The sequence below is a fragment of the Pseudopodoces humilis genome, chromosome 15 (genome assembly GCF_049639895.1).
Source record: "Pseudopodoces humilis isolate 2021_Gansu_Grassland_sample_001 chromosome 15, ASM4963989v1, whole genome shotgun sequence".
NCBI classification, from domain to species: Eukaryota; Metazoa; Chordata; class Aves; order Passeriformes; family Paridae; genus Pseudopodoces; species Pseudopodoces humilis.
This window is the reverse complement of record NC_142214.1, coordinates 700526-838902: the sequence shown is the minus strand read 5'-3', so window position 1 is coordinate 838902 and position 138377 is coordinate 700526. Positions and strand designations below refer to the sequence as shown.

The 138377-nt window shown below is 49.8% G+C and overlaps 3 protein-coding genes across 9 annotated transcripts; 2 read left to right on the top strand and 1 right to left on the bottom strand.

Moving 5' to 3' along the window:
- The first annotated feature begins 5047 nt into the window (after positions 1-5047).
- Positions 5048-58225, top strand: ATP11C (ATPase phospholipid transporting 11C (ATP11C blood group)). 4 transcript variants are annotated; one of them, XM_088062461.1, is made up of 30 exons: positions 5048-5171; positions 21929-22048; positions 23469-23558; positions 27041-27121; positions 28078-28185; positions 28772-28900; positions 31225-31328; positions 31905-31955; positions 32774-32838; positions 33385-33466; positions 33843-33993; positions 34762-34959; positions 35827-35988; positions 36089-36246; positions 37132-37203; positions 38083-38156; positions 38785-38888; positions 39435-39616; positions 40160-40423; positions 40763-40937; positions 41595-41697; positions 42218-42363; positions 42733-42792; positions 43837-43964; positions 46329-46464; positions 48188-48253; positions 49265-49368; positions 50753-50906; positions 53780-53875; positions 55006-58225. In XM_088062461.1, the coding sequence occupies exons 1-29, from the start codon at positions 5145-5147 to the stop codon at positions 53870-53872; spliced, it is 3387 nt and encodes a 1128-aa protein (XP_087918587.1). In that variant the 5' UTR covers positions 5048-5144; the 3' UTR covers positions 53873-53875; positions 55006-58225. The 4 variants fall into 4 exon arrangements, with proteins under 4 accessions (XP_087918587.1, XP_087918588.1, XP_014110813.2 ...); XM_088062462.1 differs by lacking the exon at positions 53780-53875 and adding an exon at positions 52854-52944; XM_014255338.2 differs by lacking the exon at positions 53780-53875.
- Positions 58226-71356: 13131 nt separating this feature from the next.
- Positions 71357-116767, top strand: MCF2 (MCF.2 cell line derived transforming sequence). 4 transcript variants are annotated; one of them, XM_005526102.3, is made up of 29 exons: positions 71357-71414; positions 71959-72073; positions 78058-78148; positions 84259-84378; positions 85741-85857; positions 86497-86646; positions 90914-91038; positions 91499-91613; positions 91974-92093; positions 93183-93374; positions 94637-94828; positions 94970-95141; positions 98234-98322; positions 98880-98968; positions 99193-99259; positions 100951-101066; positions 101179-101248; positions 101583-101675; positions 102006-102098; positions 103042-103167; positions 103913-104134; positions 107504-107596; positions 107886-107964; positions 108488-108548; positions 108903-109009; positions 109084-109196; positions 109464-109576; positions 110970-111070; positions 114882-116767. In XM_005526102.3, exons 1-29 carry the CDS (start codon positions 71390-71392, stop codon positions 114920-114922), a joined length of 3207 nt encoding a protein of 1068 aa, XP_005526159.1. In that variant the 5' UTR covers positions 71357-71389; the 3' UTR covers positions 114923-116767. The 4 variants fall into 4 exon arrangements, with proteins under 4 accessions (XP_005526159.1, XP_087919010.1, XP_087919009.1 ...); XM_088062884.1 differs by having other exon boundaries at positions 108485-108548; XM_088062883.1 differs by lacking the exon at positions 114882-116767 and adding an exon at positions 111322-111898.
- Positions 116768-117463: 696 nt separating this feature from the next.
- F9 (coagulation factor IX) lies at positions 117464-127454 on the bottom strand. Its single transcript, XM_005526221.3, has 8 exons — positions 127313-127454; positions 125381-125544; positions 125048-125072; positions 122957-123070; positions 121328-121456; positions 119165-119403; positions 118529-118652; positions 117464-118198 (listed from the first exon to the last, which is right to left on the bottom strand). The coding sequence occupies exons 1-8, from the start codon at positions 127377-127379 to the stop codon at positions 117651-117653; spliced, it is 1410 nt and encodes a 469-aa protein (XP_005526278.2). The 5' UTR covers positions 127380-127454; the 3' UTR covers positions 117464-117650.
- Between the last annotated feature and the right edge of the window lie 10923 nt (positions 127455-138377).

The following is a 138377-nucleotide window of genomic DNA, read 5'->3' as shown; positions in this document are numbered from 1 at the left end:
AGGACTGGAAAATGAGAAACGATGAAAACTTCCCCTTTCTAGGTTAAATGAGCCTTGTTGGAGCTATCATTGCTGGCAGAAGGAAGAAGGATATAGTCAAATTTATTTAATAGCTGTGTTTGTCTTGGGGCACCAGGAAATATGCTGGAGGTTGAGGTATATGGATCACATACCAAAAATACTTGCTGGGTTTTCCCCCTTTGAAAAAGAAAAAGCCTTCTTTTAAAAAGAGACATTTTGTTAACTAAAATTTGTATTCTCTTTCATAAATTATCACTCTGTGAGTTGCTGCATATTTGAATAGGTTATTTCACACTATAAGGAGAAAGTGCCTCTTGAGAAAGGCTATCAGTGTATTAATTAGAAGGGCTTTTGCTACAGGATATCCCTGGATGTGGGGTCAAGAGCAAATTTATTAACCAAAGTTTTTCATTTGAAAGTCAGCTGCAGCAATCCAAGCTCAAGCCTTGTCTGTGAGAGAACTTGCACCTTCTTAAACTGTACTTATATTCCAGTGCAGCTGAGTTTAGCAGGACTGTAGCCCAAATACCTGACTGGTGGCATAAATCTGGCTTGCTCCCCAAGCTCTCATCTGATTAGACCTAACACCCCACCTTCCATGCACAGCGCAGCCGTAGGAGAGGTTTGGGGTGATTTTGTAGGGTTTTCTATGTTTATTTTTTTTATAAAAAACCCCTATAATAAATCAGCTGTCACCCTACACGCTTGGAGCAACGAGACCTACTTCAAGCTGTAGCAACTCTAAATACGAGCCCGTAGAACCCGTCAGGGGTGGGAAGGACCTTGACGAGAATTAACGCGTCTCCACTGGCTTCATACGACACCTGATATTATAAAAATCCGTACAATATTTGGAAGCTGTGGAGAGCCGATTGCTTGTTTTGCAGACAGCTCTTCATCCTCCTGGCCACACGATGGCAGAAGAAGCAAAGAACACGGCAAAAATAAATGTTTAAAAACAAGGTGAGGGTCAGCGTGAGCCCCAAGGGCGGAGGGGAGCCCGGGTACCTGCCAGGACCCAACTTCGAAAAGCTCCATCGCCCTGAGCAGGCAACACAGGGACAGAAAAACTGTTTGTGAGAGGATTTAGTGGATTTACCCCAGCCGTGGGGGTTCAAGGCAATCCCTCGGGTTTGTTCTCTGCTCGCAGTCTGAGCGCTCGGCTGATGCTCTGCGCAGCTCATTTTTGTGCTGATTGAAGCGGCGATGGACCCAACCAAGCTGTGTGGTGTGAAATGCTCCCTCGGAGAGGGACCTGTCCCTTGTGGTCCCCTTCCATGGGCTGGCTGTGGGACAGTCCCTTCAGGAGCCCCTCGGGTACTCCTGAGCCCCCGCACAGCTCCGCCTGTTCGTGGCTCCAAAAAGCGCACCGAAAACAGATTTATTTCCCTTGTGGAGAGCCGTGAAATGATACAATTGCTACCAAATCGGCAGTGGAACCGTGCCGGCTGTTCCAGGGCATGGAAAAGCCCAGTGAGGCTGGTTGGCTTCCCTGTGCTGGGCTGGTTTCTGCTGGGACCGGGCTTTGCTGCCCCGAGGCCACTGTGTCAGCAGCTACAGGGGGTGACAGCTGCCTCGATTTCCCCGGTGAAACCCTGCCTTCGGCTCCTCGGGGTGAAGCAAGGACATTGCTTAAATCCATCTATGTGCTCCACAGCAGGATACAGCAGCTTCTGCTCTGGCTGGGCTTGGGAGACCAGACACTCACCTGGAGCTCTTCCCAGTTGTGCTTGGACTTATTTCATCCAGGAGCTGCCTGAAAAGGGTGGCTGTCCCTGTGGGCAGTGCATTAAAGCTAAATATCTAATGTTTAATGCTGTACCACAGTCCAAGTCCTGCATTTTGCTTCTAATCCCAGAAAACTTTTAAAAAAAATTAAAACATTTCAAATTAAACTGAGTAGGGGCTGCAACCTGTATGGCACAGGAGTTGTAAGGACATGTGCAGCTGCATGGATTCTCTCTCCTGCTGCTGAGACAAACTCCCCGTATCAATTAATTCAGGTGAAAGGTGAGGAGCAACTGTACCTGTAGCAATATACTGAGGAGAAGAATAGAGCTATTTTTCTGTGGGCCAGGTAGATTGCCAGATTGCCTTTGGAAACATGCAGGTGCTTAACTCCAAAGGCTGGGGGTTCTCTGGGCTTGTCTGGTCGGTTCTGCACCTACCACAGAGCCCTGCAACAGGAAAAGTGTCTGAGAACAGCAGCTCCCTCTTCCAGCCAACACAAACAGGCCAGAAAAACATCAGGAAAGTGCCCAAAAAGCAAGGCAAAAGCTGCAGGGTGGTGTTGGTCTAACTTTAGTTCTGTTGTTTTGTGGGGGAGGGAACTCTACAGCCAAACTGGTTAGGCATTATATGAAGATGTTTAACAATTACCATTCATTATTTTAAAATGCCTGGCATTGTTTTCTGGTTTCCTCTGTTGTGGCTAGGCCTTTGTGTGGAAAGGTGAGTAACAGCCCAGCTGCACAGGGAAGAGTGGCAAGGTTGCACTTGGGATGCAGATGGGCGCTGGCTTGGGAATGCTGCCTTGCCCCGCAGGGATGTGGGAGTCTCCACTGATCCATCTGCTTGCTGCCTTGGGAGAAATGGGGTTCAAATAACCCCAAAGACTCCTGCCTGTCCGACACCTGACTTCTATTTTGGTGCTAGGGCAGGCTTAGATATATCAGACTGTGTAAAACTGCCAGACAGTGGGGGCTTATGTAGAGCAAATGTGACAGGGTTTAGCTTTGGTAAAATCAATATGATGCTGTTTTCACTTTCAAAATCCAAAGTGAAAAATGTGTGTGTGTTTTCCAGGTCTCTGGAAGCTGCCAGTTGCTCTCTAGGCCCAGCTGTGGTGCCACAAGGTGAGTTTTGCTCAGTCTCCAGGAAGAAGCTGACTTTGATACGGGAGCAGTGCAAGCTCCTGGGTGCTGGGGTCGAGGAGCCTGCCTGCTCCTGGAGGTGCTCGGAGCTGTCAGCAAGGGACAGCACCAGGAAAAGTCCCTGCCCTGTTGCAGAGAATATTGCTCCAGAAAAAAAATTGTTTTATTACTAGGGAATAATGATGTTGAAAACATAACAAACACATGTAGATTTCATTAGGTTACTGGTTGTCTTTTTCAACTGGATGTGGAAAACATAACACAAACATGTAGATTTTGTTAGGTTACATCTAGTCTTTTTCAGTTTTGGTGGTTTACATTAATATTCTCATGCACTGTGCCTGCTCAGCTAGGAAGAAGCTCCCTGGAGGAAGCATTTCAGGTGAGTTTTGCTTTCCCTCGTGCGCTGTCCCAGCCCCGGGGAAGGGCTGTGTGCTCAGCCCAAGTGCTGTGGCAGGGCTGGAGGCACCGGGAGCTCTGAGCCAAGACGCTGCCCTGGGAATAGGCTGGCCTGGCTGGCAGCTGGCTGAGCCACACATGGCAGGAAGAGTTTCTGGTGGGGAGAAGTACCCAGAGACTCGAAACGGCTTCTGTAGTCAGTCATGATTTGGGGAAAACGCTCCAAGGTGTGTTTATGCTGGCTGTTTGAGCATGGTGGCCGTGACTGGGCTCTGCAGCAGAGGGGGCAGGACTGTGTGCTTGCAGTCCAGAAAGCCAACCCTGCCCTGGGCTGCATCCCCAGCAGGTGAGGGAGCGCGTTCTGCCCCTTACTCCTTACATCTTGAGAGTCTGCCCTTTCTATCTTGAGATCCCCGGCTGCAGTGCCGTGTGGACCTGCCGGAGCAGGTTCAGAGGAGGCCATGAGGATGCTCTAAAGGCTGGAGCATCTCTGCTATGGTGGCAGGCTGAGAGAGCTGGGGGTGTTCAGATTGGCGAAGAGAAGGTGCTGAGGAGATTTTTAGAGTCCCTTCCAGCGCCTGAGGTGGATGTAGGATGGCTGGACAGCGACTTTTAATGGGGCATGTAGTTATAGGACCAGGGCAAATGATGCTTTGGGCAGGTCACACAAGGCCTCGCCCCTTTTAAACTGAGAGGGAAGTTTCGGATTAAATATTAGGAAGAAATTCTTCCCCCTGAGAGTGTTCTGGCACAGGTTGTCCAGAAAAAAGGTGTGGATGCTCAAGGCCAGGATGGACAGGGCTAGCAGAAGGTGTCCCTGCCAGGACAGGGGTGGGAACGCGGTGGTCTTCAGGGTCCGTTCTGTGCCAGTGGCACCGCAGAGGGGGCCGTGCAGCGGGGACAAGCCGCGTTCGTGGGGGCGGCGGTGCGGGGTGCGGCTGTCCCCGGCTCCGTGTGCCCGTGGCTCTGGCAGGGCTCGTGTCCCGGTGCCCCCGCTGTTCCCGGTGTTCCCACTCCCGGTGTCCCCGCTCTTCCCGGTGTTCCCGCGGTTCCCGCTCTTCCCGGTGTCCCCGCTGTTCCCGGTATCCCCGGTGTTCCCGGTATCCCCGGTGTCCCCGCTGTTCCCGGTATCCCCGGTGTCCCCGGTATCCCCGCTGTTCCCGGTATCCCCGCTGTTCCCGGTATCCCCGCTGGTCCCGGTATCCCCGCTGTTCCCGGTGTCCCCGGTATCCCCGCTGTTCCCGGTATCCCCGGTATCCCCGCTGTTCCCGGTGTCCCCGCTGTTCCCGGTATCCCCGGTATCCCCGCTGTTCCCGGTATCCCCGCTGTTCCCGGTGTCCCCGCTGTTCCCGGTATCCCCGGTATCCCCGCTGTTCCCGGTGTCCCCGCTGTTCCCGGTATCCCCGCTGTTCCCGGTATCCCCGCTGTCCCCGGTATCCCCGGTATCCCCGGTATCCCCGCTGTTCCCGGTATCCCCGCTGTTCCCGGTATCCCCGCTGTCCCCGGTATCCCCGGTATCCCCGGTATCCCCGCTGTTCCCGGTATCCCCGCTGTTCCCGGTGTCCCCGCTGTTCCCGGTGTTCCCTCTCCCGTCCCCAGCCCCGCGTGTGGCGGCCCGGGCCCGGTGGCTCCCCCTGGCGGCGGCGCGGGGCAGGCCCTGCGCTCGCTCCCAGGCTGCTCCGGGGCGGCGCCGCCTCCAGCGCGGCGGGACAAAGCGGGGCCGGGCCGGGCAGTGCCGGGCCATGGAGCGCGGCTCGGGACGGAGCCGGTGGCGCGGCCCGCAGCCCGAGTAGGAGCCGGGCCGAGCCGGGCGATGCGGCGGTGAGCGCGGCGGGGCCGGGCGCCGCCGCGATGCTCCGCCGCAGCCTCAGCCGCCTGGTGAGTGCGGGGCCGGGGCGGCGGGCGGGGAAAAGTTGGCTGTGGCGGTCTCCTTGCCTTGTGCCGGGGCTGGTCTCCGCGGGGCTCGGCGCGGGGCGCAGCCCCCTGCCCGCGGGGTGCGGCTCCGGGCCCGCAGCGGCGGCTCCCTCCGAGCCCTCCTGAAGTTGCCTTTGCTGCCGGAGCCCAGAGCTCGTTTTTGCCTCCCGGAGCCGCCGGAGGTGACTCCCCCGGGCCGGCAGCGCTCCCCGGACCGCGTGGCTCTTCCTGCCCTGGGCGGGATGCGGGGCGCCGCCAGACCCATCCCGGTCCCGGTCCCTTCCCGCTGCCACATAACCGCTGGGACATCTCGCCGTGACCTCACTGCTTGGCCTGAGCCCCGTAATTCCTCATTTTTTCCTGTTCCACAGCGAATGTGGGGAAAGCGGCGTTTTGCCGTGGTTTGGGGCGCTGCTGTTGATTCAGCAGTGTCACTGATTGCGCAGTGCGTAGTTAGCAAAGTTGCCGGAGTTCGGGCGGTGCTGTGTGCGGTGGGCACAGCCCCGGCTCCCGGGCAGGCTCCGGAGCCCTGCCCGAGGCTCCAGCCGCTTACCTGCCGGGATAATGGGCTCTGCCCGCAAGGCCCGAGCCGCGCTCTCGCCTTCACTTTTGCTTTGGAGCGAGATATTTGTGCCAGATTTCGCAGCCTTGCAGCGCAAGGGACTCTAAATGTGCTAAGTCTGGAGGTAGCTCTGCGGGGGGAGGAAATGGGTTGATTTTGGGTTGATTTTCCGTTTGTGGGCTGTGTTTCTGTTGCAGGCTCCGGGTTAGCCCTGTGGAGAACACACCTACCGCAACCATTGTTTTGCAGCCTCGGGGACACACAGATCAGATGGAAACTCAGTGCCCTGATTTTCTGGCTTTGATGCGCTTGGAGTTTAGCTCTGCCCTAAGTGCTTCCTACCCCACCCACCCTAGCAGGAGTTTTCACCCAGTCGTGTCGGGAGGCGTTTGTGGTTTGAGGCATCTCCAGCGAGTTGAGTTAAAAGCTCCTTTAGGTGGCTGTGAGCAGGTACCTGCAGGAGCCTGGCTGGGCTCTGCATCCTCGCTCCGAGGAGGGGTCCCTGCCCTGCCCGGGGGTCCCGCACAGTCTGTGTCGCCTCTCGCAGCCCCTCGGCGTGGGGAGGGGACCTTCGGTGCTGCTGGCGTGTCATGTCCTTTGAGGTGGAGAAAAAACATCCTGAGCACAACCCGGGCATTTCTGAACGCTCTGTGCAGGGCTGAGCTGGTGCAGCCCCTGTGTGGAAGGGTAGAGGTGCTTTTCTGGCTAGAGGAGCAGCTCTGTTCAAGGAGCAGGACGGAGTGCCAGGTCATCCGCAGTGTTGGTGCGGGGTTTACACATGGTTTGCACCTCCTGGCTTTGTAAGCAGCGTTTCAGCAGCAAGGAGCTGTTTGTTATCAATCTGGTGCCAGTGGCACGGCTACCCCCGTATCAGCCTTTGGCTGATGGAGCAGCTCCTGCCGTGCTGCCGCAGCTCTGCCCTGTCCCGGCCCTGCAGGTGCCACAAGAGGCTCGGGTCAGTCCTGTCCCTCCTGCTCTGTGGGAGGAGAAGGCAACCTGTGTCAATCTCTGTGGAACTGTTCCCAAGGTGCTGTCTTGCCCTCAGTCCTGCGTGGGTACTGCTGGCCTTCGAGGGATGCTCATCTTGTGGCAGTGCAGAAATTCACTGCAGTTACTAAAGGCTGCAGATTTTCTGACACTTAAGATCCCATAGGGCTACTCAGTCAAACATTGTAACCTCTCCACTGTGTGGTCTCTGCCTGAGGCTCGTAAATACCAACAGATGTTAAAAATCCTCTTTTCAATTGTAACTCACATCTTAGGCACAATGGATGTGACCTGCCCTATCAGCATGACTGTTTATGGCTCTGTTTTTCCCCTCCTATGAACTCTGTCCTGGATAGGGTGTGAAATGGGATGGTAGAAAAAGCAAGAAGGGTAGAGTGGGGTCTGCTTAGCTACCCAGGGGTACAGACTGATGCTCTGCAGAAACAAATTGGATTCTGAACTTCGATTTGCACCACCGAAATAATCCCTGTCAAAAGAAGAGTGGGGCTGGGATCACTGCGGGGAGGTGGGATTGAATTGCCATGGTTAATCCACTTTTAGGAGATACTGCCAACTTGAAATATAACTTTAATTCTTTTTTGGAAACAGATTCTAGCGCTGGAGTCTTATTTTTAGTCTCCTGCTGCTCGTACGGCTGCTGTGGGGAGGATGCGGGAGCGGAGTGGGGAAGTGTGTGGGTGTCTGGGGGAGGGTTGGGGTCACTCTGCTGTGCTGGGCTCCTCGCAGGGCTGGGGTGAGCACTGTCCACTTCCCGACCCTCTGGGCAGTGCTGTCCCTGTGCTGTGCATTGAAGACACTGTGCCTTTTCTCACATGTTACTCCCCCGTAACAGACAGCTGCACCCCGGGCCACAGCTCTGCACCACAGTGCTGCGGGGCCCCTGCCCATCGGGATGGTGTAAGGAAGAAGTGAGACATGCAAAAAGAGAAGTTGCTGATGCCCTCATTGTTTTCAGTTTTCCTCCCAGTTGGCTTGTATTTAAGGCCAGTCTGGAAGTGAGGCCTGGGAGCTGTGGTCCTGCTCAAGGTGCAGGAAGGCTGGGGATGGTGGGTGAAGCACCCCGGGGTGCTCTCCCTCCTCTTGGGGTGCCTGGTGCTGGCTGAGCCCCTGGGCTGGTGCTCCCTGTCATGTGCTCTGTCCTGGGTCTCCTGCCTCTGCAGTCAGTGCAGTTCCTCACTCTGCTTCTCTGTTCACCTAGGACAAGTAAGAAAACAGCAAACATTCTGTAAGTGGGAGCAAAATTCTTCTGAGTGTTTGTGCAGTGTGTAACAATAGGACCTTAGTTGTGTTATTCCAATTTAATTAAATACCTTGGGGCCTGATCCTCTTTGCAGCCTGTGCCCTGGTAGATCCCTGGAGTTTGGTGAGCGCAGGGCTTGGTGTGAGCTGCTGGTTCTCAGCACTGTTTGCTCGGTGCTGGGGGAAGAAGGTGTCTCTTAGCTGGGTGTGCAGTGGTTGTCCCTGGGCTGGACCTGAGTGGCTCTGTGCCTTGTCCTAGGCTGCAGTGATGTTCTCTCGCTGCTCCTCTCCTGGGGTCTGCATCCCTCTCTCCTGTGCCAGCAGTGGGGGCACCCCCAGCTTGGTTATGGGGCCCTGTGGGGCAGGTCCCACCTGGAGCTCTGCAGGAAGATTCCCCTCTGAGACCTGGTCAGATGGCTGAGAATGGGAAAGGGCCCAAAGTCACTTCTCAGGTGGGAAGTAAATCCCCCCTGGCACTGCGGAATAGGTGAGAAGGGGCAGAGGGGGAGAGCCCCTGGATGTCCTGGGCAGTGTGGGGCTGCTCCCTGCCCAGCTCGGGGGGATGCTGGAGTATGGCTTGTGGAAGGTGTCCAAGGCTGCAGTGGAGGATGCTGATTTACACTCCCATCTTCAGGCTGTGCAGCAAGTGTGTAATAAAATCTATTTTTGGAATCAGAGCACATCTGTGATTTTCTTTCACACTTGTTTTGTTGTTTTTTTTCCACAGAGTGTGAACAAACATTAGTGTGTGATTGCTGTTCCTGTTCTAATAATAAAGATGATTACACTTAGGAATTGGAAGCTGTAAGAATTGTCTTTTCCCCCCCAGTCCAGCCATGTTAACACCTGGAGAGTGAGGCTGTACATCAGGTACCTTTTACCTGGCTGCCAGCTTCTGCAGGAAGTGTTTTTCATTGATGTGACAAAAACCTGCAAGGAAAGGTTGGGGCTGGGGTGTCTGTGACACCAGCTGGCAGTTCTGCTTGGAGAAACCCCACACTTCCAAAGAGTATGTATTTTAATGAAGCCACTTGAATTTTTCATGGAAGTTGCTGGAATTTTATTTTGCAAGATGTGTTTAGCATGCTAGCAGCATTCCACGTGTGTAGGCCAGTTCCCCTGTAGCAGCCACAGGGCAGCTTGACCACAGAGACAGGAGGCTCAAACAGGGAAGCTGGAACTGCAAAAAAGCTTAGGGTTGCAATCCCTTATTGCCCCTTCCCTGGAAAATGGGGGGGGGGTACAGGAGTTTCTCAGATTCCTGTAACCATTTCCTCTTCAATGTCTCCTAGCTGTAGCCTTATTCCTAGAAATAGCTCAGCCATTTGGCTAAAAATAAATAAGAATCAAGCAAAAAACTTGGCCTGGGATAAAGAGCTATGTGGGAGCGTTCATGGGTGCAGTTAAAGTTTGGGGAAGCTGGAAATCCCTGTAGGGAGGGCTGGAAAGCACCGGTCAAACATTAATGATAAGTGATGCTTCTAATTAAACCTGTGGTATGCTGAAACTTTTCTGTGGAGAATAATGAGTCTTGGCTGTATTTTGTGCTCCCCTCCATACAACTTTTGTCCCTAGCTGGTATTTTGGTAAGAGTAATGATGATTGTCTGGGCTGTGTGGGAAAGGTTCATAGCTGAGCTGGCTGGAGCTGCAGCTGAAGGCATGGCAATTTGCTTTTAATAATAAAATTTGTAAATGCAAACAGGACATCTATTAATAACAAGCTTTTCAGCTTTGCCTTTAATTTCATCCTGTTGCCTTTGGTTTATGGGTTTCCTTTCTGATTAAAATTGCTGTTTTCTGGCTGTAGCTGTCTCTAGCAGAGAGATTTATTTGCTTTTAACTAACTCCTAAGCTGGTGGAGAGCGTTCATGGTGTCTGTAAGTCAGGTGAAACCCTCACACCCAAATGAGTTGTTGTCCAGTGATGATGTTTTCAGCAATGCAGGTTTGGTCCCTATGAGCATCCTCCTCCCATGGCACCATGCTTGCCTCTCTTATCCCAGGTGTGTAATTCCTTGCATTGTGGGCCCGTGTTCCCTTGGGAGATCTCAACTCCCCATCTTTGCTGAGGAAATGCTGGACTGGCCCGGTGGGGGAAGATCTCTGTGGCCAGGATGTGCCTGCCAGAGGAGCTGGCATTGCAGGGGAAGGGAGTCACCGAGCAGGGAAGGGGGAATTTTCCAAGCAGCTTGGACACAGGGTGAGGGAGTGTGCTGTTAACTCATTTGCCTTTCCCTGAAAACGTTTGCTGGGGTGGTTGTTCGGGGGAGTTTGCTGTATTTACTGTGTGGGAGGCGGGTGCTGAGGCTGGAGGGCAGCAGGGAGGGTTTCCTGCATGGCTCTGGTGCTCACTGCGGTGCCTTTGTGCCCAAATGTGTCCCCTGCCCAGGGGAGAGGGCAGCTCGTGCCCTGTGCCAGGACAGGCTATCCCGAGGTTGTCTTGGAAAATGCCTCACCTCTGCATCTAGACTGAAATCTGCTTCTCTCTGCTGATGTTGGAAATATTCCTGTGTTTTCTGAGGCCTGGGAAGGACGGGCTGGTTTTTCCCGAGCAGGTTTTGCCAGTGCTACACGCAGGGTGCTGTGGACTTGACCTGCCTGTGCTCTCCCCAGGCAGCACACCTGTATCCAGAGCCAGCTTGGAGCCCCAGGGGTGATGCTGTGGCAGCCAGGAGAGCCTGGCACACATCTGCAGCTCTGCCCCTGCCAGCTCCCTCACCTCTTGCAAGTGGACAAGATTTTTTTTTCCCTACTTCAATTAGCAAGCAATACTGAGGTTCAGTGGTGGGGTTTTTTTGGTGATTTCCCTTGTTTGCCTGGATACTTGCAGCTGTCTCCAGCTTGTGGGGACCATGCAGGCAGGGCTGGTGCCCAGCAGCTGGGGCTGTGTTTGGTGAGCCCTGCTGGGATGGATGTGCCTGAAGGACACACTGAAATGGGCTCTGCCCAGACCCTGTCCTGCCCCAGGGACACGCTGCCAGTCCGAGGGGTGTGCTGATCCTTGTAGATAGGTGACAGGGACACTGCTGCTCATTGTTGATTGTTGTAAGCCATTTCTGGTATTATTATTGAAATAATTGTACAATGATCTTGTGTGCTTTGGCTCCCCTGAGGCTCCCTGCACCCTTTCCATAGGCTGGCCCCAGGAGCAGCCCCTGCTGCAGTTGGCTGAACTGCCTTGAATTATCCAGCACGCCTCCAGTGGCTCGTTCCCTGGGTTTGCCTGAACTGGCAATGTTTGATTTGGGCAGTCAGGATTTTGCTTTTTTGCAGTAAACTTGACTCCAAGACTTGAGCATGGAGCTGTTCCCTGGAGTGCCTTAACCCTCCTGTGGGAGGAGGGCGATGCTCTGCTGCCCGTGCGCTGCAGGGGATGGCAGTGAGTGGCAGACTGCTTTAAAGCTTGATTTACTAACTTGTAGCCTGGGGAAATAGTGAAACTTCCCTGTTTTAAAAGGTCTCCTCTGACTCCTGCCCTCATCTGGCTCCTGCTTGGCAGCAGCACGGCTGCTGGGTCAGGAAAAGCCTGTTTTGCCCAGAGGCTGCAGTGACTTCAATAGATATATATGCATTAAATATACATGCATGCAATATATGTACATTAAATATGCATATAAGCAATATATAGAGATGCATTAAAAATACATATATTTATTTTTGGTTATGGGCTCTTTCTCAGGCTTGGCCAAAGCCCAGGGAGCTGCTGGGCAGTGACTGGCACAGGGCACCGCTCTGATGGTTGCAAAGTGCATTTGGTAGGGAGCTGCACGTGGGACAGTGGGGTGGGAGAGGAGCTGAGGCTCCCTGGTGGGAGCAGAGCAGTCCTAGGTTTTGCTTCTCGTCCTCTCCATCATTTTCCGTGCTCTCATGGGGGTGCTCGCTGCAACAGATGCTGATCAGAACCAATGCTCTAAAATGTTTAGCTCCTTATGCAACCTCTTCTGCACATGATTTGCACTTTGTCCACTCCTGTGGGCACCTGTTGCATCCTGCTGACTCCAGTGCCTTTTTTTCCCCAAACCTGGGTTGTGTTGCTGGGGATGGAATTCCAGCTGAAGGCCATTTAGTCTAAAAGCCTGTCTCCTCTGGCCATCCAGCCTAATTGATAGCGCTTCAGAGACATTTGTCCTGCCCTCCTTAATGAAAGCTTAGTGCATGATCCAGTTGTTTGTAAAGAGCTTTTTGTTTTCCTCCTGCAGCAGAAGGAGGGGTGAGCCCCTTCCAGGCTGTTCTAGCTGGATATTTTGCTCTTAAATCAGGCTGCTTTTTTTTTGTTTGCCATCTTGAACAGGATTCCTGTTAAACTCCATTGTGCCCTTTGCTGAGTAATGCTTTGCTGCAGGCTTTTTGCACTTGTTTTCAGCTGAATTTTCAGGATCTATAGGTGATGGACTCCAGCCTTGCTTATGGAGAGCTTGGTAATTCCTTGCTGTGTGTTTCCAAAGAATCTTTTCATCTGGCATGTCTTAAAGTGTGCTGTACACCCTAACAAGATTCTGTGAGATGACTGAAGTGGGACACAGACATCGCTCACTCGGTCAGTGTAATTTGTTTGCAGTGTTGTGGCAAAGGCACTGATTTGCAAACCAGAGGGATCCTCTATTTCTTGTACTGTAAAGGACCTAGAAAAGCTGAGTAAGATGTGCAACAGGCAAGAGCAGACAATTTGAAGCGCTTCTTTGGTACTGCCATCCAAGATCTCTTCAGCAGTAATACAAATTAAATACTGCTTGACTGCAGCTACGCTGTGCTCTGTTGCTGGAGTCTCAATTGGCTTAAGAGGGGAAAAAAATAAAAAAAAATAAATCTCACTGCCGGGAAATTAAATGCAGGGGAAAAAAAAAAATCCACTTTTGTGAGCAGCCCTTCCATCTTTTATTATGATTTCTGTGTAATTCCTCCCCAGCATTCATACAAAGCCAAGCAGCTGCTATCTGTAGGGACTCAGACTGCACTCGGGGAGGCTGCAAAGCCAGCCTTGAAATGCAGTATTAATACATTTTTTTTGTTTGCTTTGGGTGGTGTTTTGCATGCCACTTCTGTTCAGTCTGAGCTGTGGAAGGTTTTTATTCTTTTTGTTTTTTCCTCCTTCCTTACAGCTCACCATTTCTTACATTGTTTGCTCAGGGAGGGAGCGCAGTAAAATGAGCTGTGATGCCCAGAGGGCTGTTGTCCTGTATCAGCCAAATTGATATTGTGGAGCAGGTAATTTCCACGGGCTGGTTTCTGCTAGGGCAGTTCACTGGAGGGAAGTGGCACTTCCCACTGGCCAGGTACCATTGCAGTAGGTGCAGGGTGGGGAGCAGGCAGAGAGAGGAGACCTAGGGTGAAGGAGCTTGTGTTGGTAATGGTGAGAGCAGGAATGCCCTTGTCTTGGTGCCTGGCTAGGGAAAGAGACTGATGGGATGCTGTCCTGTTCTCCATCTCTGCAGCTGGGGTGCACCACAGAGAAACCCCCAGGCTCCAGGCCTGATGTGCCAGGGCCAGTGAAACCTCAGCTCCTGTGTCCTTGCAGCTTTCCTGGCTGCTGTGCTGGGCAGCGCTCGGTGTGGGGCTCGCTCGGCCTCTGCTGCCTTCCCCAGCACGGCTGGAACAGGAGCCAAAGGATTTCCTGGAGATAAACAGTTCTAGGCCACATGGTGAGGATTTCTCTCCTGACTGGGTGGATTTCACTGATATCCTGGTATGATTGTGCCTGCAAGCCCCAAGGATGAATCTGTTGGTCATTATTGTACCCAGAGACAAAGATGTTCCCAGTGTGGTCTGGGTCCTGTGGAGCAAGGGGTGAAGTAGGTGACTCCTAGCTTTTGTCTCCTGGTGCTTCTATGGAAACACTTGTCTGTAAGAAAACCACAGCTTTTTATGGTTCTGGAGTTGGAAAAGTTGATCTGACCCGGGTGAGGAGCATGGGGAGGTGCTGGGACCTCGGGTACCCATTGTGGGGTTGAGGGCACCCCGGGATGCTGGTGCAGGGCTCGGGGAGTCCCAGCAGGCTGGACCTGCCCTCCCCTCCCTCCTGCTGGCTCTTTGGGATTTAGGACAGCTTCCCTGGCGGGTGGGCAGCCCTGGGTGCCAGCCCTGGCTCCTGGGGTGCAGTGGTGAGGTCTGGCTGGGCAGTCTGCAGCCTCTGCCCCTGCAGTGTGGACAGCCAGGCAGGCTTGCTTCCCAGGGGAAAGGGAAGAAACTGCTCTGGGAAATGGGCTTCTCGCCAGTCAGCTGGCAGCCTGGCTCTGAAATGCTGGGAAAACTTAAAAAGAGGCAAAATGTTTGTAGGTGGCAGAGGTTAGAGTAATGTCTGGCCGAGCTGGGATGCATACCATAGCATTTAGGGGTTTTTTGCTTCCATAACTGAAGAGCTCAGGCTTTCAGAGGACCAGAAAACAACGGGAAAACCAACAAATTATAGCTCTGCTGGGTGATGCAAGCACTGACAATTGCAAACTGGGAGGTTTTTTTCCATTTTGCTCTTATTTTAATTTTTGCCAGGCCAAATCACTGCTCTGGAGAGCTTGCTGCCCTGCTAAAATAGCTGCCGATGAACAGACATATGTGCACAGCTTGAGCCGGGGAGAGGAGGGAGGAAGAGTTTTGAAGACAGGAAGACCTCGTTGTATTTGCTTTGTGACCTCTGCAAAACATTTGGCTCTTATTCAAAGTCCTTTTTCTGTTCTCCAGCCTGAAGTGTTCCTATGAGCCTGAGTTTTATATGCTGGTGGCATGCTGGTCGAACTTTTCTTTTGGACTGCCAAAAATAAAGATCTGCTGCCTGCATTTCAAGATGAGCAATGGTTTCATAACCCTGGCTGCCAACAGGGCAGGGGGAAAAAAGAACTGAGATGCTGAAAACTTGTGAAGGTCTGTGGTTGTGCTTGAGCAGGAGCAGCAGAGTTTCACAGAACAGCAGCACTGAAGTAGTGCTGTCCCAGTGGATCCCGTCTGGCCTTGGCTTTCTGCATCACTCATGTGCCCAGCTTTGGACCAAGTGCTGCTGAGCAGAAGCTGGGGTTGCAGCCATGGTGGCACATTTGCTGGGAAGATGCAGTACTGCCTGGTTTGAGGGTAGATTGCCTTCAGAAGGAAAAACAAAATCTGTGCCAAAAAAAGGTCTTTTCAGCTGTCACCCCTGTCCATGGCACTCCTTAAGTCCAGGATAGGGCTGGGCTCTCCTTTAAATTTATTATCTAGGGGAAAAACTCTTGTATTTCCTCTCTCCACCCTTGTGAAATCTTTCAAGTAGCCTTTTCCCCTGTTCTCTCCACCCAGGCATGTCTCTCTCTGCTTTTATCAGTGGCTTTGTTGGCCAAGTCAGTTTTTCCAGGAAATGCAGCCTGGTTGGGCTCTGCTGTTCCCTACCCGCTGTCCTTGCTGAAGGTGATCTCCCTGTCAGGCCATATGGTGAGGCAGCAGGTCTTGGGGACATGGGGCTGGGCTCTGGCTGGCACCCCTTGCTTGGCTGCCCTTGCACTTGCATTAAGGGTGGTGTGGTCTGGTTCAGTGATGCTAGAGCTCATCACGTGCTGCTTTACCATCCCCAGGGCTGAGGTCTGGGTGTTGAGCCCCATCACGTGCAGGTTGTGGTGTAAAACCCCTCCTTGCTCTTGCCTTTTCTTTGGGTCTGGGGGCTCTCGGGGTTGCCCCTTGGCTGGAGCCGGCTTAACCCAGCGGTCACTCCCTGCTGCTCATGTTTTGTCCCTGGCTGAAATATCAGTGGCAGCTTCAGCCTCAGCACAGGAGAAGGGATACTGGTTTAAATTTCAACCTTGTGTTTTCCCAAGGTGCCAGCCTTCCCATCCTGCTGAGGAGGGAGCAGCAAAGTCCCGTCCAGTGGGAGATGAGATGGGGCAGTGTGCGCCTTCAGCCCTTCCTCTTGGACCTATGAGCTCTCAGCATTGCAGATCCAATGCTGGCTGTTTGTTTTTTCCAAGGTCTGTGCATGTTACTGACCCTTTCATCAGGCACAGGGACAGTGGTGGGGTCGATCCTGATCGATGGAGTTCTCTCTCTAAATCAGGAGATCTGCCTGAATATGTGGTCGGTGTGGGTAAGCACAATCGGAGCTGCTGAATTATGAAGGGTGTTCTCAAAGCATGGCTTGTGCCCTCAAAGGAGTGACTAAGGACAAAGAGCCATAGGGAAATTGGCAAGAAGAAATCTCAATTAAAAGTATATCGGTTGGGCAGTGAGGCTGATGGGCTGAGCAACTTCCCGAGGCTGATGGATGTTTTGGGGAGGTTACGGTAAATTTATGGAGGCTTTTTGAAATTGTGGATGTGTTTTCCTTTGTTCTTCTGAGGCTAAGTGAAACAGGAGCTAGAACAGGCTGTTTTGGGAGGTGCTGTTATTTTTGCAAGCTTTTTTTGTAAATTAGGTCGCCTTCTCTACTACTTTTATGATAAATGGAACAATACAGGAGCAATTAGACTTTAAAGTACTCATGAGATTGAAGCCAAGTAATGTGATTTAATCTTTCTTTTGCATATATTTAATATAAGCTGTGATTTCATTCAAATGTTTGAGCTTTGTACTTGCACTGTATAACCTCTGGGTTTAGCAGATGACTTTTTTTTTCAAATGCCTGTGGTTTTTATTAGATCTGTTTTCTATGAGGTATTTGTGTTTACTTTGTGGCTTAAAGTTATCTTCAGCAAACATGAAAGGAAATGTTTTTTTACTAGTTAGTTCTGGTTTTGGTGCTTTCTGGAACTGTAGTAAATCAAATGGTGGTGGTTTTTTAGTTTTTCTTCTGCCACTGGTTTTTTTTTTTTCTGGAAACAGGGCCAGAAGGTAGCACAGACATTTGCTTTCCATATGGGAGATATAATTAAACTCTGTTTGCAGCTGCCCTAGAAATATTCCTCTTGAAGTGGCTCCTTGTCAGCGGTGACTGCAGAGCACAGGTTCACCTCTCCTGTTGAACTCAGTCTAACTCCATTAATTTTTACCCAGGCTTGCTAATTGTTACCCAGGTTTGCAGTTTATCCAGTGCCATGTGGGTGCTGTGGTGGGTTCCCAGGCAGTGGGGAGGGTGGGAGCAGTTGTGCTCCACAGGGACATTTCTGTGGGAGAAGGGTGAAGAGGCACGGGGGGGCAGTTGCCTGAACTCAGGCAGAGAATTTGGGGACTGCTGTGGGCTGCAGATGTAATTCTGCCATCTCTATGTAATGCTCCCACAGCTTCAAGTCATCAATATGTTGGGTTATTAATTGCATCCATGGGCATTTTTACTCCTGGCCTGATGCCTTCAAATCATACTCATTCTTACCTCCTCAAAGAAAAATTAATAGTGAAACTCTGAGCCTCAGGTGACCATGGGTGTGTAGTTGGGCTTTTTCAGAATGCAAAAAAATATCCATTATCCCCGTCAATGCCTTGATTTCAGAACTGCTGCTTCTGGCAGTACGTGGGCTTTATAAGAGGTGCAAGCATGGGAAGGCTGGGTTGCATCAAAGCGTTTGACAGAACACATTCATGTGTGAGCTTCTCCCTGGCACGAGAAGGTGCTGCAGCAGCAGCAGCCCTTTGCCCTGCCAGGCGTGGGCAAAGGCAGGACGGGCAGCCAGCTGCCAGCCCGAGGGATGCTCCTGGCAGAACAGCCTCGCTTTCCTCCTCTTTATCTCCTGTGATTTCTGTCTGACTCTCTGGCTGCTGTCTTCCAGCTGAGCTGCTTCAGGAGAGATCTGCCTCGGATGCCCTGCTGATGGGCTTGGTTAGGCACTGGGGGAGTGAACAGGAGCTCTGGACTGAAGCTTGAAACACTGCATCCCTGGGCTGGTCCTCAGCAGATGCAGGCAGGATAGTGGCTGTGCTCCATCCCTTCTCAGTTCCTGGTGTCTGCAGTGTCTCCCTGGTGCTGCTGTGTGTCTGCCAGCTGCTGGGAGCTCTTCTGGCTCGCAGGGACACGGGAGAGCAGCTGGGTCTGTGTCACCTGCCAGCATCCCCAGATCCTCCAGGCTTGGTGGGGCCATGCAGTGTGGCTTCCCTGGCACCGTCCCCACGCTGTGCCCAGTCTGACTCTGCTGGTCCCTGCAGACAGCTCTGCCTCTCCCAGTGCTCACACAAACACCTCCGGCCCAGGGAGGTGAGAAAGTGCCTGTGAGGGGAATGCAATTGTTTATTTTCTTGAATAATCCTTGTAGCAGGCTTGGCTTTAAACAGCAGGAGAAACTCTGGCTTTTGCCTGTACCAGCTCACTCCAGCACTGTGGACTGCAGGCTTTACAGAACCCAACGAGGCAGCTGCTTGAATTGCATCCAAGTAATATTTTCTTTTATTTTTTTGCCATCAGAATTAAATTTTTTCATGAAAGGCAGTTGGAAAAAGTCATCTAAATCCTCTCCCTGCTAATCTGCATATTTTATAATTTTCCCAAAAGCCTGGCAGTTATTCCCTAAATCTGCCTCTAAGTCTCTGTTGAGAGCTGTTATTAAGACGTAGCAATCTATTAACGACCCGGCCAGGGCCCGGGCTGGGCTCGTCAAAGTGAGAGCTTTTAATTGCTGAGTTCAGCCAACACCTCCTGCTGCAGGCGTGTGGTGTGTGCTGGCTTCTGGGGGGCGGAGAAGAGAGATGTGGAGTGAAGCCTTGCAGCTTCTGGTGTGGCTGTGGGAAGGTGTGATGCCGTGGGAATTGAGGCAATGGCAAGGGAAGTGCTGTGAGTGGTGGGAGCCTGTGAGACTGTGGAGGGGTGCACGGTGGGTTACAGTGTCACTGCTGCCCTGGCATCACTCACCTGTGTGGGTGATGCTGCAGGTAATCAAAGGGGCTGGGAGATGTGAACCCTCCTAGGAGCCGGTGCACCTGGGTTTGGCTTCTCCTCTGCTCTGAGGCTTCACACACACCGTGCTGTCTGTGGACACTCAGGAAATCCTTGTGTATACTTTTCCAGAAGTGCTTTAAGCAGAACTCGGTGGTTTCCATGCCAGTGTGTGTGAGTGGCAAGCCCTCACCCTGCTCCTTCCCAGCGCATGGCAGGGGAAGCTGTCGCTTCCTCCCTGGGCTGGAGCTGCTCCCCAGGCACTGCTGGCTCCAGAGCCTGGGCAGGGCATGGCAGGGACCAGCCGTGGGGACATGTCCCAGCTGCTGGCACTGCCTCCTGCTCCCGGGGCACAGCTTGGTGACACCGTGGCTGGCACCTCCACGATGCAGCAGGTACGTCAGGGACCCTCCTCTGGCTGCGGTTTGTACTTTGCAAGAGGCGCTGTTTGCCACTGCAGCGGTGGTGCTGTGGCTGGGAGGATGGTGGCATTCCCTGGCTGGGGGTGTGTGCCAGCCCTGCCCAGCTTTGGGGTGCTGTGGCTGGGGGTGTGTGCCAGCCCTGCCCAGCTTTGGGGTGCTCAGTGCTGGGGGTGCTGGTGGCTGCTGCCTGTCGGGAGGTGCAGGATGTAGTGTAGGACATGAATCCTCCTGCTCCGAGCCTCAGCACTGGAGCTGTGAGGATGGTCAGCACCTCCCCAAGTGTAGGCATAGTGTTGTTGCCATTTGGTTCAATAAACTGTATTATTAAGATAGTAACAAACGTTAATGGTTAGCATTAGTTGACATTAGTAGTAGTTATGCTAAGGCTTGGTAGGCCACATGTAACCTGCAGATGAACTATATAGCAGATATTGCAATGTAAGCAGTGTAACTAGGAGATAATCTAGGAATGTACCTTTTGGCAAAACTTAAATGTCAGAGAGATAATCGTACCAGGTAGTGAAAGAGAAGTAAGAAATTGTGATGATGAAGAAATCGTGTAGAAAACATATAAAAACCCTGTGATTTTAATGTGAAACGGGGCTCTGTCTTTGGATGCTAGTCCACAGGCTCCCGGGCCATCAATAAAGCACCGCATAAACGACTTCGGTTGTTTGTGTTTTCTTCGGATCGGGCAACAGTGTAAAAACACTTCTTTAATTAAAGGTGCTGCAGATGTAGGTGGGAAACAGAGGAAGGGAAGAGCTGCCACTTCCTTTGGGCAGATCCTTGGGCAACAGGATCCATTCAGTTGCTGCTGCTCTGGGTCCACCAGTTTTAACTGTTTAACTTTTTGGTTTTGACACTTTCCCCTTGAGCAGTTAGTTCCAGGCTTTGTGACAGCATGTTTTTCTTCAGAGCACCTTTTCTCTAGCTGGGTTTTGTTTGTACCTTGACAAGCTGCCTGCCATGAGCCCTTTGGACAAGGGGATGCTGATGCAGGGCACTCCCAGAGCATTCACCTGCAGCAGGCTGAGCCTGTGCAGCTGACATGGGACAGGGATTTGGTGTTTGTGGCACCTGCTGTGGTGAGCTTTCAAAGCAAGCAAGCTGTAGGGTTGAGGATTAGCCTGGTTCAGTGGGGTATGAAGAGTATCTGCTGGTGTTTTAGCAGCCCTGCTGCCTGCTAATGCCCTCGAACCATAGGCTGTGACAAATGTCTTCCCTATTCATGTCTTAAAATTCAAAACCTGAACTCTAAGGAAATCTTTCCCTGGTCTAACACCACTCTTTTCCCCCTCACCCATCTTCCCCGATTTGCTCTTAGTGGACACTTTAAATTCACTGTGCAATTTTAAGTTTAGCATCACAAAATACTTCCTGCTGCCAGCCAGGTCTTCTCCCTTGGCCATGAGCATCTGTGGCAAGGACACTTCGTTGTATGAAAGGAGGAACCTGGACGGAATGAAAAGCTGATTTTTGAACTATTGCACAGTTCTGTTGTTTTTGAAAATAAAGTTTTCTGAGAAACTTGTGTGCTGGGCTGGCCAGAGCTGGAGGCTGAGGGAGATGGAGCTCACAGTGCTGCCTCAACCACTGAGAGCTTCCAGTGGGCTGCAGGGACCTGCCTGGCCTCAGCTTCCTCACCGCTTGGGAAAGGCTTTAAAAGAAGCTTCAGGGAGTTGGAAATGTGATGTTTAAGAGTTACACTGAGCTAGACAAGGCCTGGTGCTTTTGGTGCGTTTAGGTACTGCGTTTACATTTAACATCTCTCCTCTGGATGGGGAGGCTCTGTCTGTTTGGGGGGTGCTGTCTCCTCCCGTGTGTGGCCTGGAGGGGCTGTGGGGAGGCTGGGGCTGTGCTAGAGCCCCATGTTGCTGATCACAAGTGTCTCACAGGTGGCTTTGTGCAAGGGCTGCTGTTGGGCAGAGCAGCCCTGCTTCCCTGCTGAGGTTACTCCGCTGCAATTCCCTCATCCTGCTGCCGAGCACTGGGGCTGTCATCAAGCCCCCATGACATGAGGCTGACATTCACTTGTGACATCTCTTTCTGCTTTAAATTAAACCCCCAGCAAGCCCAGCTGGCTTCCCAGCAACCCTGTGTGTCATCTTGAGGAGTTTGTGATGTGAAGCTGTCTGCTTCACGATTCGTGATTTTAGCTGAGATTTTTAAATAGCAGAAGCAGACCTGGTTGGTTTTTTGAGCTGAGTACTAAATCTGTGTGTGCCAGTGTGCTGGTGAGCCATTTTGCGTGGGCTGGAGGCTTGGACAGAATGAGTGTGAGGGAGCTGCCATCGTCCTCCATGCAATGAATAAACCCAGAGCTGAAGCATTCTCCAGGTCAGGACTAGGAAGAGATGCAAAGATGCTAAGTTATATTCCTAATGACTTCAAGCGCTTGATAAAGACATCTTCTCCCTCAAGAGGGAAGAATAAGCTGGCACAGTCTGCAGCTGTCCTGCACAGGCAGGGGTGCAGTGACCTGTCCTGGTGGGGTTACCATGGCTGAGCAGAGGTGTGCCTCAGGCTCAGCACGTCCTTGATTCTGCCCAGTGACCTTACGTGTTCCTCTTCACTCTCTGTGCTTTGGCTGGGGCAGACAGGTGAATTTTTGAGCTCCAGCTGCCTTATTTCCAACAAACAGCACGGTGCACTGAGAAGCTGGAAGCCATGAATACAAATATCTGAATTCTTGAGCTAAATGCTGTTTTTTCCTTCTCCTGCCTGCCCTGACAGTGTGCTGGGGAGGAGAAGCGGGTGGGGACACGCACCGTGGTGGTCGGGCACCGGCCCGTGTCGGACACCGAGGCGTGCGTGGCACAGAAGTTCTGCGACAACAGGATCGTCTCCTCCAAGGTGAGCTCCCCCTGGTTCTGCTCCTGTTCTCACCTGCTGCTGTTTGGCACTGGGCTTGGAAGCCCAGAGCCCGAGTTCCTGGAGGATGAATGCAAAGATTCCCCTGCAAGCAGAGCAGCCTGGTACAGCCCTTACACACGGCTCCAGTCTCTCAGCATTTGGTTATTCATCCTACCAGTGCCAGTGGGGGTGTGGAGAAGTTCCTTTCCTGTAGGCTGGATGAGAGCAAAGCACATGGACATGTTGATTTTGTAGGTTTGGGGGGGGTTTGGTCTGTTTTTTTAAATTTTCTTGCATCCCCTTTGGGAAGAAAAGACAGGGTAGGTGTCTATAGTGCAGCATGAGGTAACAGCATCTCAAATTTGTAAAAGAGACTGGCCATTATTTTATAAAGGGACATAAAAACATGATTTTTTTTTTTTGGTTCTGTGGGATTTTTCTTTCTTGAGATAGGACAAAAATAACCATGCTCTGTTTATCCCTTTGGATGAAAGGGGGGGAAACATTCATATGGTATTAATGCAGCTTTTGTTTATGGTGCAAAACTGTGATGACACCCATCTGCCTTCTGCTTAGCTTTTTTCCATGACATTCATGAAGCTATTTCAAAAGATTTGGAGCCAATTCGAGTAAAATATCAAACAAGTGGCATTCCATATTGTCAACACAGCTGGATACGTATCCCTGCGCTTGGGATTCGTGATGCTCAGCATACACTTATTTTAACACTTCAGTTTTGCTGTATTGAGCTGCAAGGGGGTTTTTCCCTCTCCTTTCTTTCTTTCTTTATACATTTTGGATCTTATCTGTTTTTGCATGCCTGGGGGTTTTTTTGGGAGAAGTTTTCCGTCTGTTGGTGTTTAACTTGTGTAGCATTCCCATTGACGTTTCCCTGGCACGCAGGGGGAGCCTTCAGTGAGGACACCTTCCCCTCTCTGTTCCCTCCCTGACAAATGGTTTGCTTTAGCACTAATTTTAGTTCTTCCTTGATTTATTTTTGAATGTTATGTCCTTGCTCTTTTTTCCCTTTTATATTTGCTAGGCCTGGGACCTGACCAGTCTCTTTTATAATGAAATGGACATTGGTCTTGAGACTTGACTGCTTATTTTTTTTTTCATTCCAGACAGACTGAAAGACAGATATTAGACCCATTATTTTCCATGTTGTTCTTAAATTCCACATACTTTCCAGAGTAAATTATTCAGCAGCCTTCTTAAAATTATAATGAAGCACAACCTAATACTGAATTTGTATGAGCAGCATGGCTCTTCTTTTGCCTTTTTTTTTTTTTAACAAAAGCAGCTCTAAGATGGTTTTGGGAATTTGGAAAAAAATGTCTCCACTGTGGGTTATGCTGTGATGATGTCCCTATCAGCCACGTGCCTTGGTCTGTTTGTGAATCCCCCTCTCTCCCCACAGTACACCCTCTGGAATTTCCTCCCCAAGAACCTTTTTGAGCAGTTTAGAAGAATTGCCAACTTCTACTTCCTCATCATCTTCCTCGTACAGGTAAGAGCTTTGATGCTAAGAGCAAGTTTTATTTAGGCACTGATGTTAAACACAGCTCAAACAAGAACTGAGCTTTAAAACTGTCTGTGCTTATAAGAAGTTTGGAAATTTTTGATTTGGAAGCTGCATTAGAATTCTGCCACACCATCCAAGGCATAAAAATAATTTAAATATCTGGGCCTGTCTGAGATGGGGTCTGAATGACTGCTGAAACACTGAGAAACCATCTTATTTCTAACTGTTAAGATCGTTCAATCACTGAAAATACACTTGATGCTACACAGTTAAGATCTATTCTTTTGTCACCATTACTTCTTTTGTTTCATAGCTCTGTATTTCTCCAAGTGATATGATATTTTTGTCTCAGATATGAGTTTCAAGGCAAGCAGGAGAGATAGGATGTACTCAGTAAAATTCAGAAAATGCATAGGATGAGTTTGGGAAACCTGAAGCTTCAGGAAGTTGCTCTTCATGGGTAAAACAGCAAATTTATTACAGGCAGAAACTTTTCCTGCTCTGCTTTGTGGCTTGAGTGCAGGAGCAAATCCTGAGGCATACTCATTGTCTGTTCTGTCATCCAAGAGAAGCAAGCTGTCAGAACGTGCTGGGACAAAGGGAGTTTGGCAGAATGGCTGCAGTGCCTTTGCTCACCTTTTAAATCCCCAGGCCTGGGGCTGAGCACACAGCCAGTTCTGGGCTGGAAACAGGCCCCAGAGCAAAGGCAAAGGCGTGCTGAGGCTGCTGGGGTTCTGCTGCTCAGAGCTGGGCTATCACTCTCTCCTGGGCTCCTGTTTAAGCCATGAGTGCCTGCAGTGTTTAGCTGTGCAGGGAAGGGTTCTGATTTCCAGTCCTGTGGCTGCTGCAGGAGCAGGGATCCCAGGCCATGGCTCCTCCTGGCAGTGTGACATGAAAGGCCAATTTACTCTGGCTGGCTTGCCTCCATCTCTTCATTTCACTGGCGTTGCTCCATTCTGTCAACCCCAATTTGTAATTTGCCTTGAGCTGAAGCGATACCCTGGAGTCAGGATGTCCTTTTTGTGTAGCTGGCCACTTAGTGACGTGCTATTACATTTTATCTATTGACCCTCTGGCCGTGGAGAGCATGGAATATTCCTGATTATAATTACAAACCCGGTTCCAGTCTAGCTGTGTGCCCATTTTAGGCACAGGTCTCTGCAGGTGAGAGAAGAGCCTGGCTGTTCCTCCTTGTCTGTGTTCTGTGAGCATCTCAAAGCTGGGAAGCAGCCCTCATGATCAGTTGGAGAGCAAACAAACCCAAGTGAGCAAGGCCAGCCTGGCAGCAGGGATCCACTGGCTGCTGGATGGAGCAGCCCTGCCCCTGGGTGCTTGTCCTTCTGGAGATGGCACTTGCCCTAAAAAGGCACTCCAGGCCACTCCATTCATTTTAAGTAATACCAAGGCTTACACCTTGAAAAATGCCACCTGTATCTTATATGTTTGTGCTTATATTTAAATTTCTGTAAATGAATGGGGCTGTCCCACCTGATTGCTGCATGAGGAGTGAAGTGTCAGTGCTGGAGGAATTGCCTGCTGTATCTGCCCTGGCTGTTGGGGAACACTTTAGCAAAACATCTATTTCTCTGAGACTCCAGATCCAGCTCTTTAAGACAAAGTATGTGCATTAAACATAAAACACGCTGCACAAACAGGGCTGCAGTTCTTTGGTTCATCTGTTGCAGCTCTCACAGGAGCCTGCAGGGAATCTCCTGCTGGAAGGGGCTGGCCTGGAGTGAGCACAGTCTGAGTGTGTATGTGGACAGACTGAGCTGGTGGCAATCAGCTGTTTCAGGAGGCAGCAGGAATGAAAAGAGTCTCTTTGAGGAGGAAAGTGGAGATAACTTCTGGAGTGTGGTCCTTAGTGTCCTAAGGAATCTCGTAAGAAGGAGCTATTAAGTAACAGGAGGACTTTGTCACTTCGAAGTGGATTCAAATTCAGCTGTCGAGGTCCTAAACCAGTCCAGAAATAGTTTCAGAGGGGTCTGCCTGTGTCCTGGCTTGTTGCTCATGTGTCCCTCAGCATTTCACCAGCCACAAAGGGGAAGAGTAGAGTTCAGCCACAGGGTTTTTGCAGCCAAACTCCAAATACACTTATTAACTATTCCAGGCACTTCATCTGATAGTGTGTTCCTATATCTGTAATCCTGGATCTGTGTGGGCAGACATTGTATTGTTTTTTTACATAGATACATACAACTCCATCTTGTCCAGTGCAGGAAACTCCTGCTGGGCAGCAGGAGATGCTTTACTTTGCCCTTCTCAGCAGAAAGCCCAGGTTCTTCTTGGATTGCCAAGACCTGTCCAATTTTTGTAAGATAACTTTTGGCTTCCTGGCCTATGACAGTGCCCTGTGAGTGGCCATCCCATGTGCTGTGTGCAGTGTCTGTGTGACACTTGGCACTACCCTCACTTGAGGCTGTTCCTCCAAAGTGTGCTTTCTTCCAGACTTTCTTCTTGGAAGCAGTTTACACCCTTTTGAGTAATCCAGGCTTTCATGTACCTGGAAATATTTTTGGTGTTTATCTTGGCTTACCCTCCTGCTACTTAACTCATCTGCTATTTATCTGGCTTCTTCTTGTGGTGTATCTCTTCCACTTCAGAATCTTTTGGCTTTTCTCTCTGGGTTCAGTAGTGCAGGGTAATATTGCAGTGTACAGCATTTCACGGGCAAAAATGTCTGTGGAGCTGGTAGGAGGAGCCCTGTCCTTAACACAGCTTTTTACAGGCAGCCTGAAACAATAAATATCCAAATGCTGCTGTTTGTCAGCGTGCTGGGGAAGCACAAACAAGAGACAAAGTCCCTTTGTGGGGACACAAAGCCTTTCTGCTGAGTTTCCCCTTTCATCAGAGCCCTCATCATCTGCCTCTCGTGCTCCCAGTCTCTCCAGGAACAGCAGGGAAAATGAGCAGTTTGTGGAGCATTGGCTCGGAAGGTGGAAAGGGCTCCCTCCCACTTATGGACCTGTCCTGCCATTCTTACCCTTTCAGGGCCTGGTACAGTCAGAAGGAGCAGTGGTTTCCCACAGCCTGAAGGTTTAATTAGTGATCCAGGGCCTTGGTTGTTTCCCTGGTGCTGCCTGGAGCACTGGGCTGAGCTCAGGGAGGATCCAGCTCTCTGCCCAGGGCCCCTGTGCAGCCACAGTGCTACATCACACTCCAAGCTCCAAATCTGAGAGCTTAAAGACAAAGCCTGCATTTCTGTTTTACTTAAATATTCATGTTCTGTTCTGCAGTATATTTTGTAGGCAATTTGGGCTGATGGGTGTTATTTTTAGCCTCCCAGTGTCAGTGGTTCAAGATGACTGGTACTGCCCTCCCTTTCATAACCAGCCCTCGCTTCCTTTTCTCCTCTGCTAGGCTCTGACCTGCCCTCAGTGGGATGAGCACCCTTTTCTCTCCATAAGCAAAGTTTTGGTTTCTTCTGGTGCCTAGCCCAGGGCTCAGCAGTGTTTTTCTCTCTGCAGGTGATAGTGGACACCCCAACCAGCCCCGTGACCAGTGGCCTCCCGCTCTTCTTTGTCATCACTGTCACAGCTATCAAACAGGTACAGGTGTCTGTGGGGAGGAGAAGATGCTCATTGAGACAGGTAGAGAAATGGATTTAAATAGACTCAGAAGCCACCAACATGTGCTGGGAGGTTTGGTGCACCCTTCTTAGAGGGTGAGATGGGCACTGGTGCTTTTCAGAAGATTTGCATTTTGAGTGTGGGTGTCTCCTGCTCCAGCAGTGTAAAGCATCCCTGTGCTGCTGAAAGCAGGCCCTGAGGGTCAGCAAAGCTTTCTGCTGTAGGTCTGGTGGTACTTGAATGTTTTTCCTCTTAGAAACACTCTGAGTCCTTGCAGAGACGTGTTCCAAATGCAGCCCACGCTCTGCTCCCATGTTGGTAGGTGGAAAGGACAGGTTCTGTTCAGCCACTCAGCTAGTCCTGAAAACGTGTAGTCCTCATCTTCTTGCAGTGTTAAAAGACCTTTTGCCTCCCATCACAGGCACACATGCCATTTAAAATTTCCTGATTGAATAATAAAAAAACAAGTTTCTTCTACGGGGGCTGGAAAGGGAGAGCTAGAATAAAATCTCTCTGCTTCAGATCTCACTGTTTTATTCTTCCAGTAAAGACTGAAGAGGAAGAGTCTCATCCTGCGTTACCATAGGAAAGAGATGCAGGCTGCTAAGTGTATTATTCATATTATCAGTCTGTTCTTACCAAAGCTAAGAATAATAGAAATATGTTACAGTAGTTTAGCTGCTCGTTGCATGCCCCGCTTGTAGATTATTTTTGTGTTATTTTAATCTGTTCTGAATCTGTCAAATATGCATACGAAGTTTTTAAAATAAATCGATTCAGTCTGAGCTACTCTGGTTGATGTTTTGTCAGGCATGAAGGAGGTCTAAGGGCGGTTGCCTTATTCATTGTTTTAATTTGTCCCTCTCATCCTCTCTCCTTTTTCATTAGTTTACTCACTTTGTTACAAGTTTGTGTTGCCTGTGTCTGTGCCTTAGGGCTACGAGGACTGGTTGAGGCACAGAGCTGACAACGAAGTGAACAAAAGCAACGTCTTTGTTGTGGAAAATGCAAAGCAAGTGCGGAAAGAGAGTGAAAAAATCAAGGTAAGTGTTAACTGAGACCTTGCATGTGTGCCTCACTGAGGCTGATGGGAACAGAGTGCTGAGGGGACAGGGCAGGGAAGGAGGGGTGTACTGAGTTAGAGCTGCCCCAGCCTGCTCACTTTCAGATGAGATGCTCCCAGAGCTGTTCCCAGCTAAGGAGTGAAGCTGCCTTTGATTGCTTTTGAAAAGCTGTCTCACAAAAGCTGTACCCGGGCTGACAAGTGACAGATCTGTCAGCATTTTGCACTTCTCCAGGACAGGCAGTCCTCTTCTGTTTCCAGCTCTCCCAAGGACACCAGGAAGGTACATTTAGCTTTGATGTTGATTTATCACACCGCACTTGAGGCAAGTGCAGTCTCCTGCTCCATCAAGATTTAGCAGAGAAATAAATGCTGGCTGTGCCACGTGGGTGCTGTGAGTCAGTGTGGGGCTGGTGGCCCCAGCAGGCTGTGAGGGATGCTCAGTGCACCTCTCACACCCTGGTTTCCCTTTTAGCCAAGGTGATTTAGGCTTTGAGAGAGGCTAAATCATAATCATGTAATAACGGCTGAGAGGACTTGTCATGTGAATGTTTCCTTTCCCCTAGGTTGGAGACATAGTAGAAGTGAAAGCAGATGAGACCTTCCCCTGTGACTTGATATTTTTGGCCTCCAGCAGCACTGATGGGACCTGTTATGTGACTACAGCGAGCCTTGATGGCGAGTCCAATTTCAAGGTGAGGGGCAGCGTGTGGAGCTGCTGCCTGGGGATGGCCCTGCCTGCAGGGTGGGCGCTGTGCTTGGCTGGAGGCTGCTGCCATGGAGCCCATCCCCACAGCTGTGTGCCTCTTGAACAGCTCCTGCCTCCTGTCTGCTTCCAGTGTGTCAGCAGTGAAGCCCTGGGGGATTGTCTGTGCTCTTGTCTCCAAAGGCCATTCCTGCTGGCGCTGCCCCAAATTGGATTGTCATTTATCGATATGGCTTGGCTGTGTTAGTGCTTCCCTGCTCCAGCCCCACTGTGAGCTCTGGTGCTGCAGGGCAGCAGTGCCTGCAGCTCTCCAGCTCCTTTCCAGACCTGCCAGCACTCCTGTTACTTAACCAAGCATTTCCAGTGAGATTAGGGACTTCTTTGAGGCAGCGTGTCTACATTCATTTGGGGAGTTTTTCACCAGCGTGAGAAAAACATCACTTCTGGGATCTTCTCTCCCTTTCCCTGAAGTGAGCAGTGAAACTTAACACTGGTCTTGCTCAGGATGAATCTCTTCAGTCTATTTTCTTTCTTTCTCTACCTCCCCTCCTCTAAACTGGGGAAAGAAGCAACAAGAACTGATATACGTCAGAAGACACGAACATTTGGTTGCACTTGAGTTTGATAAATATTTATATAGATACTAGCAGCTGCAGTAGTAGGACTGGGAGATACTTTAAAATGACATGATTCATTCCAGCATACTCTGAAGTCAGTGGGAATACCACTGTGTGTGGATCTGGTGTGTTTATCTGGGATTTGTGGCTCTTCCCTCTGGGTGGCTGTTAATTGGTGCTGGATAACCTGTGTGGGAGCTGGTGGCACAGCACTGGCTCCACTGGTGAGGAGGAGCTGGAGCTTTGAAGTGGCTTGAGGCTAAAAATAACTAGCCATGTTAAAAGGCTATTGCTTATTTGTGTCAGGTGTATTATATGCATGAGTTCACATCACTTTGGCAGAGTCTTGGCTCTCACTAACTTGTGAGTGTGGAGATGCAATGCTGAGTTTCTATATCAAGCACTGTGGTGTTTTTTTCTTGGTTTGTGGATTCCTGTAGGTGACTGGGAGCTGCCTCCTGTTTCATGATGAGGTGAAGATGAGCTTGAAGGGGAAGAGAGAATAGAAAAGCCAGCTCTGTTTGGGGAAATAGATTGGACATTAGGAACCAGGGTTTGCTGCAAAAGGGGGGTTGAGGGGAGCACACTTGGGTAATCACCAAACCTCATCTGCAGGGGTATCTGCTGCCTTCCTGGTGGGGATTTTGCTGCTATTTGGGGCATGTCAGATGCAGGTACGGGAGAGGTGCCTGATTAAGTGTAACTGGAATAGTATTGTGAAAGAGACTTTGTCAGGGCTCTTTGAAGCACAAATCTTTGGCCATACGTTAGCTAAAAGAACTTGTGTTTTCTAAACGCACTGAAGGATGTGAAGATCGTGGAATTGATTGGGAGGTGGCTTTGAAGTATCACTCAGCAATTGCAGGATGTCTCTGCCGATGGGAGCATTACAAAACCCCACACAAGGGCTGGCTTTGGAGCTGGGCGCTGCAGGAGCAGCTTTGACCTGTGCTTCACAAAAGCTGTGATCTATTCCAGGGCTCCACGTGTGCTCAGGCATTTTCAGTTGGAAAAGGCAGGCAGGTTAGCAAAGCAGCACAAAGGTGGGGATTTCTAATGCCGTGACTACAGCGTGTGTAACGTGGCCGTGCCTCCCGGGACGCGCAGGGAAGGGGACGCGCGCCTCAGGAGCGGAGGAAGCGTTTTAATGAATTTGTTTATGAAGATGGATTGAGGCAGCCTGCCGTGCAGCCCGCCGTGACTTGGAGCTCTGAGTAGCTCCTATAAATAGAGCCTGAAAGGCAGCGAGCAGATCCTTTGTGGGCTTTTCAGTTAATTATGAGAGATGAACCTTTGCAGCAGCAGCTGCTAAAAATAGCTGGGAGTCTGTCAGTGCTCCACCCGATCCCTGGTGCTGGGGTCTGGGTACCATCAGGAGCCAGGGCAGCTGGTCCCCAGGAGCCCCTTCCTCACCTGCAGCCTCCCCTCCACCCGACCAGGGCAAAGCCAAGGATGCTCTGCTCTTGGTGGATGCCTGAGAGCAGCTGCTTGCTGCTGTGGTTTCTCTCAAGCGTCGGTGACTTCATTCTCTGCTGAGGGACGCTTCAGCCGCCTTGTGGGAGCGTGGTGAGGGCTTGGGAGAGCTGCTGGTGCTGGCAGCCTTGTGCACGGGGGCATTTTAAGGGATGGGGTGTGGAACTGGGGGGTGGGATTGCTGCTGGGGCTCGTGGTGACGTTGCTGTGCTCCTGTGCCCAGACTCACTACGCGGTGCGCGACACCACCGTGCTCTGCACTGACGAAGCCATCGACACCCTCACCGCCACAATCGAGTGTGAGCAGCCACAGCCTGACCTCTACAAGTGAGTGTGTCCCTCCTGCACCCTGCCCTGCCTGGTGTCACCCCCTGCACACCCCTCAGCACCATCACCTGGGGCCATCTTCCTTCCATCAGAGACCCAAAGGTGTGTCGGGGCAGTGCGAGGCCACTGGGCCTCCTCTGCACGAGGATGGCAAAGTCTTCAAAGCTCAGTGTCTTTGCAGAAAAGCCTCCCTTGTGCAAGATTTTGTGTGGTATAATGAGCTGGTTTTTGTCAGCTCAGCAATAGTAATGGTCCATGTAGCTATTCTTAGGCCACTCTACCTTCCCAGCAAAATGCATTGGGCTGAATGACTTCCAGGAGTGAGTGATGTGTGTGGGAAATCCTTGAGGGAGGTTTTCTGGGGTGTGTTTCAGTCTGTAATGGGGCTGTGCTGGGGTGTGTGAGCACTCCTGAGCCTGGGCAGTGTGTGACTTCTCCCTGTCCTGAGCACAGCCACCCCTCTGAAACATTCAACTCTCACATTCACTTCTTTCTGTATTTGCTTCCATTTCCTGTTAATTACTTTGATTATCTATAATGTGTTTGTAATACAAGTTTCTCATATTTTTATGACAGATTTGTTGGAAGAATTATCATCTACAGAAGTAACCAAGAGCCTGTAGCCAGGTTGGTCTTGCAGCTGTCTGTTGGCCCTCCTCAGAGGGCTTGGGCATCTACAGAGAGTTTCAAGGATTTGAGTTTTTCCTGCCATCGTTTGGGAATATTTTTTTTTCTTTAACCATTCCTAAGATTTCATTCTAAAAGGAGGCCTCCCTTCTGCCATCCTGTGGTTTGTTTGAGCCCCTTTTGGGGAAGCAGTGCAGGACCACCTGGGAGTGTCCTGCCCTGCTGGTGCAACACAAATTTACCAGGCAATGACAAAATACTGTCATTGGAAGATAAGAAAAAACTCAAACATCAGAGTGTTTCACAGAAAAAAAGAGCAAATAATGTTCATAAGCCATCCAAAACAGCTGTCTGTCACCAGAGCACGTTGGATGGGTTTTGTGCTCTGGTGGGTCTGTTCATGCTCTGGAAACAACAGAGGGTCACTCAGGCTTTCAAAGAGAAATAAAAACACAAGTGGGACTGTCAGCTTTGATGGTGCCATTGATTGACTGGGCTGGAATGGACAGGATGATTTTAACACTGCATTTTTATAAAAGTACTGGAACATACTGGATCTGAACATTTTGCAGTTATTTCTCAAAAGCCTTAATGAAAATCCCCCAATAAGAGTGGAGCTTTGCATTGGAAATTGTATTTGTAAGGTGAAATGGAAATGTAATTATATAAAGAGAAACAAATTCAAGCAAGGCCCCAATTTAACATACAAATCCTGTAACCAGACGTAAGGAACCTTAGTTTATATCCTATTTCTGATTTTATAAAGTAGTTTGAATGTTCTTCAAGTGATGTAATGTTATCATTTCTTTTATGTTTAGGTCTTTGGGTCCTGAAAACCTGTTGTTGAAAGGTGCTACCCTCAAAAACACCAAGAAGATTTATGGTGAAGTTATTTTTGTTTGTTTATTCAAATAGTTCTGATAAGTAATGACAAATGTAGATGTTCACTACTAAATCTGGAGAGGGAACAAATTTCTCTGCAGCCTGCCTAGCTGGGCTGTACAGCTGTGGCTTTCACACCAGCTGGTTGCAAAGTGGCCAGGGTGAAATTGGGAGGCACTGCCCCTATCTGCAGGGCTGCCCAGCTCTGTTAAAACACCAGAGCAAGCTGTTCTTGCCTGAGCCACGATGGGCAAGGAGCTGTGCCCAGGTGCTGTGCTGGGGGCACAGACTCAGACACCGCTGGTGATGGCTGTGATGGGAGAATGATGCTTCTCCTGACTGTCCCTGATCCGTGGGCTCTGGGACACAGCAGGGACATTTCTTAGCAGCCTCAGAGTTTGTGTGGTTGAACAGTCCCTGGGTAATGGCTCTTCCTTCAGCTGGGATTGGGGTTTGATGTAAACACCGATGCCCCTGATGGCTGAGTGCCAGCTGGGTCCCTCTGGGGCTGCCAGTCCCTTATGAGCCCTGCTTTAATACCCAGCAGGAGTTGCAGTCTATACTGGAATGGAAACAAAAATGGCTCTCAACTACCAAGGGAAATCTCAGAAACGGTCTGCAGTAGAAAAGTGAGTATTTATGTTCAGAAAAATATCAGTAAAACCTGTTTGGTTTGGGTTTGTTTTTGATGGAAGTCTTGTACAGAAGTAATCCCCTAATCCACTGCCTTTTGTTTCAGATGCTCTCTGATTGCATGGAAAAATCTGGGTATTTGAGAAAGCATATCTTGCAAGGATAATTTTTAATTTTAATTTTTTTTTTAATTTAAAAACAAAATCAAGAAATGTTAACATATATGAACCTGACCCTGACTATCAGCAGTGTCAAAAACACTTGTTCTGTAATTCCCTTCTTAAAAGTAAGGAGGTCTTGTTCCTGCCTATTTACATGTTTTTCTGTATCAAAATAGCTGCAAGAATTTAAAAAAAGAAACCTGTTTTTCAGATCTATCAACGCTTTCTTGATAGTGTATTTGTGCATCTTGTTGGGCAAGGCCACTGTGTGCACGACTCTGAAATACGTCTGGCAGAGTAATCCATTTAATGATGAGCCTTGGTACAATGAAAAGACCAAAAAAGAGAGAGAGACCTTCAAGGTAAGTGGATTTGTATTTCAGCACCTCCTCCAGCTTTACTTATTCTGGCTGTTTTGTTTAATCTGATAGTGCCTGCTGCCAGCCCTGGGAGTCCTGTTTGCTCACAGAAAGTGCTGTTGTTTCCTTCGGTCTCTCCTGCTGTTTGTGTTTCTTTTGTGCCTCTCTCATGCTTGTGCACAGTGATATTTGTGTGGAGCAGGGCAAAGCATAAATAAATACTATATAATACAGAAATGCAGCTGATTTAACCTGGGTCCTTATCTGAACTCGAGGTGTCTTTCAGCTCTGAATAGGTAAACTTGAACTGAGTCCATGTCAACCAGTTTGTTAAACTTGCCGAGACGTGGGCAGTCAAGCCTGAGAGAGTGAGTGTGTAGAGATCTTCATTTGATGGGTTATTGAGGAGGACTTGCAGGGATGTCACTGCACCACTTGTACCCTTGCCTCTGGTCTCAAGCCACCTACTCCTTTTTCCTGCTTGCCCGGGGTCAGGATGAGCCTGTAGCAGTATATTCTGACCACAAATACACTTATGAAACATTGCTTTGGTCACTGTGAAGCAGTGAGGTGTACTCGTGTAGTGGTAGATCTGCAGAAGGCAGTGGGATTTTCTGTGCCAAAGGAAAATGGGATTTAGCCCTGTATCTGGGCTATATTTGTTTTTGTGTTGTTTTTTCCTGTTTAACCCTTTCTGAGAAGCTGTCTGGAATCCCTGAGGTGCTGCTGGAAACTGCCCCCAGGTCCTGACATCTCCTCTGTCCTTTGCAGGTCTTGCGGATGTTCACGGACTTCCTGTCGTTTATGGTCCTCTTCAATTTCATTATCCCTGTCTCCATGTACGTTACAGTGGAGATGCAGAAGTTCTTGGGCTCCTTCTTCATCTCCTGGGACAAGGAGATGTACGATGAGGAAATACAAGAGGGAGCGTTGGTGAACACCTCGGACCTGAACGAGGAGCTCGGGCAGGTCAGCACGGGCTGTGTTTGCATCTGTCTGGATGAAGATGTGCATGGAAGTGCCCTCCCTGCAAGGAGCCCTTGTAGTGGCATCCCTCACGGTCCCCTGGGGCCAGAGCTTCACCTGCTTTGGTGGCACTTTCTGTGTAATGTGATTGCACTGGCTCTGTGAGGCAGATAAGGTTATAAATAGTGCATGAAAGAGCAGGAATTGGGTCACGCCAATTGTTTCCATATTGGGCAATACCAGGCGCAGCTCTGCGTGGCAGGGTGCTTTGCTTTCACTGCTTCAATTAAAAATTAAAAATTAAAAATCCTCTGACTCTTTGAGGATTAATGAAAAGGTCTGCCCAGTCATCTCCCTGGGCGTGCAGAGCATGTGCAGCTGTGCTGCTGCTGCCTTGCTGGGGCACCTGGGCAGCTCAGGCTTCCCTTTCTGATGAGTGCAGGGCATGGCTAGTGCCTCCTGCTTTTGATTCTGCTTTAAAAACAATAATTAAAATACACTTGGAGTAGTAATAAGCTTATTGAAATACAGCTCCAAGATGAAAATCCCCCAAAGGAGGCAACAGACCTGCAGCAGCAGCTCTGTGGGCAGCAGGGCTGTAGCAAAGGACCCAAGAAAGTGAATGAGGGGAAGGTGAAGAGCCTGGAGACAGATTTCAGTATTCAGAAGCTGCCTCCCATCACCTGTGCTGAGAAACAAAGGGGCAAAGCAGCAGAACTACACAGTGATGTAGCGGGGCATCTGTGTCTGTTCTGCAGTGGGGCTGGGAGAGCCAAGTACTCCCCAGCACTGGCCCAGATGCACTGAGATGCCCCAGGCTGTGTGTCTGGGGTCCTTCCCCAGCCCCTGGCAGCTGTGTGGTGCTTGCAGGTGGAGTACGTGTTCACAGACAAAACAGGGACACTGACAGAGAACAGCATGGAGTTCATCGAGTGCTGCATCGACGGGCACAAGTACAAAGACTGCCTTTCAGAGGTGGATGGCTTCTCCCAGACCGATGGACCCCTCAAATACTACGGCAAGGCTGAGAAGGTAAGAAGTGTGTGTGCTGCTGGCTGGAAGGGATTTGTGGCCAGCTCCTGGCTGGGTGAGGCATTCAGCTGGTAACGAGCCCTCCCTCCCTCCTGCCCAGAGCCGAGAGGAGCTGTTCCTGAGAGCCCTCTGCCTGTGCCACACGGTTCAGATCAAGGAGGCAGACCAGGTGGATGGGCTGATGGCACACCCAGAGCGCAAATACACCTATATCTCCTCTTCCCCAGATGAAATCGCTTTGGTGAAAGGCGCAGAAAAGTAAGAATGTGAAGATGTTGGCTTTTTAATTCACCCTCTCTGCTGGGAAGGAGGGAGGTGAGGGTGGTCTGAAGGTGACAGATCCCTTTGCATGGTCTCTCTGGGAAGTGTGTTGTGGTACCAGTGCTGAACCTGACCTGTAGTCCTGTGAGCCTGTGGGTTTGAATGAGCTCTCTGTTAAAGGGATGCTCTGTAAAGGATCTTCCCTGAGCAGCTCCCTGGGATGCCATGGTTTGCATTCACTGAGAGCAGCCCCAAGTGCTGCAGTGCCCAGGTGTGGCAGAGGCTTCTTTGCTGCAGCCCACATGTGCTTTAATCCCCTAGAAACAGAGACCAGCTACCATGTGCATATTGCAGTGAAATTCTTTCCTTGCCATGCAGTGGCAAAATAACAGGATGGTTACTTTTGTCAACCCCACATCTGAATCCTGCCAGAGATGCTCCAGGGCAGGCTGGGTGGGGCTTAGAGTGACCTGGGCTAGTGAAAGGTCCCTGCCCATGGCAGGGCTTTGGGTGATGTGTAAGATACTCTCAGCCCAAGCCATTCAGTGATTCTGTGCTCCTTCCAGCCCCTAGGTTTTAGATGGAGGCTGGTGCAGCTGTGTATACTTGCTCATGGCTTGTAAAGCTGCCAGAGAGCCAGTGGACCATGTCCAGAGGCTCTGTGTGTCTGTGTGCTCCAGTGCCCAGGCTCTCCAGGGGATGGGAGCAGTGCCAGGACATCACAGCAGGCTCTGCATGGAGCAAACAAACATCCAGCCGTGCTCCTTAGCTCAGGCTCACCCAGCTCTCCTCTGCAGTGCAGAAGGTGAAACGAGAACATTGATGTATGATATGTGCCAATGGGTGTTTTCAATGTTGTTCTGTCCTTTTGTTTATTGACAGGTATGGTTTCACTTTTCTAGGACTTGAAAACAATTTCATGAAAATACGAAACCAAAAGAATGAAACTGAGATGTAAGTGCTGCTGGGGCTGCTGAGGAACGGGGCTGCTGTTCTGCACCACTCCCACCCAGCTTAATTGAGTTTGGTCAGCCTGGCAAGGTCAAAGCTGTTCCTTGAGGGCTGTCAGACTGTGCTGACCTGCCCCAAAACTCCTGTCCCATTTACAGAGCACAGCACATCAAGGTGTAGGTGACGTTAAAGGCTCACTTGCAGAAATCCATGGGTGGCTTTCTGATGTCTAAATTCAGGTCCCTCAAGAGCCTGCAGTCCTTTGTGTGTATCCTTCACCTGTACCAGGTTGTGCAGGTGGCTGCTGGGATTCAGGAGGTGGCTGCTGACCTTATGGGCCGTGGCTGGGGCTCACAGCAGGACACTGGAAACCTGAACTTGTGATACTGCTCCATACCCTGTAACCCCTTTTTCTCCCCTCCCAAGCTGAAAATAGTTCGATTTTACCCTGTGCTCACAGCTTGGTGGACATCTGTGAGTCACTGGCCTAATCCCAGCACTCCCTGAAAACTTCCCTTCACAAGCAAGTTTCACTTCCTACTTCCCTCATGAAGAAACTTCTTATTTAAGTGGGAGACTCAATGTTACTGCTTGTGGCACATGGTGCCCCGTTCCCTGCTGAGCCCCTGCCCAGCCTGGGGCCTTGGTGCACTGCTGGGTACCCACACCCTCAGTCCCATGCTCAGAGCACCACAGGACTACTGGAGTTTGGGTTTTCCCCTCCATTTTCTCGTGCAGTAGCTGTGAAATTCATTCCCAGGTGGCTGATGCCACTTGTAGGGTGTATTGATTTCTGCAGCTCATTGTTAGTGATTTTCTGTCTCAAATAGTTATTTTTCTATTTTTCCTCTACTGAGTCAAAGCTTTTTTCTTTTTCCAAAGGTACCAACTCCTCCATGTGCTGAACTTCGACCCCGTGCGGCGCCGTATGAGTGTCATTGTGAGAACCAGCACAGGTACAGGCCAGGTGCTCTTGTGGCCTCTCATAGCTGTGTGCACAGCTCTAAAACACATCCTCCTCACTCCTGTCACCCAGACCAGCTGAGCTTTTCTAGGCTGGTCTAACTGAATTCTGTACTGGGTTAATTTTCCTTCATAGCAGCTGTTTGGGAGCAGCAGCAGCTCAGGGGATGAGAACAGTGACCCTTGGAGAGCTCCCTGCCTGCCTTGTTCCAGGCTGGAACAAGTACAGGGAAGACATGTGAGAATGTCCCCTGGGTGGGATGGGGTTTCATGGGAATAACAGACAAAAATTCTGAGGTCACTGTCCTTCTCAAGTGTCAGTCCTGTAAAGTTTGGGGTGCTGGTTTTACCCTCCCTGGAAAGGTTACCAGGGCTTACAGGTACAGTGTCCAGCCTGTTGCAGAAAACTTGCTCAGAGGCAGGTGGGGACACCCAAAGTCTCAGCCAGGTCAGCCACAGGTTTTTCACAGGCTGGTCAAAGGCCATTTTTGGTAGCCAGTTGGGTTTCTAGCAGTTCCCTCTTCAGTCCTGCCACAATTCCTCCCTCTGCATCACTTGCTATTGACATTAAGTCTTTCTGCAGCTTGTGAGTGCTATAAACTATTTATGATTTGCTTTTAGGAAAGTTGCTTCTCTTCTGTAAAGGAGCAGACTCCTCTATTTTTCCAAGGGTGCAGCAAGAAGAAATCCAACAAACAAAAGTCCACGTGGACCGCAATGCTATGGTGAGCACACGGGTGGAACTTGGCTGGCCCCTGGGCTCAGGAAAGCCTTATTCCAAAAATAGGGATGTGACCTTGCTTTGGAGGGAAGTGTTGAAAATGTGTCACTTCACATTGTTTTGGTGACAGGCTTCTTTCCTTTTCTGTTTGGTTGGCTTCCACCTTTATTTGATATACTTATATGGTCTCCATCACAGTTGTGTCCGAGCATCTCCCAGGCAAGTTAAAAATAGAGGTAACATCAGCAGCCTGGTCCCAGTTCTGGTGGCACCCAGTCCCTGCTGCTGCATTCTCTCAGCCCTGGTCCTTCTCTTAGTTTCTTTCTGCACATAATAAGCAGCACCATGATTGCTCTGGTGGGAAGAAGTTACTGTATAAACACAGAAAATTGCTCTTTTGACACAAGCCAACAAATTCTCCTTGCCCTCAGGGTCAGTACTGCCAGAAGGGCTGATGGTAGACAAAAGCACCAACCCTGAAGTGAGGAGCTGTAAAAAATCTGGATTTAGGGCATTTGTCCACTTTATTTTCTTTCCCTCCTGCTGCCAGGACGGCTACAGAACACTCTGTGTGGCCTTCAAAGAGCTGACTGAGAAGGAGTATGACAGAATTGACAGACAGCTCAATGAAGCCAAGATGGCTCTGCAGGACAGGGAGGAGAAGATGGCCAAGGTTTTTGACGACACAGAAGCCGACATGCACCTGATTGGGGCTACTGCTGTAGAAGACAGGTAAAGAGGTGACTGCAGCACCAGCCCTGTGCTGCCTGTGGTTTCTCTGTGATGTGGCCTTGCAGCCCAGACTCTGTGGTGGAACAGGCAGGTGCTGGCACTGTCCAGGGCAATTAATTACACCATGGCACAACCCATTTCACAGTGCCCTAGTTGCTTAAATTGGCTGGTGTAGTAGGAATTGGGATTTATTAATGAAACTACAGAAATACTTGCACTTCTAGAGAGTGAATTAAGCACACAGCATTAATTTGCACATCAAAACAAATTCAATTCCACATTCAGTTATAGTAACTGCAAGTGTAAATTAAACTCTTACTGTGAGGCCTAAGAGTCAAGAGTATAAAGCAGTGATTTCTCTTGTTGCCTGCAAATAAAAGCTTGGTATTGCTGACTTGTAATCCTCACTCCTTGGCAGTGGTCTCCCCAGCATGGGAACAGTCAATGAACTTCTCTTGGGCTGGTGTTGTGTACCTGCAGGCTCGGAGTCGGGGCAGTGTGGATGGGGTGAGGCCGACTGTGATGCTTTGCTTGTGCTCACAGGCTGCAGGAGCAGCTGGCAGAGACCATCGAAGCCCTGCACGCAGCTGGCATGAAGGTTTGGGTGCTGACAGGAGACAAGATGGAAACTGCCAAATCCACCTGCTACGCCTGCAGGCTCTTCCAGACCAGCACCGAGCTGCTGGAGCTGACGGCGAGGACGGTGGGCGAGAGCGAGAGGAAGGAGGATCGGCTCCATGAGCTGCTGCTGGAGTACCACAAAAAGCTGATTCAGGATGTTCCCAAAAACCGGGGAGGCCTGAAGAGGTAAGCGAGCCAGAGGACCCGGCCCTGCGCCTTTCTGATGCAAATTTGGTACAGCAGGAGCAGGCTGTGGCCCTGGGGACTGGTTCCTTGCAGGCACTGCGACCGGTTCCTTTGCTTTGCTCATCATCTCTGGTATTAGCTGGCTTTGAACTTAATTGCTCTGTTCCTTTAGTGAAGGGCATGTGTTAAGTCTAAGGTTTTTAAAATTGCTAAGCCCTGAAAAATGGATGGGAAGAAGATTAGCCCAAAACCAGGGTTTTTTTCCCTAAGATGATAAAAGCAGCTAGGCTGACTTCTTGGTCTGATTACGTTTCACACGTGTTCCTTGTTGTGCCCCAGAAGCTGGACGTTGAGTCAAGAATATGGACTGATTATAGATGGCTCGACGCTGTCGCTGATACTCAACCCCTCTCAGGACTCTGGCTCTAGCAATTACAAGAGCATATTCCTGCAGATCTGCCTGAAGTGCACTGCAGTCCTCTGCTGCCGGATGGCCCCGCTGCAGAAAGCACAGGTATTTACCTCTCCCTGCCTGGAGCACGTCACTGCTGCTGTGACGCACGCTGCATTCATCAGCTGCGACTTGACCTGATCATCCTGATCAAGCAGGACTTCTCCAGGCTATGTGTAAGCCTCGTCTGAGCTTCAGAGCATGATGAAAGCACACCATTCTTTCCAATCTGAATGCAGACCCTTTGTTTAATGTGCTGGCAGGAACCTGTCAACCCAGGCCAATTAGAAATAAACAAAACCTCCTGGTTTGCTCTTTTTTTATTTTTTTTTCCCTTTCCAAATTTGTCAAGTGGGGTCCGTGACTTCCTCACTCCAGCAGATGATGTCCCAGCCTGATAAGTGATGTGTTTCTGCACCCTGAGAGGCGTGAGAGAACCCACCTTTGGGAGAGCAGGGTCTGGCAGAAGGGAAGAGCAGGATGCTGCTGCTGGGGTTTGTTTTTAAATACTGTCCTTCAGCCCTGCACAGCTGGATTGGGCTCTTGCTCTGGTTGTGACTGCAAAGCAAGTAACAAGGGCTTTTATTAACCTGTGTTATGTGTGTTATGTTGCTGCTGTAAAAGCCTGATTGCTTGTCCTGGGGGAGCAGTGGGAAGGTCTCTGGAGGCTTTTGAACTGAATTTTGGGTTCTGCTGCTGTCCTTTCTCTAAATCTTTTAGATTGTGCGAATGGTGAAGAACACAAAAGGAAGCCCGATAACCCTGTCCATAGGGGATGGTGCAAATGATGTCAGTATGATTTTGGAAGCACATGTTGGAATAGGTAAGAGTCCCTGGATCACCCATCTCACAGCCCAGACCTGCTCTCCTGTAACACCACTGGAGAAGGGGCATGTTCTTCACTTGGGGCTGCTGGAAATGCTGTGGTGCCCCCTAATGAAGGGAATCCGGTGCAGTTCATTTGGCTGTGGCTGTTGTGAGCAGAACAGCTCTGTGGGGGTGTCTCAGGAGGCTGAGCAGCTGCAGGGGAATAACTGAGCTGTGAGAGATGCAGGCCAGCCAGTTCCTTATCTCTCATCAGGTTTGCCTAGACACCCTTCACCACCCTTACACAGGAAATCACAGAGCAGCCTAAATACAGCTTAAAGACTCCAGAGGGCAGGTCTGAGTGTTGTGGAGCCAAAACCACACAAAGTGTTCGTGTTTGGTCTTCTGGGGCACTCAGGAGGGAAACTGGGCCTTGGTCATGCCTTGGGACACTGAGAGATGTGAGCAAACCCAGTGGGCAGCATCCAGATTCCAGCCCCTTGGGGATTAACCCCTTGCCATGCTTCTGTCTCCAGGGATAAAAGGCAAAGAAGGACGTCAGGCCTCCAGAAACAGCGACTATGCTGTGCCAAAGTTTAAACATTTAAGAAAACTGCTACTAGCACATGGGCATTTATATTATGTGAGAATAGCACACCTTGTACAGTATTTCTTCTATAAGGTAAGGGGCAGTGTGCAGCTGATTTTCTTTGTTTATCCTGTGCATTTCTTTGACAACAGAATGAAATAATAAACAGGAAAAAAACCCTGTGGGATATTCTGTAGTTCTATTTTCCTTCCCCAGGACAGGCTGTGTCTGCCATGTGCCTGTCCACTGACAGCAGTGCTTCCAGGGGAATGTGAGCATTCTATTGTCTCCTGCAGATACTAACTGCTCACTGGATTGGTTTTGTGCTTGATTGAACAAGTGCCCTACCTTGTCTGATGTTGTAATGTCAGACACTAATGTCTGATAACAGGAAAAACTGCTTGGATTTAGACTGAGAAGTCAAGTGCTTCCCTGCTGACCATTTGTCTTTTGTTTTTCTAGAACCTTTGCTTCATTTTACCGCAGTTTTTATACCAGTTCTTTTGTGGATTCTCACAGCAGGTAACTTCCAGTAATTTGCCTATAAAAGCAAGATAGACAAGATAAAAAGCAGGTGGCATAATGAGGTTTCCTAGCAGAGACTTGGCTTTTGGCATCCTGTCCCTTCACCATCCTGCTCTAGAGGACAGCAGGAGCTGACCTTGTTGCTCAGCACTAGATCTGGAACATAACATCTTGAGACAATAACTGAAAACAAAGCAATCTCCTTTCTTTCCTTTCCCATCCACCAGCTGTAAACACAGGTGGACACGTTCCTGAAGTGATGAGAGAAGGGTTGAGCTGGTTTGTCAGCGCCTGATTTTGCTATTTCTGCTTCTCTTATGAGAACAGGTTTTGAAAGGTTTCCTGCATTTCACTGCATTAAAAATGTCACTCAGAAGGAAGAATGGTTCATTCTTTTATGGCAGCTTTAAAAAAAGACACACAATGAGTGTTACAGAGCTTTGCTTAGTCCAAGTAAGCAACAGAGGGGCAGATCTATGTGGTGAGTGGGTTCATGTGCTTGGAGACAAGAGCTGTGGCTTTTGTGTCAACTTAAGGGGCTTTTGTGTCTATTTGGGCTCAAAAGTAAAAGGAGGAGTAAATGGTGAGAGATAATTCCCTGCTTGTTTTGGCAGAAACAGTTGCCTTTTTCTTTTTTTTAAAAAAAAGAAGCTATAGTTCCTCTAAAACAGTCTAGAGAGTCTTTGGAGAACCACAGGAGGCATCAAATGTATTAATAGAAACGGCAGCACAAGAGCAGCAGGAGGAAAGCTGTGATAAAGGCTGTTTAGTCGTGTTTTCCTGGAGGATGAGCTGGAGATGAGACCAGCCAGTTACAGACCTTGCTGTCAGTGGGAGCAGGTCCCAGGGCACGCAGCCTGCAGGTGCCTCGCTCCCCCAGCATTGCACAGAGCACGGCTCCCATCCAGCAGAGCTGTGCTGTGTGACAAAGGGATGGCTTTGCAGGGTATGTAGGAGACAAGGGCTGGAAATTCATGGCTTCATTTCTGTGTGGAGAGGCCTTTTTCTGTTTCTCATTTAACCTTTTCTTCCTTTTCTAAGCCACTGTATGATGCTGCTTATCTGACCATGTACAACATCTGCTTCACATCGCTGCCTATCCTGGCTTACAGCCTCCTGGAGCAGCACATCAGCATCGACACGCTGACCTCGGACCCTCAGCTCTACATGTGAGTGGTCCTGGGCTGGGTAAACCTCTGTCAGCCATGGTTTCAGTTTCCTTGGTGCAGGAGTGTGAGCAGGTGTCGCTGTCCTGTGTCAGGGGTGGGATCACTGAAGGGCAGGAAAAGCCATTTCTGCCCCTCCTGGCTCAGCTGTTCCTGCAGGCAAGCTGAGCAGCCTTGTCTTTTCAGCCTGTTGCTACTTGTTTATGCCCTGACAGTATCTGGTCTGGCAAACTGCACTGCTGTATCTCTGTGAAAGAGTCAGCTGTAGGTGGAATTCATCCATAAGAAAAATGGAGCAGTGAGTGTGGCCAGAGCGTTCATTCACGTTACCTTTGAGCCAAGCACGTGATGGAGCGTGTAATGTAGGGAGGGGAGATGTAGCTTTCAGGAGGAAAAAAGATCCATTCATTTTCAGAAAGATGGATGTTTCTGAAGCCCAGCTCAGGCAGGTGGTTTCTCAGCTTGTCTAAATGGGTATGGTCCCCCAGGCTTCCCCTGCACAGGTCCCCTGTCAGAACGCAGGGAGCTCTGCTCATCCATCCACACACTCGGTTTTCTGCCACGTTGCCCAGGGAAAGGAGAGCTTAGACTGTCTCTCTCTGCTTTGCTTGTTGTTTTCTCTCCTTGGCTGCAGCAGGGAGAAGCTCCAGTCTTGCACAGAAACACAGACAAAACACAGAGATGCTTTCCATCTTCCTCCCAGCCCTGCCCACACACGTGCTTGGGGCAGCCCTTTGGAAGGAAGATGTTTTTTGGAGGAAACTGCTCTCTGTGCATCCCTGTTGCTAATTCCCCAGCCTGGCAGTCAGCTCAGCCCTGTGGAAAAGGCCAGCTCAGGGCTGCTTTGGCCAGTGGCTGTTGCTGTGGTGTGATGCTCCTCAGCAGTGAGGGAGCCACATGTGGCACGGCTGTGCCCAAGCCAAGGGTGATCTCTGTGCAGGGACAGCAAAGGGAGTTATCAGGTGCCTAAAATATTGTGTGAAAATTGCCTTAGGTATAGAAAAAGCAGTAAATGCAACAAGAGCTGTAAGGCTGGGAAGAGGATTGGGTGGTTTTGAAGTAAACAGTCAGAGCCATGGTCGATCAGAGCTCTATATTCCTTCACTCTATGGCAAAATGCCACAGTCTGTATTTTTAAATAGCTTGGTAATTGAATATTGTGCAACAGAGAGCAATAACAGCAGGCCCCTGTTCCTTCCCCTGGTGGGCTCTCTGATCTCTGGGCTCTGTCTGTTGAGGGGAAACAGCCTTATTTTGAATATTCATGACTGTGCATGTGCTGCTGGATGCAGAGCGCCCGCTGCGCTGCTGCTGGAGAAGTGCTGAGCTGCTGCAGTGCAGATCCTGACTCTGGAAAAAGCCTGTTTACCACAAGCACTGCAGGACAGAAATGGGAATGCAAAACAGAGCTCACAGGGAGGAAGCTGCTTGTATTTTCTGTCTTTGCAATACCCCACACTTCCAGTCTGGTTTGTCTTTGCTCTTTCCTCAGACCCAAACTGTGAAATGTTGGAGCGTGGTCACGGCATCGTTGTGTGTAGGTTTCAGTAGGGTCTCATTTCAGAAACTGCAGTTGCAGGAGCCCAGCACCACACAGGTTTGCCAAGTGCATCGTGCTGGAAATGGATGTTTTGCTTTAGGAGTTAAGGAGAACAATGCAAAAAAGATGGGGACTCTAAAGAAAGCAATCTGACAAGATAATGATGCAGGGAACTGTTTTTATCTCCCTCCTGCCCCCATAGCTCCCCTGCACTCCCAGGTCCTGTCCCTGCAGAGCTTTGCTCATAGCCTATCTGTTTGTTGCTGCTGCCTCCATGCCAGATCTCATCCTGTATTCAGCCAAGAGCCTTCTGCTACAACCCCTGTGATAAAAACACCCACCATACAATTCAGGAGGTTATTTTCAGCCTGTGCAGAAAAACACCACTTCAGGGAACAGGGCTTGCAGAGCTTTTCTCAAAAAAGAACTTTGTGCATTCAACAAAAAGAGGGAGGCACACGACAGATTTTGTGCATCCCATATAGCTGCTCTTTAGCCTTACCCCACTTTTAAAATTGAGCAGATAATGTGAGATAATGTCTCTTGCAGCACAGGGGCTGCAAGAGAGCTTCAGGACAGCATTGCCTCTGTTCACTCTGTGCTTTTTTCATCCAAGTTACCTAGAGAAGGACAAAACAATTCATATGCTGAACCTCTTGTGGTTTCTCATGGTCAGCAGCTGCACATGAGAAATGTTCTTTATGTGCTGGCAGGTATTTCTGTGGTTTCCCCCCTTGCCTCATACTCCAAAGCCCCCCAGTCCCCTTTCTGCTTTCCAGCACATCCCGAGCGTGGTGTGATGGGCTCGTTACTCCATCTCTTGGCAGGAAGGTGTCGGATAATGCCATGCTGCAGTGGAGGCCATTCCTGTACTGGACCTTTCTGGGCGCCTTTGAAGGACTTGTGTTTTTCTTCGGGGTTTATTTCCTTTTTCAAAACTCATCGTTGGAAGATAACGGAAAGGTAATGGCAGCAGAGGGAAGGAGGACGAGTGTTTGTTTTGTGTGCTGCCTCTGATACGCCTGGCAGGGAATATCTGCGTGCTTAATCTGTGCAGCGTGTCTCGAGTCCTGTCCAACAGTGCAGCCTTGCTTATGGTGTGATTCTGCAGCAAATGCTTGAAATAAAACATCTTCCAGATCGCCATGGAAACAGGGCAGAGCTGGTTACACACACTAGGTAAAATGACTAGTCTCACACACAGCTCTGTTCCAAGGCAGTGAGCTTTGCACTGTGCTCGTCCCCTCCTCTGTGTGGTCCCAGGCACTGGCCCAGGGCAGGAGCAGTGCTTGTCCTTCCCCCAGTGACAGCCTGACACTGGGCGTGTGCTTGGCTGGCTGTGAGCGGCTGGATTAGCCCACCTTGATGAGATGGTGCTCGTTAGTGCAGACACAGTGCAGGGCTGGCTCTGTTTGGGGGTGTGATTCCAGCCCTGGTCTCCCTTTGCCCTGGGGGAGGCTGGTGCTGGCCCTCTGCTCCTGTTCTGGAGGCAGCAGAGGTCCCCAGCTGCTGGAGCTGCTGGATGTTGTCCCTGCTGCCTCCTGCTCGTGCCTCTGCTGTGGGGACCAGCCCTTGTGTCGCCACGTCAGCGTGGTGTGGGAATTCATGGGGTTAACTTGCACAGAAAGAGGAGGAAAAAAGATGGAGGTTTTTTTAATTTTTCCTTTTTTCTTATTTTTTCTTATTTTGCTGGTTAACTGAGTACAGAGCAAGCTGTTAGTGCAGGGCAGCTGCCATGTGTTATTAGATTTTGGCTGATGGGAAACTCCTTTACAACATCATTTATGGCCCTTGAAAATACCTAAACTTTTTTTAGTGGCTAACACTTAGAGAAAATTTCAATTTATGTATGTATATTCATACATTGCATCAATGCCAGCATTTATGGCCTCAGTCACGTGTAGTCAAGCCCCTGTATTGTCAAATCAGTGCTCTTTTGTATCTATAACCATTCTGGTTGTATTTGAATGAAACACGAAGCACTGATCTGTTCTGCAAATGCCTTCGGAGGTCAGGTCTGTGTGGCACTACATTGAGATCTGTGGTTATGTTCTGTTCTGTAAATACTTATGCCTGTAAGAACTGCTACCAGCAATTGTTCATAATATCCATGTATGTTTGATTGACTCGTTTTTCACTCCTATTGACTTTAATTTTTTTGCATTTTTTGGAAACTTTTACATTTCACTTTCTGTTTTAATGTATGCATTCAGATCTTGACAGCCTTTGGTAAGCATCTCTCCCATTCATTGCCATCATTTGGATTTATATACAGTATCTGCTTTTCTTTGTGTGCGTAGTCACTAGTACCCACAAACCAAACCAGGTGGAGCAGTACCCACCGGTGCCTTCTGCAGAGGGGACTGCAAAGAGATGATGATGAGTGTGACGAGAAAGCAGAAACTGAGTAAATTGCCAAGAAACCCTGAAATGCAGGTGGTGCAATGACTTTGTGTCCTGGATCAACATTGCTGTTAGTAGGAGGTTGTCCCTGTCACCGTCCCAGCTCTGGTCACCCGTCCGTGTGGCGCTGCATGGCTCGGGGCGGCGCGAGGCGTGCGTGTGCCTGGGGCCCTGCCAGGGCTCCCTGCCAGCCCCCCCTGCTCCCTGCTTGCCCCCCGTGCCCCTGGCTGTGCCTCCCCCGAGGGGCCGGGCTGCCTGTGGCAGTGCCCTGTGTGTTTTGCAGGTGTTTGGGAACTGGACCTTTGGGACAATTGTTTTCACCGTGCTGGTGTTCACCGTCACTCTCAAGGTCAGCATCTCCCTCCCTGCCTCCCTGCCTCCCTCCCTGCCTCCCTCCCTGCCTCCCTCCCTGCCTCCCTCCCTGCCTCCCTCCCTGCCTCCCTCCCTGCCTCCCTCCCTGCCTCCCTCCCTGCCTCCCTCCCTGCCTCCCTCCCTGCCTCCCTCCCTGCCTCCCTCCCTGCCTCCCTCCCTCCCTGCCTCCCTCCCTGCCTCCCTCCCTGCCTCCCTCCCTGCCTCCCTCCCTGCCTCCCTCCCTCCCTGCCTCCCTCCCTCTCCTGCTCGCTGCAGGCTCAGCTGGGCACTGCGGGATCCTGAAGTCAGAGTGCTGAGGATAAGTGGCTACGAGCATTTTCCACCACACTTAAATCTTCGTTCTTCCATGGAGGCAGAACCTGCTTACTTCCCTTTGTGTAGTCTGGGGTTTTTAGGTGTTTGTTTAGTTTGAGTTATTTTTCTAATTTTTTTCCCCCTCTTTTGAGGACTCCAGTTGGTTATGGTTGACTTTTCCCCATGTTTTCACCTCTTGATGTTCAGTTCCAGCAATAGGAAAGGAGCAATAAAGAATTTGGGTTTGTCCACCTTGTTTCAGACAGGGCTGAGTGCCAGAGATCACAAAAGCACGTGTGTCAAATAACAATAGCAAACCTATTTTGTTTCATGGAGCTTTCCAGAACAAACTGTTTGTGTAAGACCTTACAAAAGGTCTTTTGTGTTTGGTTCAGGACAGCAGGTGGTGACAAGAGGCAATTACAGTCCCTGTAACCTTTAGATGTTTCTTTCCTGTAGCATCAGGGGTTGCATCAAATTTATTCCATTAAAAAGTGTCAGTTACAATTAGGATGTCACTGTTTCCCTGCTAACACTGTGGACATTGAAATTGTTTTTCCTGGTGCCCATATGCACAGAGGTAGCTGTTTGGAGAGCCTTCAGCCTTAATGTGGCACCAGTCTGAAGTTTCATACCAATACAATCCAGTACACTCTGCATCTAAAGCCTGTTTTGTCTCTTTTTATTCCCACAGCTAGCGTTAGATACCCGATTCTGGACGTGGATGAACCACTTTGTGATTTGGGGCTCCCTTGCTTTCTATGTGTTTTTCTCATTCTTTTGGGGAGGAGTCATTTGGCAAGTACCTTTTCTTATTTCCACGGCTTTCTTAGGGGAGTGCCCTGAGCTCGTCCCTCCTTGGGGTATCCTGAGACCTGGGGGTGCCAGGGCAGGCACTGCCCTGCTCACTGAGGAAGGGCACCAAAAGCCAGTGCTGGAAGGGGCTGCTGTGTGGTCAGAGGTGTTTGAGGAGGGCTCAGCCCCCCAGAGGGAAGAGCCTGTCAGAGATAATGCTCTGGGCACCATCCACGTGCTCAGCTTTGGCAGGACGTGTTTGCTTTTCTAACCATGGAATCGTTTCTGCTGCTGAGGCTCTTGCCTTTATCAGGAGGCTCTAGAGTGAACCTTTTAGGGTGTTTGTGGGTGAGAGAGACAGAAAGAATTTGTAGTGGAAAGAATCCCAGTGAAACAGAAGGAGGGAATGGATGAGGCAGAGCAAGAGGACCTGGCCCTCTGGGACAGAGGGGAAGAATAAACAGGAGAAAGCCAGGTCCTGGTGTTGAAATTATGGATCCAAGTAAAAGAAATTCTCATTGATTCAAGTGCACCCAGCATTTTAGGTTTAAATGCAAAAGCAGGTGAGCATTAGCACATTACAAACATTGCCAGTTTTGTATTTGCTGTGCTGCAGTAAATGTTCAGTTGACAGACAGCGTCTCTGGTTTATACCTTTGCTTCTCCAAGGGCTGTTGGCTGGATCCCTGATCCAGCAAGCTGCTAATAAGGATGTGGAACAGGTTTAAATACTTTGTGTGGGGGGTCACAAGCTTTAGCTCTTCAGTTACCTTTTGCTGACCAACAGATCCAGATCTGCAATCTAGCCACATCTCCATGTTAAATGTTAGTTCTCTACTGAAAACTCTTTCTGCTGTTTAACTTGCATAGCTCAATATTTTTGATCTAACAGTAAGCAAAAGCTGCTTTGGGATCCTTGTCATCAGTTATTGATGAGGTGTTTTTCACAAGCAGCTGGTTGTTCTCCCTCATCAAGCAAAGGAGGAAGGGGCAAATAACCTGTTGTGATGGAGAGACTCTGGATTTCCACTATCAAAACCAAACCAGAAGCTGCAGCAAAGCCTGAGGTTGAAATAAAATTACCTGGTTTTTGGTGAGGTGAATCATTTATCTTTCAGTGGTGGTGGCTAAATTCAAACCCCTTCCCACCCTGAAAAGAAACAGACATGGAAGGTACAAAATGGATCATGACAAGCTTCCAGAAATAGTGCAGCTGGAGGCAGGAGATGGATTGGGAGGAGGATGGACAGTGTGTTTCTGTGCTGTATCCATCTCTGTCTGAAAGGGAGGCATAACTGCTAATAGCTTTACCTGAAGTCTCCTTTGATTCTGGTCTTCTTGGAAAACCCATGTTAACCAGAATTTATTTGTATCCTTTCTTTTTCAGGCCTTTCTTGAAGCAGCAAAGAATGTATTTTGTATTTGCTCATATGCTGACTTCTGTTTCCACATGGCTGGCAATAATTCTCCTGATTTTTATCAGCCTTTTCCCAGAAATTCTTCTAATAGTTTTAAAAAATATAAAAGAGAAAAATCATCAGGTAAGGAACAAGATGATGTATCACACTGTATTTTTAGGAAGACCTTTCTTACCCTTAGGCACCAGCTGAACCTCTAACAATACCACGTTCCACTCACATCTCTATGGAAGGCTTTTCCTTCACATGCCAAAAATGTCAAGAAGTTATTCTAAAAGTACTGCCCAGATGTGCAGCAGGGAGTCAGCCTGAGCCTTTCCTTAGCTGCCTTCCCTGGCTGGGAATGTGGTGTCTCCTAGAGAAGTGCATAAGCCTTGTCCAGCCTGATCACCAAACACACCTTACCTTGTCCTGAGATCTCCTGCTTGTTTTGGTGTCAGAAGGCACGAGCAGGAGGCTCCCCTGGGTCTGTCCTCAGCTGCTGGTGCAGTGGGAGCAGGGCCAGGCCGAGTCACGTTTGCCCACCCTCCATAAATAACCGAAGGCTCAGCCCGTGGTGTTCACTCTCCCTGGAAGCTGTCTGGTTTCTTAACAGCTTTCCTTCACTGCTGGGGAGGAGGGCTCCCTTTCCAGCTGGGAACCTCTTAAAAAGTTCCCTCCACTGCTTTGGCAAGTGGTGAAGCACTGCCAGGCTCACAACTCGCTGTGCTGGGCCCCCTGCCCCTTGTCTCTGCTTACCCAGAGGGGCTGAGCGTCCCCGAGGGCAGCCCCATCCCCTGCTCCCCCTGCTCTCCCTCCTGCAGCATCAGCAGCTCCTGCCCTGGGCCAGCACGGGGGAATTGCAGCCAGCCCTGGCCCTTGCCCTGGGGTTTGCATGTCCCCAGGCTGCTGTAGGGCCCAGCTGAAGGGACATGGGCTGGGAGAAGAGAACCCCCAGCCCCTGGTGATTGATGGAATCACAGAATGGTTTGGGTTGGAAAGCTCCTTAAGGATCACCCATTTCCAGCCCCCTGCCATGGACAGGGATGCCATTCACTAGATCAGGTTGCTCAGGGCCCCATCCTGCCTGGCCTCGAACGCTTCCAGGGCTGGGCCATCATTAAAGTCAAAAACAATCGAGATGGTAAGAGAGCTGTGGTTGTATTTTGTGAGGATCCGTGTAACTTCTTCCACTTGAGTATGATTTAATAGTTTCTAGCTGGACAGTCCTGTTGAGGAGGCAGGGAGGGAGTTGCTCTCAGCTGCAGACATGGGACAGTTTGGGGACAGTGCCCTGGAAGGGTGACCTGGGGATTTCTGAGCCCCAGCTCAACTCACCTGGGAGATGACCCATTTTTGCCTTCAGCTGCTGACCAAAGATCCATCCCCTCTTGCAGTACTTTCAAGAGTGCTTTTTATTCGTTTAACAAAGGCTCTTGTGAAATCACTTAGCAAAGCAAAGTGAGTGTCAACTAGAAAAGTCTCTTCAGATGTGCATCCCAAACTAAACACAGCCTGAACCATATTTAAATGTACATTTTGAGTAAGAGCTTTATTATAAGTGCCTGAAGGAGATGCCAGCTCTGAATATCTGTGCCAGCCATCAGACACCCTGTCAGCTGCCTGATTTGTAAAGGCATCTAAGACCAGGTAAATGATTTCAAATCAAAACCCTTATTGAGAATCCTGACCTTAATATTGAAATAAAAATAAATAAATTGAAATAAAATAAAGCTGCCCAAGGGAAGCATTAAGTGAAAAACAAACTTAGGGAAGATTGTACAGGGGCCTGAACCACAACCTGGTGGCCGAGGTTCCCTTCTGGAAGGGGAGGATGGATTTGAGGCCAGGTTGTTGGGTATTTGCCCTTGATCCCGGTGGGACAGGCTCTCACCCCCATATAGTTTCCTGTAACGCAGCACATCAGCTCTGCTCAGCCTTTATTAAATTTTCTGTGTGGGATGTGGTGATTGCTTTCATTTTGTTTTGGTTCTGTTTGTTTAACTGCAAGGCGCATTTGTGTTTTCCTTGGTTTCTGCCTTTCTCTTTCTTGTACTGCAATTTTCTGTCTTTTGTGCTGTTGTGAACTAGGTAACGAAGCGCCTTCCTTCCTCAGGAACATCCACTATCTTCATGCTTTCTCAAACTTCCAGCAATCACAGCTTTTCTTGGAGTGAATAAGGTGATTTCCTTTCTGAGTCGCAATGTGTTGCTTGCTCAACTGCTTTTTTTTCTTCCTTCTAATGCCTAACTCCTGAAAGCCCACGTTTAGATTTGCTCACACAGCAGAACCTTGCTTTCCCCCTACCTTTTGCCTTAATTTAAATCTTTCACTCAAGTGTTTCGTCTGTCTCTCCCCTTGGGTCTCTTGCTGCATCTCAGGTGGGCGAGCTGGTCGTGCTCAGGATGTCCAGTTGAGGTGGACACAAAACTGGTTACCCTCTCCTGCCTGGCTGGAGTTCGGTGTCAGTGGACCAGATGGGAGTGGGACAGGGTGGAATTGGTTTGTCAAATGGCTCAGGCTTGTCTGCCCTGGGAGGAGCTTCCCCAGTGCCCAGCCCGTGCTGCCTGTCAGTGCTGCCCTTGTTCCTTGTGTGAGTGGTAAATCCACAGCCCAGAACCCTCACATCAAGGGGTAGTCTTGGACTTGCTGGCCATGGGACTGGCAGGGTCACCCACAGCACATCCCTGGTGTTTGGGTTCACTGCAGATCTCCACCATCACTTGCTCTTCTGAAGATGCCAGTTGTGTGGAGATCAGGGCTGTCTTCCTCCTCCCTCAAGAGCACCATAAATCTCCAAACATTTAGAGAAGCAGGGCCGGTTTGTGAACGCCTGCCGTGGCTCTTGCTCTGCAAAGGCCAGGCAGCGTTAGGATCACCAACACCTAGCGAGGGTTCAGCGTGTGTTGCTCCATCCTTTGTGGAAGGCTGTAGCTGTAGCAGGGGCTGTGTCTGGTGGTGTCTGAGGCAGGCTGAGGTGGTGTGTGCTCTAAGTGTCTTTGCCTCGCTGTTGCAGAGCAGCAGGAAGGCACCTGATTCACTGTCGGCCAGACCTTCTGTCAGACCACTTCTTTTAAGAACATTCTCAGATGAGTCTAATGTGTTGTAACAGGTACCCTGTCTGGAGGAGTGGGGATGGTTTTAAAGGCATCAATTAACCAAATGTAACCCCCTCCAAATCAATTAAACCGTGGTTCTTGTAATCCTCTTGCCTATCGGTGTGGGGCACCTGTCCTTGTGGAGTAGAGATGCAATGCTTGGGATGCATTTTAATTTGGGGATGTTGTACTATCCAACTTCTCCAGAATCCCTTATCTGTACAGATACTTACACATATTTGGCAATATGTAAACAAATATTTCAATCTAGCAGCTATTTCAGTCTAATATTAGCAGAGAATTGGAGAGGGCAGTCTGAATTGTGCTAACCCTGGCTGTAAAAGCTAATGCTGATACATTTACGGTGAAGGATGGAAATCTCAGCTGTTAAAATGATTCCAGTATTGCATCTGATTTGTACCAAAATCCCTTTCTCTAGGGTGCATGCTGTTCTCTCAGATAGAAATAAGTATGTTTTAATTCATCTGCTAGATGGGAACTAAACACATGTACTCACCTGTGTGTCAGCACATGGGACAGAGGCATGTCTCGGTGTCCGTGTGTCTGTGCACACACACAGAGCATCCTCCTATGAGCTGACTTGATTTTAAACTTTATAGCCAATAGCAGAATAAAAGAGGTAAAAGTGCCTAATTGACTTCACAATTCTGCTTTCAGGGGAGATGTTACATGTGGTGTCTGCTGCAAACAGAAACCTGCAGATTGTCTACGAGCCTCTGGCACCTTTGTGCCCGCCCCTGCTGCCAAGGCAATCAGGTTTATGGGCATGGCAGGGCCAGCAGGCAGGCTTGGCAGCCAGTCCTTCCCCACTGACATTAGGTGGTGCTCTCCACCACCACATTCTGGTGCAGCCTGCTGTGGGAGGTGGCTGCACCAGCACAGAGCAGGAGCTGCAGGGGACAGCAGGGCAGATGCTGCTGTTAGACCTCAATGCAGCATTTTGAAAACTGTGAAAATTCATTTGTCATCTGATTACTTGGTTGTGAATGATATTTGGCACTTTTATTATGGGCTAATCATTCTTCTTCTCCTATATATATTTTTTTTAATAACCCAGGAAAAGGTTTGAGTTTGGGAATGTAACAGTTGCAATACATGTCTGTGTTCCTTCTGATTTTTGCAGGCTGGCCCCTTCGATCTGCCCGTGTTAGTGTCATACAAACGTATAGAGAATGGTTATGTGAAGGCTGAAGATGCTGTCACTAATTTGGCAGAAAGATATCCTCTCAGGATACCTTAAAGTGCTCCACCCCAACACTGCAGATTGTCATGCTGTAGGAGAGCCGTGGTTTTACCCTGGCAGTGACCTTTGATGTACCAAGACCTGTGAGCAGCCGGGGCACTGGCCCCACGGTACCCGTTAGTCTTTGGTCTCATGGCTTCCCTGCCCTCCCAGAAAAACCAATTCTGCCAAATCCTGCATCGCTGGAGGCTGAGAAAGCATCTTTAGGCATTCACCCCAAGCAGCATGGATTGAAGTGCAGGAGTGCAGTGCCAGCCCCATTTCACACGGGGGCTTCCTCTGCCCGCTGCAGATCTGTCTGAGAGCTGCTCAAAGCTCTTGCTCTGCCTGACCAAAGAAGTAGCACAGACTTCAACCCAGAAACATTCCCCTCCAGCCCCTGAAGGCACTGGCAGGAGGCTGCTCCCCTCACACAGAAGGTGATGCAGCCCTGCAGCCCGTCCCAGCCGTGCTTCCCAGGTGCACACGGCAGGATCAGCCGAAAATTTGGGAGAAATCTTCGCTGTTCCCTCCTCCAGGTGGAGCTGGAAGCCATCTGTGCTCTGTCCACAGCAGCTGTCCGTGTGAAGAGCTGCAGTGCTGGGAAGTGCCAGAGCATCCTCCCACAGCCGCTTTGCTGCTGGGTTAATTCCTGCTGGAGGGTGAAGAAGAGGTTTTGTGGCTGTCTGTGATGGAAGGGAGCTTTCATGGGGGAGAAGGGAATCCCACAAGTTGTGCTGTGGCAGACTCTGAGCCCCAGTGGCCAGGCTCCCGTGGCTGTGCTTACATTACTGCACTGTGCAGTTGCTCCAACACTTTGAAGGCCTGAGGGACAGTGTAGTCCTTGCTGATCCCAGGGACACGGGCTGTGCCTGTGAACCTGCAGGTGTACAAAACTGCATCTTGAATTATTTGCACTAAGAAAAAAAGAAGACAGTTTAAAATTGAATACATGAACCTGATTTCATTTTACATTTTATTTGTTTTTAAATTGGCATGTTCTTTTTAAATCTACCTGTACCATGGTTGTAGGAACTTTCCTCTTTAGGTTCTGCACAGCAAAGGTGAGATGCCTGACTCTCGATATTTTTTTTTTTTTTCTCTGATACTTCGTACGTGGAAAGATCAGCTTTTTCTGTTGTGTTAAGTCATGAGCAGTGACAGAGCAGCCTGTGTGCCACAGGTTGGTGTGACAGCCCCTCCCTCATGCTGCTGTCCCCCAGAGCAGCTCTGAGAGAAGCTTCGAGGCTCATTTCAGGAGCAGCGAGCTCTGCGCCTGTGGCTCGCGCTCGCTCGGGCTTTGTCACGCACGTACAGCAGAACAGTTTGGGACTGGACTGAACATTCCCCCAGCCAGTTTTGTCGAGCTGCAGGTTGTTAATTTTTGTAAGAATGCAGTCCTGCTCTCTGGCTGCCATCCCTGCGGTTCGGAGCGGTGCGGATCAGCTGCCAGCGAATCCTCCGGTGCACGGTGGGCTTTGGCCGGGCCTCGGCTGAGTGGAGAGGGGAGTGCTCGGTGCCAGCAGGGAGGGGACAGACGGACAGGACACTGGACCATCCACTCTGCACTGGCCACACGTGGTGTCTGTGCCGTGGCAGCGAGCACTCCTCGCATGCGAGTCGGGAGCTGCACTGCCAGCATGTGTCCCCTGGGCAAAGCTTTGTTCCCTCCTTCCCTTTCTCTGTTTTCCCAGCTCATTTCACAGACCTAGCGTTCAACTTGCAGACCTTGTCCTGTTCTCAATTTGCTGAAATGTGGTGCCTACAGATCAAGTATACGACAAATACGATGAAGATATGCTCTATATGCCAAATCTAACCATTCTCCTTAAATATACAGTTGCTGACTTGTGTTTACATAACCTTTCAAAAATGGGCGCTAAAATGCCTAATTCCTGTGATTCAAAACCATTCCAAGCCCAAATGGTCCCAAGCCTGATGCCTTGCTTCTCAGTTTGTTTTGTGTCATGCTCTACTCCAAGGGTCAAAGTCTGTTCCTCTGGAATTCCATTGTGGGAACAGTGAAGCTCAGCGTGTGTGTGAACTGTCCAAATAGTCACATAAACGGGATAATTTCTGCTGCCTGTCTCAGGACAGAGCCTTCTGAGAACCAAATCTTTCTCTTGGCATTTCCAAGTGTCCTGTCTCCAGCTGGAAGAAGCCACTGCAGTAGCTGTATGTTCAAACCCAAGGTGTGTTTGCTGACAGGTGGGGTGGAATTCACGTGGAGTGTCTTGTAATAGCAGCTTATTTTGGGAAAATGCAGTTTTCCTTGGGCTTGGATCTTCAGCCAGTGCACTGGTGCAGTGCTGGGTGCCAGGACAGCCCGGCTGCCCTGGTCCTGCAGAGGACAAAAACAAAATTCCTATTGCTGTGGGTGACTTGTGGAATCAGGGGATGCCCTCTGAGGTCAGAGAGGGGAAGCAGAAGTGGTGGTAGGGGCTGTAAGGTGTGAGGCAGCAGGGTTGGAGAGGCAGGAGTGGGACAGGAGGCTGTGGTGGGTGCTCGTGTTCCCTGAGCACGCTCCCCGTGCTCAGTGAAAGGTCAGTAAAGGCTTCTCGGTGGAGAAACTTGAAGGAAAAAAGGCTGGGGTTTGCTCATAATAATTTGTTGAAGTTTTATCACTGACTAGTGACACTGAAAGATAAGGAAAGTAATTAAGATTCCCTCTAAAACTCTCATGTGATAACAGTGGAGCTTGGTGTAGTCGTAGCGACTTCTCAAAAACTAATCCTAATTGTTATGAGAATATTATAAATGACTTGGAATTGCATAAAAGCTTCAAATTGAATTTGTATACACACAGTTGAGAAACTTTCCTAATACTGCACCATTTATCCAGTTTCCCAGCTACAAATTTTTTTAAAAAACCATGTAGTGTATAGAAAATGTAAATTATATACAGGCAACGAGCAGATACATTTTCAGCTTCTTGCAAAGAAAAAGGACTGCAACCTTACATTTTTTCACTTAAATGCAATTTTATACATTTATGTTGCTTTATATCAAGGAAATTGAATGTGAATGTTACCTTTTATGAATGCAACTTGCTCTTTTTTCATTACAGAAACTTTTGTTTGAAGTAATCAATAAACTTTGGTATGTTGTTCTGATTAATATATATTTGTTGTCTGTCTCATTTCCTCGGATACTCCTGGGGGTGGCTGAGTGTGTGGGTTTGTGCAGGGACAATCAGCATTTTCACTGGGGCCATGCTTGGTTTTCTGGCGTGGAGCAGCATTTGCTTAAGGAAATACTGCTTGCTTCTCATCCCTTTTTGTTTTTCCAGCAGTGTATTAGCAATGGTATCAGCTGCTGCACATAGCTGGTCTGTGTGCTCTCAACTCATGTCCCTCAAAATGAATGTTTAATTAAGAAAGTGAATCCTGTCAATTAAGTGAATAAATTGGTTTAACTTCCTAGAATAGGTGAGCCCAGGACTTCAGCTGACATTTAGGAACTGTCCCCTGTGCCTGATTTCCATTTGTGTTTTCCTTACTGCTCTGTTTTGGTTCTTGTTTCTGTGCTGTAATAAATAAGTATTTTTTAGTTCAAAGCCTCGAAACACACAGATGAGGTTTGCAAAGTGCCTGGTGCTGGTGAAGTTCAGGCCCAATATTTGCATTGATGAAATTCCAACAACACAAGGAAAGTGCTAAAGCACGACTCGCAGCGTTTGTGTAATGCACAAGAAAAATATATAGACTTAACTTTCTTTTTAAGGACACGGGTCTGTTTGCAACTGAAATGTTTGTAATGAGAAAGTGACAGTTTGAAAGATTCTGTTTTGGCTGCTTCGATCCCTGCAGCTCCCATCAGGCACCGCAGGACAGATGGCTGAGCTATTTAAAACAAACTCTAACCTTTGAGGAGCAGCTCGTACTATTGGAAACCAGATACACACATTGAGAATCTTAATAGCGCCACTGAGGGAGAGTGGAAATTGTCTGAAGAGCTGGAGAGGGCTTTGCTGTGAGCTGGCTCGCCAGGCTGACAGGACAGGGCTGAAATGCAGCGATGGGAGATGACCGCAGGTCACCGAGCATTTCACAAGCACCAAAATTAACATTTCAAACGCCCACGTCGCCCTTCTTGTTAGAAAGGAGAAGCAAAGTCATGGAAGGTGATTTTCAACAAGGACAGCAATTTTTTAAGGTCAGGCTGTTGGCATGTGAGGGCTGTTGGCACGTGGAGGGGTCACGGTGTGCCTGTCCCTCGCTGTCCCCCTGCAGCTGTTGCAGGACATGCATCCACAGCCTTCTCACTGCTGGGATTGGCCTTTGCTGCTGAAACCTTCTCACGTCTGGGGATAACCTGCTAAGCTGGAAAATACCCAGTGACCTGCACAAAGGGTATGTGTGTGCACCTGTGAGCGTTCCTTTCCAAAACCAGGAGCTGTAACAACGAATCAGGCAGCTCTGACTGACAAGGGGAGAACAGAGCCCTTTTTTTCCTCTCCACATTCAAGTAGGAGACATAAAACCCTCCTCCTGATTAAACCTGTGCAGCTGTGGCTGGCTTCAGTGGGGCCAGGATTTCTGTGGAGGGTCTGCTCTGCCAGGCCCGTGCTGGGCAGTACCCCTGGAACGAGGGTGATGCTGTCTGCACGAGAAAGCCTCCTGAAATCCCTGTCCATGGCAGCCAACCCCAGGTTAATGACTCTCCTGCACGAGTGGTTTGCTGTTGCTGTGCTTACTTCAGAGGTGAGCAATTCCCTTGGACATCACTTTGACTCTAACCTGTGTTTAGCCAGCTCTGCTTTTCCAGTTCTCGGTATTTGACTGAACAGGTGTTTTTGAAGAGTGATTTCTCAAAGCCAAATAATGGCTCTAGTCTCAACCCAACCTTCTAGCCTTAATCTGGGAAAGGGGCAAAAAAAATTTCAGGTTTTTTTTTTTTTCAAATTCAAGAGATTTTGAATTTTGCTTGAGTGGGTTTTTTTTAGCCTCTGATCTGGAATTAATGAAATTAATTGGAATTCTTCCTACACCTTCTCCCTAAGATTAGATTTAAGGATGAGGCATTGCACCCACATGAAATAATTCCCTGCAAACAGGTGCTGCAGGTGTTCTTAAGATTTCCCACAGCTTTGAAGGGCTCTTGCCCCTTACACACAAATTTGCACTCACCACCCTCAGACAGAAAGGGCCTGGACAGAAATCCCTGAAAAAGAAACAGCCATGGTTCTGTCTGTCAGTGTTTCCTTCTTCATCTGTCTCCTTGCTGCTCTCTCAGTTTATCATCTCCTGGGCAGGCAGAGAGTGATGCTCAGCTCTGGAGGGGCTGGACGTGCCAAGGAGCTCCTGGCAGTGGGAAATGTGGGAAGCTGGGTGCTGCAGAATGCCTTGCTGGGATTGCTGGGCATTCCTGGTGAACTGTCCCAAAGCCAGCGTTCCAAACCATGAATCTTAGCGGCCACAAGGAAAAGCCGTGAGCAATTGCCCTCCAGGCTGAGCGAGCACAGCTTTTCCACGCTGTGAGCTGCCGGGGCTGCCTCGGGTGAGCTGAGCTGTCTGGAGGAGCTGCAGCTTTGGGATGTGCAGGATTCCTGCCAGCACCCAGGGCCGGGGCCCAGCCCACCTGGGCTGCAGAGACCTGATCCAGATCCTGTCTGAATGACTGCCTTCTGTTCAGAGAGCAAGAAATGCATTGATTGCAGAACCTTGGGGGTGACAGCTGCCTCTTCTGCTGGGTAGCTTCGTTTTCCCCAAATCCTGTGTCAGAAGTGGGTGTGTGACACCCAGTGGGGATCAGTCCCAGTTACAGCAGAGCATCCCCTGCACAGTGGTAGAGCAGAACTGAGACTTTGGGCACTTGGATGGGTCCCATTTCTCCATGAGCCGTGGCAGTTTAGGACAAACAGCATTCCTGTGATAAGAACACAGCAGGAATGTGTGTCTTGACTTGGAGCCTTGCCTATCAGACTGATTTTTTTCATGAGCACATGAACTCTCCCTGTCACACAAGAAGTGCTCTATGACCAGACAGAAAATCATCTATCCAAACTGTTTGGTAGGGAGAGCCTGCTGTGTCACAAACAAGAAGCACTGACTGAATGGGTTGGTTTTCCTTGAAAAATTCTGTATCAGTGTAAGAAGGGCCTACCCAAAGATGCTGGGGTTTATATTACCATGGCTCTTTAATTAGTAGTACTGACTGCTGAAGTGTTGGGAAAAGGCTGCTATTATTGTAAAGACGATAATTGAAAGGTTGTTTTGGAAAAACAGGAACATCTGCTTCTCCATGCTGCCTTCCTGGGCAGCTCCTGCTCCTGTTGAGAATGAGCCGGCATCATTTCAACCAGGGGCCGGGGAGGTGTCGGTGCCGGTGCCGGGGCGGTACCGGGGCGGTACCGGGGCGGTGTCGGGCGGTGCCTTTGCCGGTGCCGGGTGGGTACCGGGGCGGTACCGGGGCGGTGTCGGGCGGTGCCTTTGCCGGTGCCGGGTGGGTACCGGGGCGGTACCGGGGCGGTACCGGGGCGGTGCCGGGGGCGGGCAGAAGCGGCGGTCCCGCCCGGCGGGCCCGGGGCGCGGAGCGGGCGCTGCGGGCGGGGAGCGCTGCCCGGCCATGGCGCTGGCCCCAGCCCCGGTGCCGGTGCCGGTCCCGGCCGGGCCCCCGGCGGGCGGCACCTCGGCGGGGGACATGGAGCGCTACTACCGCCTGCTCCGCACCGCCGCGCTGCTGGAGGCCGCCGCCGGTGAGTGCGGGCCGCGGGCCCGCGGGGCTCGCACGTGTCCGGGCGGGGGGACAGCGGCTTTCCCCGGGCACCCGCGGGGACAGCGGCACCGCTCCCGGCCCCGCGGGGCCCCGCAGGGGTGCCCACAGGTGTGCCCACAGGTACCCATAGGTGCTACCACAGGTGTGCCCGCAGGTACCCATAGGTGCTACCACAGGTGTGCTCACAGGTACCCATAGGTGCTACCACAGGTGTGCTCACAGGTACCCGTAGGTGCTACCACAGGTGTGCTCACAGGTGAGCCCACAGGTGTGCTCATAGCTGCCCACAGGTGCTCACACAGGTGTGCCCACAGGTGCTCCCATAGCTGCACCCCCAGGTGTCCCCACAGGTGCCCCCAGGTGTCCCCACAGTGCCCACATCCCCCGCACCATCCCTGGCCGCTGCCGGTGCCGCTGCGGAGCGCGGCGGGCGCGTTGTGCGCGCTCGGGTCCCGCTGCCTGCAGAAGGGTTCATCGCTCATCGGGAATCGCTCCTCGCTCGTCTCTCGCGGGTGCCCGAGGATTCGAGCTGCTGTTCGGTGTTATTTATGCACGGGACAGCCCCGGCTCTCCGGGATGCTGGCAGTCCCCGACATGTCACCGGGATGGCTCCGAGGGACAGCCGCTGCTCTTGGCCTGCCCGAGCCCCTGCGCGCATTCCCGTGGCCACAGCCGAGGAACTCCACCCTGGCGAGCTGAAGCCCGGCCTGCTGGCCGCCACTGCCCGAGCCCAGGCTCGGAAGCAGGGAAGCAGGAGATGTGTGTAAGGTGTGCGTCTCATCATCCCTCCCGTGTCCCTCTGTCCTCAAACACCTCTGCACGCCAGGTTGTGCCCGGCACGGACTGAAGCGGCTGTGCTTCCGTGCCTGCACAGCCTGAATGTGAGAAGCAAATGCAATCTGATCGCTCACCTCAGGCCGTAGCTGCCTCAGCGATGTTTCCTTTGATGGACAGTGATCTGCTCAGAAGCTGTGTGGAGCCCTCACGTTTTCATTGTTTTCCTGTTTTCCTGTGGGGAGTTCCAGGTATTTTCGCAGTGAAATCTTCCCTAAAGCAGGAAGGGAAGCGGCCCTTGGGTGACCCCAGCCTCAGCAGAGAGTGCCCACCTGTTCAGGAGTGGGAAGCAGGCAAAGGCATCGCTTCTCATCCGTTTGCAGCTGGCAGAGTGCTTGGACCTGTGCCAGGCACACAAAAGACACACTGACCCAAAAAGAGCTCCCTGTCTAATGCCAGCTTCCTTGACATCTTTGAAAGGCAAAACTGGGGGTGCAGGAGGGATTTGTCAGGGGTAGGTCACAGGTGAGGACTCTACCAACGTGTCAGCTGCTCCCCAGGAGCTGCTTGTGTCCCTTCTGAGAGGTGCCAGCAGCACCCTCTGCTCGGCTGTCCTGCCCTCCTGGCCCTGATCGTTTCCCTGCACCCTAAAATGGGGGAGATAAATGTAGGCAGGGGTGCTCACGGTCAGTTAGCAAAGGATGCTGCTTAAATGGATGTGATTAAATGCTCCCTGTGCTGCTGTCGGCATGGAACACCCACGCTGCAGGAGCAGGAGCTGGTGACACGGGCATGGGGACACAGATGGTGCACGTTTGCCATGTAGTGGGAACCAGGTGAAAGCAGGCAGTGGGTCTCTTCTGAGCACGAGCCCTCTGTCCTAACCAGCTCTTGGCAGATGACCTTTGTGTAATGGTCATCCAGAGCCAAAATATCCCCACAAAGACACGCTTGTGTGGTTATAGCTGCAGGATCCGGACCCATGATTTGGCATCTACACAGGTTCTTAAAATAAAATATTGAGAAAGAGACAAAGTTGAGTAAGGTTCTCCAAATCATGAGATTAAAAATAAATCAGAAGGTTTTCTCCCTTATTGCTGATTTCTGAGCATCCAGCCTGATCTGGGACCATGTTTTAACCATTTCCCTACATGTAGCAGTACTGGAAACTTGTTGGTTGTTAGTAGAAGGTGATCTGCCCTTATCTGCCTTAGACTGAGATAAAAGCCTGTAAAAATCCCAAGCCTTTTATGGCCATTCTCTTCTCTAGAGTGGCTTGGGCTCCCTCAGAGCATGGCAGCAGCACAGCAGCCTCAGCCCGAGCCTCTGGCTGCCCCCCGAGCAGTAGTAGTCTGGGAGCAGTCAGTAGTACGTGGGATGTGCTTCCTCTCCCTACATCACATTTGCTACAACCACTTTAATGGCTTATCACTCACGTACCAGGACAAAAGTGAAGTGACAGCAGGGCTGTGTGGGAGGGAACAACTGAAGTGTAAAACATGGGGAGGGAAAGCAAGAGTTTTCCAAAGCGCTCTCCTGGCCACTGAGCTAGAGGATGCTTGGGGACACAGAGCTTCCCCCGTGTGCACAGGGCTTTTAGAGCTGGGACATTGCCCGTGGTTGTGCTGCCGTGGGAGCCTTTTGTTGGTGCTGGTTTTGGCAGTAGGACTTGCAGGGACATCCTGGAGCCACAGCCAGCGGCTCTGGGCAGCCCCACATCCTGCACCAGTGGTGGCTGGGGACAGGAGCTGAGCGCAGGGCAGGTCCCTCCTCAGCCTGCTCTGCTGCCACAGCCTCACCCAGCTCATCTGCCGGCTTCCCCAGCACAGGGAAACGTCAGGCACTGGAAAATGGCTGGGCAGAGGAGCTGCAGTGTGAGGAGCGCTGGTGGAAGTGACTGGGTGGGGCTGCCTTGTTTTCCGAATCCCTTTTCCTCGCAGGCAATGCTGGACTTGGTTTGAGAGCAGAGATGAGTCAGGATGTCCTGGGACAGAGCTGTTCCCTGGGAGCCAGCACACAGCACAGTTATCCTGCTGCTCTGGGGCTGTGTCCAGGGGCTGGCTGCTGAGACAGACAGCAAGCAGCAGCAGCGTCCTCCCCATCTCACTTCCCATTGCACAGACCTGCTCCTGCTGCAGGAACACCCTTAGCTGCGTTTGGAAATGTCATTTAGCTCAGTGGGGGAATGCCAGAATCGGGCATTTGCACTTTCATTTTGGGAAAAATTCTGCTTATTTTCCCCTGTTTCACAGTTGAGTTTCCAGGTGATGCTGCTGGGGGAACCTGGCTGCATAATTTCATTTCCTGGCTGTATCAGCTGTGAGAGAAATTGTTCCAGTGTTCTCAGAGAACTTCATTCCAGGTTCCCCAGGCAGGTGATGGGGCCCCAGGATTTACTGCTGAAATATCTCCCAAGAGTTACTCTGTGCTGGAATTTCTCTTTGAAAAATCAGTGTTTGCATGGTTCTGAATGAAGATGGGAAAGTTACTGATGTCTGTATATTTTTATTGGGTTTTGGAAGTCTTTTGTGCTGAAAGGGCTCTGGTTTAGGGGCTGGTGGTTTGGGCTGGGAAGATGTTTGCTAGTGGCAGATGCTAAATGTGCCTTTTCCTGCTCGCAGTGCTGATGTGCAAACAGCTGTCCTGCTCTCTTTGGTAAGGGAAGAGTGGCTGAAACTGGAAAAAGGAGAAAACTGAAAGTACATTGAAGCTCCTATATGTTAGAAATGCAGGAAACTAGATTTTCTCCACTCCCACATTGTGCTTGAATCCAAAAGAGTGGGTGTTGAAAATCTTTTATTACATTTCTTGCAATAGACGTGAATTCATGTATGGTGGAGCTGGCTTTTATCATCCCCAATTTTTGCTTAGTTTGGTGTGATATGAGAATAGAGTTTTTCTGATTGGACATGGAAACAGCATAAGAGGAGGTAACAGCTAAGCCTCATTGCTGCTTAATTTACTTTTCTTCACCTTTTCTTAGCAAAGCTTCCACAGTTTCTCAGCTGCTAAATATAAATTGGAAGAGATTTCCGCCCCCCAGCCCCAAAACTCCACAGTCTCCAGCACACGGGGTCTGTTAACCTCCCCTGAACGTCCTCCTGCTCACTCCAGCTGCCAGGATGGTGAGGAAGGATGGCATTTCCATGGCTGTGGGATCTTTATCTGGCTGCACCTGGTGCTGCTGGCAGCAGTGGTCAGCAGATGTGAGGCTGTGCTGTGCCTCAGCGGTGCCCTGGCTGCTCCTGCTGTGTCACAGCCGCTGTTTGCAGCTGCAGGGATGCCTGGCAGTGGGATGCTCCTGCCCTGGGCTGCAGCTTGGCTCTGCAGCCAGGCCCAGGTGGCTCCATGGATGTGTTGGTCCCGCCCTGGAGAGCAGGATCAGCTCCTGTTGGCACTGGGGATTGTCCCTGAGTTCATCCCTCCATGGCTCACTCATGCTGCCTGCATGCCAGTCCTCAAACCTCAATTGCACCCACTTAACATTTCCTATTTCTTCTCTTCTTTTCCTTTCACAGCACCTTTTTTCCCCCCCACCTTTTTCCTCTTATCCTCAGTGTGTCTGTATCTAATCCTTTGGAAAAGGTCACTCTCGTTTTTCAGCAGTTTTCCATTTTTTGCTGTGTGGTGTGTTAGCTGTGCAGGTCTGGGCCATGGGGATGTGTGTCTGCACTGACTCACAGAAGCCCTGGAAGGGCTCAGAGGAGCAGCAGAGCCCTGGGTCAGAAGAGAGAACCATCTGGTGCTGCTTCCCACGCTGTGCCAGAGCAGCTGCCTGGGGAGAAATAAAAGAAGGAGCTTGAAAACAGAGTGAGCCTTTCCTTAAAAGTCTCCCCCAGTCTGAGAAAATTTAAGGAGTCCTTGAAGCTGGTGAGGTGACCAAGCCATCACTCCTAGGGATGGACTCACCCTGGTGGGACTTCCGTGCCGTGTGCTGGACATGCAGGGGCCATCTTCCTCAGGATCAACACATCATATCTTCCAGGAAAACAGGCATTTGTAAACCTGCCCTTGCCTCAAGATGAAGGCCTGGATTTGACTGGCTGTGGACAGGCAGCAGGTGCCTGCAGGCTGAGCCAGGGCTGGGGGTGCTCCCCTGAGCCCCTGGCCACAGAGAGCTGCGAGCTGTGCCTGGGGGACAAAGGGACCTGCAGCAGTCCCAGGTTTTGAAGCTTTTCACTTTTTTATTTTAATGTGTCTTTTGTGTCACTGACTTGGCTGGGGAATGGCTGCAGCACCTGGCATTACCAGGAACCCCCTGCTGCCCTTGGGTGCCAGCTCTCACCCAACCTGCACACATGGACACCTGCATCAGCCTGGGGCTGCAGGGTCTGCCCTGCTCTTCAGACGTGCCCATGGCCCTCTGCTGCCACCAAATCCCGCTGGCACTGGTTCCTGTTCTGCTCCAGATCAGGACCTGAAGCCACAGGAGACACGATTTGCTCTTGGCTGCCAGAGTTTCCTCTCACATCCAGAAGCAGCCTCGGGACCTTGGCTGGCTGTTCCCTGCTCAGACCAGCTCCTGCAAGTCACCTCTTGGTGGACAGAGTGGCCTTGTTGAGGAGCACAGGGTGCTGTTGTGTGCCACACGTTCTGCAGTGCCACGGGGTGTCTCCATCAGCCTCGTGCCACCTGCCCAGCCCCTCCTGGATCCCACAGATGCTGTGCAAACACCTGCCCTGCCTGTGGCCAGCAGTGTGTCCTGTTCCTGGGCAGGACACACACACAGCAGGTGCCTCTGCTCACGTGGAACCAGGATCCTGCTGCAGGTGCAGGCAGATGGGGAAGCACGCAGCTGGGGCAGGTCCCCACAGCCTCCATCCTCCTGCCCTGCTCCCTGCAGCCAGCAACAGGCACCTGGCACAGCATGGTCACCCTTTGGGGTGTGTGGAGGGGGTATGGCAGTGCAGGCAGGGCTGGGGATGGACTGCAGCTGCTGCAGGGATTTCTCCTCAGACACGGGGCTGCATTTCTGTTCTTTGCCCCAAGGAATATCCAGTTTGGAGAGTGGAGAATCAGGGCAGGCCACTGTCCCCACCGTGCTGGGTTCATGGTTGGGGTGCTCTGCTCCAAGGGAGTTCAGTTCCCATTCCTGCACAAAGATGGGAATGACTTAACCCTTGCACACCCAGTGTGTGTGTGCTCCATGGGCTGTCTGGGGAGGCTTGCACGGACACTGGCCCCAGGTGCCTGTGGCAGCTGGAGAAGCCCAGCTCATTGAAGGTCCCCAAAGGTTCCTGCAAGCCCTGCTGGTGTGTGTAGGGCTGAGTTAAGGTGGTGTCTGAGGACTTTCTGGGGCAGGTGGGCCTTCCTGTGGTGGCACAGCCCAAGGCAGGCACTGGCTGGCTGCCCCAGCTAGCCCAGGAAGCCACCAGGAGACATGGAAAGAGGTTACAAACGTGCTGATTTGGATTTCCCTCAGTACCAAATGAATGCTGCTTTGCTGGGTGTCCAGAGGAACAGGCAGCTGAGAACAGGCACATCATGGAGACAAAGCTCAGTGTGATCCTGTACACTTTTCATTTGATTCACTTCAGTTTTGTTTCCTAGACTGCACCAGCAGCCCCCACAGGAGGAGCTGCTATTCTTCGTTCACAGAGCTGTCTCCAAGTGGGTTCCATAGCAGCAGACAGTGTTTGGTCAGTGTGGAGAGCTTGGCAGATGTGTTACACAGCTGCTGCCTGCTCGTGCTGCGGGCCTGTGGAGTTTGGGAAAGGAAGGAAAAGAAGAGTTGCTAAGAGCAAAGCACTTCAGAGTTTAATTGAGTGTCACGAGAGGGATTTGGACTGGGCCAGGAGCTGTCCCCTCCCTGGGTGTCACTGCAGGGAAGTCCCTGGGTGCCTGGATCTCCTGCAAAGGGGAGATCTCTGACAGTGAGCATCGTTCTCAGCCTCGTCTGGGCAGTGCTCTCCAGTGAATCCCTCTGCAGGGGACCCTGGGATGTCCTGGGCTGTGAGACCAGGAGATGGGGACAGGACAGGTTCAGCAGGGCTCCTTGCTGAGCCACACTGCCTGTCCTCAGTGGGGTAGGGAGCTCTCAATTCCCCTTTGTCTTTTCCCTGCTTGGCCTCAGGCAGCCTCCAAAACTCAGTATCATGGCAGCAATCTTCCCCCTGCAGAGGAGTCTCTGAATGTAAAACTGCAGTGACATTTCATGAATGCCCATTTTAAAACCTCCATTAAAATTACACTCTTGTGACAATTTACCATCCAGATGCTGCTGGTTTTTAGTAAGACCCTAGAACTTGAGGTCATGCCAGCTGTGTGGGGACAGCAGTTTGTAAAGTGCTGTGAGATGCTGCAGCATGGGGAGTTCAGGCTGGGTTTTGTAACAGGTGATGGTCACAAAGCCTCTTCTTGGCTTTGAAAGAAAGGAGTGGACTTTCCTGGAACCTTGATTTCCTGTCCCCTGTGCCAAGAGCAATGCAGGGTGGCTGTGCTGGTCATGGCCAGCACCCTGGGGTCTCTTCTGTACTGTCCCAAGAGTGTCCTTTAAACAAAAAAACCCCCAGTTTGCTGCAGAGCATCAGCTGAAGCCTTGTTTGAGAGCTGATGTCTTTGGTGCCTTTCACTGCTCTTTCTGCAGAGATTAATATTTGAGGACAAAGGTCATGCTTCTGTTGAGGATTTATTGCAGCATCCAGCTGATGTGCCTCAGGCACAGCAACACACCCATGGATTTGGTGCCAGCCCTTGATTTTCCCTAACATTTGCCCAGGAGGGTGAGTTCAGGGGCCAGCACAGGGTGGGTGCCAGGGTGAGTTCAGGGGCCAGCACAGGGTGGGTGCCAGGGTGAGCTGGCCCAGAGCGGCTCTGAGCACACCACAAGCAGGCTGCAGTTGTGCCCTGACCTTGCCAAAGGGCAGATCCTGCTCCTCTGTCACTGCTGGATTATCCTGCTCCCCAGAGGATGGGTGCAAACTGCCCCTACCTCCCTGGTTAGGTGGTTCTCAGTGAGAAAATGACACGTGAAACTTTTAAATTAAGTGATTTTCCTTGACCGTGGAAGGGTTAAGCTCCTTTCTCAGCCCATTTCCTGATCAGCCTCAATTAACCAGCACATCCCTCTCCTACCAGTGCAGAACCCAAGCAAAAACCTCATTTTCTGTCAGCCTGGAGCTGGGTTTGCTGTTGCTGTTGAGCACTGGAGTCACAGGGGACACAGCACGAGCTGGGACCGTGCCTGCCTTGGCTGCTGCTGCATTTTGGGGAGCGCCAGGGCTGGGCAGGGTGGGCTCTGAGCCTTCACCCTCCTGTGCACACAGGTCCCCACACTCATTTGTCACAGATACCTGGGCACAGCTTGGGCTTCTGTCTCGCATTTTCAATGGCACACGTTTGATATCATCTCGTTCATGTGTTGGAGCTCATTACGTTGTTAAATGTGAGTTTTATCAGTTGACCTGGTAAAAAAAAATCAACAAGTAGAGAAGAAATCTTTTGCTGCTGCTTGTCCTCAAGTTGGGGGAAGGAGCTGAATGAGAGGAAATATTTGAAATATCCTTGCAACACAAACTTCTTTCCCACCAAGACCAATTCTAGGGCCTGTTAAAATCAAGAATGTTTCCGTAGATAAATGGGACTGAGGCTCGATCGTCAACAAACAAAAATCCCATTTCTATCTACGAGAGGGAAATGCAGCAGTTTGTGCAGAGAAGGGCAGAGAGCAGCCCTGGCTGCTGGGGCTGGGGGAGGCAGCGTGCCCCCACATCTGGGCTGCTGTGCTGCAGCCAGTACAGGCCTGAAAAACCTTTGGATAAAGTGGAAGTGACCAGAAAGCTTTTGAAAAAAGGGAAATAGAATAAATATTGATTATGCTGGAGTGTGCTGAAGTATGCAGCCTGTCTGATTTAAAACAGCCAGAAGATTATTCCCTAGGACCAACTCTGTGAGATAATCAGTGTTTAAAATTTGATTATCAGAAAGCGCAAGGGCTTTAATCTGTATAGATGTGCTTCAAAACATTTATTTGCAGGAACAAGGATGTTTAATTTTTAGCTGTCATTCCATTTATAGATAATCCAGAAAAATGTCTATCAGCTTTAAGCTCCTCTTGTGTTTAGTCAGTCTGGTCTTTGTTTCCTTCTCCTGGGGAAAGGTGAAGTTGTGTGTGTTGTTCTGATGCGCTTCATTGCCACTGAAATGATGGTGGTGCTAAATATGGTATTGAAACAGCCTCTCCCATTATTTAATTAGGAAGAAATCTAATAACTGAACATAAGAACAACAGCCTCTCCAATGTCTGTGGCCCCATGCCAGGTGAAAACACGATTTCAGAAGCTTATTTGTTCAAAATTAAAGACTGTAACAGTCTGAAAGCCCAGCCTTGATCCCAGTGCAGCAGCCTTGGAAGCTGCAGCTCCCAGCAGAAACCTCAGCCCATTGTGCTGCCAAGGCTGGGAGGCACTGGGAGACTTTGTAAAACAAGCAGTAGAATTACTAACTCCAAAATATAAAAATTTACATTGGATGTGGCCCATTGAGGGGAGGGCACTCAAGCTAAGGGCCAGTGCTCCCTTGGGACATTGAGTGGAATACATTTGTTGCTGACTTGTGGCTTTCACCCTGTTAGAATCATTAGAAACATTAGCATTAACATCCCTGAGACCCATATATCCTTTATTACATAATTTCATGTCGTTTAGGGAAGCTGCACTTGGTTCAGTCCCCACCTTTGGATTAACACATTGATAAATCTGTTTGCTTTGCCTTTGTACTTTATTTTGATTGCTGCTTTTCCCTTTCTCCAGAAACTGCAATACCCATCTGTGCAAAGGACATCAGTGATGATCTGATGAAAGAGTTTGCTTTTCTGTCTGGTGAGTACGAGAACATCCTCAGGGTCTCTCTCTCTCCCTGTGGTAATGAAATACTCCAGACAAACTTTGCTGTTTGTCAGAGTGATACTCCTCATGGGCTATTGCCCATCAGGTGGTGTCCAGTGCCACTAGAAATGTTGTTAATAAAACATGGAGGCAGTTTGAAAGAGCAGATTTGGTTTCTGTCTCGTGCCACGCTGTACAATATTCTCACCCCCAGCACGCAGTGCATTCACAGGTGCTTTGCTGTGCAAGGCTTTTCTGTAGGTTCCAGCCCAGTGTGCTTATTTCCCCTTTCTCTTCTGATTTCTTTTGCTGTCCTGTGTAAAGGACACCCAGTAAATGAGGGAAATACCTGCTACTCGATGCATTTGTTTCTAGCACTTGTGTGTTGTGCTTGGGCTCTGGGGCAGCCTCGGCTTGGTTTTGCTGTTGTGGTGATGGGAGAAGCCCCAGTTCTTGCTGTGAGCTGGCTGTGCCCTGGGCTCTGCTGCTGGCCCTCCTTGGCAGCGTGGCCAGGGGAGCATCCTTGTCTTTTCTGCAGGTGGAAGAGGGAAGGACAAGGCTTGGATCATCACCCTCCCCGACAACGCTCGCTTCAACGAGGTGCCCGAGGAGAACGTGGCCAGAGTCTTGACGTACCTGACCTCAGTGCCCAGGTGTGAGCTCCCTGCTGGCCCCTGTGCTGGGCAGAGGGGAGGTCCTGCAGGGTCTGCAGGGTCTGCAGGGCAGAGGGGAGGTCCTGCAGGGTCTGCAGGGTCTGCAGGGCAGAGGGGAGGTCCTGCAGGGTCTGCAGGGTCTGCAGGGTCTGCAGGGCAGAGGGGAGGTCCTGCAGGGTCTGCAGGGTCTGCAGGGCAGAGGGGAGGTCCTGCAGGGTCTGCAGGGTGCAGCCCGTGGGGGTGAGGGGCTTCTTCAGCTCTCAGACACGACAGAGGGGTGCCAGCCCCTCCAGGGTCCAGGGGAGGTATTTTATGTGCCAGGAGCTGCAGAGTAAGGAGTGGACATCATCCCTGTGACCTGTCAGCTGGAATGTGTTACACATTTCGTTGATTAAGTTTCTAATTAACAACAAGCTGTCCTCAAGCTTTGGCATGTGTCACCGCTTAAATATGCCATGCCACTGCAAAATAATGTTTTGACACATACAAATAGAGAGTCATTACTGTGGAAAAAGAGAAATGAAACCCGAGGAAGAGACTAATTACAGGAACAAAGCGTTTGGGGTGCCCGTGACAGGTGATGGCTCAGCAGAGAGCAGCAGCTCACATTGCCTTGCCTGTGTGTCAGGGCTGAGCTGCTGACAGCCTGCCTGTGCCTCACACGGGGCTGTATGCTTAGATTAATGACCCTCCTATTTCTTGCTGCTGAGCCTGGTGACTCAGTTACCTGGAATGCTTAATTTTCTTGAATAATGCCTGTTCTGGCAAATTTCTTCCTGCAGGGAGAGCAGGCTGACGTGGCTGGATGGGAGCTTTCCTGTAGCAGCTGCTTTGGGAGAAGTGTGGAGTGTTTAGGCACCTCTGTTCAAAATATACAGCGAGCCTCTGGCTCCTCTGTGTTGATGGACTCTGTGGTTTCAAGGGCTCGTGGCCCAAGAGCACTGGCCCAGCAGGAACAGGGCCCTGCCAAGTGTTGGCCAGAGGGGTTTTTCCTTCATCCTGTGCAGGCAGCCCTGGTCTGTGCATCTGCACTTGCCAGCTCTGTCTGGTTTCTCCAAGGCTTCTTACTCCATCTGACTGTAAACACCCTGGCATTAGCATGATGAGCAGTCTTGCTGTCCCTGTAATAGGTCAAACTCAATCAAGAAACTAATGAGAGCTGCGAGCTTGCTGGTGATTCAAACACGTTTGGCATGTTTTTAGTAAAACCACTTTAATCATCCTGCTCTGCTTCTCCTACCACCATAACAGCCTGCCCCAATGTCTGATCACCTTAAAAGCATGTTCTCCCTAACACTTTGGAGCTGAAAGGCTCAGGTGAGCAGGCAAAGCATCACCTAGGTGAGGGGGGCAGGCTGTCAGCTCTGGTGCCCCTGTGTACACATCCCTCAGCAGCATCACATCGTGGGGTCAGAGCTCAGACTTTGGCCCAGAAAGTCCCTAAAAGAGGTAAATATTTACCTGCCAGAGGTAGTTTATTTCCTCAGATGTCAGGGTTAGGTGTGGGTGCACCAACAGCTCCTTCCCTGTGGGTGTGCAGGGGCAGATGGAAACCACACACCCCGTGCCTTTCCTGTGCATTGTGTCCCACCTGTGCCAGCCTGAGAAAACCCCGTGGCTGTCAGGTTTGTACTGTTTGGGGGAGCTGAATTTCATGAGGCATATTTCCCCTGGAAATAATTGCTAGATAAAGGAGATTATTTGATTGCTCAAGGTGAGGGCATTAACAGCAGAGGCAGGAGGAAGGTGAGTCCTGTAGGCAAGCTCATTTTTAGTATTCCTGGGATCTGTGCTGCAGGCAGGAGGCAGCTGCAGAAAGTGCTTGTGTGGATGAGCTGTAAGGGAAAATAAGTAGGTGCCCACTTTCTATTCCATGCACATCCAGCTGAAAATGCTGCCCTGGCTGCCTCCAGGCTGGCTGTGCTGAGCAGCACCTGCAGTGCTTGAGGCACAGGGAAGTGTGACAGATCCTGGTATTTGCAGAAAGTAAGTGATAAAGTAGCACTTTATCCAGGCTTGGACTGAGGGCTGTGATAGTGTGGTCTTTACAGCAAATACAAATCTTTTCTCTAGCCTGAAAGAATTTATCTCTTCCAAATTAAGCCAGAATTCCAGTAGAAGCTTAAAGAAAAAAAAAATAAAAATCAATTGAAGTCAGTTATGATATCTGTAATATTATTACAAAAAACTGTCTTAATTACTATTAAAGTAAGATTTGAAAACTAAAAACATCCCTCAGTGTGCAGCACTGGTGTGGTGTTACCTTCAGTGCTGTGTGCAGTTCTGGGTGCCACATTTAGAAAGGATGTGAAGGCCCTTGAATGTGTCCAGAGGGAGCAAGGGCTTGAAGGAATGTGCTGTGAGGAGCAGCTGAGGCCTCTGGGCTTGTCTGGTGTGGAGAGAAGGAGGCTGAGGGGGGATCCCATCGCTCCCTGCAGCTTCCTGAGGATGGCATGTGCAGAGGAAGGTGCTGAGCTCTTCTCCTTGGGATCCAGGGATGGGATGTGTGGTTCAGCATGGCCTAAGCCAGGCAGCTTTAGGACAGACATTAGGAAGGGTTTATTTGCTGAGGGGGTGTCAAACACTGGAACAGTTTCCTTAGAGATGTCATTGATTCTCCAAGCTGCCAGTGTTTAGGGGGCATGTGGACAATGACCTCAACAGCATCTTCTCACTTTTGGTCAGCCTGAAATGGTCAGAAATTTGGACAGGTTATCACTGTGGGTCCCTTCCTACTGATAGATCCTGTTCTGTTCTGTTCTTTGACTCTCCAGCCCGTTGGTATTTACACAAGCTTTGCCTGTTTCATGTTTCACGTAGGGAGGTGAGGTGCAGAGTGGTTTGGAGCTGTGGCTGCTAACACAGAGTAGTGGCACAGTGGAGGGTGCTGGTGGCTAAAAATACCTCTGAATTCCAATATTGGGCAGGTTGTGACGGCGTGCTCTGATCCCCGCAGCCGCAGGGAGTCTCTCAGTCCTGTGCTAAACCTCACAACTGCAGACTCCAGGGTCCAATTTCACCTCCTGCAAAACACCCCAGGTCTTTATTTTTAGTCTGGTGCATCCTGCAACACATGCAGAGTTAAGGATGAGGGGGAAAAAAGCAACAAGAGACACTCAGAGAGAAGTAATCCTTCCCTGGTTATCTGTCTCCATCGTTCTGCTGCTGGATGCAGACAAGCAGTGCTCAGAGCCTGGGTAGAAAGCATTGATTTATTTTTATTGTCAGAGTAAGAGGTACATCACGGCCTGGAAATCTGATAAACCTGCAAGGCCTGGCTTGCAAATAGTCACAGACTTTCTCCACTGGCCCCAGAATAAATGACAAATTTCCCACAGCAGGTGTCAAGGCTGTCAGACTGCTGGGAACTTTCCTCTTTGTTTCTGTAAGGGAACTGATAAAAACAAATTAGCATGCTCAGAGGCTGCTCTCTGAGCATAACCTTGTCCTGCCTGACTTCAGCATTTCTTAACTGGCACTGCACTACTTTTCTCAATTCCTTGGGTTCTGAGGGTTCCCTTCAGGTTCTGTTATGATTACAGCAGTTCTGTGTACACACAATTTATGTTTTTCAATTGCAGACTCTTGGCAAACACCATGGGGAGTTTGGGAATTGTTTCTTATAGCTCAGAGACATACCTTTTGAAATTTTAGAGTGTGCTGGAAAACCAAAGGGTTTTATTTTTGCCTCCAACCAAAGGATCCTTTGGCTCCCACCCACCTGGGTCACTTAGCTCCTGGTGGGGCTGAACAGAAACCTGCAGAATTATCTCACCTTGCCTAAACTATTCTAAGCAAACAAAGGTTTTGGCTGAGCTTACCATGCTCACAACTTCAGGCTTCATTACATGTACAAGTTCTGTGTATGACCAATATGTAAAATTTGATATTAATTTTCTCTGCTCTTTTCTTCTATGCTTCAAAGCCACTGAAGAAATTCAAATGAAACCTTTTGGGTGTGACATTACAGATCCATAAGATCTGTCACAGGACAGCTTGGGAGTTGAGTGCCTCTATATATCTTCAGTCAGTTCTTCTCATGGATCCAAGGGAATTTTATTTTTTATCCCTGCAAGCACAACTGTTAATTCCTCTTAAATATATTTGTCACAGTTGTGGCTGCCACAGACCCCAGCAGCAAGATGTGCACTGAATGAAGGCTGCACTGGCTTCAAGTGTCTTTTTCTCTTTTCTGTAGTGGAGGTGCCAAGCATTGTGTGACACTGCTGGCTAATCCAGCACGTGTTTGCCTCCCAAGCACAGCAGGTAGTGCAGATGATGCTGGCAGGAGCCTGCTTGCACAAGGTGTGCCCAGAGCAGACACCTGACCCCTCTGGGAGCCAGCACGTGGCCTGGGAGACCAGCACTGGGGTGCCCGGACACGTGTGGGACCTGCTGTGGGACATGTGTGGGATCTGGTGTAGGACATGTGTGGGACATGGTGTGGGATCTGGTGTGGGATCTGGTGTGGGATCTGGTGTGGGACATGTGTGGGACATGGTGTGGGATCTGGTGTGGGACATGTGTGGGACATGGTGTGGGACATGGTGTGGGAGATGTGTGGGAGATGTGTGTGACACGGTGTGGGACGTGGTGTGGGACCTGGTGTAGGACGTGTGTGGGACGTGTGGGACATGGCGTAGGACACGTGTGTGACACGGTGTAGGACATGGTGTGGGACCTGGTGTGGGACCTGGTGTAGGACATGTGTGGGACATGGTGTAGGACATGTGTGGGACGTGTGGGACATGGTGTAGGACGTGGTGTGGGACATGTGTGGGACCTGCTGTGGGACATGTGTGGGACATGGTGTAGGAGATGTATGTGACACGGTGTAGGACATGGTGTGGGACATGGTGTGGGACATGGTGTGGGATCTGGTGTGGGACCTGGTGTAGGACGTGTGTGGGACGTGTGGGACATGGTGTAGGACACGTGTGTGACACGGTGTGGGACGTGGCTGTCCTGTTTCAGCAGCCACAAAGTCAATATGACACACAGCAGCCAGGTGTCCTGTGAGCCCTCTGGAGTGAGCAGCGCTGTGCACGCTGCAGTGCAGTTTGTAACTCTGCTGCCTGCCGTGTGTGCTGCCCCAGCTCATCTGGGGAGCAATATTTCGATTACACACCATTCCATACTGCAGTGTACAGCTGGCTGGCTTGGTCAGACTGGGCATTTCAAAGGAGCTCCAAGGATTTGGGTGTTAAAAGGGATGTCAGGAGGCTGTGCTTGCCGAGACAGCCGGCGTGTGCTGGAAAACGCCTCGGAGCAATGGCTGTGTCCCCAGCAGGACGGGCTGGGACAGCCACCACAGCCTGCTGGAGCTCCAGAGCTGCCCTGGGCCAGGCTGGCACTGCCTGCTGCCACCCCTGCTGTGGGCTCAGCCCAGGGGGGAGCAGGGGGGCTCGGGGCTCAGGAGCAGTCTGAGCTCCAGCAGCCTGCAGTCCCCACCCCACACAGTTCCCAGGTGATGCTCAACCCTGGGCTCCACAGCCACGGAATCACAGAAAGAGTGGCTGGGAAGGGAACTGTGGAGATCAGAGGATGGCCTGGGTCAGAAGGGATCCTAAAGATCACCTGTCCAACCCCCCAGCCACAGCAGCTTCACCTGGAGCTGTGCTGGAATATCTGGAGGTGTTAACAGCCCCAGGTGGGTTTTTGAAATACCCAGAGAAGGAGATTTCACAATCTCTCTTCACAGCCTGTTCCAGGGCACTGCCACCCTCAGGTGAAAGACATTTTTCCTCAGATTCAGATGGAATTCCCTGTGTTTCAGTTTGTGCCTGTTGCCCCTTGTCCTGTTGCTAAGCACCACTGCAAAGAGATTGCGTGTTCAAGAAATTTTTTTCAAAGGGAATTTCAGGAGCTGTAGAAATACTAAAATGGTGTTTGCATTCTGAGTTCTTGGATTTGGGTTTTTTTTTGGGAACAGAGTCACTTTTCTTGGAACATTATCTGGTTATTGATATTTTCTTATCTTGCAGTCAACATGAGTCTGACACTAAATTTATCCTAATCCTGGATAGAAGACTGGACACATGGACATCTGTCAAAACAACTCTCCAAAAAATAGCAGTAAGTCCTCTTTAGTGTTAATTGCACTGAGTCACCATGGTTTTATGTATCTCCTTCAGCAGCCACTGGGAACCAGGAGCAGTGATGCTCCTGCTTCCTCTCTAGGCAGTAGTTTACTTTATGGCCCTGTAATTAATTTCACTGTGCAAATGAGCTGTTTGTGTATTCATTTGCTTGTTTGATCCATTTGCTGGGTTTTATACTCTTTTGCAGTGGTTCAAATGTGTTTTGTTCTATGCTTTTGATGGGTGGAAAACTTTGCTTCATACATGTTCTTTCTTGACACTGGTTTGTAGTTTATTTTACCTAATTGTTGGTGACTGAAAGTTTTAGGTTCTTTAAACAGGCTTCAGAAGCATTTGGATGTGGGCATGGGTGGAAAAATTCATTTTAGAAGTGTATGGATGCATTGATGTGTTTTAAATGATCTGGCACACACATCCATGTGCTACACAGCATCAGCAGATACCTGAACACAGCTCACAGGTGGGGTTTTGCAATTCTGCATTGCACTGGGTCTTGGAATCAGAGCTTGGATTTACAGCAGGGCCTGCAGCTGTAGAAAAGTCAGGTTTATGGGTGCAGGGGAAGGTAGGAGCTGACAGACAAAGCCTTTCCCAAGCACACCATGCCATGTGGGTAGGTCAGGGGAAATATTCTGGGTGTATTATTATTATTGTGTTTGTTTCTGCCCATAATCATTGGATGGTTAAAGATACTGATTCCTCTGAGAAAGGATGAGAATCTGTGCTGAGACAGAAAATGCTTACCTTGTTCTGATAAAGTTAGATCTTCTGGTATTTTAAATTGTTAATACTGATACAGCTGAACTTGGTGTTAAAAATACCTGGCTTTGCTGGCATTTTGCTGCTCAGCATCCCACAGGAGGCAGAGAGGGTTCCCTTTTCACAGTGTGAATTAGATACCACTAAGTATTTTTGGTTCTGAATGTTAGAAACTGAACTTGAGAGTGTGGTTACCATACCACTAGAGAAGAAGCAGCATTTAGGAAGTAGTCCTTTAAAGTGATCATCAAAATTCAGTTCTGCTGCCAGCGTTTGAACAGGTGCTAATACCAAGAGCATCCTTTAAGGATGGTGTACCTGCTTTGCATAGTCTGGAAGTTTCAAATGGGAAAAAATCCTGTGCTAATTTGTAATTGTAATTTTTCTACAAAAGTGTTATTCATTTTGTGTTTAATAAGAAAAATTAATTCTTTGAGCACCCAGCCAGGTTGTGTATGAGTGTGCCATGTGTCCATGTGGAGAGGTGACTTTGCCTGCAGTATCAGGGCTGTCCATGCAAAGAATGGGAGGTGCTCTGTGCAAAGAGGGATGAGAAGCAGGAAACCCGTGTCCACTAAATCTTATTGCTTTAAAAATAGAGTCTGGTCCTACATGGCTGTCTGTGTTCAGAATGTGTAAGGACAAAAATTTAAATCTTGATTTTTGTTTTTTTCCAATCGCACATCATAAGCCCTGATGCAATTTAAAAAAAAAATAAATCTTTTTTTGATCTTTGTACAATTTTGGAGTAAAGGAGTGCCATGAAGCTGAATTTAAACTACAGAGCATGTCCTATTTTTTCCAGCATATGTATATGCAATTGCAGCTCTGCGGTTGTGCATCTGATCTTGAAAATTCTTCTATCACACTGTACAGATTTTTGTTTTAACTCTTTCTGTGTGGCTCTAATTGCCTGGGCAAGCCAGGCTAGCGCTGGCTGTGGGAAGCGGTGCCGGGGCAAGCCTCGGCTTTTGGCCGGAGCAGCTTTCCTCAGTTTGCCCCCGAGCAGCTTGGAAAGGCACCTTGGAGATATCGGCAGGGGGGAAAGGGAAGGGTGAAAGCTCTGAGCTGAGAGCCCAATCCTCGCAGGAAAGAGCGTCTGCAGCATGATTTTTGGCATTCCACCTTAAAAGCAAAGCCGGCGCTGGGGAGGAGAGCCGGGCTGCAAGCCGGGAGCGGAGAGCCGGGAGCCGGGCGAGCTGGGGCAGCGCCTGCTGCCACCCGCGGCATCCGCAGCATCCCGATCCACGGCATCCCTGCATCCCGGCATCCCGATCCACGGCATCCCCGCATCACCCCATCCCGGCATCCCGCATCCCGATCCACGGCATCCCTGCATCCCGGCATCCTGCATCCCGCATCCCACATCCCGGCATCCCACATCCCCCCATCCCTGCATCCCTGCATCCCTGCATCCCGCGGCCCCGGCGGCTCGGGCCGGTGGCGGGGGGGGGGCCCCGGGGGGGGGGGGGGGGCGCCCGGGGTGCGGTAAGGCTCCGGGCCCGCCGGGCTGCGGCCCGGGGGAGGGCTGGGGCCGCCGGCACCGCTCCGGCCCGGGGGAGGGCAGGGCCGGCGGGAGCGGTGCCCGCAGCGCTGGATGTACCGCGGCGCTGGGGAATATCAGCGGCATCCTCCGAGCGGGAGCGGCCGGCGCTGGGTACCGCTGGTACCGCTGGTACCGCTGGTACTGCTGGGTATCACTGGGTATCACTGGGTATCACTGGGTATCGCTGGTACCGCTGGGTATCACTGGTACCGCTGGTACTGCTGGGTATCACTGGGTATCACTGGGTATCACTGGTACCGCTGGGTATCACTGGGTATCACTGGGTATCGCTGGTACCGCTGGGTATCACTGGGTATCACTGGGTATCGCTGGTACCGCTGGGTATCACTGGTACCGCTGGTACTGCTGGGTATTGCAGGGTACTTCTGGATGTCCCTGGGTGTCCCTGGGTGTCCCTGGGTGTCCCTGGGTGTCCCTGGATGTCTCTGGGTGTCCCTGGATGTCTCTGGGTGTCCCTGGGTGTCCCGGGTGTCCCTTGGTGTCCCTGGGTATCCCCGGGTGTCCCTGGGTGTCTCTGGATGTCTCTGGGTGTCCCTGGGTGTCTCTGGATGTCCCTGGTGTCCCTGGATGTCTCTGGGTGTCCCTGGATGTCTCTGGGTGTCCCTGGGTGTCCCTGGATGTCTCTGGGTGTCCCAGGTGTCCCTGATGTCCCTGGTGTCCCTGGGTGTCCCTGGGTGTCCCGGGTGTCCCTTGGTGTCCCTGGGTATCCCCGGGTGTCCCTGGGTGTCCCTGGATGTCTCTGGGTGTCCCTGGGTGTCCCTGGGTGTCCCTGGATGTCTCTGGGTGTCCCAGGTGTCCCTGGGTGTCCCTGGTGTCCCTGGGTGTCCCTGGATGTCTCTGGGTGTCCCTGGATGTCCCTGGATGTCTCGGGGTGTCCCTGGGTGTCCCTGGGTGTCCCTGGGTGTCCCAGGTGTCCCTGATGTCCCTGGTGTCCCTCTGCCACCAGGCTCCCCGGTTCCCGCAGTGCTGCTCCCGGCTCTCCTGCTGCTCCTGCAGGGAGGGAAAGCCGCTGGCAGAGGGGCCTGGGCTGATCTGTGCCCCAGCGGTGCTGGCAGCATCTCTGGGGTTATTCGTGCAGCCGGCAGAGGCACAGCTTGCAGAGCGTTGGGAGGTTCATTCCGGCTCTGGGGGAAGCAAAAGCTCACATGAGCAGTGCCTGGCATTCTGTGCATGACTTTTCCTTTAAGGGGCAGCAGAAAGTCATTAAGTTCAGCACCTGTTTAAGGACTCCCGGCCTGAGACTGCAGTGCTCAGAAAGAAACTTACTGACATTTACTACTTTTTATTAACGTTTATTAATTACCAACCTCATGGATGCCCCAGTGAACTGCAGGGAAGAATAGTCTCTGAAAACTGAGTTCCTAAAACAGGGGGAAATGGTAAAAAAGTGCTAAATGTGTCAGATTGAGATATTCAGTAATGAGGCAGTAACTGTGATGCTTTCAGTGCATGTTCTTTCTTGTGCTTTATTAGCCCAGTTCCTCTGTATTGATTCAATCAGGGATCTCTGTGTGGTTATAGTTAAATGTGCATTTAGAAAGTTGCTGAACTGGCCTTAAGGAATTGGTGTCTGAGTCCTTGGGAGGGATGCTGTGAGTGTGGGCTGTGGTCAGTGAGAGAGTTAACAGTAGTGAGATGTTCCTGATTTAGTGGAATTGTGCTGGTAGCTTTCTGCCTTTGCTGGGGTGCTGCAGAGGGCAAAGGCTTTAGAGGGTTCTTTAGGTGTTCTGTTACATAACCCCAGCTTTATCAAGTGCACAGGATTCTTTTTAGTCTTAGAAATTATAAGATAAAGCATAAGGCAAGATTAAGGATCTTTTCTGTCTTTGCTTTCTTTAATATATGGTGGGAAAGGGTTTTTTTGAGCAGTATCTTCATTAGGGTTCAGTTTTCAGGAAACTTTTCTACACTTCAGCCCTGAGAAAAATGAAAATTGTTACAATGACAAAAAAAGATACAATCCCTACAGCAATACTGTTGAGGAATTCCTGGTCTATGTAGGTTTTTTCCTAACATTTCATCCTTTCCCTTAATTCTATAATAGGGCACAGGACATGGCTTGTTGGTGTCTGTCTTTCTACAAACTTATTTCTTGTCTTGTTCCTTTTTTGCCATGCTTGGAATACAATTAGGTATCATTTGCAAAGCTGTGTTTCTTGTTTTGTAGCTACTCAGAAGTACTGACCTTGATCCTACATGTATAAGATCAGCTGAAAAACCCCCAAATGCTTTCTAAGCTGAATGGTAAATCATGTGTCCTGGAAACTCAGCTGCTTTGAGGTGAAACATCAAGGAGCAAGAGGGAATTGTGTTTGGAGACCCAGAGCTCCTCCAGGGAGTTTGCTCTGTGCCCAAAGGGTGCCAGTTAAAAAGGACTTGAAGGAGTAAGAGAGGCCAAAGCTCCCAGTGCCAAGCAGGGCTGAAGGGGAATGATGTCAGACCAAGGGAGGGTGAATTTCTGGCTGGTTGTTCTCAAAGCTGTTCCTGATGCATTTTTCAGGAGAGGCTCAAGGTGGGAGCACAAAGCTCACAGAGGAGGCATTATGTGGTGCCCAGGTGTGGAGCAGGAGGCAGCACCAATGTCTCTGTTATTTAATGGTTTGCTGTTGTTTCCAACACCAAGTCTTTGTCCCTGGCACCACTCTTGTTGACTTCCAAGGGGTATGAGTTTGTCATTTCATTCACAATCTTTTTATTTTTTTTTTCTGCTCATACTTAAAATAACAGCAGATCAATATATTGGATTTATGTGGCTTATATGATCCTAAAAGTCGCTGTCCATTTCTAAGGGAAGTTGTGGGCAGTGGAAGCCACAACTGCCCCTTCCTACCCCCAAAAACCGAGCAAATGAGTGACAGTGCAGTTCATGGATGCCAGATCTCTCTCAAGTGTGAACCAGGCCTGTTTTAAACAACACTAATGAATGTTTGTGGGAGTGATCTTTGTTCTGAAGGCACAGATGAAGTGCCCTGCAGTGCAGAGTACCTGAACGTGTTCATTATTCTCACCCTTAGTACAGAGGTTATTTTATCATGTTTCATGGTGGAGGAGGATAATATAAGGAGGAGAGAAATGTAACCTGGCCTGGCAGGATCTCAGATTAAACCATGTCTTAATTAACTCAAATCTTTGTATCATGTGCTTATCCATAATTTAATGACGCAACTCCTACTTTCTTGAAAATTCTTTTTCATTCTCAAGAACCCTTTTCACAGATCTATTTAAAAATGCACCTGCCAACCATATGCTCAAGAAAAGGCTCCAGCAGTGTAGACAGGAAATTCCAAATTCTTGCCACAAATTAAATGTTGCCTGGTAATTACCAAGGACAAGATGAGTGTGCTTGATGCAGTTATGGGATGATTAGCAAGTTTGGCATTAAATTTTGCTTCCTCAATCTGTCATTCCTCTCAATGTTCCAGCCCTCTGTTCCCTGCTAAGTCATAATTTCACTCCCCAAGTTCTAATGATGAACAGTATCTGTATTATTGAAGTTTATAGGAAGTGTGCCTCTGAGGGCAGGGCTGAGCTCCTGCCTGCTCTGAAGGGGAGTGGGGCTGGACAACCCTGCTGCAGTTCTGTCCCATAGCCCCGAGCCACTCCCAGCATCTCCCTCGTGTTTTAAAAAGAAGAAAAGGCAATCAGCAGCAATGAGAAAAAAAACAACTCCTACAATTGAATGATTCCCCCTCATTTCAGTGCATTGAAAGCTGTTGTTGGAGCTGCCCAGGGTGAATGTCCTCTGTGTTTCCTTGCAGGCGTCCTTCCCAGGGAACCTGCACTTGGTGATGGTTCTCCGTCCCACCGGCTTTTTCCAGCGCACCTTCACTGACATTGGATTTCGGTTCAGTCAGGAGGATTTCCTGCTCAAGTTACCGGTACAGAGCTGGGTGTGCAGAGCTGTTGTGTGGGCAGGGCTCGTGGGGCCGGGCTGACACTGCCCCACTCTGCTGGTGCCCCAGGACAAGGACGTGGATCCACTGGAGCACGTCCAGAGAGGCTGAGAGCTCAGCCCCTCTGCCCTGGAGCCAGGCTGGGAGAGAGGGGCTGCTCAGCCTGGAGAGGAGAGACCTCAGAGCCCTTCCAGGGTATAAAGGGGCTCTGAGAGAGCTGGGGAGGGACATGGGACAAGGGATGGAGGGACAGGACACAGGGAATGGCTCCCACTGGGTAGACATAGATCAGATATTAGGAAGAAATTCCTCCCTGGGAGGGTGAGAGGCGCTGGCATTAGGGTCAGCTGTGGCTGCCCCTGGATCCCTGGAAGTGTTCAGGCCAGGCTGGACATTGGGGCTGGAGCACCTGGGACAGTGGAAGGTGTCCCTGCCCATAGGAGCAGGGCTGGAAACTTCATGATCTTTAAGGTCCCTTCCAACCCAAAACATTCTGTGTGAAGAGTAGCCAGGAATTTGTTTCATGTCTGAAAAGTCAAAAGACGTGTCTAGTGGAGCTTTAGCTATGAATTTTACCCATATCCATCTAAGTGTAGACTCCATACCAACATCATGCTGGTATTTGTTCCTAAAATAGCAACTGAAATGAGCTTATAGTCTCCACTCAAGATTTCCAGACTTTTAAACCACCTTGATTATAGGACATAATGAGAATAATTATGCGAAATACATTTATAGAATCTAAGGTTGATGCTGTAACACTGAAAACAAATGAATGCCTTCCTTCAGGAAATAGCATGATTTTCACAAACGTAACATTTTTCACTCTAAAATGCCTGTTCTCCGCACAATATCAAACATTCCTGACATATCCCATGGCAGAACAAGACACACAAAAAAATCATGAGTACTTATTTATGTGAAATTGGTCCGTGCTTATAACTTATTAAAATGTATGTGTTCTTTCCAGTTTACTGGTCATGCCTTGCTTAAACCTGCATCACTTTGTTTCCAGCCCTGCTCTGCAGCATCTCACTGTGCTTTGCACTTGGGAAAGAAAGCACTTGGAGATGAGGGGTGGCTTACAGCAATGGTCAGATCCACGGAATAAAAGCTGTGTTAAAGCCATAGGTGTAAGCAGGAAGCCCTGCTCCAGAACAAGATGTAGAGCAGACTCAGGTTTGAGGCCCGTGAAGGATCAGTGTGCTGGGCAGGGGTGATGCCAGCAGTGCCCTGTGTGTGTGCAGGTGGTGATGCTGGGCAGGGGTGATGCCAGCAGTGCCCTGTGTGTGTGCAGGTGGTGATGCTGGGCAGGGGTGATGCCAGCAGTGCCCTGTGTGTGTGCAGGTGGTGATGCTGAGCTCGGTGAGTGACCTGCTGACCTACATCGATGAGCAGCAGCTGACCCCGGAGCTCGGGGGCACCCTGGAGTACTGCCACAGCGAGTGGGTCATCTTCAGGACGGTGAGTGCCACGAGCCCTCTGCCAGCCAGGACTCCCTCAGCAGGGTTTTCTGCACTGGGGGGCTGAAAGTAACCCCCAAAGGCACTGCACCTCCTAGGCCAGATGTGCAAAGGAGCCAAGGGGTGTTTGATGGGTTTGCAGGGGAGCTGGATGATTGACTCCCTCAGGCTCCCAAAAGATCTGTCTTCATAAATCTCTATTAAAATTCCCTTAATGGGAGATACCAAATAGGACTCTTTGTTCATAATGGTCGCTTAATGTGATTAATATCAGAAGTGTGTTTGGGAAGCAGGATAATGAGACTGCCTACTGCATACTGACCCAATGCAGAGAATTCACAAGATTTCCTTTTGGGTTTGTTTGTTTCCCTTTGCAAGAACTTTCCTTTTGTATTGCCAGGAACCAGGAGCTGTGTCTCGCTGTATGTTTTTACGCCTCCTGTGCACTCTCAGTTTTCCCTGGGATGTTTCTCCCAGATGAACAGTCAGATTCCCAGTGGGATGTTCTGTCTGTCTGCCGGGGACATCTGGGCTCTGTCAGCTCAGGCTGCTGGGCTCCCCTGTCTCTGCAGCCAAAGCTCCTAGTGAGCTGTAGGAGCGCGGTGATTGCCAAGCTGACCGTGTCCCCGTGTCCCCGCAGGCCATCGAGAGTTTTGCGCTGACGGTGAAGGAAATTGCCCAGATGTTGCAGTGCTTTGGCACGGAGCTGGCAGAGACGGAGCTGCCGGAGGACATGTACTCCATCGAGCGCATGCTGGCCCTGCGCACCGAGAGGTACTGCCAGCTCAAGGTACGGCCTGGCACGGCTCTGCCTGCGTCTGGGGACTGCCCGCTCGGTGTCTGCTCCTGCCCGCTCGGTGTCTGCTCCTGCCCGCTCGGTGTCTGCTCCTGCCCGCTCGGTGTCTGCTCCTGCCCGCTCGGTGTCTGCTCCTGCCCGCTCGGTGTCTGCTCCTGCCCGCTCGGTGTCTGCTCCTGCCCGCTCGGTGTCTGCTCCTGCCCGCTCGGTGTCTGCTCCTGCCCGCTCGGTGTCCACTTGGTGTCTGCTTCTTGCCTGCTCAGTGCCCACTTGGGTCTCCCTCGGTGCCCACTCAGTGTCCTCTCAGTGCCCACTCCTCTCGCTCCTCTCACTCCTTGCCCGTCCCTGGCCGCCTGCCGTGCCCGTGTGCTGCTGTCAGATGAGGCAGGGCACTGCTGATGGTACAGGCACTGATGGTACAGGCACTGACGATGGTACAGGCACTGACGATGGTACAGGCACTGCTGATAGTACAGGCACTGATGGTACAGGCACTGATGGTGCAGGCACTGCTGATGGTGCAGGCACTGCTGATGGTACAGGGCACTGATGATGGTACAGGCACTGATGATGGCGCAGGCACTGATGATGGTACAGGCACTGATGATGGTACAGGGCAATGATGATGGTACAGGCACTGCTGATGGTACAGGGCACTGATGATGGTACAGGCACTGATGATGGCGCAGGCACTGATGATGGTACAGGCACTGATGATGGTACAGGCAATGATGATGGTGCAGGCACTGATGATGGTACAGGCACTGATGATGGCACAGGCAATGATGATGGTGCAGGCACTGATGATGGTACAGGGCACTGATGATGGCGCAGGCACTGATGATGGTACAGGCACTGATGATGGTACAGGCACTGATGATGGCACAGGCAATGATGATGGTACAGGCACTGATGGTACAGGCACTGATGATGGCACAGGCAATGATGATGGTGCAGGCACTGATGATGGTACAGGCACTGATGATGGCACAGGCAATGATGATGGTGCAGGCACTGATGATGGTACAGGGCACTGATGATGGCGCAGGCACTGATGATGGTACAGGCACTGATGATGGTACAGGCACTGATGATGGCACAGGCAATGATGATGGCGCAGGCACTGATGATGGTACAGGCACTGATGATGGCACAGGCAATGATGATGGTGCAGGCAATGATGATGGCACAGGGCACTGATGATGGTGCAGGCACTGATGATGGTGCAGGCAATGATGATGGTACAGGCACTGATGATGGCACAGGCAATGATGATGGCACAGGCAATGATGATGGTACAGGCACTGATGATGGCACAGGCAATGATGATGGTACAGGCACTGATGATGGTACAGGCACTGATGATGGCACAGGCAATGATGATGGTACAGGCACTGATGATGGCACAGGCAATGATGATGGCGCAGGCACTGATGATGGTACAGGGCACTGATGATGGCGCAGGCACTGATGATGGTACAGGCACTGATGATGGTACAGGGCACTGATGATGGTACAGGCAATGATGATTGTACAGGGCACTGATGATTGTACAGGCACTGATGATGGCACAGGCACTGATGATGGCACAGGCACTGATGATGGTACAGGGCACTGATGATGGCACAGGCACTGATGATGGTACAGGCACTGATGATGGTACAGGGCAATGATGATGGTGCAGGCAATGATGATGGCACAGGGCACTGATGATGGTACAGGCACTGATGATGGTACAGGCACTGATGATGGCACAGGCAATGATGATGGCACAGGCAATGATGATGGCACAGTCACTGCGTGGCTGATGCTGTCGGGAGCTGGCTCCTGGGCTTGGCACGGCTGGCTGTGGGGGCCGTGCAGGACCCCCTCTGCCTCACCCCCTTGGCTGGTCTGGAGGGGTGCTTTGTCCCCGGGTCCCTCTGCCTGCTGGATCTTCACTTAAGGGAAATGTGCTGGAGAGCATCCAAGGTGAAGATTTCAGTGCGAGCACAGGATACAGAGCATCCACCATGCGGTCCCTGTCTTCGTGAGAGCCTTCAGCTTTTGTCCTAAACAACATTTGTTTCTTGAATATTTCAAACTTTTTTTTCAACTGTTTGTGATTGTGATTAATATTATTATAGGAGTCAGTGGAAGGTTTAGTGCAGCCAGCTGCTGCTTTATCAGCCTGTTCTCTTCTGTGCTCCTGCATCTTTCAGGGAGCAGCACAGGCCTGGCCCCAAACCCTTCCTTCAGAAGCAATCACTGTGTTAATAGTTGTTCTGTGTGGCTGGAGAAGGAGCTCCTTTGCTTTGACAGCTTTCATTTACCTAAGTCAAAGAATTGTATCTATTTTAATTTATAATCATGTGTCATTCATGTGACAGCGAGTTCCCAGAAAGCTGCCTCTAAGAAATACTGAAAATGTCATCCGAGTTGTGCTGTGTGTAGGCATAAATACATGTGTGCATGTTTAGAAAGCACCACTACAATACTGTCAATGGGCCTCCATCTCTTCTTTGAAAACGAAGAGAGTAATATAAAATAGCAGCTGCACCTATTGCAACGTGCTCAGTGACTTCAGCTTCGTGCTCAGGGCTGTGGCCACAGTGTAGGGGGCAAATACCAGCTCCACAGTGTAGGTCTGTGTATAAACCAGTCAGCAGAGCCCACTTTTCTCTGCGGAGAAATAAAACACGTGACGAGTTTTCATTTGCGTAGAAAGCACAGCAGCGCTCAGTACAAGCCATCTGTTGCTTTTAATTCCTCATCTATTAATTTCAAATATCAAAACCACTCCTTGGCTTTTGTCTGAAATGAGGTCTGTTGGCTTTTTTCTTTTGTTCCTTCTAAGACCACGAAACACAAAAGCAGATGAGGAACTGCACAGATTGTGGTGACAGCAAGACATGGGATCCTTGTCTCTCTCACACACCCCCAAGACTGGTACAGTTGATCCCTAAATCCAAATAATTAGTCAATCAGAATAATTTATGGAGCTGTGATGCTGAACAGAAACTGGCAGCAAGCACAATGAAAAAATGAGAGAAATTAATTAAACAGAGTAACTAATAAATGAACCCCATTGATATGCTGAACAGAAAAAGTCAAGTTAGCACCTGTTTGACAGTTGGGCCACTTTGCTTTATGGATAATGAATGGCTTTGAATCAAAAGGAGCATGGGTCTCTGGAGAGTGAGGTGTAAGGGATGAAATAACAGCCACCTGCAGTCTTAAACATGCTGCATCATTCCTCTTCTCCTCTGGGTCTCGTGCCTGTGGCAGTACCAAAAGGAGACAGGTTTTTTGCCTTGTAGTCATCTTCCAGGGTGTTTTAGTGACAGGGATGCAGACTGGCAGTGGACACTGTGTGTGGCAGAGGGGAATTTCCTGCAGCTGTGTCCTGCTGCCCTGAAGCTGGGTTTACATTTGCTGTGAGCTGTCTGGGGCAGGCAGACATTTAAGCAAGTCTGGGCTTTCTGAATCTTCTCCCTGAAGAGATTTTGCCATTGTTTCTCCTGCAATAGAAACCTGGCCCTCTCCTAGGATGGGCTCTTACTCCTCCAGTGATGCAGCTCTCCAGTGGAACCATGCACAGGTCACTCCTTCAGGGCCTCTTCCATCTCAGTTCATCAGCTACGTGTGTTTTCTCCCTCCTCACTTCTGTTTGGCCTCTTTTTTCTCAAGATAGTTGACTCAATGCACATGTTTGCTTGGGGGCTGAGCCCAGCCTGCACAAAGCACCTCAGCTGATGCTAATGCCAGCACCAAGGGTTTAAATTTTCCCCAGGCAGAGGTTGTGTTGGGAGTGTTGACTTTATCAGTTGAGGTTGTGGTGAGTGGTGCTATGTGGGCTCAGTCCTGGCTTTGTTCCCCCATGGGATGCTCCTCTTACAACCTCCTCTCCTGACCTTGATGGAGAAGCACCCCTCAAGCTGTGGAAGATCTTGCTTGAAGACATGAACTTGTGGGAAATGTCTGACACCACCACCACCTGCCCATCAGGGGAGAGCTGGGGCAGTGCTGGCCTCCTGCATCATTTTGTGGCCTGATGTATTCATGTGTGCCAGTTTCCACCCAGCCTGGTGATGGGTCCATGGCTTGGCTTGTGCAGCTCTAAGTCCATGTTAAGAGGACTAAAACATCTGCTGGAATCCTTTGGTCTGTTGGGTATTGGTGCTTCGTTTCACACAGGGAAACGAAGGCAGGAGAAGCACAAAATGACTTATCCTTACCTCACAATAAGTAGCCTGAATGAGAAATGTTTTGTGTTACACAGGAAGATATTACAGCAGTCACCAAAGAGGGAAACTTGCTTTTGAGCAGTTTTGAAGAGCCTGACTCCGGGGAATGCAGTCAGGACCAGCAGCAAGAGAGGCCTGGGGACTGGGAGACTGTCAATCGGTGAGTACACCCTGCTCCTAATTCCCTGATTTTCCAATGGAAACACTCCAGTTATTTAGGTGTGGATGTGTTAAGTCACCTGTTAAAGACAAAGATACCAGAATTTTGCTCCAGTCCATCAGATTGCTGGGTGACTTCTCTCATGATTTTGACTTGCTCTGATTTTATCCCGTCTGTTATGATGAGGCTGTGGAGCGGATGCAGGGCTCTCCCATGCCAGGCTCCCGGGTTTTACCCAGCTAAACGGAGACAGCAACAACTGCTTCACACAGATGCTGTCCTCTGCAGTGATGTTTCATTAAATCTCTCTCTGAGATCATCTCAAGTCATATGTACATGTCTGACTTCTTCTGAGACCTTGGGTCCAGAAGACCTGTGTAAGTGATGTCTGGGTCTTGTCCATCTCTGCTTGTCCTCTGTTTGCAAACTGTTCCAGTCCTGTCCTTTTTCTGTGCCCAAGGTTGCTTGGTCAGCTGCGTGAGATGGAGACTGCTTTTGATGGCTTCTGGGAAAAACATCAGTTAAAAATGGAGCAATATTTACAACTCTGGAAGTTTGAGCAAAGTTTTCAAGAGGTAGGATCCGATGTGCTTCCATTGGCAGAAGGGAGAGCTGGAGATCTGATGGAGAGAAGTTTCAATGCTTTTTATTTTGAGAGTGTTTAATTTATGCTGCTGTTCCTTGACTGTGGCAGGGCTAGCTAGGTTGAGGAGATGGCTGTGCTTTCCCACTGAGAGCTAATTTAGGTATCACTGCCCTGCAGTGACGTGGATTTTGCTGATGGAAGCATCTTTGAATTTAGAAATTAGTTCTTGGACACTACTTGTATTATTTGATTTAGCAATCTTAGCTCAAGTGTGATTAATTTCGGGCTCAGAATGATTTCCTGCCTGTGCTTTGTATCCTTTTGCAGCAGTCTTCTTCTTTGTGTCTAGGTCAAGAACGCCATTGAATTTTTAATGGGTCAGCAAGCAGAGCTGCCCGACACTGGCGACAGCATCCCCCAGGTGAAACAGAGGCTCAAGGACTTGGATCATTTCGATGGCATGGCTCAGGTGAGATAATCTTGCACAGAAGAAGCGCTGCTGAAACACAAGAGCCACATTCTGTACCTGTGGTAGGAGGTCTTTGCTGAAATTACCTGGTCCTGGTGTAATTTATTGGTAAGTGCTGCACAGAAGGATTGATTTCATGTCTCTGCTCTGAGCAGCAATGCTGTGATCACCCTGAAAGCCAGAAACAGGGTATTTAATTATCAGAGTTAAAATAAATTGCTGAGCCACCATGAAAATCCGGAACAGATAAATGTCTGAACGTGGGGGAGGCGTGGGATTTAATGAGCTGGAAGAAAAATTATTTATATTTTAAGTGCTTTAGCTATGCTAATAGGCAGAAACTTGTTACCAGGCACATGGAGTTGCAAAAAAAGTTGTATCCTGACATGTCTCTGACTTGACTATAACATATGGGTGAAGACTAAGAGATGTAGGGGAAAGAAGAGTGAAGATAAATGATTCATAGGAGCCCAGCTTAGGATGTGACCTCTGCAAAGGGATGTGCTGAGTACGTGGGCCAGGGTCAGCAGAGAAATCCTGAGGGATCTGGACACTGGAGAGAAGAGTTCTAGAGAAAGGTCTGAGGCTTGCTGGCCATTTGGAAGAAATGTTTATGGAAGAGGGAGGAGGATGAAAAAGGCAGGCAGGCAGGTTACAGCTGGAAAGCCATCCCAGTGGAAATGCAGCCCTGGAGAAACCAGAGCCCTTACACTGAGTGAGGTGTGCAGAAAAGATCTTGTGTTCTTGGCATCGAGATACCCCTTAACTACTGCAGTTCCCTTTGGTGCTTGGGAGCAGGGCATCAGCTGTGGTTTATTCGGGGTGCAGCTCCTGGAGGGGCAGTGGTGCATGGCCAGCAGCTGCTCACAGCATCGCTACTCTGGTGAAACACTGTTTTCTTCTCCATCCTCTTTGTGATAGCAAAGGTTTTTGTTCCCAGCTGCTGGGTGCTTTAACCCTGGGTGAGCCATCCACGCTGGCTGCTCCTAAGGGCAGTCATCCCCACGAGTGCCTGCAGCCCCGTCAGTGAGATGGGTACGTGCAGACACCTGGGCATTAGTGCCGTGTGTTCTCTCCCTTTCCCTGCAGGATCTGATAGGGAAGGCTCAGGTGGTGATACTGCACGGCCACCAGCTCGCAGCCAACCATCACTACGCACTCAACCTGATCTGCCAGCAGTGCAACGAGCTGCGGCACCACTGCGACCTCCTGGCTGATGAGATCAAAAGGAAGCAGATGCACCTGCAGAAGACCTTGGACCTTCACACCCGCCTTCAGCAGGTGGGGCTCAGAGATACAGTGCTCTGAGGACATGGTTGGTTAGCTTCCCCATGGAGTTAGCCTCTTCTTAGCTGGAAGCATCTGAAGTTTGCAGCTTTTCTTCAGCAGTCAATGGAAGGGAGATGATCCTGGAGGCTGGAGGAGTGCCACACCCCTCCCTTAGCTGGGGAGTCAGCAAACAGGTACCTGTGAGGGCAGCAGAAAGAGCTGGGCATCTCCACAGAACACCAAGTTCCCCTGCTGCTCTCAGTCATGCTTTCATGCTGCACCCATGTATTAATTGACTTTGGAGTTTTTCATGGCCAGTGTGACAGAGGTAATGCTTTCACATAAACTCCAGCCCTTTCTTCTCAGATTTATTGAGAATGAACATAGCTGAGTGGAAAATAAGGTGACAGATTGGTATATAGGCACAGCTGCTGTGTTCTAGCATGGAAGTGGAATCATGTGGTTCCAATGCTCTTTGATAACTTAATCAGCATCAAATATTCATTTAGGGAAATTCACGCTAATTAGGCCAGAAGGCACACGGCTGTAATGTGCTTGAGGCCAATTAAGAGAAACGGTGAATTTTGACCCTGTTCCATTTCCCTGTTTTGGGGAACTGGGGAGCTCGTTTTTCCTCTCTGTGTGCTCCACTTCAGCATTGTGCTGATCTGTGGGGACAGAGGGTTCCTTGGCAGCCTCTCAGCTGCAGGACAGGGGCCTCCCCTGGGCTCCTTGCAGGCCTGGTTGGTGCCCAGGGTCTAGCCTGGGGCTGTGCTGGAGCACAGCATGGTCCTGCTCTCCATGTCTCCCTTCCCCTCACTGCACTGGAGATGCTCTGTTGTTCTTGACTGGAGCATCTTCTCAACCTGGAGCACACCAGTGTGTGAGTGCCAATGAGCCCCAGTTCAGGTCTGCACTGAGCCTCAGGAAACCTGCCAGCCTCCCTGTGAGCTCCAAAGTGCCCACTGCAGCTTTCCCAGGTGGAGAAATGAGCATCTGCTCATCCCTGGGGTCAGCTGTGCCCGGTGCTTCCATGGCAGGTACACCACTGATGTCAGCCAGGTACAAGCAGGAACAGCTTGCCTGGGTCTGTTCAGGACTGCAGTCACCTTACAGAAAAAATGTGGCCTTTTGCTTTCTAATCAATCCACAGTGAGTGCTGAGATCTTTGGGAGGGCTGTTTAGCTGCATCCAGAGCCCATCAGTGATGTTCCTCATGAGAACCTCGCTGCAGCGGAGGGAGCACTGAGGTCTCACTGCTGTGCTGTCCCCAGGCTCTGCAGTGCTGTGATGAAGGTGCCTACCTGCTCGCCAACCAGCAGATGGATAAGTGCCAGTCTAAGGAAGGCGCTCAGAAAGCACTCCAGGACATAGAAAGATTTCTTGAAAGCTCTTCAGCCTACTTAAACTATGATCCCCAAGCCCTACACTACGATTTTGAGTCAGTCTTAACATCTGAGTTGAAGGTAAGCAGTGCCTCCAGTTCCTTGTCACACAGGTGAAAAGCGGGGTTGGACCGTGTGGCGGTGCTGTCACCTTTACAGTCCTCTGCTTTGGGCCAAAGTGCAAATGCACGGTGATTGTGTTTCTCCCTTCACTCTCTGCAGTGCCAGATCCAGTCAGTGCAGGTGAAGCTGGAGAACGTTCGCAGCATGTTTGAGAACCGGCAGTCCTGCTTCAAGAAGCTGCTGGACAAACACGTGCGGCCCGTCCAGCTCGTGGCTCCTCGGCCAGAAAATCCACCGAGATCAAAGTCACCCTTATTCTCTCCTAAACACGGTAAAATACTGCGGGCTTACGGTATTTTCAGCTGATAATTTTGCTTTGAGGCAGGAAGAGTAAAGCTTAAGAGGGTTTTGAGGAGCTAACTTAGCCTTGCTGGCAGATACAGTTATTGGATAGTGTTAAATACATAGCAGGTGATTTATTACCTTCCCAGTGTTTGTGTCAATGTTCCCATACCTGTGTGAAGGATGAAGGTGGTTGCTTGTTATTCATTCCACTTCCTACTCAGTAAAAGGAGCTGTAGGTAGTGCACACCAGTTCTGCTTTACTGGCATCCTGTTGGGCTGGAATCTGGTGAGTTAATACTACAGGGAAAAAAGGGCAGGGCTTATAAATTTATTAGCTTGCCTATTCTCTGTGGCTGTCTTGAGCTAGAACTGACATAAAGTTAGACTGATGTTTGCAAAGGAGCTTGGAGAAATGAGGAGCTCAAATCTCATGAACAGAAATGAGCTGGATGCTTAGCTCCTTTTGATTCCTTCAGGGTGTCTTCCCTAAATCCCAGTTGTGGAATAATTAATGCCCATAAAGGTACAAATTCTCATTGAACTGAGGTCACTGAATGTTCTGCCTTAGTTTTGGTAATGGGATGTGGCACCGTGTTAGCTTTAAATGATTAACATTAAAACTTTCATCCTTGGCAGCCCTGAGTGTACCAGACAGAATTAAAAGAGATTCCAAAGTAGCATCCATGTATTTCCAACCAGGGACTTGCTAAATTATGTCAGAATATTAAATTCAGTGATCTGACTACATAAAAGCAATTAAACATTTGTTTTTTAACACAAGGCTTTTATGATGAATTCACAAATATTGGTTATGGTAAGTTGTAGCAGGTGTCATACAGCAGCAAAAGCAGCTTCAGTTCAGGGAATGAGAAATGGAAATTGCCAAGTGGAGGGGTGGGAATGAAGCTGGATGCAATGAGGGAAATGAAACTACTCCAGATGCAGGCCAGTGCAGCAAATAAATCCCAGATTTCCTCTTCCCAGGCTGATGCCACCCTCTCTAAAGTACATTATCTTCTGAAGCCCTTTCCTCAATCAGTAAAAGCTCTGAGTCTTCAAAGTAGAGCACTGCCCGTTTTACCTGGCAGTAAAGGTAAAACGTAAAGTAAAGCTTTTCCAGCTTCCTAGAAAGAGGAAAGGGTTAAAGGCAAATTATTGACTGAAAGAGTAGGGTAAATGGGTGGCCACCTCTGTGGGATGTTGTGAGATCATCATCACTCAGCTGGACTTATTTCATGCCTTTATGGGATGCAGGTTTTTCTAGCAGAGGCACTCGGTCACCTGCAAAGCGCAGGCATCCTCCATTAATCCTCTGCCTGAAAGTAATGATCAAGTGTGGGAAAGACAAAAGGCTCCTCTTTGGCTAGATCATGACAAGAGAGCTTTTTAATAAAGTCTGTTTGATACCAAACATCAAACTGCTGCAGGCCTGCTGGCGTGATGGGCAGTGTCAAAGGCACACGCTGAGCTCTGCTGGGAGTGCTTTGAGATGGATGGGTTTTATGGTGTGGCTTGAAACCAAACCAACTCTGAGCACATCACTTTCGTCCTCTATTCCTTCCTTTCTTATATTTCTATGCCCTTTTCCCCCACTTCTGTCTCTGTCTGAGAACAGATGCTTCCTTTTATCTTTGCCCTGGATTTGAAGCCTGTCTGAGAAATGTGGGTCTAATTTTTAAACCATTTTTTGGGGGTGGGGAGGGAGGGAAAGAGTAAATCTCTCCCACCCTGAGCCCTCAGATGTGAGATGTGCACAAGTGGCACTGCAGGCTGTGGCAGAGCCCAGGTGCTGGAGCAGAGTCACTCTTGCAGGAGAAGCTGGTGCCCATCTCCCATCCAGCTCCAGCCCCTCAGCAGGACCGCTGGTGTGAGTCCTCATCTCTTTTGGGTCTTCCCATGTGTGATGGGCCCAGCCCACGCACACCTCTGGTCTGTCTGCAGCATCCAGAGCGCTCTGATTACACCTGCAAGGCCTGGCCGTGGTGACCCTCAGCGGCCACTGGGCCGTGGTGACCCTCAGCGGCCACTGGGCCGTGGTGACCCTCAGCGGCCACTGGGCCGTGGTGACCCTCAGCGGCCACTGGGCCGTGGTGACCCTCAGCGGCCACTGGGCCGTGGTGACCCTCAGCGGCCACTGGGCCGTGGTGACCCTCAGCGGCCACTGGGCCGTGGTGACCCTCAGCGGCCACTGGGCCGTGGTGACCCTCAGCGGCCACTGGGCCGTGGTGACCCTCAGCAGCCGGGCCGTGGTCACTGCAGCAGCCGGGCCGTGGTCACTGCAGCAGCCGGGCCGTGGTCACTGCAGCAGCCGGGCCGTGGTCACTGCAGCAGCCGGGCCGTGGTCACTGCAGCAGCCGGGCCGTGGTCACTGCAGCAGCCGGGCCGTGGTCACTGCAGCAGCCGGGCCGTGGTCACTGCAGCTCTCACAGCTGCCCCAGCTGCAGTTGTGCTCTCCACACCAGTTCGCCCTCAGAGCATCCCCATGGCCTCCCCTGGACTCTCTCCAGCATGTCCACATTCTTCTTACAGAGTATTTCAGTGATGTCATACAACTCATTGGAGAGATTGATGCTTTATTTTTGAGCTTCCAGGTTACTTCTGTAGTTCAATTACAGCTTGTAATTATTTACTGACAATATCAATAAATTTGTGCAAGATGGAGAAACAGTTTATTGCAGCTGAGCATCTTGCCCTACGTTCATAAAAGGACCTTAAAACAGTGTCCTAGTAGGGCATGTTCTTTTTTGTAGTTTATTTGCTTTTATTGGTTTTGCTGTTATCATATGCTCAGGCTTCAGAGACTTTGTTAGGTTTTGGTTACTGTGTTCCCTTAGTGGGCATTTTGTTTTTTCTAAATACTTGTACTTTATGGCCTTTATGACCATCTGATGTGCTGTGTGGAATCAGTATTGTTTGGGATAAACACTCTTTATTTTGTCAGCTGCTATTAGTACGAGCTAACTAATTATTTATTCTTAAAGTGTATCCCATTTTTCTTCCTGATTTATCAGTTGCTGTCTGAAGAATCTGCTTCACTCTAGATCTACATTATGTAACTCTGCTTTTTTTCTATCCAAGGTGTAGATTTTAATTCCAGTTTGAAATTTTCATTTGATCTCTCTCTCCCTGGGAAGAAAACTTCAAGAAAAACTCCAAGTTCTCGCAAGGTAAAAATTATTCATGAAATCTGAATCAGTTTTATACACAGAAAAACTGAAACTGCTTTAACATTTGGATTTGGAGATGGTCTCTTTATTTTCCTTTTCCTCTTAAAAAAATCAAGCAAACCCAAACCCTCTTATATCCATGTGGTTTAGTTGCATTAATCCAACACCTGAGCTCTATCTTGATTGATTTTCCAATATCCAGATACTAATTTCCTATGTGTTATTCCCTGAGCTTATTTCTTACATAACAGAGGTGTGTATTAGGAAATATCCCCATCCTCAGATATTTCCCCTGTGGAAACTGTTCTCTGGCCTCTTCACTAGTTAATTATGTTGCCAGTGTTTTCAGATTTTGTGTAGCAGAGTAATTTCTGGGAAAATTTGGCTACCCATTCCGTGTTTTTTCCTGTTAAGGTTTGCTGCCCCAGGGTTCTTATAGGGAAGCTCATTTCATCCTTCCCCAAAGAGTTTCCTGGCTGGCACCAGGGGCTGGGCTCCTCCTGCCCCTGCAGGGCCCTTCCTGCAGCTCTTCCCAGTGCATCCCCTTTCTCTTCCAGATCGAAGTCATGCACGACTACCAGGAGAAGCGGAATTCCTTGCAGTATTTTATTTCAGACAGTGATGACAGCTTAGATATACTGAAAGGGTAAGCACTCACCCCATTTTCATGACCTAAACTGCTGTTCGTTTCTGGCCAGTCCTTGCCCCATCCCTGTGCTCCTCCAGCCTGTCCCAGGTGTGGTCTCTTGTGCTTTTACCTCTTGGTTATTGATGATATCACACATGTTTTGGGCTCCTTGGCCTGCACTGATCACCTGTGGGGCTTTTTATTGACCTGAAAATAATACACTTTTTTTTTTTTTATTTTAGTCATGTCATAAATGAGCTTATAGAAACAGAGAGAGTGTATGTGGAGGAACTCTTCACTGTTTTGACGGTGAGTGACTTCTCCAGGTTGCTTGTTACTGTTCCCTGGTGACTACAAAAGGGCACCTGCCACTGTCAAACTGAGCAAAGGCGTGACAGAGCAGCCTTCCACCAGACTGCCAGATCCCAATCTAGTCAGAAATGCTCCAGTTTGCTCTTTAGGTTTTCTTTGTTGGAGGCATCTGCAGGAGCAGTTGGTGTCAGGATGAGCCTTTCATTGACAACAAAGGAGAATCCTTCTGTTTGTACACAAAAGCATTTGTAATTAGCCTTAGCAGGGCCTGTAAAATATACAAAAAGCTGTTTCTTTTTACAGTTCTCTAATTTCCTTTACCTTTAGGAAACAAAAGGAAACAGCTTGTGTTTTATCCTTGGGAGAATTCTGTCTCAATACTATGAAGTTCGTGACTGTATGAAGCACATTACTTTAGAAAGCAGATAATGATTTCTCATACTGTCATTTACACATTAGTACTTTATTCCAAAATAACTCTTGCTGATGGCCAAAACAAGTTGGCTGTTAAATAGCTCCCCCCTGTCACATTTCTCTCACCCAGGAGCAAGCAGGATATAAATCTGTTGGACTGCAGGTAGTTACACATAATTTCCCTGCACTGATTGGGTTTTTTGTTAAACCACTCTCTGTGATGAAGCAGTTGGCAGGTACACAGATTTATGGCTGTGCACATCGAGTCTAGATAGAGAAAAATGGACAGATAGACTTCAGTATTCTGGAAATAGTATTTCCTTTAAAGAGGGAAGCCTGCTTGCTGGCCTTAAATAAAAATGACTAATTGTCCAGATACTTATCATCTATTGCATCCTTAATCAACTACAGAATGCCTGCTTAATACAAGGAATATTGATTCCAAGCACAGTGAGTGTGAGAGATTAGTTTGGAAAGGCAGAGGAGATGTGCTGTACATACTGAACACATTTGCTGCTCATGTAGAAGGGCCTCAGTCCTTGGAGAGCAGCAGGGCCAGCCTGAGCTGTGGCTGATGGCATTCCTGGGGGCTCTTTGCACTGCTGAGCTCTGCAGTGCCTCCTCCCTGCACTGCAGTTAGGAAATCTGCCATACCTGCTGCACTGATGGGCTATTACTCTGGGGGGCGTTACACTCTTCCCTAGTTCCACCCAACAATTTGTATTTCAGTGTTGTCCCTTCCATCTCCTCCCCAGTCTGGGAGCCTGGAAGTGATTTCAAGGGGCAAGTGGAGCCACAGAATCCAGAATTCTGAAGCATTGAGCAAGACCCTAGTGCTCAGCATGCCTTGTGCAAGGGCAAAAAGCCCATTGATTTTTGATTTGATCTCCAGCTGTGTCTGGTTTGTAGCTCACCTCTGGCACTGGTTCTGGTGAGGCTGTGTGGGACTGCACACACACACTGCCACTGCCATGAGCCACACAAGCACTCCTGTGCCTCCTCTCCTGCAGCCAGGCTGATTTGCCTTTGGAGAATTGGGAGCATCTCTGCAGTGCTGCCAGCCCCACGGGAGCTGTCCCACACCATTCCCTTCTGGACCACAGCCCCGTGTGCCCAGGGACTGAAAGACAGGGATTTAGAGACCAAAAAACAGGGAGTAAAAGGGATGTTGCACTTGGAAACAAAGGGATCATATTGAAAATGTGTTTGTGTCCCCTTTTCATCTGCCTTTGAGGAGATGGCAGCTGAGTGATGAGCCCTTTTTCATCTGGCAGGGCTACAGAGCTGAGATGGATAATCCTGCCATGCTCATGCTCCTGCCCCCCGTGCTGAGGAACAGGAAGGACGTGCTCTTTGGAAACATGCCCGAGATCTATGACTTCCACAACAAGTATGGTGCTGCTGTGTTCCCCTTTTATCACACTGATCCCTCGGAATGCTAGAGTACCCAAACCTCACCTTGCTCACTGCTGCCTTTCTGTCCCTTCTTCCATCTCTTGCAGAATTTTCCTGCACAGTTTGGAAAACTGCCTGGGAGCACCCGAGAGAGTGGGATGTTGTTTCCTAGACAGGGTGGGTGAATCATTTTCATGTAGAAAGCAGACTGAAGGCCAGTGTTTCTCCCAGTGTGTGGCACTCTGCAACACCTCGGTGATGTTGGTTGAGTGAGAGGCTCCTGACCCTCAGGGTCAGCAGTGGCCATGTGTGGCCAGCAGAGATGGGGCAGAGCAGGTGCTGTGGGGCCTGCTGTGATCCCCAGCTGTGCTTTCCTCACCCAGACTCGCTCACTTCTGGGCATTAAAGCTGGCAGCAGAGCTGAAAGCACACATGGTCTGGCACTGGCCTCGTTTGCTGCCCGGCAGGGTTGGGTCCCTGGGGGTGACTTGGCTCTCGGCTTGCCTTGCAGCGGGAGGATTTCCAGATGTATGAGAAGTACTGCCAGAACAAGCCCCGCTCCGAGTCCCTGTGGAGGCAGTGCTCCGAGAGCGCCTTCTTCCAGGTGAGCTGCTGCTTCTACCTGGGCAGGCACCACTGTGGGACTTGTCCTAGATCCCCTCCTTGAGAAGCCACAGTTCTCTTGCATTTTGGTTGGTGTTCTGTGAAAAAGCACCCTAAATTCTCACAAAAAGGGATGGTGGAGGTTCTGGTATCCCCGGAGTGGAGATCCACTCGTGTTGTTCTGCAGGTTGTTATAACATTTCTTTAGTTGTAGGTACCATTCAACACTTTGACATGAAATCTTTGAAGTCCTCAAACCCCACAGCTGTGCTGTTGGAATAACTAACTACTTACAGATGGTGCAAAACTTGGTCTGAATTCTGTGTTCCAGGAATGCCAAAGAAAATTAGAACACAAACTGGGGCTGGATTCCTATCTGCTCAAACCAGTGCAGCGCCTGACAAAATACCAGTTGCTTCTGAAGGTATTTCATGTTCTGCTTTCAAAGGGCATCAGCAGATAGATTAGATTGGTTTTATTTTTCAATTAAAGGTTACCTGTAAATCATCACCAAGCTTTGGATGACATATTGCTTATCTTGGCCTCTCCTGAAGCGAATTTCAGTGAAGATGAATGTTCACATACCTGAAAAAGGAACAAATGCTTTTAACAGGCTATTTTTTAAGGACAGACTGTTTGAATCTGTTCAGAGATACAAAATTACAGAAGCATTTGTAAGAAAACCGAGCTGAAGTTGATCATGGGAATCAGATGAATGAAATATATTGTTGCATCTCTTCTTCTCCTCACCTGTAATCTTTAATGCATTTATTCTTGTGTCCCCTATCTGAGGCAGGGCAGTGCTGTTATTCTCACTTTGGAAGGCAGGAATAACACTTGGGTAGTACCTTCTAGCCTCATGAATGAGTACACATGCACCTGTAGGCGGGAACAGGAGATTTGAAATGAAACTAATTTTATCTCAGTGGTAAAATTCTGTCTTCCATTTACTGACTTGAAGGCTCTGGATTTTATAAATTCTGTTCCTTGTGTCTGCCAGTCTGAAGACAGTCATCTGCTGCAAGCTCATTTGAGGGCATATTGGCAGCTAATGAAAAACCCCAGCCTTATTTGCCATATCTTACCAGGCAGGAAAACACAAGACAAAGGAATCAGAAGAATGTGATGCTGCTCTATGCTGACACCACCTTAAGGAAACACATTAAAAATAGGCCATCCCTCCTTGACCTGTTCCACACCTCATACTGACTGTACTTTAGAGGGAGCCTTTTTTCCTTTTCCCTTTTACAGTGACATGAAAAAAGAAACTTGGTGTAGGTCACTTCTGGGCACTGGAAACTTCAGGCAAGATGGAAAAATCTGCTTTGTTCAAGTGCAAACACGTGCTCTCCTATTTCTATTTTCAGGAGCTGCTAAAGTACAGCACGAGCTGTGATGGAGTTCAGGAACTTCAAGAAGCTCTGGTTGCGATGCTGGATTTGCTGAAGTCAGTCAATGACTCCATGCATCAGATTTCAATCACAGGATACGATGTGAGTAGTTCTGAGCAATGAGAGCCCTTGCACAAGGCTGGGTGATGTTCTGGGAATGGATGGTGCCCAGAATGTGTGAGCTGAGTTCTAGCCCAGAACAGCTTCCAAGGGAATGGGCTCAGGGAGCCCTCACAGGTGACAATCTTCCTTCGGATTCCAGGGCTTTGGGAATATCCAGAGCCACACAGTGCCCACACTTGCCACCTTGTGGTTTTCTGGAGTATTTTTCCAGTGTGCCCCTTTGTGTTCTCATGGCTGAGCTAATAATTCACCTGGGGTGTTTTCATAGCATTTCCCATTCAGTGCTTAGCAAACGACTCTGAGGCTGATTCTGAACCTTTCCCATTGCAGTGTTTGTCTTTCCTAGGCTTTCAGGGAAGCTGGTGGTCCCAGGCCTGGCCTCTTGGAGAATTCCATCTTCTGAGACTCAGTTCAGGCTCAAATCTCACTTCCCTGTCCCAAAGCCCTCAAAGTGCTCTTCCATAGGAGCTGGATGGTTTTCTGTTATTTTTAGTTCTTCCAGTTTCTGACTTTCTAGACTCGCTGCAGCCCTGCATGAGACCTGTGCTTCCCCCCTGGCACCAGGTCATCACTCCCAAAAGATCCTCTGATCCTTCTGGGAAGACCTATTCTTAGAGGGACGTGCCTTGGAACAGAGTCCCCTGTGTCCCATCATTGTTTGCAGAGTCCTCTTACATCTTAATTGACGTCTTTCTTCCTTTTTTGTTTGTCACGCTGTCCCCAGGGTGACCTGAGCGAACTGGGGAAGGTATTGATGCAGGGATCTTTCAGTGTTTGGACAGGACACCGAAAAGGGCCAACAAAAATGAAGGATCTGGCCAGGTTCAAGCCCATGCAGAGGCACCTGTTTCTGTATGAGAAAGCCTTGGTCTTCTGCAAGAAGCGAGAGGAGCACGGAGATGGATATGACAAAACCTCATCTTACAGCTTTAAGCACTTTCTGAAAGTAAGGAGTTTATATTTTTATTTATGAAAGTAAGGATGTTCTACACAGCCATGTACATTGCAGAGCAGGAACTGCAGAGCCAGAGGGGGTTTTTTCTCTGACTTGGTGGCTCGTCTGCTGCTGCTGAGGGCTGTGATGCCTCGCAGGGATGTGCCATATCCATGGAAGGCTGTTGGTTGAATGAACTCTGACCATATCCATGGAAGGCTGTTGGTTGAATGAACTCTGAGGACCCCCAGAGCTGAGACAGCAGCTGGGAGAGCCCCTGGACTGGGAGTCAGGGCTGTGACTGTGCCAGGGGCACAGATGTGCTGGTCTCCTGCTCCAGTCCGTTCCAGGAGTGCCTGAGGCTGTGGAAGGGCACTGTGTCTTCCCCAGCCCACCTGGGAGAGCAGGGGGCTCCTCCTGGCCCAGGGAGGCCCCTAGGGCAGGCTCTGTTCTCCTGAGCCCTGTCTCCCACCCCAGGAGGATGCAGGATTAACTCCTCTTCCTCCCCATTCCCTTCTCCTTTGGCAGGCTCCAACTGCAGCTGAAAGGACAATTATCAGATGACAAGGGTAGCCTATGGCAAAATGTGAGGGATGTAAACAACTGTCCCAACCCTATAAATGCTATTATCAATAAGATTCCCAAAGTGCTGCTCTAAAAGAGGCCACCTGGCACACTGCATGTGATGAGCAGTTCTAATATCAGCATTTTCTCCTCAGTGCTCTGCTTTGTTTTTCTTGAAAAATGGAAGTCCATAGGGGTATATTTTAGATTGGGAAAACTGAGAACCTGCAGGCAGAGCAGATCCCTGCTGCAGGTCCCTGCTCTCAGTGGGGTCTGGGGAGGGATTTGCCAGAAGTTGTCAGAAAACAGGGTAACAGCAGAGAAGTCTGTTCAGCTCTGGTGCATGTTACAAATGATGTAATAAAAGCAAGTCTCAGGCCATATGCTTTGGTACCCAGTGTTTTCCCCAAGAAGCATCATTTTCTTTCTGGAGAGCTTGTTTCCCCTGCAGTGCTTGTTTTACCATGCATGCTTTCGAAAGGACTGAAGAGGTGCCGGGGGCAAGTGCAGCTCAGGGGAGAAAATCCCAGGCTCAGGAGTCCAGACAATGTGTCCACAGGTTTCCTTTGCCTCGAGAGGACTCATTTTCCAGTTGTTTGGTTTGACACAGAGGGTGGACTTAGAGAATCTGTGGATGTGACAGGATTACATCTGCTCACGTATGTTTTGAGAATTGCTGTACTGAGGGCAAAACCCTGTTTCTGGAGCTTGACATTTATTTGATTTGTAATCACAGACACTGATAGTGGAAAAGACCTCTGAGATCACTGAGTCCAGCTGTTAAACCAGCACTGCCAAATCCACCACTAAACCACGTCCCTAAATATCAGGAAATTATTTTTCTTTGCAGCAATATTTTTTGGGGATTCAGGATTGAAATGAGCTGTTGGGTAGATGCTGTGTAACAGATCATCCATAAAACAAACAAAAGAAACCCTCAGGATGGTATTCTGCATCCTGAGTGAAACGAGCACAGCTGAGAGTCAGTGACCCAGAGGATGCCAGGTAGATCTGCCTGGTGCCAGGTGGAAGCTGATGCAGGTGAGCACCATCCCAGAGCTTTGCACTAACCCAGCTTTGGCTGCACTGCAGTGATCCAGCAGCTGACAGTAAATCCTGGGCAGGGAGAGGAAATGGAATTTTAAAATCCACTGACCTGAATGAACAGATCTTAAATCTGTCTCTTCCTGGCACTTGTTCTTTGCATCACCTTAGTAGATCATCTACAATTTCTAATATCTTGAAGCCTGGGCAGTTTTGTGGGAGCCTCTATAAATTGCCACGGTAAACAAGAGGCACAGAGCTGGGAATTGCAGTGCTGGGATGAGGTGCTCTCTAAGCTGCCCTTCCAAGAGCTTTCATCAATTTTAAGTTCTTATAAAATTAAAACAGAGCCTCATCCAGCTTTCTGAAGGGGAAATGGCCTCAAGTTTTCCCAGGGGGGTTGAGTTGGCTATGAGGTGTGGCCAGGCACTGGCACAGCTGCCCAGGACAGGGGGTCCCCATCCCTGGAGGGATTTAAAGGCACGTGGATGTGGCACTTGGGGACAGGGGTTCGTGTTGGCCTCGGCAGGGCTGAGGGAATCGTTGGTCTCGGGTCTTTTCCAGCCTAAATGTTTCTGTGGTGTCAAGATCAGCTTGGCTGCTGCTCCCTGAGGCTGTTCATGTCCCTGCAAAGGGGCACCAGCATGTGAAGCAGTTGGAATAGAACATTTGTCCATGGTACCTACTCTGTAAATCATCAAAGTCTTTCAGAACAAAAGCTCTGGGCACACACATATTATCAAGGAGGAACAGCAGTGTTGAGCAGATGTTATTTCTAAGGTTTTGTTTGTGTTTATAGTGGATTTGTCTAATCCAGTCTGCGTGAATAATTTATGATAGATGATACCTTTATTATTACATCTGTTCCAAAACATGCAAGTGAGATACCTGAGCTATTTTTGACTATCCTTTAATCAGTGAATAATTGCCAGCAAACCCTGCTTTAAGGGAGAGGATGGTTCATGTGGTATCAGGTATCACAGCAGTCTTCATGGCCTCACCAGGAGGGAGGTCAGAGGTCTCCTGTTGCTGAAGGTTTCTTGTCTCTAATCATGGTTTAAGCTTGGTTCAGGTGGGTCACATTGTGCAGATCCTGAAGGATTTGGGCCTTTGGTGTTTTCATACAAACTATCAAAAGTAGTTGCTGGTAATGAGTAAAGCACAATTCAACTTCAAGCCTGCACGTGTCCTGGAGACCAGGCTTGGGGCAGCTCAGGCTGTACCCCAAAAATTAACCCTTCTTTTGGAAAGAAGGGCTCATTCTTCCTAGGGTGCTGTCACCACTGCAGGGATGGTCAGGGGGCCAAAAGGCATTGAACTCAAACTCCTGAAGGAGCTAAGGGCTTCACAAATGGGTTTGAAAGATCACTGGCAAAGGGAAACAAAGAATTCAGTGAGTGAGTAAAGAATAACATGGCAGAAATAATGTATGTGGACAAATAACGTGTCATGTATTTATAAATCTTCATGTGCCAAATCTGAGAAATTCTGTGCTGAAAGAGGCAGCTGAGATGATGCTTCAGTTAGTTCCACTGATTCCCAAATGAAAACTTCCCAAAGGTCCATTGATTTGTTTTGGAAAGCTTATCCAAAATGCAGCTGATAGAAGGTCAGGAGGGATGAGACAGATAATGACTTTCAGTTGCTACTTAAATTAAAATTGTTGAAACATGTTAAAGTCAGTGAAAACAGGTTTAACTTGCTGTCAAGAGTCTGGATTCCTGGGGAAGAGGGAGCTTTGTGTTCTGTTTAATTTTTTGTTTGGATTTGCAGATGAATGCAGTTGGGATAACTGAGAATGTGAAAGGAGATCATCGGAAGTTTGAGATCTGGTACAGCGGGCGAGAAGAGGTGTATGTGGTGCAGGTTTGTAGCTTCAGAAATCTGGGGATTTGCACATCCTCAGAGCAGAAGGAAGAAAATGTCTCACTGATCTTTATGGTTGTAGTGATAGCTCTACAATTTCCACTCTGCCTTGTCTGGATGTGATGGGAATCATCAATTTTAAAAGATCAAGACTGTTTAAAATTTAGTAGTAGCTTTGGGAAAAAAAAGAGGATTTCAGATAATTACGGCATAGAAAAGTAAGATTTTATTCCTACATTATAATGGATGACTCTTAATTCAAAATTCAGACAATTTTCTCTTCTTCCAGGCCCAAACAGTAGATCTGAAAATGGCATGGTTGAATGAAATAAGAAAAATTTTGTTCAAGCAGCAAGAGCTTATAAAAGGTACATTTGATCAATTTTTCTGTGACTGACTCTGAAGCAGAAGCTTTCTTATTGTCACATTGCTGATCCTCAAGTCCACTAATTCTCACTGGAAAATTGATTTTTAGGAGCCTGGTAGCAAAAATCTGGAGTGAGGCCTTACATTGCAGGGAAATAACATAACTTGGAGCAGTAAAAACAGGGTGCTCATGTGAAAATAGATCACAGAAGTACGTTTTTCTGGTTGTCATTACCTTGGGGATTATTTCACATTTGTTATCATAGGTTTAATTCAACAAGATACATAACAGATGCCTAATTTTAAGCATATTATGATCCTCAGTAGCATGCTCAGTGTTGGATTTGTGCTAACATGCCTCCTTAATCATAACTAAGCCTGTCCTTTGCAGGAGTCCACAGGTCTGTTTTTCTCTGAACAGAAATCAGTAGGGTTGTACAAAAGGTCTAATTTTCAAAGTAATGCTTCAAGTGTGAGAGTTGCTATTAAAGAAGTGTGTTTTCTCTGTGCTTGCCCTGGCAGCAGTGGAGAAGCAGCAGCCTGGCTCGTGCTCGGAGCTCCCGCTGTCCTCGCAGCTGGGTGACAGGTGAGTGCCAGGCTGGGGTGGCACCCAGTGCCATCCCTGGGCAGGGGACAGCGGGGCTGTGCTGCTGGGGACAGGGGCTGCGAGGGGCACCCTGGAGCCTGGCAGCTCCAGCTGAGCTGCAGCTCCTCTGCAGACAGAGACAGAGCAAAGCCAGGGCTCTAACTCAGGGGAGAGACACTGCAGCAGCTCCCTTCCCTCTCCCAAAAAGATTGAGAACCGGGCACTAAGTCCTTACTCTTCCCAGAAACATGCAGTAAGAGGTGCCAGTATTATTTCTGACCCTATTTAACAAAACCTTAGGGAGTTTGTGTGAAGTAAAGCCAAGATTTTTTTGTTATTTTTGTTCCTGTTCAGGAAGCAGCAGAGAGCCTCCATCAGCTCCGAAGAGAACGACTCGGAGCGCACCAGCCCGGTGATGCTGGACAGTGGGCTGGTGTCCCCCCAGAACAAGCCCCACAGAAGTATGGCCCCTTCCCTCCCTCTGGGGCCCTCCTGTGCCTCTGGGCTCCAGGCTGAGCCCCACGCTGTCTTGCAGGCTGGCCAGGAATGTCCCAGTCGCTGGAAATCTGCGAGGGGCTGGAGGAGTGGTCGGGCCACCAGTACCTCTCCAACTGCTCGGACACCGAGGAGGAGGACGGGAACCAGCTGGTGGGTGCAGCTGGGATAACCTCAGAGCCTGGGGGGTCTCACCCTGCCGTGTTCTCCTTACTGGATCATGGCTGTGTCTTGTCTGAGTCTCTCAGAATTTCCATATCTCAGTTTGGGGAATGAGAAGGTGTCCCAGCCACAGTTTCTTGAAATAATTTTAATTAAGGTAGCTGATAGGGCTCTGTTACCTTCCCTGCAGCAGTCAGAAATCACAGCTGCATGATATGAAATGCAGCTAAATAAGTTAAGTTTTTCTCTCTACCACAGTCTCCAGGAAAATACAAAGCCCTTGCAGACTGCAAGAGGAGAGGATCAGAGGACCTGCTGGTGAAAAACGGGGACGAAATTCAGCTCTTGCATGAAGATGGTGAGGGACAGTGGTAGGTATTTTTGGATTACTTTGCCTTATCTGTAAGGCTTGCAGGGCAGTCCCTTGAAATGTCCCTTGCCTGGTGATACACTCCATGCTCTGAGCTTCAGATCATTCCAGAAAGCTGGAGAATTCATTCTCTTGCCAAGATTAGGTGCCATCCACACTGGTTTGGCCTGGGGAAACAAGTCAGGGCTTCCCTTGTCATGGGTCCCTGCGTGAGCTGGGTTTTACCAACACCTTCACAGCCCCTCTTGCCATGCTCTTCCCACTTCAGATGGTGCTTCCCTTTGCCCTGCTCAGCTCCAGCCTTTGTTCCTCTGGGCTTATTAACAGCCACAGGGAGTAATTACCAGGCATTTTCCTCCCTTAGCCAGCTGTAGGAGTGTTTCCTGGGGTGGCTGCAGATTCTGTTGTGTGTGAACACAACAAGAGAACTCCTCAGAGCTGCTGCTCTGCTGGTGGCTGGGAGCATCCCCTGGGAACACCCCTGAGGCTGCTGCCCCTTGGACCAGCAGAGTCCTTGTCTGGAGGGGCAGCATGGCCCTCAGATTTACAGCAAGTTGGCTGAGGTTTCTGGCTCTTTCCAGGATGGTTCTGAGCAGCTCTCATCAGCCAGCTGGGGTAGGAGGGAGCCCAGTGTGCTAAAGTCCCGTCTGGGGTGTGGGAAGGGTGGTGTTAGCAGGAGCCTGTGAATGCACAGATTGTCAATGCCCTGTGCAGGATTCCTGGCTGACAGCTACAGCCCTTGCACTTCAAGGGAAATCAGACTAGGATAAAATAGAATATTTCAATTGCAAGGGATCTGCAAGGACCATCTGGTCCCACAGCATTTTGAAAAATTCAGTTTGTTGTTAGCAAAAGCAGATGCAAAGCATCTCAGGTTTGCTGCAAGTTCACCTCTCCTGGGGGCTTCAGCCAGTGCCAGTCAAAGATTTCTCACACCAAGCTTTTTTGTTAGCACAAATTTCACTACATGAATGAGACAGAGGGTTGTCATGAGTATGAGCATGAGTATTTCCAGCTGCCTAAATCTTGGCTTGAATTTGCTTATAGTTTCCTGACTGAAATCATCCCACCAGACTCAAGAGCAGAGGAGTGAGAAGAATAATTGCCCTTGACTCCTTCAGTAGCCAGTTTTCCTCAGCTGGCATCTCTGGAGGTCTCAGGCAGAATGACTTGACAGGGAGTCCTGTTCTTCATTGTCCAAAGAGGTGTAGGTTTTTAATTAGGTTCCTAAATTTAGGTGGGAAGAATACTTTAAATGTATGGCCAGGTCCTGTTAAAATGCTTCCCTGGTTTGAACAAATTGTTGCTTGCACCCCCAGCTGTGTAGAATGTGCCTTCACCAAACTGCTTCTGGCTTGGTTGGCTTCTGTTCCTAATGCTGTTGTCATTCCAAGGTTGGTGAAAAACCTAAACAGAAGAAAAGAAGGCTGGATTCCTGTCCACAGTCTGCAGATAGTAGTCGGTGACTGCAGATTTCGGAATGCCAAAGTTGCAGGTATTTGATAGCACGCCTAGCAGAAATATTTCATATCTCAAATCAGGTCTTTTAAGCCATTGGCATTACACTTGATGTACTAAATCTGGCTGCATCTGCCTCTGCTGGAAAAATAGAAAAGCGAGCAGCTATTCCAAAAAGCCTGCAAAAGTAGCAAATTAAGCTTTTTGTTTGTTTCTTTTTTTTACACTCTAAGACGTTTCTGAGACTTTAGGCACTAGTAAATTAAAACCAAGCATTTAAAAACATAGATTTCATTGCAAGAGCACTGGGTAGAAGACCGGGGAGAAGAGATGGAGTCTGACCAGGGATCCCCGTGACTGTTTTACCTCCTCACTGCTGTAGCTCAAACCCCGTGTGAACAGGAGGTACCTAAGCAAAATCCCCTCCTGCTGCAAAAGACATCGTGGCCTGACCCCAGCACTAAAGGCAATACTTCCTCCTTGCTGCCTCACTCCTGCCCTCACTGCTGCCTGCTGGTTAATCCATCCTTAGATAAAGTTTATAACAAACAGGTTTCCAGGTTTCAGCCAAAGGCTTAGAGGCTCCAAATCCATGTTTCTCATTTTCTAGCTGTACCTGTACATAGAAATAGATAGGGAAGCATAAGAGATGACACAAGAAAATGCCTTAAGAGCAGCCTGTTGCCCTTGCCACAGCATCACCACAACCATTGTTGCCTCATCACCATGCTGTCCTCTGCAGATGGGAGACCAGGGTTGGAGATGGAACAGCTCAGGAAGCCCACATAGACTTAGCCCATTAAAAAAAATAAAAAATAGTAGTTATGACTGTATGAAGCAAATTTTGCAAGGAGATTTCTCTTTAAATACTTCTTTTCTGTCAGAATGTGTTATTTTGATGAACGTGAAGGAAGCCATCTGAAAGGCTTAAAATTCCAGTCAGCTCACAATGGGTTTTTGTATATTTTCAGTGAAATCCTTCCCATACAGGAAGGTATTTTTTATCCCCTTTGTTGCAGGGCAGTTGAATTTCACAGGTTGAAGGTTTGCTGACTTTCTGTAAGGGGTAGTTTGCTAACCAATGTTCAGAGTTTACTGGCACCCTGTTTCCAGCTGCAGTAATGGCAACCTTGATCTTCTCTCTGTGTATAGCTACCCCATCTCACCAGGTCCTGTGCAGAAGGGTTTTCCAGCTGGGAAAAAAGGTGCTGGGAAACTTTGAGCCCTGGTTTGCATTGTCAGTGGTCAGATCCCCAAAAACCTATAGACTGTCAGCTCTAGACTGGTTTATAAAGTTGCTGGGTAGAGGCTGAGGGGAATTGCACGGGGTGAAACCACAGAGAATGCCTCCTGTGAGTGCCACAGCAGTGCCCAGGCACTCCAGAGCCGTGTCCCAGGGCTGAGCACACTGAGCCTGTTTTCCCTGTGAAGGTAACTGGTCTCTCTTGCTGTTTCTGCTCATGCCTGCAGGCCAGAGGCATGGTTTCAATCTTGCACACACCCCAGGAAATACTGGGGGCTGATGTAGGATGTTCTCTTGCTGTTTCCTAGAGCTATTCCTAGAGCTTTTCAGCAATGTGTCCTTACAGCCAGAAGCAGCTTGCACTCTGTAAACTGATTTTCATACAGTTCTTGTGCAGTGAGCACTGCCCTTTGCCCTGGGGGCTGGTCACTTCCCCTGCAGGTGACACCGAGTCCTTGGCAATGGTCTGGACTGGGTTCCTTCCTGCTGCTTCAGAAGATGGAGCTCTTGCTCCAGAATAGCAGAGGGAGAATCAGGCAGCCAAGCTCGTGAAGTAGGGGCAGGAGGCAGCGTCAGAGCCCTCAGGGATCATGAGCTGCTTGTGCTGAAACGCTGCTTTGCATGTTGGCAGTGTAAAGCCGACTGATCTGTGGGATCCCCAAGGGCTTGGGGAGTGTTGGAGTCACTTCAGTGCTGGGGGAGAGGCAGTTCTGGCATTTTGTGGGAGCAGTGCCTCTCTTATTGCTCAGCTCCAGGTTCCCCTAATTAAAACTCCATGTCCAGCCACAGAATTTCATAGCAGAATTCATACAAATCTGGGGTTTGGGATGTTTTTCAGGGCAAAGCCTTTAGCTGAATAGAACAAATGGTTCTCTTACCTTCACATTTCTCCTTAGATTTATACTGTGGCCCACCACAGGATGGCTGCTACCTGCATGCCTACAAGCTGTTCCTCTCTCCTCCTGCTAATTAGTCCATAAATATAATAAATAATTATTGTTATTATATGTGTTGAGCCAATACAAATCATAATGAAGTTACAGGGAACATTTTGCTGTCGATTTTAAGTTAGCAGAGGGGTATTTGGTAAATGCTTCACTCCCCAGCCGTTCCAGCTTTGCAAATCCACACTCCTCTTGTAAATCTTGGCCTGGATGGAAGCCATGAGGTTTTCTGGGAGAAAGGTGGCTGGCTTGGAGATCATTTTGAAAATGGGTTTTCCTTCTGATGTGCCTCTAGCTGTAAGGTCTGAGATTAGTCCTTGCTGCTTTCTTCCAAACACATTTATTCTGTCTGCTGTGCAAACCCGCGGTGGGTTTTTTTAATGTGCGTGGCGAAGGAACAGTTTTGTATTGCAGGTGGTAACATGCAGAGCTCAAAATGAAAAATATTTGGAGAGAGCTGTGCTGAGAAAGAGCAATACTCAGAATGTAACTACTGCTGAGGCTCACCCCTGTGTGGGTAGTTTCAGCTGCCTTGCAAGTGGTCAGGCATTGCCTGGTTAACTGACTTGGCTTTTCCATGAGTTAACACGGAGATGCAGGATTATCTCTTCATTTCAGGGATGGTTGGGGCTCCAGCATTACAATCCCAGCTCCTCCTCTGCACTGGAGCAGGAGACAAAACAGTTCTGCACGTCCCTGGGTGGCCAGTGTGCCAGGGATCACGCTTGGCAGCCCTGGCAGCTCTGTGGCAGTGCAGAGAAGGGCATCTCGGCCCTCAGCTGCCCTGCAGCACCCATGGCAGGGCTTGGAACCAGGTTATTTTTGGAGTCTTTTCCTACCCAAGGTGGGCACAGGCTCCTGTTTCACTTGCCAGACTCTCTCCTAGTTTCTTTAACATCCCACTTGCCAAATTCTCTCTTCCAAGCCTTAGGGGGATTCCCTGTGCCTGCTCTCCATGCCTGATAAAGCTGAGCAAAGGTTTCCCCCCACTCACACTGCCTGAAGGACTGAGCTTGCATGTCCTGTGTCCCCTCTGGCCAGGGCACTGGGGACTGTCCTGTGTCCCCTCGGGGACTGTCCCCTCCTGTGGCTCCCAGCTCCTGATCAGGGTATTTTGGGTGGCTTTTGCAGGCTGCTGTGAGCATGCTGGCTGAACCGTGCAGGCTTTGTCAGAGTGTGGCTGAAATGCCCCTGGCAGTTTGCAGCTGCAGCACAGCTCTGTCCCTCTGGCACGTTAATGACTGCAGCCACAGGCTTTGGTGTCTGTACAGGGTCCCTTCGTGGCAATGCTGATTTCTTTTTGGCCTTTGAAACATAAAGCAGGGTCTCCTCCTCCGAGCTGCTGTGCCAGCCAGCTTCACAGAACAGCTCTTTAGGATCGCCAGAAACCATTTCCAGCCTGACAAAATAAGGAGCCTAGAGAAGATATCGGCTGGCCTTGCTGTGATAATGAAGTGATAGATGATGGAAATGAGTCAAACCCTGTGGTCCTGCCGTAGTCAAGGCTCTCACTGAAGCCAGTGGGAGTTCAGCTTTTAGGGAGAAATGCAGGAGTGCATTTATTTTTTTTCTGTTATACAAATGTTACTTGATTACAGGGAACAATGTATTTCTTGGAATAAGATGCTTTAATATTAACACCATTCTCCATTACTTTATAGATGCTGCCCTGTGTAACACGAGAAAGTTTAGTTCCCCTTGACTTAAGGGTGAACTAGTAGCATCCTATTTTCGATGCTCTTTGGAAGCTTTCAACTAAGTGTTACAGAGAAATAGCACAGTAGTTGGAGTTGTCCTGTACAATTCATCACATTCACAGACCTCCACAGCTCCATCTGCACTGAGTGGGACCGGGGTCCTAAGCAGCTTCTCATGCTCATAAAGGAAGCCATTCTCTGCTCTTTGTTTTTTTTCGCCTGTGGAAATTATGGGATTTTATTCATTTTTCCTGCTGTTTTTCCATGACATACATCATGTTTCATCAGAGAAGTACGCTACAGTTTCCTGACACTTTGTTTAGATGCTTGAAATTTCCTCTACAGGTTGAAGTAGGTTTTGCCTACTTATTAGCTGACAACTGTTGAAGTTGCAAATAAGAGTTGTGTTTTGATAAACCAAAAAGAAAAAAAAAAAAACCAAACAAAGAAGTTGTATGTCCTGCTGAATTGATTTTATGGGTGGATTTTTCTTAAATATCTGCTTCAGCTATGTGAATGTAATGTTCTGTAAGAGCATCATGTGGCTGACTCACACGTGAGGATGCAATAACACTAAAGATCCTCTTTTTGCACTTAGGGCCTGACTCCAGCCCACTGCAGTCAGCCTCCTTGATTTCAGTGAGGTCTGGGTCAGGTCAAATAGACAACTCAGGGTTGTCACCAATCACTTCGGGTCCCAAAGCGTCCCAGGGCTGAAACCTGTATCTAGCAAGTGTTGAAGTTTACATTAATATGTACTTTTGGAACACGTGCCATAAATCCATGCTAAATGTTCATGTTTGCACTAAGGATGTTCTTGTGATAAGACTTTTTCAGCATCTTTAACAATAATGTATCTATAGAATTTTTGAGAAAGGAAAAAGAATGTTGAAGACTCCTAATTTCAATTTGTGTTTTTTGTCAAGTTTTGCTTTTGTAGAACATAGGTAGGTACAGGTGGTTTGAACTTTTGAGCAGATGTGTGCAAGGAGCACCTGAGTGTGTGGAGAGCAGGGTCAGTAGTGTGCATGCAGTAGTGAATTTGCTCTGCCCCAGCCAAATGAAATGTTTATACCATGGACTAAAGGGGGACCTTTCTGATCTGGTTTTTATTTGTGAACCGGCCCTTAGACACAGTCCCAGGTTAAGTTAAAACATGCTGGGTGTGTTTTGTGACTGTTTTTGGGAGGAGGAATTGAGCTGCTGGCTGGCTGTGGTTTCCTGGGGTTCCCCAGCCACGGTGGCTGCTCCTCCCCTCGGGGTCTCCCCTTTGGGGCTCCCCTGTGCACCCCCAGGCTGGGCCAGCTGAGTCTGCACTGACAGCACGCTCCTGGTGCCCTCCAGCCCCTGGTGCTCACAGGGCAGAGGTTTCAGCCCCTGGAGGGTCTTCTCATCTACTTTCCAATCAACCACATTGCACTAATTAGGTGGGAAAGGAGGAGTGTCTTAAGTTACTGCTGGGGCTGTTTATGGTGGTAACAATTCCTGTGGTAACAATACACATTTTGAGGTACAACTGTAAATATTTGTCTGAAACATAGCACACATTGCATATTAAATGATTTTAATCTTTTTTGTCTTCCATAGTTTTAAATCTAAGCTTTTATTAATTTATGAGGTTGGTAAGTTCTGCAAATCTGAATGTACAGTCTGAGGTTTTTAACATTTGAAACTTTGCACATGGTATGTTCCCCTGAGTATGCTGTTGAACTAGGCTCTTCATGTATATGTATAAATTACAGTAGAGAATTTTCTCTGACTGCAAGTTTAAATGAACTATATTGTATATGTACCTGTAAAAAATGTGTTAAATCTATATTTAAAGATTAAAAACTTGTTAAATAAATCCATCTGAGAATGTGCAATTCTGTTCAAAGAGCCATCTGCTATAATTCTAGAGAAAAAAAGTGCTCACAGTGTTGGTTTTATTTCATTTCCTTGGAACAACTTAAAACCTTACATGCATTTTGATTTCAAGGTAAGCAGTGGCAGATGATCCAGTTGGTTTCTTGCTGGATGCTGTGGCAATGAAAGTGAGAAAGGCACCTTAGCACTCCTGCTGAAGTCTGAAGGAGCAGCTGCTGCCACCCTGCCCTGGCTCAGGGTGTCCCCAGTGCCAGCCTCCCCTACATCCATCCCAGTGGGGTCAGGGTGTCCCCAGCCTCCCCTGCATCCATCCCAGTGGGGTCAGGGTGTCCCCAGCCTCCCCTGCATCCATCCCACTGGGGTCAGGCCATTCCCAGGCTCCCTTTCCTTCCAGCGCTGGGCAGGGCTGCCAGGAGCCACCTCTGGGCTGCTGCCCACGCTGTAGCTCAGCCTGAGTGATGTGAAAAGCTCTGTTTGGGAGCCCTGTGTGTGCACTGGTGTGTGTTCACCTCCCTCGTGGGCTCCTGCTCCTGCTGGCCTTCCCTTGCCCACGCTGCTGTGTGCCAGCTCTGGGGTCTCGTGTGAGCCGTTCCCCTGCTGCTCCACCGAGCTCTGCATTCGGGATTTGGGGACTGACAGCAGCAGAGCAGTGCCAGCGCATCCAGAAACGCAGCCATGGATCGTTCAAAGGGCTTTTTATTTCCTTATTACCACATTTTCGTCGCATTCTCCCAACTTTTGCCTTCCAAGAGCAAAAGTTATTTCATTTAGAAATGTTTATTGAAATGCGATGCTATGTGAAAACCCCAGAGATGGCTGTGGGCCCTCTCCAGCTCCCCAGTCCCTCCTCCAGCACGGTGCTGCTACTCAGGGGAGCCTCGTGTTCTGCTTTATCCACTTCACGTACTTGGAGACCCTGGTGTAGATGCCGTACTTGCCCGGCAGGGCACACTGCTCTCCCCAGCTGGTGATGCCCGTGAGAAACCAGGTGCCCTCGATCTCGGTGGTGTGCGGGCCCCCGCTGTCCCCCTCGCAGGTGTCCCTGCCCCCGGACGGGAAGCCGGCACAGAACATGTTCTGCAGGATGCTGGTGGAGGTGCTCTTGAGGCAGGTGGGCCGGTCAACGAAGGGCACCTTGAGGACCTGCAGGGTGGTGGCGGTGCGGCCGCGGAAGAGCAGCTTGCCCCAGCCGCTGACCGTGCCGATGCCCTGCCTGAGCAGCGCGTTGCTGAACTCGCGGCTGCCCAGGCACACCGGGGTCACGTAGCTGTTGAAGGTGAGGGGCCGGTCCAGCTCCAGGAGGGCGATGTCGTTGTGGTACTCGTTGATGGAGGCGTTGTAGGTGGGGTGGGGGAGCAGCCTCACCACCCTGCGCCGCTGCTCCGTGTGCTCGTCGCTCCTGAGATCGTGTTCACCTGCGGGGAGCGCCGTGACTGGGGCATCCCCCGGCACCAGAGCCGTGCCCTACCCGTGTCAGGTCCTGCAGGAACCCGTGTCAGGCCCTGCAGGAACCCGTGTCAGGTCCTGCAGGAACCCGTGTCAGGCCCTGCAGGAACCCGTGTCAGGCCCTGCAGGAACCCGTGTCAGGTCCTTCAGGAACCCGTGTCAGGCCCTGCAGGAACCCGTGTCAGGCCCTGCAGCCCCTCGTGCCCCTCGTGCCCATCAGGGTGGTCACAGTGTCCTGTGCCATGCCTTGTCCAGCCAGGGCCAGCCCTGTGTCCCTCCCCTCCTGCCCAGGTGCTCACCTGCCACAGCAGTGAGGTTGTGGGTGTAGCCCGGCTTCAGGCAGTGTGCTGCTGTCACCACCCACTTCTCGTTGATGATGGATGCGCCGCAGAAGCCCAAGCCTTTGCTGTTCACCAGCAGAACCTGTGGGAGCAGGGGGAAATCACACTCTGGGGTTTGTGTAAGCCTGGACCAGTGGAGGATGGCCCTGGTCACGGCAGGGGGTTGGAACTAGATGATCTTTAAGGTCCCTTCCAACCCAAACTGTTGGATGATTCTGTGATCTGCTGAAACTGATGGAGCTAAAAAATAAGTTGCATTGCTCCTTGCAAAACTCCCTTCCCTCAGCCTTCAGCTTACTTCTGGTACATTCATGGACTATTGGGCAATCTGCTGCTGTAACTCAACCCTTTGTGCCCCAGCAGGTAAAGCTGCTGTGACCCTGACTTCTGCCTGCCTTTGCCAGAGGAGAGCCCCACGCAGGCAAGTTTTGTTGCTGTGGCATAAAGCTGTGGATGGAAAGGAGCTGTGCTCCTGTTAGGCTGGAGACTATTGCCAGTCTAACCTCAGAGACAGGCTTTGGGTATTTAAAAGATGACCCTGTACTCAGAAAGCGACTGCTGGGGTTGCAGAAGGTTTGCAGACAGAGCTGGTACCTGCCAGGGCACCTCTCCTTTCAGGCTGTCCGAGCCGCCGACCACGCGCGTGCCCGTCCTGAGCACGGGGGTGATCCTGGTGGTGGCTGCAGCGCTGCTGTCCGTGCTGTTGTCCAGCTCCTCCTCAGGGCCATCGTCAGCATCATCAGCGGTGATGTTCCAGTGCTCAAAGGTGTTCATGGAGCGGGTGAGCTTCCTCTTGGCTTCGGGAGCCGTGATCCTCCCGCAGGGATATGGCACTGGGAGAGGAACAGTCGCAGCTGGGCCTGGCTGTGTGGCCAGAGGGGCTGGAGAGGAGGGAGGTGCTGCCTCACCTCGGTTTGGGACCAGCAGGGCGGTGGGCTGACCACGGGGGCCCTGCACCTTGGAGCCGCAGCACCAGGGATGCGTCAATGTAGCAAAAGCACAGATTGTTTCTGGGCTTTGGAAATGACACCTGAACCGCTTTAAAAGTGACAAAGGCTCGTGTTGAGCGTTTGTGCCTGCCCTGGGCAGGATGTGTGCTGCATACCTGGGAATCCTCTGCTGGGCAGCCGGGGCTCGGCCGCCAGTGACTGCAGAACAACAAACAGCAGCTGGGAGAGGGCAGGAAATAGCTGCTGCCAATTGTACAGATAATCCTGCTTGGCACCAAGGTGAGGAAAACATTAATAAACTCTTCCTAGAGTTGTATATTTCCTCTGTTAATGGAGATCTCATCTGTAGGCTCGTTTCAGACGAGCTCTTCCCATTCCTCTCCCACGCAGTGTGTGCCGAATTCCTGCTGGTAGTGGCAGTCAAAATAGTAAATAGCACCAGGCATTGTCTTTCATCTGAAAAGCTTTCAGAAGCACTGAGCAAACAAACATTAGTGTAAAATCAGATGTGAGTGTGGCCTACTGAGACTTCATCCTTTAAACAGTTCACTTCAGGAACAGGACTCAAATGAGTGTTGAGTGATGGGAAGTGGTACCTGCTGGCTTAGCCTATGAAATGAAGGTTTCAGAGCCAACAAAGGAGCTTCTGCAGGAAGGGCAATCACCCAAGCTGAAAGATGATCTTGCTAGCTGTAAACCTTTCTGGTCCAGTGAAAGTGATACAGCATGTTGGGCAACACAGGCCCGAGCTCTTGATGAGATCCTTTGTTAACAGGATTCCCAGGCCAAGACAGTTCCTGAGCTGACTGCTGACAGGCAGCACATTCGGGAGTTCAGTGCTCCCTGCTGCAGCTGACAGAGCTCCCCTGTGCAGGTACCTGCATGCAAGCTTGGGTGTGCAAACCCGCTGCAGTCAGGTGCTAGAAATGCGACAGCATTGATGTTAAACTGACTTTGGATGCCAAAATATTTATCTGCTCAATCTCTTCTCTGCCAGATGTGCTGCTGAGATGTTCATGCCCAATCCATCTGCTGTGGGTTGGGTCTGCACGTGTCAGTGTAGTTATGGGTATTGTAATGGTCTAGGAGCAGGGCAAAGGGAGCACAAGGAGAACCAGATGTTCTTCAGCCCTCTGGGAAGCTGCATTTTCCTTCCACCCCACCCAATACAGCAGCTAAGCCAGAGTGCAGCTCTCGCTGAGGGACTCTGCAGATACACACTGCTGGCAGGACAGCACCAGCACAAGGCTTCACTTGTACCCACCCAACCCAGATTATCGGCACTGGGTCAGGACCAGCCATGAACAGACCATCAGGAGCAGTGACAGTAAGCAAAGTCCTCTTTTGTTCTGAAAAGTTCAGAGCATCCTCAGTGTAGAATCAGTAACTAACCACTAGCTCCTACTGAAAGAACACAGGAGTGAGCCCTGGTTGGGTGCTGGTGTAGCTGAACATCACCTTTCTGCCTTCAGAAAATTTCTGATCCAGATTTAGAACTGTAAGATGGCTGGAGCCTGGCTGAGCAGCCATCTGAAACGAGCACTTGCCTTTGAACAAATTCCTGCACAGCTACCCACCCTCTCCACTCACCCAGGCTAAAAAAGGGATGCTCACATTGAACCCTTCCTGCCAGAGCCCACATCTGCCCTTGGGAAACTGCAGGGTCCGGCTCCACCTTTGCTAAGCAGGAAAACAAGCAACAAGGTTTTCAGCAGGATATTGCCTCTATGAAATTCATGTAACTAAATCCAGGACAAGGCCTTGAAAACTTTAACCCAAATCTCTTAAAAACAGTTTAAAAGTTAACCTGTAGGTTCGCAGGACTTTCCATCTTTAGCCAGTTTGTAGCCAGCAGCACAGGAGCACACAACCTTCTGTGGGGGCTGGTGGCTGCAGAAGTGCTTGCAGCCTCCATTTTTAATAGCACAAGTGAAGTCTGAAAAAAATGGAAAGGGAACTGTGAGAGCTCTTTTGAAACACAGCTGGTGAGAGATTTGTTGAGAGCTGGGGTTTGGGCTCAGCAAGCCCCCGTGGCTGATCCAGACTATGGAAAACAGATGATTGATTGCAAGGAGATGGGGAAGAAGGACACTCCCATCCCTGCTCATTTGAGTGGGCAGGTTGAGGAGCTTTTAGAGCCCCACAGAGCCCTGGCAGAGCCTCCTGCCTCCAACAGCTGCGTGCTGGCTGAAATTTGGCAGCCTGACCCTAAAGGACTCCCGCAAATATTGGGTAAGAAGCCATGTGATTTCCCCACTCTTGGGCTTTTGGCAGTGGGGGAGAGCAGCGAGTATCAGCAGCAAAGCTGTGCCCAGCAGGGCTCTGTGCTGGGATTATGGCTGGGCTCAGACTGGGCTCCAGCCTTGGTGTGGCAGTGACGTGTCCCAGCCTGGGCTGGAGGAGCCATCTCCAGGGATGTGTGATGGAACAAGCCCCAGCCTGAGGCACAGAGAGGTTCCTGTCCTTCCCCACCCCTCACTCCTCTGTGCTGGGAACACCTCAGAGGTGGGAAACCACCAGTCTGCAGAGGCCCTTGCAATTCTCAGTGAGTTTTCAAATAACTTCACAGCAGATTAACTCCACTCCTACTTCCTCAAGGACACCTCCCTTCCTGTAGCCATTTTAATGCCATCATTTACTATTTTTACAGAGCTCTTCTTCACGCCTCACTTCCAGCTCTATTTTTGCTCCTGACTTCCCCAAGAAATCTGCAATGAGACTATTTAAATTTGATGCAACTTTGAAATGCTCTTTTTAACGTACACTCCTCTCTTGCCAGAGCAGAAACACAACTAGAAAGAGAATCTTTTATTAGTGCAGCGAGTCTAGCACATTATGCGAGTTGCACAGCCCCTGATTATATTATAAGAGCTGAATATCCCCTCTTGCTTAAATTATCAGCTGTTTGGTTTTCATAAACTCCTCAACCCATCAGGAAAATATTTGCCTTTTATTTGCCTCCAGAATCAAGGTTGCTGCTGATAATTATAATTACGAATTAAGCAGAGTGCCATTGAGAGGAAGTCAGGATAATCCTGCCCTGCCCAGCACCTGCTGCTCAGCCTGGCGTGAGAAAGGGAAAGGGGAGAATGGGGGTTCCATGGGGAAACTCTGCTTTCAGCAGGGTGTCCCTGGCTGAGCAGGCCCAGAAGGGCTGGGGCATAAAGGAAGGGCTCTGTGTCACCATTTGCCATCAGCCACAGCTGAGCCCAAGACCTGGAGTGTGCAGGGAGCCCTCCCTAGGAGCAGAGGTGGGGCTGGCAGGAGCAGAGATACCCACTGCTGCATCCCCAGGCTGTTCCCCTGGCAGCCCCGGTGCAGCAGGCTGCATTTCCCCGTTCCTTACAGCACAGCACCGAGTGTCTGAAGCCTCTGGCCAGGAGAGGAGCACTCCTGGGTGCCCTGAGGCTCTGCCAGAGCAGCACCTGGCACGTACCTATCTCGCAGTTCTTGCCTTCGTAGCCAGCTGGGCACCAGCACACGTAGGAGTTGATTTGATCCTCGCAGGAGGCTCCGTTCTTGCAGGGGTTGGGATTGCACTGGTCCCCATCTCGGAGAGAGGAGAGGAGAGTTAATGAGCACAGGTTCCTGCACGGCTGCTGTGCACATCTGGAGCCTCGCTGTGCACAGCTGGAGCCTCGCTGTGCACATCTGGAGCCTCACTGAGCACAGCTGGAGCCTCACTGAGCACAGCTGGAGCCTCGCTGTGCACAGCTGGAGCCTCGCTGAGCACAGCTGGAGCCTCGCTGTGCACATCTGGAGCCTCGCTGAGCACAGCTGGAGCCTCGCTGAGCACAGCTGGAGCCTCGCTGTGCAGAGGGCAGGGGCCAGCACAGCTCCTTGGTGCTGGGGGAGGTCAGGTCCCCCAGGCAGGTGTGCCACAGCCCTGGCAGCACAGGAACAGCAGCAGCAGTGCTTCACCCCAGTCCCAGCGTGTCCCCTGAGGGTTAGCTCTGCTCCTTTCAGCAGAACCCCTCTGCAGTCATCATCTCAGCTTGGCCAAATTAGACAAGTTTTGAAGGTTTGCTACTTCCAGAGTGCTCTGAGTCTCCTGAGCTGGGTTGTTCTAACACTAGCAGTGCTCTGTGACAGTCTGGGTCTGTCCACTGGGGTGTGGAGACCTGTGTGTGTTGGGCTTGAGAACCCTCCCGTTGTTCCTTCTCTCTCCATCCTGTACCTGTATTACCTGCTCTGGCTCTTTCCTCGTGTGCCAGGGCTTTTATTCTCACAGCTGCCTCCAGCTGAGAACCCAAGGCTTTAATGAAAATACTCACTATTGCAAAACTGATGATCTAAAACTTTGGAAAAGTAAATCAGTGATGCTGGATGATGGGGGAAGCCCTTTGAGATGCTTGTGCCAGGGCACAGGGAAAGGGCAAGGCTGTGTTTGTGTCCTGAGAAGTGGCAGGACAGTGAGGTACTTAATGGGGTTTCAGGGATGGGCTGCAGTGCAAAATGCAAACAGGAACAGAATGGTTTGGGCTTGTCTGGGTCCCGGGGTGGAGGTTTGCAGGCAGGGGGAGGATGGCAGCTGGGGCTTGGGTGCTGTGCCAGGGGAGCTCCCGTGGGCTGCACACTGGGAACAGCAGCTCACTCTGAACAGCAAACCCGGCACCTCAGGGGACAGGAATGGATGGCATTCCGGACTTTTCATCAGCTAACTTGTTACAGTGGCAGGGAAACAAATGCAGTGTTGAGTTCCATCAGTTGTGATTTCAGAGGGCTGTCCTACAATGCAAATGTAATGTTTTTATTTTATAGTCTGGACTGAGTAATCGGAATTATTTAAGGCTTTTTACTGAGATGTTCTGGGCATTTTGCCAATCTACAAAACAGTTCATTTCTTGAAATGTCCTTAAAATTAGTTTCAGATGGTGTAGTGGGCACTGAAATCTTTTTGTTAAGGGACCGAGCAGCCGCTGGGGATGGAGGCTGAAAAGGAAGAAGTAGATGTGGAAAGAAAACTGAAGTAAGGGTCTGGGAGCAATGGTGTGAATTGCAAACAGCTGTTTGCTATGATCACATTGTCTCCACTTTAATATGGCATTTCTGGGGATTCATGCTGTGCCCTCACAAGGCTGTGCCTTATCTGGAGATCTCTGCTTGAGAACAGAGCATTTGCAGTTTGCTGAAGGGGTGTTAATTATTGCTGTGCTATTTTACTCTGTGACACAGCTGAAGCTGAAGCCCAGAGCGTGCCCTGGGCTCAATGAGATCCAGTACTCTGCCTGAACTGCTTTTGTTCCATGAGGTTTTTGAAATTTGTTCAGAAAAACCTTGCTTGAGCAAATAAAACACTAAGACTTTTTTGGGGGTTTTGGGTTATTTTTTCTTTTTTTTGTCTTGCCATGTCTATACCAACGGGACAGACCCAGGCTGGCAGCTGCAGGATGTGCAATGCAAGGCCCTGACTGGCTCTGTCATTACAGTTTCTGGATGCTGAAATACATTTGATACAGATCCATCAGGTCTGTATGCACTGAGACAGGAATATTAAGCATTAGAACATGAAGAAAGCAGCTCTTACCAACGTATGTTTTCCAAAACTGCATCTGCAGAGGGAAAAAAGAAAAAGTTTCCTTTGTTTTCTAATTTCTGGGTGTTGTGTGACTGAAGCAGTGCCTGGATGGCTCCGAAGCAGAAGGAAAGACTTGCAGGGAAAGCAGCACCTCCATAATCCCAGTGGTGGCTGGTGAAGCTTTCAGAGCGGTTCCCCAGGTGAAATCAGCCGTGCCAGAGGCTGCCCCCAGCCCTGCAGGTTCTGTCCTTGCTGTTCCCCCTCCTGCCCCAGCTGCAGGGCTCAGAGCAGGGGGCTGCAGGGAGCAAGGTGCTGCCATTTCCCAGCAGCATCAGAACTCACCGTTTTCTCTTCGTTCTCAAACACTTCTCGTGCCTCTTCATAGCTGCATTTCTCCTCTATGCATTCCCTCTCCAGGTTCCCAGGAATGACCTCCTCCAGCCTGTTGGAGTTGGCTCGCCTTTGCCTCTGCAGGACGGAGCTCGCCTCTTTGTTCTCAATGAACACTGAAATGGGGACAGGAGCAGGGGCTGGGCTGGGAGTTTCTGTTCTCCCAGGAAACCAGCCCTTTCCAGCTGTGCACCCCCTTTGCCCCACAGCCAGAGACATTTCAGGGCTGTCATTGTGCACCTGAGCTTTCCTTATTGCCCAACTGGAGCACAATCCAAACATCAAATCTGCAGAGCCAAAAACGTCAGAACAGCCAATGTGCAGAAATGACTGATGGCAAGAGATTGGGAGTGCTGAAGTTTGGTGCTTAAAATACCCTAAAGCAGGTGGTGTAAGAATCTCCCACCACAGATGCACAGACTGGAATAAGCTGTTTGAGGGGGGAAAACAATAGCTTTTGTGTGCTGCTGCTTGGTGAGGCTTGTCTGGCCACAGGAATGGTCCTGCTCTGTCTGCCTGTGCTGGCTGGGAATGGCCTCTGCCAGCAGCTGTGGCCTTGCAAGCAAGGGGGCATTTCTTCCTCTCCCTCCTCCTCATCCTCAGGCCCTGGGTCCCGGGATCTCCTGCAGGCTGGAGGGGGGACATGAGCCTTCCTCACCCCTGGGCCACCTCCTGGCTGTGGGGGCTTGTATGCACCCAAGCAGGGCCACACCCCCAGGCAGGGCCACCAGCCTGAGCTGCTGGCACTGCAGGGACCCCAGCCTGGGTGGGATGGCCACAGTGGCCACCAGCCTTGCTGTGGTGGCTGCCTGGTGAGGGCAGCCCTCAGCCATGGTGCTACCCTGGCTGTTGTCCTGGCAGGGCCAGGTCCCAGCAGCAGGGACAGCAGCAGGGACCAGCCTGTGGAAGCCCCTGGCAGGTTTGCTCCTGACCCACCTCTGCTGAGGGCTCCTCTTCACCTCCCTAAAGCACATCCTTCCAGCAGGGGATGTCCCTGCTCTGCCTGCCCAGCCTCTCGTCTCTGTCCACCCTCCCCAGCACGCTCAGCACGTCCCTTTGGTCACCAGAGGGCCGGGGCAGCAGCTCTTGGAGCCGTGGTCACACCTGTCCTGCCCACTCTGTTTCACAGCAGGAACACCTGGATGGATGGTGGCAAAAATAGGAGGTTCTGTTCACGTTCCATTGCTGAGCAAACATTTTGGAAAGAGCCTTTTTTAAACCAGTTTCCAGCAATGTTTTAATGAAAGAAGAAAGGGCAGCCTTGCAGCAAACAGGAACTCACACTGGACGTGAACCAGCCTATGCTGGAACAGTTGCTGCTACAGATAAATCAAGCAACAGCCTGCATTACTGTGTGTGATTGCCCACATCCATCAACTGCTCTGTCTTGTCTCCAGCTCTGGCTGCATCCTACAGCCTTTGTTAAAATCACACTGGCTTTGGCTTTAAACAATCCTCGCAGGGCAAATCCAATGAGTGTTTTATGGAGGTGAGCACTTGCTTGTTCTCCAGGACAAAGTGGTGGCACACAGAGAAGTGTGACTGTCCTCCACCAGCAGCACTCTCCCCTTTCCCCTTCTGTGTGTGCCTTTTAAAATGGCTGAATCGAGCTCTGAAAGCTTAAAGATGCAAAAATCCATTCTTAAAATTAATCCCTGTGACACATGCTGTATAAAATCAGCATTAAAGCTATTATTTCATTCCCCCAGAAAAGAGCCAGAGCTTTAAAGAGGATCTATAAAATGCAGCAATGCCTGTGAGCTGTTGTCTCTCACAAGGCTGCACAAGCTGTTGCAGCACCGAGTGACAAACCGTCCCTTTGCCGCTGTCTGCAACACCCTGCAGCCAAAAGTGAAGGGTTTGCTCGGTGTTAAATGAACTCACCTGTATTTTCACCCCCAAGACAAGCTCCCAGAAGACACATGGAGAGTATGAGGGGGATATTTGCCATCTTCTCCCCCCTGCCCACACCTCTGGCTGCCAGCTTGGCCGGGCGGCGCAGCTCGGTCAATGGTTCCAAAGTGCAAGCGCTGTTTACTGACTGAGTAACCCTTCAATTGAAGGTCCCCAGATGTTGCAGTGCCCAGCAAAGGCAGCTGGATGTTCTGGCACGGGCAGTGCTCGTGTTCCACGGGGTGTTCTGTGCTCCTGGGGTGCTCCCAGCTGGCAGAGCCGTGTGTGGGGCCAGGGCTGTGCCCTGCTGGCTGTGCCACTGTCCCCTGCTCTGCCCATTGCTCTGAGCCACAGCAGCCCTGGTGGCTGCTAAAGCCTGTGCTCGAGCTCCTGAACCTCTGTGCACTCACTCCAGAGTATCAGCAACATCCCTCTCTGAGGAAAGGGCACAGACATTTCTGGTTCTTGGTATCTGCAGTTCCCTGTGTGAGGAAAGGGCACAGACATTTCTGGTTCTTGGTATCTGCAGTTCCCTGTGTGTGCAGCTCAGACCCAGCAGCCACAGGTGATGGGGACATGCTCAATAAGAGTCACAGCCTCGTGAGATCTGTCTTGTCTAGATGGAAAAAATCCTTCATCTTCCTTTTCTTGAGCAAACAAAAGGTCCTGAAACCTATAATTCATCTTGTTTCTTCTTGCTCAGTTTGAAATGGTCTTTATTCATCACTGACAGTAGCTTTTGTTACCAAATTTCTGTGGTTGATAAATGAGTTGGGATGAGGTAATGTGCTGTTGATGTAAATTGAATGCAAAGTGAAGAAGGTAATGATCGCTTCTCATTTTCTGTGCATAAGGAAGTGCAAATGTGAGAAAATAAATTGAGCTAAAATGCTGAAACAATACATCTCCTGTCAATAAAGAGGAGTGTGGATAATGGCCTGCCATAACAAAGGATAATTAGAATCTCATTACTGTAAATACTTCACTTTAGAACATAGGTCAGTCAAATTATTTTAGGTTTATGGTGCATATTTCATGTGTAAGAGTTTTTGCAACATTATTGCCAATTAATCTTCACAGAGAATTCCAACATCATTAGAATAAATGTGGATATTAATACAAATAATTTCTATTGTTTACTATTATTGCTGTCAACTTCTGGGGCACTAATTTGAAAGAAAAGTGCTTCTTTTTATTTATTTTGTAAACAAATCCTCAGAATTGTGTTCCCAGCACGGGCCCTTTGGAGATGAAGGCTTTGTTGTTTAGCTGGGTGGCATCGATCACATCTGGAAGTTTTTTCACTTAGTGTCCAATGTTCTTGAAAGAAGAGTGTTTCAAATAGCACCCAAGTGATGTTCCTTCCTATTAAATCAGCTTGCTGTAGCCATGAGCTGTTAGGAGATGTCCCTTCTGGTTTGATGTGGTTTGGGATTTTGGATGGGCCAGGGCAGAGGGAGCTGGCAGGGCTGCAGGGCACCTCACCCCTCTGGCCTGGAGGCTGCCCCCCCTCCAGAGGAGAGCTCTGCTGCCAAGGGAGATGAAGCTTGTGAGAAGTCAGAACCACAAAACTATTTCCATTTTAATCTGATAGATTTTTTTAAAGGAATATGCTCTGGCTTCACTGATCAATAATGTTAAACAGCCTGATGGCTTGAGGATCTTGTTAAAGGATTGCTCATAATCTCCCTTATCTCCAAATGCACTCTTTTAAGCGAAAAATCCTCACTCAAAACCTGAAGCAATTTGCCCTCGCCCTCTAGACAGCTGTGGTCAATAATCTGTCCTTAACCAGGAGCAAAGAAGTTATTTCTAAAACAAAAACCAGAACAGGGGAAGTAATGCTTGATCTTTATTTTTTTCTCTTCTCTGTGTGATTGCTTAGGAGTGGCTGGCTTTTCCTGCAGCTCTGGCTGTGGCAATGATGCAAAGGGAAAGGCAGCAGAGCCACGGAGCCCTGCAGTGCTGCTGAAATCATTAAAATCCTGGAGAAGGTACCAGCCCTGCTGAAGTCAGCCCCAGAGGCAGCCGGTGTGTCTGGCCAGCAGGTGAGGGGTCCTGGGCAGTGCAGGGGGGCTTTGGGAGCCTCATGATGTGAGCTCATGCTGGCTCACAGCACTCCAGCTGCTGCTGCTCTCGGTTCTGTGCTGTGCAGGGGGCTCAGGCCAGAGGAGGTGGCTGGGCTCGGTGATGGGAAATCGAGGATCAGCTTTTCAGTGCTGGCTCTGCCATCTCTCAGAGCCTCTCCTCTCCTCATCCATCCCAGGGCTTTCAGCTTTCAGTTGGGCACTTTTCCTCTCTTTTATGCTTCAGTAATTGTGCCAAGAAAAGGCTCCCTTGCAGAATTCCCTCTAGATCCATCCATTGCAGTTAGCACTTAGCTCCATCCCTCCCATTTTATTCTGGTTTTAATTAGACTCCTGAACAGGAGCACAGAGCAAACTGCTTTCATCTGGGAGGTCCTGTGGCTGTGAAATATTTACAGGAAGTAAATAACTGTCAGAAAGTAAATAAGTGCCTGACTCTACATGAGTGTAAAAGTGCTTTGAAATAGTCTCATTCAAATACAGGCTCCTCATCTTGAGTGGCAGTAAGAAAACAGCAACACAGGCAAAAAATCCCCAGTGCAGAAGATAAACACAATTACTAATTCATGGAGCAGCACGTTTCCCAGCAGCAGCTTTAGTATCTTTCTTTGCAGTTTGATTTAAAATAGGCCAGATTAAAAGGAAATCTGGATTTGGTTTGGTCATCATCTTTTCAGAAAGCAGAGTGCAAGCACGGGTAGACACAGCGTGCTGCTGAAGCCACTCTAAATTTAGAATTCTCCATCTCCACTTCAAACTCTGGCTAAAGCAGAGAGAGAAAGCTCGGCTCCTGCAGGTTTTGATGGGTCAGGTAGATCAGCAGGCTCAAACACCAGTGTACAGAGCAAGAGCTGAATTAAATATAAGCTGAAAACCTGGCTCGCTGCTGTGTCTTGGCATGAGATGACACAACCCCTGTCAGGCCAGGCACGTGTGTGACAGAGGCTGGTCTTGCATCCAGCTGAGCTGGATTTCTTCTCCACTGGCAGGGCAGGATCCACTGTGCCTAGTGTTGGAGGAGGGAGGTGTCTCTTTCTCTCCTTTCCTTTAACCAGAAAAGCAGCCTCAGTTGACAGATCACATCAAGCCTCATTTTTGGACAGTTCAAGCTGGGGTGAAACGAGTCTCAACCAGCACACCCAAACCAAAGCCAAAGCTCTTGTACCTACACCGAGCTTAAAGTAAGAAACATTCAGTGTTCTCGTTCTGCCCATCTTCTAAATCAACATTTGTGGCTATTCCCTTGTTCCTTTTCTTTGCCTTAATCATATTTCATCTGTAGTTTTTATCTTCTCCTTGTCTCAGGGCATCCTTGTGTCCTATTCACTTTTCCCACCTCCCTTTCCTCCTGCTCTCTGTAGTTTGCCTTCTTGCCCTTTAGGATCAAAGCTCTCTGTGGTATCAACACTAAAATCCAGGGGGAGGGTGTGCAGAGAGGGATATTTCTAAGCTGTGCATCCCTAATTGTCACCACCCTGAGTCTCAGGTACTTAAAGCAGTGGCACTCAGAGCTTGTTCTCTGCTCTAAGAACATCCCTTCCAGCTGATGGACTTGAGGGGCAGCTGGAGGAGCTGGGACCCCTCCCCAGGGCTCTGGGACATTGCAAGAGGCAGCGAAGGTGGGAATTCAGGGGGAGGGTCTGCACAGTCTCCCCTGTGAGCTCACATCCACGCACCCCACGGGTGAACCCACGGCTCTGGCTCCACAGGGAGATGCTGCAATTTTCCTGCTGAAATCCCCAGTCCCTCAGAGGAGTGTGATACCATGAATAGTGAGGAATGAATTGGTGTTTTCAGTGAGTGTGACCTACTTGGGTTTTCTGTTCCCTGACCCAGTGCCCTGGAGAGCTTTTGCTGCTAACTCTGCTCACTAATGGATGCTCTGCCTTGCCAGTTCCCAGAGCCAGCAGAGCCCTGCTCTGAAGAATAATTTGCAGCCAAATTCACCAGGAGAGGCAGCCAAACTCCTGTGCACTGCCGGGGCTGTCCTCTGAAAGCTGGGAAGGATGGCCCAGGGAGCCTCAGGGGTGGCTTCCAGTGTGCCCAGGACAGCCCCTCCCTGCTGCTGGGGACTGTCCTGCCCTTGAGGGGATCCTCCATCCTCTGCTGCAAAGCACGCACCAAACTCTGGGTTCATCCTCCTGCATTTAATCATTTGCACTACTGCAAGGCCAGGAGACAAAACTGCTCTGTTAGCCCAGGAATAAATAGAATAAATAGAATAAATAGAATAAATAGAATAAATAACCCTCACCCAGGGCTGGAGGTGAGCAAAACTGACCCTCAGGCCTCTTTGTTCTGGGTTTAAAACACTGCTGCCAGGTAAATGTGAGCATTGAAGCTCAGTGTAGTAAATACTTCTGACCTATGCCCTGGCTGTGGGTAATTTACCACACACTTGAAAATCTCATCTGGGTTATGTCCAATCTGCAGAAGTTTATTTCCAAGGTGGTTATTTATAGACTGCCTTCCTCACTCTCAGGTTTTTTGTGGAAATGTCTGAACATCAGCTCTCTGAGAAATCCCCATAAAATTAAAATTTTCAATTTTAATGGTGAATAAACAGTTTAAAGGAAATGAAATATTATCCAACAAATCCTTCCTTTCACTTAAAGCTCTGAGACTTTAAATATTTATTAGCAGTGTCTTGGCTCTGCGGCGGCGTTAAAAGGCTCAGCACCATTCTGAGGAGGGAAACAATCCATTTGATTAAAAACAAAGAGAAAATGCCACTTCAGATTACAGTGTTTGGAGAAATGAGCAGCGCTGTTGTCTTCTCTGTAGCACAGCCAGAAATGGGTTTGGGTTTGTTTCCCCCTTTGAACTCCTCTGCCTTTCACATTTTTGGGGTTCTTGTCCCTGTTGGAGCAGTGCTGGTATTTCCCTGGGCAGATCCACCAATGCTCCCCACGCTGAATTCTTCATGTGCTTCATGTTCTTCATCTGTAGATGTGGCACCTTTGGGGGCTTATTGTTCTATTTTAGCTTCTGTTTTTCCCTTTAGCTGTAATCTCAGAGGACAATAACTTAAGGTTTGAGAAATCTGAGGAAACTTTTTCTCCCCAAATGCCTGTACTTCTTTCTTAAAACAAAACAAAACAAAACAAAACAACCCCAAAAAACAACTTTAAAACTTTCAAAGGGTTCTCTACACAGTAGAGAACAGAAGCAAGATGTGATTATTGAATAGGATTTCAAATTGCACAGTGTCCCCCCTCCACAATCTGCTATTTCAGCTGGTGAAACCACGCCCTGCTCCCACCTGAGGGACCCAGCTCTGGTGCCAGAAGAGCCTGGATTGGGAACTGAGCCCTCCAAGGGCTGCTGCAGCCAGGCTCCATGGAAAAGGTGAGGTGGCAGCAAATTGTTGGTGGCTGAATGAGGGAAAACAAATGATCGTGCCTGAAATCAAATGTGTTTTAATTAATGTTTCTAATCCGTCTGGTGAAAGTTCTAAATGCCATTTGTGCCTTCATTTTTGCTGTAAACACTGACAAACTCATCAGAGACAAGCAAATTGCCATGTGTGCCACTAAAGGCAAAATATACCAGAAGTGGAGTAACCTGGGGGAGAATTCCATTGTGGGAAACCTTCTGCATCCCTGAGGTTCAGGTGCCACCTCCCACCTCCGTGGGCTCAGCAGCCTGGGCTTGTCCTGGGGCTTGTCCTGGGGTTTGTGCTGGGGCTTGTGCTGGGGTTTGTGCTGGGGTTTGTGCTGGGGTTTGTGCTGGGGTTTGTGCTGGGGCTTGTGCTGGGGTTTGTGCTGGGGTTTGTGCTGGGGTTTGTGGCTGCTCCCAGCCCGGCAGCCTGAGCAGTCCTGCAGTCACCCCAGCCCTGCTCTCCCCTCTGGAAAGGTCTGCCTGTGGATTTCCTCGCCAGGCATCCTCCTGCAAAGCCACCCTGGGGATGGGGAAGCTTTGTCTTTATCTGGAGAAGGAGCTGGAGCCATCCAGAAGGCAATTTATTCAGAGTTAAATCTGAGTAACACCTTTTCCCCAGCACAGGCTCTGTAGAAGCCTAAGCAAGAAGAGCTGGTGCAGATCTTTATTTTTCATGTCCATTCAGTTTTCCTCTTTCATTTCCTCTTAAAAGTTACAAAATACCTAACTGCAGAAAAGAGCAAATCTACATCTGCCAGTGTGTGCATAGCCTGCAGGCTGGAGACATCCCACTACACTGAGGTGAGGTCTTTTCAGGGGTTTTGTTGTGGTTTGGCCTTTTTTAATCCAAATTTTGTGTCCTGCAGGAGGAAGGGAACAGTGCTTTAAGAGCAGAAGAGTATAAAGCAGTAATAAATAAAGAGGGGCTTGGATTTAAAGGCAAGTCCCTTGTCTGAGAGTAAGAATTTGGGAATGCCCAGTGGCAGCAGGGATGGGGGTGAGTGGTTAAGAAAGAAGCTTTAAAGCACCTGGAGGGGACAGCAGGCAGCCCAGGGCTGGGGTGGAAGGGAACAAAGCTGAACCTGTGATCACAAAGGGCAAGGTTGATCCGGGCAGCTGCCCTGTGGCCATTAAGGGAGGAGTTTTTTGGGTGGAAAGACCCACTCCCAGCTGGAGCAGAGGTCCAGGGGCTTGCAGGGACACGTGAAATGGAGCAGAAATGGGAGCAGAGCTCTTGGGTTCTGCTGAGCCCAGAGCACCTCAGCCTTTGCCATCCCTAGAGGAGCTGAGTGTGTGTCCTCTGAGCCCCTGCTCCACAGCTGCAGGGATGGAAGCTGGGTCAGAGCTGCCTGCTGACACCTCCAGGGGCAGGAACAGCATCAGAGAAATCTGAGAAAAGATTTCTTCCAGTCGGGGTCTTCTGGAGCCCTTTCTCACCTGCTTGAGGAGATGCAAATGTTCTGTATGGTCTGAACGACATGGCCAATCTCACTGCTGCTTAATTATTGCAAATGAGGGGAAACTTGGAACTGCAGCAAGCTCTTCTGAAAAGGAGCCATTGTTTTTCCCATCCTGCAAATTTGATGCATCTTGATTCTGCTGGTGCTTAAATGTGTGAATAATCTGTCAAGAGCCTCGAAGTTTCTCTCTTTTCCATTCCATAGAACGTGGCAGATCTGTGTAATCTCTGTCCTATAGCCTCTGTGGTACATTTAACAGCAGAAAACAACCAGGGCCTTAAAATAAAAATGAATTTAGGTTTGCATTAGGATGCAGAGGGAAGGAGTTATTTTTGCTGCTGTTTTCTTTTCCTGCTTGTTTTTTTACCTGCTCCAAATAGAGTTTCTTTTAAGTCTTTGGTGTTTATGCTTCAAGCTAATGCAAATAGAACAGTGACTAAACCTGCTGGGTTTTGAATGTATGCAGAGAATCACAAATTTTATGGATTGTTTATGTTATCTAAAGAAATCTCAAAGAATTAGATCGAGTAGTGAATTATAGAAGGAAAAATTTCCTTCCTTGTTGTGCGTTAAGGGAAATGTAATCTATTTGATGGAGCCCAGTGTAGTATTTTGAGGTGAATTTACAAGTTTAGTTGATGAAAACACTTGGGTTGATACAGCAGAATATATTTAGGCTTCAGCAAGATAGGTAAATTTGTATCTCAGAGCCCTTCTTATTAAGTAACTAGAGAGCACAAAAATGAATAAAGTCTGTGTTAGGGGGATATAAAATTGTGTAACTAATGATCCTCAAAACCATCACTGTCAGCTGCAGGGTGCTCTCCAAGGCTTCTCCCTTTGCATGATGCAAATCAGCTGACTGGAAAAGGCACTGGCCAGAGATTCCAGCCCACAAATCAAGGATGGCCACTGGGAAAAAAACACAAAATAGGAGTTCACATATGGGCAAAATGTGAGTGTGGTCCTTGGTCACAGATCGCTGCAGGGGGAGCAGAGCCGCTGTGCAATAATTGCTGTATGAAGAGTCTGTCTGGGCCAGCAGCTCAAAAAGGTTAATCAGGGTCCCCTCTAAGAAGGTTTACAAAAATAATTGCAGGATTCATTAACGTGCCTTGTTGTGAGAAACCTGAGCAATTTGCTCAGCTGTTAAAATAACAATTTTGTGTTAACCAAGGCGAGTCTGAGCTCTCCACTTTGGAACAAAAGGTTGTAAGGGGAACCCTTCCAATAGAGCAGATGAAGCTCTAATCACATCCTGGGAGTTGAAAAGAAGCCTCTTCATTCAAGAAATGCAAGTGAATGGTCACTGGGACAAATACAGAGGTCATGGTCAAGTACCATTGCTGCAGAATTCTGGATGCATTTAGCACTGATGTGGAATTAAAAAATGATGCTTTGGGGTGACCTGTGGCTCCTGCTGCACAGCTCAGGTCAGAGTTTCAAAGCAATTCTTTCCTGGTAATTAGTTTACCCTGTGCCAGGGGAAGAGTCCCAAGACCCCCCTGAATTAGCCCCACTAATCTGAGCACCTGAAATGTGCCAGTCTGGGGGAAATTGTGTGTTTTCAGCATGTCCTGGAGACAGAAACATCCTGCCCCGTGGGCTCTGTGAAAGGCAAGCAGCATCTCCAGCAGCCTGCCCCGTCAAAGCTTTAGGCTCTCCTCTGTATCACACTGTCTTTGCACAGAGGGAAGAACCAAGGATGCTTTAGAAATAGGAACTCTGTTTCTTATTCAACATTCAGGCCTGAAAGTTGATGAAAACAGCAGCAATTAGAGCGGGTGAGAGTGAGTAAGGTGCCTCTTCCACTTCATTTAGTAAAGAAACTGAGTTGTCTCCCCTAGGCACTTGTCTTGCAGCTTGTGTGACTGCAGATGGCTGGCACTTTGAAGGAAGCCTGTAGTTTAAAAGCAACTCTGAATCATCCTGCCTGCTTTTCTTGGCATGACACCACGTCCCCGTGCTGCTCTGCAGAGCCCAGCGCTCCCTCCCGGCTCTCTGTCCCTGCCTGCAGCACCAGGGAGCTGGGGGGGATGGAGGGATGGGGGTGATGGGGGTGATGGAGGGATGGGGGTGATGGGGGTGATGGAGGGATGGGGGTGATGGAGGGTGGGAGTGATGGAGGGATGGGGGTGATGGAGGGATGGGGCTGCTGGAGGGGCTGGAGAACACGGGGGAGCTGCTGGTGCTGCCTCAGCCCTTTTAGCACAGAAAACTCAGCTCGTGCTGCCCGTGCTCCCTCCCCTGCCCTCACCATTCACCATCCCTCTTGCACTCCTTCCCTGCACATCAAAGCTGTGATGCCTGTCACTGTTGCAGGGGGAAACTGAACAATTCTTGGGATAAGACAGAAGTGAGGGCTCAGCTCTGGCTCGATAGCTTGGGGTGATTCATGGATTTCTCTGTGTAATGCAGAAGGGTGCTGGGTTGTTACACTTCCACATACAGCCACCATGCCCAGCCCTGGGGCCTCCAAATGGGGTCTGAAATGCAGCACCATCCCCAGTATTGTAATGATTGCAGTGATTCCAGGGATATCTCAGGGTAGCAGGAGTAATTAAGTTACTTTATTGTTTATTAATGAGAGTTATGGCCATGTGGCTGCAGGTTCATCCCTCCGTGCTGCTTCCTCTTTCCCATCTGCCGTTCTCCTCTTTGCTCCTCGTCAGCCTCCTGGCCTGGGGAGGGATGGACAGGAGCCCCTGGAATGGGAAAATGAAAGCCTGAACTGCCCAGAAGGATGCTGTCCCCTGGGTGCTGCAGAGGCCACCAGGTGTCTGACGTGGCCACCAGGCTCCTCCTGTGGGACCCTGTGAGGGGCAGAGCACCGAGATCTGCAGCTCTGCCCAGCTCCTTCTGCCAGGGCTGCTGGGCCAGTGCTGCTGTGGGCACTGGGCACTGCTGGGCCCAGAGATTCTGCATCTCTGCTGGGTTCAGAGCTCCTGCATCTCTGCTGGGCTGAGAGCTCCAGCATCTCTGCTGGGTTCAGAGCTCCTGCATCTCTGCTGGGTTCAGAGCTCCTGCATCCCTTCGGGGTTCAGAGCTCCTGCATCTCTGCTGGACTGAGAGCTCCAGCATCTCTGCTGGGTTCAGAGCTCCTGCATCTCTGCTGGGTTCAGAGCTCCTGCATCTCTGCTGGGCTGAGAGCTCCAGCATCTCTGCTGGGTTCAGAGCTCCTGCATCTCTGCTGGGTTCAGAGCTCCAGCATCTCTGCTGGGTTCAGAGCTCCTGCATCCCTTCGGGGTTCAGAGCTCCAGCATCTCTGCTGGGTTCAGAGCTCCAGCATCTCTGCTGGGTTCAGAGCTCCTGCATCCCTTCGGGGTTCAGAGCTCCTGCATCCCTTCGGGGTTCAGAGCTCCTGCATCTCTGCTGGGTTCAGAGCTCCTGCATCTCTGCTGGGTTCAGAGCTCCTGCATCTCTGCTGGGTTCAGAGCTCCTGCATCCCTTCGGGGTTCAGAGCTCCTGCATCTCTGCTGGGCTGAGAGCTCCAGCATCTCTGCTGGGTTCAGAGCTCCTGCATCTCTGCTGGGTTTGGAGCTCCTGCATCTCTGCTGGGTTTGGAGCTGCTGCTGCTTTGGGAACTTTCAGCTGCTTGCCTGCTGCCACTGCAGATGAAAGAGATGTTTGTCCCCTTAGCAGGGTTAGCTGTGCTGGGGACAGCTCCTGCCTCCATCTGCCCTCAGGGAAAAGCCTTTGTGCATTAGCAGCAGCATTTTGGGTGGAGAACACAGGCTTTCCATTCACCTCCTCAGTAAATAACGTGTGGCACATGGAATGAGCTAATGGTATTTTTATGTAGGAAAGAGACAGGCTGATCACTCATTCACACTCATTTTTATGGTCTGTTTTATTCTCTCTGGTTCAAACCAGCCAGATTCCAGCACCTTTTCGTCCATTTGAGGAGCAGGCTTCAACACCCATCTGCCTGTCTCATTCTTGCTCCATCAAACTCATTAAGCAAATGCCTCTGTGCAGCTCATTTCAACACCTCTGAATGTGGTTGTTCCACTCGGTGCTTCCAGATGTAAAAATCATGTAGTGACAGCCACGGGCCGAGCCTTTGGCTCCTCCAGCCAGCACAGACAGGAGAAGGAAAGGCAAGGATCAGCTGATGTCTCTCAGAAA

What these genes read in the sequence shown, in the direction of transcription:
- ATP11C (XM_014255338.2), top strand. Translation starts at nt 5,145, where the DNA reads ATGCTCCGCCGCAGCCTCAGCCGCCTG. An exon ending in TGAACGAGGAGCTCGGGCAG is followed by an intron (nt 34,960 to 35,826) that starts GTCAGCACGGGC and finishes TGGTGCTTGCAG; the next exon opens with GTGGAGTACGTGTTCACAGA. An exon ending in GCTACTGCTGTAGAAGACAG is followed by an intron (nt 39,617 to 40,159) that starts GTAAAGAGGTGA and finishes TTGTGCTCACAG; the next exon opens with GCTGCAGGAGCAGCTGGCAG.
- MCF2 (XM_088062882.1), top strand. Translation starts at nt 71,390, where the DNA reads ATGAAAGAGTTTGCTTTTCTGTCTG. An exon ending in GACTGGGAGACTGTCAATCG is followed by an intron (nt 91,039 to 91,498) that starts GTGAGTACACCC and finishes TCTGTGCCCAAG; the next exon opens with GTTGCTTGGTCAGCTGCGTG. An exon ending in TTGAGCAAAGTTTTCAAGAG is followed by an intron (nt 91,614 to 91,973) that starts GTAGGATCCGAT and finishes CTTTGTGTCTAG; the next exon opens with GTCAAGAACGCCATTGAATT.
- F9 (XM_005526221.3), bottom strand. Translation starts at nt 127,379, where the DNA reads ATGGCAAATATCCCCCTCATACTCTCCATGTGTCTTCTGGGAGCTTGT. An exon ending in GTTTTGGAAAACATACGTTG is followed by an intron (nt 123,071 to 125,047) that starts GTAAGAGCTGCT and finishes CCTCTCTCCGAG; the next exon opens with ATGGGGACCAGTGCAATCCC. An exon ending in CAACCTCACTGCTGTGGCAG is followed by an intron (nt 118,199 to 118,528) that starts GTGAGCACCTGG and finishes CGCTCCCCGCAG; the next exon opens with GTGAACACGATCTCAGGAGC.